Source organism: Dromaius novaehollandiae, unplaced genomic scaffold, assembly GCF_036370855.1.
Source record: "Dromaius novaehollandiae isolate bDroNov1 unplaced genomic scaffold, bDroNov1.hap1 HAP1_SCAFFOLD_41, whole genome shotgun sequence".
NCBI classification, from domain to species: domain Eukaryota; kingdom Metazoa; phylum Chordata; class Aves; order Casuariiformes; family Dromaiidae; genus Dromaius; species Dromaius novaehollandiae.
In genome coordinates this window covers 1993328-2135110 of record NW_026991492.1, presented here as the reverse complement: position 1 = coordinate 2135110, position 141783 = coordinate 1993328, and the positions used below count along the sequence as shown (strand labels likewise).

Genomic DNA, 141783 nt, shown 5'->3' with positions numbered 1-141783 from the left:
CTTTGTGTGAGACAAAAAAATATCTTGTTTAATGGTGCAGGCCTGATTATAGCAGAACTGTTTAGAAAATGGTATTAAAAATGATACAAGAAAGAAATTGAAAAATAGAGAGATTTAAAGCAAAACAATGTGTTGTCATACTTTTCAGTTGCTCTTTTTTTGTGTGTTCTTATTGTCTTTCTTGATTTGTTTTGTTTCAGTATGCTACTCTTCTGGGGTGATTATGCGTTATCTTTTTATCTGAAAAGGAAAGAGATTTGTCAGAACTGGGGTGGGATGCAGTCACAGGGTCATGGATTTCAGGTGCCCTGGTCCCCGCTGCCCAGCCTCCCTCTGCAGCTCCCAGGGGCTCCGGTCTCCCGCAGGTCCCCTGTGAGAGCTGCCAGGCCCAGGCAGGTCCCTCAGAGACACCGGGGCCTCTCCAAGTGCCACTGGATGCTTGTGGTGGGACACCTGAGCTGGGCCTGGAAAGTTGAAGAACTGTTCTCAACATTTAAAAAAATATATATATGAAAACATTTTCATCAGCTGGGATGACTTAATGATTTTAATAAAATGCCAGTGTTTTCCCATGATGACATAATGGAAACTTTGAGGAAGGGCGTGAATCTCGGGAGAAAAATGTTGATCTGCCCCCTAACTTGTGTTACCACTGCTCTGTCTGTTATGCTGTGGTTTTAACCTCACTAATCTTTCACCTGTTTCCACGTGCCCTGATGAAATTGATCATTTCTAAAGTCAATTTTGTATCAGACCATCTGGGCATATGCACTTTCCATAGTTTCCCAGTCTTCCTCCTCCCCTTGCTCTTTATCATTCAGATACTTCTCTACTCTCCAGTTGCTGCTTTAAGCTTCTGGGAGTCTAAAGCTTGCGTCATCTTTCAGCAGTCTAATTGTCTCTTCAACCAACTCCTTCACTGTGTGTCTGTCCAGCCTTTCCTATCTTTTTGTGAAGAATGTTTCAAGGAAGGTTGCTCCTTGTAGACTGTGGACCTCACTGGGGGCAACTTAGTTTGGTCGCAATTAAGACAAATCCTTCTGTGTCTGTTTACAGCCAGTTCACTACTGAAAGCAGGTGGGAATTGGTGCACATGAGCTGTAACATTCAGCTGCAGCCTTGAGTGGAAAAAGGTCAGATTTTTAACAAGGGTGATCCAAGTCCCCAGTGGCTGATGAGAGAAATGGCAGGGCTGGGGAGGTGGAGAGGAGTATTTCCCATGGATGTCTGCCCTCAAGGATGGTGCTTTTCCTCCATGTCCAGACATCATTAGGAGCCACTCTGGATCAATCTCAGTTGGAGAATGTGGATATCACTCTGTTCTGCAAGGTGAAAAATAAGGAAAACTTTAAAAGCAGGCATCTTTTTTTTTTTTTTTGATGCTCATTGAAATCTTTCTCTTGTCAATACACTCCTGAAACCTCTCCAATTAGCTACACAAGACTTGAAGAGCTGAAGAAAATTATGGAAAGAGGCATGGCTCCTTAGGGATTTTTGCATTTTAATGAGCCCCATGGTGTATTTGGTGCTGAGCCCATGAACCTCCGATGCTGAGACTGAGCAGACTTCTCAAGAATTAAAGTCACAAGCCAAATTTCCAAGTTTCTTGGAGTGTTAATGGGTCCCATTGAAGGCCATTACCAAGAAAGCCTCCCGAAGGGCTGATTAGAGCAGGAAGTTGGAGGCCCTGATTGCAGGTAGGCAAAGGCAATGTGCAGGTGGCTCTGATGCCAAGTCAACCTGGATATGTGTTATTAAGCAGAATGGCCAAGCCCCATGGCCAGCCGCGGGGTAGGGTGATGCTTTCCCTCCCATGTTGCTCAGGGCTCTTGTTGAGGGCACTGTCAGGGTAGGGGAGGTGCGCAATGCCTAGTACAGGACACGATACAGCTCCGTGGAGGCGAGGAGGCAGCAAGGCCACAGTGCTGTAAGGAAACGTCATCTTCTCATTGGCCACAGTGGCAGAGACACTAGCCATAGCAAGGGGGACAAAGACCTCAGTTCTTTCGGAGGCTTTCAGCCTTAGCATTGCACTCTGTCATCTCCACCACAGACTGTCCAAAGCTGTGCCAAAGCTGTACCTCTTTCCCTGCAGCCTGTAGACACCCAAAATTCTTCCCCACCTTGCTTTCACTGCAGGATCTTCCCACCTTTACTGACACCCCTCTGTCCTTGCTGGCTGCTCCTTGAAACACAAAGCCAGGGGCTGATCACGGAGTCCCTCTGGGTGTCCTGTTGTACCACAGCACTACCCTACAGGTGACATTCTTGTCACCTGAAGGGCAGTCTGAACCTCTCAAGATGCAGTTTGTGGCTCTTTCCCCTTCTCATGCTGCTTCCCACTGCCAAGAAAAGCTCCACCATCTCTGAAACCACCCTTCAAGCACTCACAGGCAACTGCTGTATTGGCCTTATCCTCCCCTTCACCAGGCTAAAGCATGCCAGGTCCCTCACCCTCTCCATACAGGCCATGTGCTTCAGGTCCCCATCCCCATCTTGGCAGACCTCCTCTGGACCCTCTCCAGTTGCGCCCCATTCCTCCAGCACTGGGCAGCCCACTCTGGGACACACTGTTCCAGACGTGACCACAGCAGTGCTGAGTTGAGGGGGATAAGAAGTGCCCTTGCCTCGGTGGCCATGCTTTTCCTAATGCAGCCCTGTATGCAGCTGGCCTCATTTGTGGTGAGCACGCATCACTGGCTCATGGCTTGTAACGTCCAGGCCCTTCTCCTCAGAGTCACTCCTCTGCCAGTCAGGTCTCTGCCTGTCCTGAGGAATGTATTGTTCTGCCCTGCTGATGAGCCTTTCAAACAGGACAGGATGTGGGGTATACGGCTGCATAACCTCTGCATACCTGGCTTCCCAGTAAAGCATGACCCCTTCATGAAAACCCTTTGAGCTCGATCATCCAAACAGCTTTTTGCCCCTCTGGATGTCTACTGCACATCCACTCCTCTCTCCTGCTCCACAAGTGCAGGTCTTTCATCACAGAAGGCGATTAGATGGGTCAGGAAGGATTTACCTTCAGGAAATCCATGCTGACTGTTCCCAGGCACCTTCTTCATGTGCTCAGAAATGTGATCGGAGAGGATGCGCTCCATGACACACGCCTCCCCAACGTGAGGCTGAATGGCCTGCAGCTCCCTGGTTTGTCCTTGTGCCCTTTTTTGAACACAAACACAACATATTGCTTTTTCTGCTCATTGGGACCTCCCCTGATCTCCACAACCTTTCCAAGATGACAGAGAGCAGCCTTACTGTCATAGCAGCCTGCTCTCTCCTTGTCCATGGATGCCAGCTATCCAGTCCCATAGACGTCTATGGGTTGAGTGGCACTCATTAGGCATTGTGGGCTGGTTTTCTCCTCAGGACTCCTGACTCAAGGCAGAACAACTCTAGAGACCTTGTTGGTGAAGGCTGAAGCCAGGAAGGACTTGACTTCCCCAGACCTATCTACATCCACTTTTGCTAGAATCCCTGCCCCTTTCAGCAGTGAGCCCACATTTCCTTGTTGATTCTTTTACTGTCACTGAAGCAGTAGCAGCTCTTCTTCCTGTCCTTCATATTCCCTGCAAGTGTCTCTGTCCCAGGGGACCTTTGGCTTCCTTAACACCATCCCTACTTTGCTGGACAATATTTCTAAATTCCTCCTTTGCAACATCTCCCTTCTTCTCATTTCCATAGGCTGCCTTATTGCCCTGGAGCTCACGTGAGAGCTCCCTGTTTAGCCCCGCTGGCGTCCAGAGATGTCTACTAATTTTACAAACTGTTTGTATGGAGCATTCTCGTGCTTGACAGGTGCTGTCCTTAATTACCTGCTGGCTTTCCTGAGCTCCTCAGCCCTTCAGAGCTGCCTCCCTTAGTCCATCCCATGGAAGAGCTCCATACATCCAAGATGCCCCTGCACACATAGGGAACCCCCTCCTGACATTCCCTGGTGGTCTCTCGTGAAGAACTTGCACCCTGCCATTGAAGGATTCCATCATGCAAGTGATCCCACCACATCTCAGCTATTCCAACCATCTGGCACTCCTGTGACAGCTTGTGCATCTCCAGTTGCTCCTGCCTGCACCCCAGGCTGCATGTCTTTGCATGTATGTTGGCTTCAGCACCTCAGCTGTGGTGCTGACAGAAAAGATGTCACAGGAAAACTTGTTACCAAGGACCTCATGTATTCAAAAGCTTTGATTGCAAGTGGTGACATGCTGGCATGGATAGCAGGTGCAATGTAATGGTGAAAGGAGGTTCCTACTGAGAGAGCAAACCCTGCAGTGCCCAAGGCAGGGAGAAGCAGAGCTGGGCTGTGCAGGAATGGCAGGAGAGGCGTTTGCTGCCTGAGCTGACTCTGCAGCACTTTGGGGCCTGTGACAGACATGAACTGATCTCTAGGCAGGACAAGATGCAACTGAAAAAGCCCCTGGGCCTGGGCAGCCCATGATCCAGCCACCCTAAGGACACCGTGAGCCCAGTGCCTGTTCTTATCATATTGGGGGGTGAGAAGACATTCAGGGGAAGGAGAGCTAGAAGGTTTTGAGAGGGTAGAGACTAGAGCAGAGACCTTGCTGTGATGTGCCTCTCCCATTTATGAAGCATGCTTGGATGCAGACAGTGCAGATTTTGCCTAAAGACAGTGGTGGGATTCATTTGCTTGGGCACAGGCAGGAAACCTGAGATGCCCTGGGACACTGGCCCAACAACCACTCTGAAGGGGCATGCTTTTCCTCTAGGTCCCATACTGTATCTGCTAGGGACACGTGGTTGTCCTGGACATTCCAGGCATCTGAGATGGCCCCGCAGGCCTATTTCTGTGTCATTAAATCAAGTGTCTGCACTGACCCACAATAGCTGTTTTTAACATTGGTATCTTCAGAAGTCTCAGCTCCCCAGTGAGATGAGCTTTAGTTGTAGTAGGCATGCAGGGTCATTTGAGACGACCAAGAAGATTCCCCAGCTGGCCCCCACCTGATGCTCCAGAAGGATGTGGGTCTCCTAGTCGCTCCATTAGAGCAAACAGACACTGGCACATGCCTGGGACCACCTCTGTCTCTTCCAATGTCACCAGGTGTTTGTGTGTGAGCAGCTGACTCCCATCCTCCATCTCCAGTGATTCCAGTGGGAGCTTAGCCAAGGAGCTCCCATGCAGACACCTCTGTTGTGCTCACTTTGGCTTGATAAGGGGAATCTCACCTCCAGTATGTTTGCGGGGTTCACAGGAGGGATCTGAATCCCAGTCCATCCCAGAGGCTTCTAAACTGGCATGAGATGCCCAGATTGACTCATCCAAAACAACACCTGAAGCATGTGTCAGTGAGCTCCCTTCTTGTCCCCTTCTAGGTGTCCTGCCTAACTAACAGACAGGAATAGGGCCTTCCAGAGTGGGACGTTTCCATTTATCACAGATAGCCATCCTCTGATGAAAGAAATTGTAATGTTGGAATCTGTTTTTCTCCACTCTTTACCAAAGGAGAATAAGTGATTATTTTAGTTTACTTCAGTGAACATTTCCCGGGAGGAGGGAGCACAAGGGACAGAGAACTTCAGAACTTCAGCTGGGCCTCTGCTCCTGAGTGGGGCCAGGCTCCTGGGATGGAGGGAGCTCATGGCAACCTGGCAGCACTGCCCAGACACAGCTGTGTGCAGGAGCAGCTCCTCTGCAAGGAGCAGCAGGGCTGCGGGCACTGCCTGCTGCTGCTGACATGAGATGAGAGAAGGCAGCGAGAAGTGCAAGGCAGTGTGGAATGGGAGGACAGAGGAGAGCTGCTTGTGGGAGAAATCTTCACAGCCCTTGACACGGTAAGTCTCTGGCTGCAGGGCAATGCTACTGAGGTTCCTGGAGGGGTCTTCTGAATGCAGTCCATCCTATAACTGATAGATTGAGTCATGAATTCAGTGACCTCTGGCAGGACAGGTTCAATCTTCTGTCAAGAAGGCCATGCGTGGCTCAGGGGTGCCCGCAGCTCGAGCGCATGCACAGGTTATGTCCAAAGAGTCTTTTCAGAGGACGATCAAAAAAAGGCTAATTGAAAGGGAAGGAGTTTTCCTTCTAGTAAAAGCTCATTAGTACTACTAAAACTAGAAAAAATACATCCTAATTCTGGCAGGGAGAAAAGAGGAAAGAACTTTCTGGTTTGGCAAGGAACATGGACTCCCAAACCTTCACTCTCAGAGATCAATAGGTCTGTGAGAAACTCCAGCAAACCCCTTCAGCCCCACCTCAGCCTACAGACAGCACCGGCAGCACCTTTATTGCCTGAGAAGAGTTTTTCTGACCTGCTCCTTAGGACCTGTGAGAACAGAGATACCTGTGCCCAGTGCCCTGTCCTGGGCAGTTTCTGTAGGGCAGAACTGAGCATGCTGAGGGTGGGATGGGGTCTGTGAGCACTGGCAAGTAAAAGATGCTGGGACAGAGAAAGAGCTGCCAGCAGGGACAGTGCCAGGCAGCAGAGATGGGCAGGGAATGGGAGGGAACTGCCAACAGAATTGTCATGGGAGAATGGATTTGGGCAAGTCTTGGTCAGTCCCTGCAAGGCAGACAGCTTCTTCCAAGCAAGCCTCCCATGTCTCCTCTCCCACCCAGCAGAGCCTCTGCCCTGACAACCATGGGGTCCAGGGCATGAGCCGCCTCCTCTGCAGCCAGACCTCCAGCAGAGGAGAGGTGCCTCTCTGCTGCTACGGGCCTGCTTACTGCTGTCTGACAAAGGGGCTGAGAGTGACTGCCCTGCAATGTCACTGTCTGTGAGGTGGCATGCCCAGCTGGGTAAGGGAAAGGCTTTCCTGAGTGCCCATCTGCCTCTCTCTCCTTGCCTGCCTTGGCAGCAGGATCATGATGTTGCTCCATGCTGCTCCTGTTTTTCTCCCGGGCTCCTTGGGGTCACTCCCTGGGGGGGGTGGGGTTCAGCTGCAGTTCTGACACCTGCCCTGCAAGTTGTGCAAGAGAGGGGTCTGCTTGGGAGTGGGGTGTCCACAGCCTCCTTCTAACCTGTGTGACTCCAGAAAATGCAGTCTGTGGGGCTGGGAACTGAGCTGACTCTCCCTTAAGGAGAGCCCATCTTCAGTCCTGATGGTCCTTTGACCGTTCCCCCGTCATGTCCTGCCAGACTTTGAGCTGCCCTCCAGAAGGGCACCGCTGCTTCATGGCACTTCTGTGATGTCCGAGAGACCCCTGAAGAATCTGTAGAGATCCTGAGAGTGTGGAAATGGTGTTGGCGAACTGTATACAGGCAGCTGAAAAGAGCCCTGTGTGTCCTTGGCTAGAAGGGGAGTGTGGAGACCTCCCCCTGGTGCCCTGAGAAAGGGAGAAAGGGTTGGACAGCTGTGGTTTTGAAACTGGACTCCTCTGCTCCTAGCAGTGGCTGGGGTTTTTTTTAGGGCAATGTATGAGAGTGATGCTCGTCCAGCTCAAAGCAGTGTGAGCACAGGACAGCTGGGAACAAGGCTAATAGACAGACAAGCTGTCCTCACTCTGTACCAAGTGGCAGTGAATCTTTTTGTTTTCAAGACTCACAGTAGAAATGCTGAGAATTTCTGCCTTTGAGGAACACTCCCAGGGATGACAAGGACATCTCAGAGAAAATAAACATTATTAAAACTTCCCTAAAACTCTGTTCCTCAGCTGTCATTCTTTAGAGCAGGTAGTGAAAACACTGAAAAGCCATTCCACATGACGAATAGATTTTGTTTGACAGAAACTGTGAGTGTCAGAGCTGTTGACCCCTGTTCCCATGTTCCCACTACTGTGCAGAAGGACTGACTCCTCTGTAGCCCATGGGCAGAGGCTTCTGCTCCTCACAGCACACTCAGCCAGCACAAACCAGAGCTCACGCAGGTTACCTGCCCAGTGATCCTCCCCAGAAAAGAGAGAAGTAATGTGGTGTTTTCAAAGATAAATGTTACTTGTTTTTTCCTTGGAACATCTCTCCTAACTTTTCAATGTCGTTTCCTCCTTAAACAGTCCCGAAAGCCCAGTGGGACCAAATGACCAACGGCAGCTCCTTCAACGAGTTCCTCCTCCGGGCATTTGCAGACAAATGGGAGCTGCAGCTCTTGCACTTCTCGCTCTTCCTGGGCATCTACCTGGCTGCCCTCCTGGGCAACGGCCTCATCATCACAGCCATAGCCTGCGACCACCGCCTCCACACCCCCATGTACTTCTTCCTCCTCAACCTCTCCCTCCTTGACCTGGGCTCTATCTCCACCACTGTCCCCAAATCCATGGCCAATTCCTTGTGGGACACCAGGGCCATTTCCTACTCAGGATGTGCTGCCCAGGTCTTTTTCTTCTTTTTCTTATGTTCAGCTGAGTTTTCTCTCCTTACCGTCATGGCCTACGACCGCTACATTGCCATCTGCAGACCCCTGCACTACAGGACCCTCCTGGGCAGCAGAGCTTGTGTCAAAATTGCAGCAGCTGCCTGGGCCAGTGGTTTTCTCTGTGGTCTCCTGCACACTGCTAGCACATTTTCAATACCACTCTGCCAAGGCAATGCTGTGGATCAGTTCTTCTGTGAAGTGCCCCAGATCCTCAAGCTCTCCTGCTCACACTCCTACCTCAGGGAAACTGGGCTTACCGTGGTTAGTGCCTGTTTATTCTTTGGGTGTTTCATTTTCATTGTGGTGTCCTACGTGCAGATCTTCACAGTCGTGCTGAGGATCCCCTCTGAGCAGGGCCGGCACAAAGCCTTTTCCATGTGTCTCCCGCACCTGGCCGTGGTCTCTCTGTTTATCAGCACTGGCTCGTTTGCACACCTGAAGCCCCCCTCCATCTCCTCCCCAGCTCTGGATCTGGTGGTGGCTGTTCTGTACGCGGTGGTGCCTCCAGCAGTGAACCCCCTCATCTACAGCATGAGGAACAAGGAGCTCAAGGAGGCACTGAGGAAAGTGATCCAGTGGCAACAAGGTCAGCATCAGTAGCTGTCCCACATTCATTCACTCACCAGGATATGCGGCATCAAGGGTGTGTGTTGTGCATTTATTTCTTTCTTACTTTTCTCTTTTACATCTACAGTAAAAACAAAGAAAAATATCCAGTTCATGTCATGTCTCCTCTGGAATCTCTCCTTTGAATCTGACCCAGAGACCATGTTGAAACAGGAAGCCAGGCTTCCCCCTTCATCAGCAGAGGTGGGGGAACCTCAGAGCCCACTAGTTTGAGCTCCCTCGGATGCCCCCAGTGCAATGGGTTTCCCTTTGCAGTGTCTCTTTCGGCACTGACACCAAGGATGCTCAGAGGCCCAGAGCCAGGCTCAGATGAGCACTGACAGGGTGAGACCAGAAGTCCGATGTCCATTAGGAGAGCCCAGATCTCCTAGGCACACTCAGGGTGTGATCTCACACCCTTCTCCTGCGAGGGTGGCAGACAGCTGTCACCATGGGCTGGTCCTTTCCCTCTTCAGTGCTCCAACATTCACAGCGGAGCAGGAGCAGAAGGGAGGAGAGTCTGGATGCAGCTTGTGGGGACAGACCCTCTGCTCCTCAGGACCATCCCTACTACTCCCTACATCCCTACTGCCACAGCAGGCATATCCTTGCTGTAGCTTTGGAGTGGGGGCTGCAGCTTTCCTGCAGACTCGTCCACCAACAGCAGCAGGACTTTCTCTTTTCAAGGCTGTTCTCCTAATTTCCACACTGTCCTGCTGTGCTCTCGTGTGTGTACATGGCCTAAGCGCTCCTGTAACATGGTGCTTCCTTGTGCATTTCTGTGAGCTCAGGCAGGACCAGGCCCTGGGCACCCTTGTGCCAGACCTGACCTCCAGAACAACATTTCCATAATAAAAGAGGATCTCCTGTGTGACATGCCTGAAGTCTGGCCTTTCTTCAGAAGATGGAGTCAAAAATACACTCAAGGGGTTGCACCACTAAGGGGTCTAGCGTTCTGTTTGTGGACTCCATGGGTTGTAGGGGATGAGCTCCGAGCACCTGGGTGATCTGTTAGCAACAGAGGGCTGCACTCAGAGCTCATTTTTCGGTGACCAGTGCGAGTGGAGATGGGGAATGGTCTCTGAATCACCTGTGCCAGGCTGTCCCACAGGTGACAGTGCTGATGAGAGATGCCCATCCTTCTGGAGGGCAATCTGAGCCCCCAGGAGAGCTCATGGGGTCTCCAGGGACAGTGTGTGCCTGGGGGTGGGCAGTGAGTGGAGCCTCACAAAGTGAGGGATGGTCCATGGTGCAGTAACCAGAAGGTAAAGCACTAAATCCAGGGATGTAGGGGGAAACGAGGGCTCTGCAATCCCTGGAGAGGCAGTGGGGACCCAGGAGTCCCAGGGAAGGGGCACTGGAGAGTGATTCCTGCACCCTGCGTGAAACACCACAGGCTGGAGCTAGTGCCCACCCAAACACATCTCCTGCCATTGCAGGTGACCTGGGGTCACTCTGAGCACCTTCCATGAGCACAGACAGGTGCCAGCAGTATCAGTGGTGGTGATCCCTGTCCAGCTGGGTCTGATTCCTGCCCTGACCAGCATGGCCAGAGCTGAGTCAGGAGTCACCCCGTGGCCCCACAGCTCACTCACTCTGCAGAGCAGCACCACCAGCCTGGGGCCCTGCGGGGAGCACAGGGCAGGGGTGCAGGAATGGCCAGGCCAGCACTGACACACTGACTTGGGAAAGGCTCTCTGGGGAGCAGGGATGCCCCAGGAGAGGAGCAGGGCAGCATTCAGAGATAGGAAATGAGAATGAGAAACAGGTTTCCCTAGTCACCAGAACGGGGCAGGCTGCTGTGTCCCTGGGGCAGCAGGAGTTGCCAGAGGGGCTGCAGGCAGACAGGGAGGGGGATCTGCTGGGCACAAGAGCAGGGGAGGCAGAGAGTGACCAGCCTCATAGCAAGGCCTTGAGCCCTTGCTAGGGAGCTGCTGCCCTTGTCCTTGGGCCTGACCTGAGTTATGCCATGGACACGCCTGTGCCTGGCCCTGCACCTCTCGGATCCTGACCTCACCTTGTCTCCGTGCCACTGAACCGACTCCCCGTTTCTGCCTTGGACCTGCTTCTGTACTACAGTCACAAAAGCCTTGGCAAGGGAAGCTGGGACTGAGCAGATCCCAGAGAAGGCTGTAGGTACAGAAGGTGACCATATATGTCCACAGCAGCAACCTTTGCCTGACAGACAATTTGAAGGTGCAAGGAGGGCTTTGGATTTGCACCCCCTCCCCAGGTACCACTGCACAGAAAGTCTGATCTGGATGAAAAAGCGAGCGCAGGCACTGGGGTCTGATTTTATGATGCATAGTTAGGAGAGCAGGCTTTTCTGTGTCAGAGCTCGAGTGTTTATGCACCATTTGTGACAGGGATCCTGCTACAAAGAGTATGTTGTCAGGAGCAATAAGAGTGAGGCTGCTCTGTGTGGGAAGCAGAGCCAGGAGTCAAGGGTGCCGACAAGGCAGGCAGGGCAGTGCCCCACCGACGGGAGGTGCCCTCCCCCAGTGCCTGGAAAAAAAGAGCAGAGCAGGTTTGAGGATGGTAACCAGGGTCAGGCACAGTCCAGCGATCACCAGACAGGACTGTAGGGCTCCAACCAGCCTCGCCTTGTGTGGGAGGTTGGACTGGAGACCTCCAGAGGTCCCTCCCCACTGAAACTTCTGTGACTCCGTGAATTCTTGCTCCTCAAGCTCTGCTCTGGCTCGACTGGCAGCAGGATGAGAGCTCCTAGGGCAGGGCAGAATGAGCCCAGCTGGGAGAGCCTCAGGGGGAAGATCCAAAGGTGCCTGGCTCAGTCCTGGGCTTTGGAAAACTCCCTCATGCATCAGGAGAGGCTCCGTCTGCCTCTTCCACCCTGCCCTGTGCTCCCCTCCCCTCAGCCAAAGTGGAGTCCAGCATCACCTGGGGACGCTCTTCCCCATGCAGAGGAGAGGGAGGGCTTTCACCAGCCCCCACACTGCCTTTCCCACCCCCAACCTTTGCAATTGCATGTGCCTGGCTCTGCCCACTTGCCTGCATCACAGTCACAGCTGCACTGAAGCCCATGAAAATCCCGGAGCTCCTACCCTCGACCTGGCATCTACCCTGAACCTGGAGCCTGGCCACCCACCAAAGCATCACCTGTCCAGTGCCCCAGCTGTGCAGCTGAGGACAGGGGTCTTCGCCCCAATCTCCCTGCTCCTCCCCATGCTCTGGGCACCATTCACGCATGGGAGCTGCCTGCTGGCATTTTGCCTCTCCCAGGCCCTTTCCAGACCAGACCAGACCCTCCCCAGCTCTCCCCACCTCCCCTGCCCTCTCCTCAGCCTAGCCCAGTGAAGCAGCCCAGGCTGGGGTGGTCCCACAGCAGTGCCTGTGGCAGGGGGCTGCAGAGCTCTGGGCACTCACCCCACAGCCCCAGCCCCTCTGCAGGGCACAGCAGCTGCTGGGGGGACAGGGAGGGGTGTCAGCCTCCCCATCAGCCCCACACCTGGGGGCCAGCAATGGCACAAGGAAATGGAGGCCAGGCACTCCATGTCTCCACTGCTCTCATGACCAGAGATCCTTGACCCTGGCTGCCTGCAGCCCCTCTGGGCAGCCCCTCTCCCCAGCACAGCACTCACTGCCCACTCCAGGCACACGCTGGCCCTGCAGATCCCCTGTGCTCCCTGGGTCGTTCCATATCCCCTTCCAGCAGCATGGGCATCTCTCACCAGCCCTGTAATATGTGGGACAGTCCCCGGCAGACACCTCTTGACCACTCACCCTCTCCAGGGGCACTGGGCATCCACAAGGGACAGCTGAATCCAGCCCTCATTCCCTAACGCATCACTCTATGAGCTGATGCCCCGTAGCCCATGCAAAACCCAGGCATGGCAACAGGGCCTTTGGGTGCAAATCCCTGAGTGCATTCCTGGCTCCAGTTTGGGAAGAAGAGCCCAGCCTTCAGGCACAGTACTGAGAAAATCCTCTTTTATTACAGAGATGCTATTTGAGATGCCAGCTCTGAAACAGTGAGGGGCAGATTTACAAAAGGCCTCTCAGTCAGACACATGGGGTTTGTGTCTCTGGAGAAGTGGGATGCATTCAAACATTTGTTCACAAACATGACTGTCACAGAGAGAGCACTCAAAACAAAAGAGTTGCCTGAGATGAATTGGAAATGATATGTGAGGAGAGATGGGCAGCTTATTGCTGCTGAACTAGTACCACTTGAAGCAGTTTGCTGAGGGCCTCCTTGAGCTCCTTGTTCCTCATGCTGTAGATGAGGGGGTTCACTGCTGGAGGCACCACCGAGTACAGAACAGCCACCACCAGATCCAGAGATGGGGCACAGAGGGAGGGGGGCTTCATGTAGGTAAACATGCCAGTGCTGACAAACAGGGAGACCACGGCCAGGTGCGGGAGGCACATGGAAAAGGCTTTGTGCTTGCCCTGCTCAGAGGGGATCCTCAGCACAGCAGTGAAGATCTGCACGTAGGACACCACAATGAAAATGAAACACCCAAAGAATAAACAAAGACTAACCACAATAAGCCCAACTTCTCTGAGGTAGGCATCTGAGCAGGAGAGCTTGAGGATCTGGGGAACTTCACAGAAGAACTGGTCCACGACATTGCCCTCACAGAGTGGAACTGAAAATGTGTTAGCAGTGTTCAGGGCAGCATTGAGAAAACCACTGGCCCAGGCAGCTGCTGCCATTTTGACACAAGCTCTGCTGCCCATGATGGTCCCATAGTGCAGGGGTCTGCAGATGGCAACAAAGCGGTCATAGGCCATGACTGTGAGGAGAGAATACTCTGCTGACATAAAGAAGACAAGGAAAAAGACTTGGGCAGCACATCCCAAGTAGGAAATGGCACTGGTGTCCCTCAGGGAATTGGCCATGGATTTGGGGACAGTGGTGGAGATGGTGCCAAGGTCGAGGAGGGAGAGGTTGAGGAGGAAGAAGTACATGGGGGTGTGGAGGCGGTGGTCGCAGGCTACGGCTGTGATGATGAGGCCGTTGCCCAGGAGGGCAGCCAGGTAGATGCCCAGGAAGAGTGAGAAGTGCAAGAGCTGCAGCTCCCGTGTGTTGACGAATGCCAGGAGAAGGAACTCAATCAGGGAGCTGCTGTTGGAGATTTTGCTATCTCCAGGCATGGGGGACTGTCCAAAGAGGAAAAGACATTGACAAGTTAGGAGAGATTTTTTTCAAGCAAAAAAAATCCCCAGAATGTTCCAGTACTCATACAACCCCCCCCCCACACACACACACACACACATTCCTTCTCTCTTTACTGAGAGGATCTTTGTGCAGCTCCCTTGCTTGAGCTCCACTTTGCACTGGCTGAGCTTGCCGTGAGGAGTAGAGACCTCTGCCCGTGGGCTCCAGAGGACTCAGTCCTGCTACGCAGGAGTGGGAACAGGGGAATGGGGGTGACTAGCCCTGACAGTCACAGTTCCTGCGAGGTGAAATCCACTTGCCATGTAGAAGAGCTTTTCAGAGTCTTCACTCCCAATTCTGAAGGATGAGGTTTGAGGAACAGAGTTTTAGGGATTTTGTAGGGATTTTATTTTCTTTTAGATGTCAGCCCTAGGCAGTGTTCCTCAAAGGTAGAAATCCTTGGCATTTCTACTGTGAGTCCTGAGAAAAATGGATTCACTGTCCCTTGTTGCAGAGTGAGGACATCTCATCTGTCTATTAGTCTCATTCTGAGCTGTCCTGTCCTCTCACCTCTTTGAGCTGGAGGATGATATTACCCTAAAAAGAAACCAGACCCTGCTGACTGCAGAGGAGTCCAGGTTCAAAGTGCAGGTCTCCAAACTTCTCACCCTTTCTCAGGGCCCCTGAGGGAGGTCTCCACACCCCCCTTCTAGCCAAGGACACACAGGGCTCTTCTCAGGTGCCCACTTACACCCTCCCACCACCATCTCCATACTCTCAGCATCTCTGCTGCTCCTTCATTTGTCTCTCAGATATCACAGAGGTGCTATGAGACAGCTGTGCCTTTCTAGAGTGCAGCTTGCAGCCTGGCAGCACAACATAGAGAAACAGTCGAAGGACCATCAGGACTGAAGGTGGGCTCTCCTTAAGGGAGAGTCAGCTCATTTCCCAACCCCACGGACTGCCTTTCCTGGAGCCGCACAGCTTAGAAGGGGGCTGGGGAAACCTCATTCCCATGCAGATCCCTCTGTTCCACAATTTGCAGCATCAGTGTCTGAATTGCAGCTGAAACCTCTCTAACCCCAGGGAGCCCAAAAGCAAGAACAGGAGCATCATGGAGAGGAGGAGAAACAAGGAGCAACACCATGATCTTACTGCCAAGGCAGGCAAGGAGAGAGAGGCAGATGGGCACTCAGGAAAGCCTTCACCTTATCCAGCTGGGCATGCCACCTCAAAGACGGTGACATTGCAGGGCAGTCGCTCTCAGACCCTTTGTCCAGCAGCATGAAATGAGCCCATGGCAGGAGAGAGGCCCCTCTCCTCTGACGGAGGTCTGGCTGCAGAACAGGACGCTCATGCCCTGGACCCCATGGCTGTCAGGGCAGAGGCTCTGCTGGGTGGAGGGGAGACACAGGGGGCTTGCTCAGAGGAGGGTGTCTGCATTGGAGGGACTGACCATGGCCACAAAGGTGCTGCTGGAGGTGGAGCTGAAGGGGCTTGCTGAGGTTTCTCACAGACCTATTAATCTCTCAGGTCCTTACCAAAACAAAACCAAAAAAAGCAACCCCCCCCGCCCTTTCGTTCACTCTCTGCCAAAATTAGGGACCTGAAAGCACAGACACTAGAAGGAAAGCTCCTTCTCTTTCAAGTAAACATTCCTCTTGAAAAGCTGGGGGTTGCTCCTCCCACCCAAAGCTTTGTCCTGCAGCACCATAGGGAGCTCCCCGGGCAGGCGGAGTGCTGATTCTTGCAGGCGGCAGAGTCACTGCCCTGGGCACACAGCACCCTGGGGAACAGGGACACTGCTCTGAATTACAGCCCTAGGCAGACGTGTGTGCACACCCCGGCTTCACACCCATGCAGGGTCCCTGGGAGAAGGGAGCAGCATGCCCTGTCCCTCTGCCTGTGTGTCAGGGAATCCCTCCTTTGAAGCATCTCCTCCTCTGCTTATGCACCGGAGGAGCCGTGAGAATGATCCTTAAAAAGCCTATCAGTCATGGGATGGGATGGATTCAGAAGACCCCTCCAGGAACCTCAGTAGCATTGCCCTGCAGCCAGAGACTTACCGTGTCAAGGGCTGTGAAGGTTTCTCCCACAAGGAGCTCTCCTCTGTCCTCCCACTCCACACTGCCTTGCACTTCTCTCTGCCTTCTCTCATCTCCTGTCAGCAGCAGCAGGCAGTGCCCGCAGCCCTGCTGCTCTTTGCAGAGGAGCTGCTCCTGCACACAGCTGTGTCTGGGCAGTGCTGCCAGGTTGCCATGAGCTCCCTCCATCCCAGGAGCCTGGCCCCACTCAGGAGCAGGGGCCCAGTTGAAGGTCTGAAATTCTCTGTCCCTTGTGCTCCCTCCTCCTGGGAAATGTTCACTGAGGTAAACCAAAATAATCACTGATGCTCCCTCTCTAAACAGTGTAGAGAGAGTGATTCTAGCATTGCAATTTGTCTCACCAGAGGATGGTTATCTGCAAGAGGTGGAAATGTCCCACTCAGAAAGCCCCTATCCCCTTCTCTTTACTAGGCAGGACACCTAGATGGGGACAGAAGCAGAGCTTGTTTTCCCATTGTTCAAGTATTGTTTCAGATGAGTCAGTTTGGGCTTCTCGGGCTGCTTTAGAAGGCCCTGGCCTGGCGTAGGATTCAGATCCTTCCTGTGAACTCCACAAAAAGCAGCCAGGAGGTGGGATTGCCCTTGCCCAGGCAGAAGTGAGCACAGCATGGATGTCTGCATGTGAGATCAGGAGTCAGCTGCTCACACACAAACACCTGGTGACACTGGAAGAGGACAGAGGTGGTCCAAGGCATGTGCCAGTGTCTGCTTGCTCTGATGGAGCAAGTGTGAGGCCTGCATCCTTCTAGAGCATGACTTGGGAGCCAGGTAGGGAATTGCCTTGGCCATCTGAAATGATACTCGATGCCCACTGCTCCCAGAGCTCCACTCACTAGGAAGCTGAGACACAGACAGATCCCGACATTGCAAACAGTTGATGTCATCCAGTGCAGACACTTGATTCAGTGACACAGCAGTAGGCCTGCAGGGCCATGTCGGATGCCTGGGGTGTCCAGCACAACCACAGGTCTCTAGCACATACAGCATGGGAGCTATAGGAAAGCCATGCCCCTTTGGAGTGGTTGCTGGGCAAGTGTCCCAGGGCATCTTAGGTTTCCTACCAGTGCCCAAACACCTGGATCCTACCACTGCCTTTAGGCCAAGTCCATCCAATCTACAGCCAAGCGTGCTTCATAAATGGGAGATGCACACCACACCAAGGTCTCTGCTCTAGTCTCTGCCCCTTAAAACCTTCTAGCTTTCCTCCCCTAGAACCTCTTCTCACCCCTCAGATGATATGTCATGGGAATGGGCTAGTGATGACCTCAGGGTGGCCAAATCACAGGCTGCCTTGGCCCAGGGACTTCTTCAGTGGCACCTTGTCCTGCCAGGAGATGGATTCACCTCTGTCACAGGCCCCAAGGTGCTACAAATCACCTCAGGCAGCAGTCTCTGCTGCCAGGGCTGCACAGCCCAGCTCTGTTTCTCCCTGGCCCTGGGCACTGCAGGGTTTGCTCTCTTAGTGGGAACCTCCTTTCACCATTGCATTGCTGCCTGCTATCCATGCCAGCATGTCTCTGCTCTGAAGTGGGGCCATTGCACACACGGTGTCCTTGGCTCGTGGTAACAGGTGTCACCATTACAAATCTGTTCCCTGTGTCACAGTTGAGGCTCTGCAACCCAAATATACACAAGTGCATGCAGCCAGGGGCACAGAGAGGAACAGATGGAGATGCACAAGCTGTCACAGGCCTGAAACATGGTTGAAATAACTGAAATGTGGTGGGACAGCTCGCATGACTGGAGGGCTGTGATGGCAGGGTGCAAGCTCTGCAGGCAAGATGGCCAGGGGAGATGAGCAGGGGGGATGCCCTTGGTGTGAAGGGACATCTCAGATGTATGGAGCTCTTGCATGGGATGGACAAGGGTCAGGGCTCCAGAGAAGAAAAACAGCCAACAGTGGATGGGGGTTAAGTGAGGGATTGCTTGCAAGAGCCAATCCCATACAAGTCTTTGGGGCTGGATGGGCTGCATCTGAGGACACTGAGAGGGCTGGCCTATATAATAACAAGGCCAGTCTCTATCGCCTTTGAAAGGTTGTGTAGATCAGGGGAGGTCCCAGTGGCCAGAAAAAGGAATATGTTGTGCCCATCTTCAAAAAAGGCCACAAGGATAAGCCAGGGAGCTGCAGGCCCTTCAGCCTCACTTTGGTGAGGAGTGTGTCATGCAGCCAGTTCTCTTGCCTCACATTTCTGGGCACATGAAGAATGTGCCTGGGAGCAGTCAGCATGGTCTTACTGAAGACAAATCATTCCTGTGCAAGCTGATTGCCTTCTGTGAGCAGAGACCTGTGATTGTGCAGGAGCAGAAAGTACTGGATGTCATTTACCATGATTTTAGCAAGGTGTTGGACCCTGTCTCCACAAATATTCTTGAATACAAGTAAGGCTTTACAATAAGATGGGTAGAGAACCCAGTGGGTAAAAAAGCTGGTTGGATGATCGAGCTCCAAGGGCTTTTTGGTGTGGGTCATGCTTTACCAGGAAGCCAGGTAAATGTGGAGTATGCAGGGGTCTGTACTGGGACCTGTCCTGTCTGACAGGTTCATCAGTGACCTGGAGCATGCAACTCTCATCACTTTTGTAGACGGCACCTAATCAGGAAGAAGAGTCATTTGTTTGAGGGCTGCCATTCAGAGGGACCTCAGCAGGCAGGTGGAATGGGCTGTCAGGAATGTTGTGAAAGTGCAGGTCCTGCACCTGGGGTAGACCGACACCCTGCAGTGATAAGGCCTGGGGAGTGCCTGGTTGGGCAGCAGCTTTTTGGAAAAGAACCTGGGAGTCTTTGTGGGCAGGCAGCTGAACATCAGCCAGCAGCGTGCCCTAGAAGCAAAGGAGGCCACAGTGTCCTGGGCTGCATGAACAGCAGCACAGCCAGGAGATCAAGGGAAGTGATTAGCCCCCTCTACTCAACACTCGTCAGAGCCCATCTAGATACTGCATCCAGCTGGGCTCCCTGTAGAACACTGTTGATCACATGGAGTGAGTTCAGTGGCAGGACCCAAGGTGGTTGGGGGCTGGAGCACTTGCCCTGGGAGGAGAAGCTGAGGGAACAGGTTTGTTCAGTGCAGAGAAGGGAAGGTTTCTGGGGGAACTCATAGCAGCTTCCCAACCCAAGGTTGGCACCAATAAAGAACAAGGCTTTTACAGCAATTCATGGCAGGAGAATGAGAAGCAACGGTCATAAACTGACACAAGTGCAGCCAAAATTCTAGATAAGGGAGAAAAATCAGTGAGGATCCTAAAGCATTTGAAGAAGGGTCCAGAGAGGTTATGGACTCTCTGTTCTTGGAGGCTTTCAGGATGCAGCTGGACAAAGCCCTGAGGAACTTGGTGTGAATTCAGTGTTGATCCCTATGTGAGCAGGAGGTTGGACTAGAAACCTCTCAAGGTCCCTTCCGACCTGAATGATTTGGTGATATTGTTATCTCTGGCAATAGCTACTACAATTCTTGCAGTCAGGAATTCTTTTCCTGCACAGAGGTTAGCACCTGACATGGCCTCCCCAGAGCCAGGCTCTCCTAGTGGTGTGAGTTGCCTCTTGGGCCTGAAAGGTTTTAAGGTCAAGGGTTAGTTACGAGTGACTGCTTGTCCAGAGTGAGCCCTCTTCACAGCCTACAACACCTGCACATTACAACATGATGCCAAATGAGTATGACATATGCAGAAAGTCACGGTAGGAGGGTGATTGCACTCTAACATCCATGAGGTCCTTTGCTGATCCAAAAATATCCAGAAGGATTGGAAGAGCCTTAAACCTCTTGGGCACACATAGCTAATGCTGACTTTGTCACTATGGGAGGCTGAGGGAGCTGGGTTTGTTCAGCCTGGAGAAGAGAAGGCTTTGGGCAAACCTAATAACAGCCTCCCCATACCTACCAGGATGTCACCAAGGAGATGGAACCAGCCTCTTCACCGTTGTGCATGATGTGAGGGTGAAGGTCAATGGGCATTAGCCGAAACAAGAGAGGTTCAGGCTGGGTGTAAGGAGAAACTTTTAACCAATCCAGACAGCCAAGCACTGGGGCAGGTTGCCCTGAGAGGCTGTGCCATCTCCATCCTCAGAGGTCTCCAAGTCCTAAATGAGTAAAGCCCTGAGCACCCTGATCGGACCTCATAGCTGACCATGCTGTGAGAAGGAGGTTGGGCCAGAGACATCCTGAGGTCCCTTTCAGATGGAATGATTCTGCATTTCCTTCCGCCCCAGGTCTTCTCTTGACCTTGGGAAAACATTCAGCTTGCCTGTGATCATGGAAGCAGATCTCACGAAAGTATGAGCAGATCAACTGCATGCTCCTTCTCCTGCTTTAGTTAGAGTCATGCAGATTCAGGACTGCTTAGCAGCTACCCACAAATAACCTTGAATTTTCTTTTGCTTTGCCTTTTATTGCATTTTTCCCTCTTTTCCACCTTCCAAATTCTTCGCTTTTAACATCCTGATACCCTCCCATGCTGTCAGCCAGTCGCAGTTTGCCCTGTCTCCATTGGCCCTGGATTTTCTTTGTACATTCAGCTTTCTGAGAGAGTTGCCATGGTGGTCCCTACCATTGCCAGCAGTCCCTTTAAACTGGTACCTCCTTTTATTATGTGTAGTGTCCTGCAGTTCCTCCTGCCGTTATGCTGTCAGAGGCACCGCAAGACAGGATGAGGCATCTGCACACACTCCTTAACAGCTGACAGAAGGGAGCTTCAGTCCAGAGGGGCCTTGAGAAACTTGGGGATTTGGCCAACAGAGGCCTCAGGATGTTGTACAAGGAGCAGTGGCAGGTCCTGCATAGAGTGGCAGAACAGCCCATGCATCAGGATAGGCTGGGACGTGACCATCAGAGGAGTGACCCTGAGGAGATAGGCTTGGATGTTAGGAGGGATGCTGTATGAGCCAGGGGTGCACGCTCACTGCAGATGAGGCCAGCTTCGTACGAGGCTGCTTCAGGAAGAGTGTGCGCACCCAGACAAGTGGAATTGTTATACCCCTGGGCTCAGCACTGGTGTGGCTGCATCTGGAATAGTGTGTCCCAGGGTGGGCTGCCTAGTCCTGGAGGAATGGGAAGGAAGCAGAGAGGGTCCAGAGGAGTTATCGTTCTGAAGCACATGGCTCATATGGAGAGGCTGAGGGACATGGGTTTCTTCAGCCTGGTGAAATGGAGGCAAAGGGCAGCAGTATAAAAGGCGTGAGAAGGGGAAACCAGGCTAAAACGGGAACTCACAACTCAGCTCCAGGGCAATAAGGCAGCATACAAGAATTGGAAGGAAGGAGAGGCTGAAAAGGAGGAATTCAAGAACATTGTCCACTAAAGTAGGGATGGTGTTAGGGAAGCCAAAGCTCTCAGAGGGTAGACACTTGCAAGGGACATCAAAGGCCTGAAGAAGAGCTGCTACTGCTTCAGTAAGGGTAAAGGATAAAAAGGAAAACGTTGGCTCTTTGCTGAAGGCGGCAGAGAATCTCGTAACAGCAGATGCAGGTAGGTCTGAGGAGCGCAGTGCCTTTTTGGCTTCAGTCTTCACCAACAAGGTCTCCCACACTGTTGTGCCTAGAGTCTGGTCTCCAGATGAGAACAGCAACCAACAGTGCATGAGGTCTGAGTGAGGGACCTGCAAGAACTCAACCCCTACAAGTCAGTGGGACTGGAACGGCTGCATCCAAGGACATTGAGAGAGCTGACAGCTGTCACAGCAAGGCTGCCCTCAATCACCTTTGAAAGATGGTGGAGATGGGGTGAGGTCCCAATACCTGCAGAAAGGCAAACGTTACATGCATCTTCAAAAAAGGCCCAGAGGACAAGCCAGGGAAAGACAGGCCTTTGAGCCACAATTGGTGAGGAGTGTGTCATGGAGTGAGTCCACACATTTTTGGGCACATGAGGGAGAAGAAGGTGACAGTGAAGAGTCAGCATGGATTTACCCGGGGTGAATTGTGCCTCACCAAGCTGATTGCCTTCTATGATTAAATAACTCTATTTGTGGTTGGAGAGTAGAAAGTGTCTTTCAACTTGACTTTTGCAAGGTGTGTGAAACTGTCTTCCACAATATTCTTGTGGAACAGATTTTGGAAATTCACAGTCTAGATGGGTGGACAACCAGATGTCTAAAGAACTTGTTGGATGATCAGGCTCCAAGGGCAGTGGTGAATGCGTAGTACTCTTCTTGGAGGCCAGGGAGAAGTGGAGCACGCAGGTGCCCTGTGACAGTGGAAGTAGACCAGCTTTCTTGTCCTCCTCCAGGCAGAATTTTTCAGATGCAGGGCTTCTTGTCAGGAATCCCCAAGACCAGCCTGATCAATCCTTTACTTCACTTTTAATATCCGTGTTTTTTTTTTTCTCCCCCCCCCCCCAAGTCTGTCTCTTTTACCATCCTGATCTCTTGCCCTACAATCAGTCCATTCCTGCTTACCCTTAACCCATTGGGGCTGTTTTGGATTGTGTTTCTTTTTCCTTTTTTTTTCTTTTTTTCTTTTTTTTTTTGACACAGAGGAGCTTCAGTCCCGAAGGTTCTTGAGAAACTGAGGTGATTTGGATAACAGATACCTTATGGAGATTTACAAGAGAAGTGTCAAGTCCTGGGCCTAGGCGGGAAAGACCCTGTCCATGACGAGAGGTTCAGGGACCTAGGCTTCTTCAGCCTGCTGAAGTGGAGGCGAAGGGCAGTAGAGTGGTTGCCTGCTCTTAGCAAGGAGATTGGACTAGAGGCCTCCTGAGGTCCCCTCCACCTCAGTCTCCAAGACAGCCTTGATCAGTCCTTTACTTTGCTTTCAAATTTCTTGGGTTTTTTTCTTTCTCCCCTTTTAAGTTGTCTCCTTTACCATCCTGATCCCTTCCCCTACAATCGGCCCCACCCCTGCTTACCCTTAACTCATTGATGCTGTTTCAGTTTCTTTCTTTTTTGTTTGTTTGTTTGCTTGTTTGTTTGTTGTTTTGACACAGGAGGAGCTACAGTGCAGAAGGATCTTGAGGAACTTGGGTGATTCGGACAACAGGTACCTCATGAAGATTTACAAGAGAAGTCTCAGTCAAGTCCTGTGCCTAGGCAGGAATAACCCTGTCCATGAGGAGAGGTTGAAGGACCTGGGCTTCTTTAACCTGGTGAAGTGCAGGCAAAGGGCAGTAGAGTAGTTGCCTGTGACTGCTTGAAGGGTTGTTTCAGAGATGATGGAGCTTTTCTTGGTGGTGGGAAACAGTATGAGAAGGAGAAAGAGCCACAAAGAGCAGCCTGTAGGGTTTAGATGTGACTTTAGGAAAAGAAAATGTCACTTGTAGGGTAGAGCTGTGGTGCTACAGGACACCCAGAGGGAGTCTGTGATCAGCCCCTGGCTTTGTGTTTCAAGGAAAAGCAAGTGAGGACAGGAAGACATCAGGAGAGGTCAGGAGATCTCGGGGTGAGAGCAAGGTGGGGAAGCAGGTTGGGCGTCTACAGTGTGCAAGGAAACATGCACAGGCATGGGAAAGCACAGGATAGTCTGTGGTGGAGATGGCCAGAGGCACTACCAGGGTGGAAAGCTTCTAATAGAACTAGGTCTTTGTCCTCTTGTCTATGGCTGTTGTCTCTGCCACCAAGGCCTACGAGCAGACGCCATTCCTTAAAGCGCTCTGGCCTGGCTGCCTCCTTGTCCCTTGGGAGCTCAGGAGGTGCCGTATCATGGTCTTGCACTCAGCATTGCACACCCCCACCTGCACACTGCCCCCAGGAAGAGCCCTGAGCAATACATGATGGAAAGGATCACCCTACCCAGGGGCTGGGTGTCACTGCCTGGCTGCTCTGCTTGATAACACACAGCAAGGTTGACCTGGCATCAGAGCCACCTGCACATTGCCTTTGCCTGCCTGCAATCAGGGCCTCCAGCTTTCTGCTCTAATCAGCCCCTGGGGAGTCTTTCTTGGTAATTGCCCTCAGTGAGACCTGTTAGCACTCCAAGAAACTTGGGATTTGCTTCTGAATTTAACTTCTTGAGAGGTTTGTTCAGTCTCTTCTCAGCATCTGCAGTTCATGGGCTCAGTACCAAGTACACCCGAGGGGTCATTAACCCTCTAAGGTGCCATGCCTCTTTCCATAATTTTCTTCAGTTCTTCAGATCTTGTGTGGCTAATTAGAAAGTTTTCAGGGGTGTATTGAGATTAGGCAGATTTCAATGAGCACCTGAAAAAGAAAGATGTCTGCTTCTGAAGCTTTCTTTTTTCTTCAGTTTTCAGAATAAGTGATACCCACATTCTCCAATTCATACTGACCCACTGGGTCTCCGAATGAAGCCTGGACATGTAGGACTAGCAGTATTTTTGATAGGACACATGTATGGAGAACCTTCCTCCCCAGCCCTGCCAGTTCCCTCATCAGCCACTGGGGACTTAGAGCACTCTGCTTAAAATCTAACCTCTTTCCACCCAAGGCTGTAGCTGAAGGTTACAGCTCATGTGCACCAACTCCCACTGCTTGCCTTAGAGAAGTAGCTGCAAACAGGCACAGAAGGATTTGTCTTAATTGTGATCAAACAAAAATAAATTTTGAAACAGCTTCATAAAAGAGACTGTCCTCAAGTGTATGTTAAGTCCAAGCTTCCTCCAGTGAGCTTCACCACCTGCAAGAAATAACCTTCCTTGAAATGTTTTCAAAATATAGATAGGGAAAGAAAAAAAACAGAACAAAGGAGGTGGCTAAAGAGACAATGAGACTGCTGAAAGACGAGGCAAGCTTCAGACTCCCAGAAGCTCAGAGCAGCAACAGGAGAGCTGAGAGGTATCTGAATGATAAAGAGCAAGGGGAAGAGGAAAACTGAGAAATTATGGAAAGTGCATATGTCCAGATCGTCTGATGTAAAGATGCCTTTAGAAATGATGAATTTTATCAGGACATGTGGAAATACGTGAGAGATCACTGAGATTACATCCACAGCCTGATAGACAGAGCAGTGGAAAAAGAAGGTCAGGGACAGATCAATATTTCTTCTCCTGAAATTAATACCTTTCCTGAAGATTTCCACTATTTCATCATAGCAAAACATTGACATTAACATTAGCCAATCATTTGAGCTAATGAAAGTGGTCTTGTATTTTTGAAATGTTGAAACAATTCTTCACCTGTCCAGGCTGAGCTCAGGTGTCCAACCACAAGCTCCCAGTGGCACTTGGAGAGGCCCCGGTGTTTCTGAGGCACCTGCCTGGGCCTGGCAGCTCTCACAAGGAATCTGCTGGAGACCGGAGCCCCTGGGAGCTGCAGAAGGCCTACACTATTAAAAATACTATTTATGTATCTCGCACAAGTCCAGTTCCCCTCAAACCACTCCCTGCCCAGGATCATTCTTGCTGCTCCTTGCTCTTTGCACACAGCAAGTCACACCATGAGGTGTTGTGCTGTCACAGCTGATAGAGGAAAGCAGGCTGATCAGCTCAGTGAAAACACTCTATTTATCAATGGCCTAATTTGCACCAATCTCAATGTACCTGTGTTACAGTGATGTCTTAAAAGAGTCCCTACACATCTAGCCACAAATCCTTTTCATTCCCTGCATGGTCCTGAAGTGCAACTCTATTTGAGGTGACAACAGGGATGGGAATTATCTCACCTAATGCCAGACCCCTTCAGCGCAGATGTCTCTGGCTAACCCAGTTGTCTGGACTTCCCTTTCTAGTCAATGGAAAGAAATAAGTTGTCCCACTGAGAGGTCTTGAGATGCCTCTCCTGGTGACCAGCTAATGCTCCAGAAAGGTCCCCATAGTTCCTGAGTCACATTTCCCAGCACCACATGGGAACACAGCTCCACAGGGCATCTCAAGCAGCAGTGGCCTCTGTATGTGTCTATAAGGGCCAGAATGTAAAGTTCTCGTCATAGCCTTAAATGTATTCAAAAAATAGCTCTATGCAACAACTGAAGAAAAATCTCCATTTTCAGAACTTTAAACATTCTAATGACTATTTTCTTTCTTTTTGATTGGCAGCACCATATGCATGCGCTGCAGAAATTACCCTATGTGAGTTTACATGTGTATACCTATGTCTATGTTATTCTTCATGATACACTTTCTGGCAACACTCTGAATGGAGAAACTTTGTTCTGAGATACTATTGCATTCAAATTGACATGTCTCCTCTATCTTCTTCTGCCTCTCTGTCCTCTCTTCCTCTGTCTAGTCTGTCTTTACAGAGGGCTCAGGGCCCCTCTGCCCTCCAGGGAACTCTCCTGGGGGATCCTGCCAAGCACATCCTCTATTAGCTGAAATCAGCTCTCCTGCAGCCCTGGGCTGTGATTCGGCTTCTTGTCTTATGTCTCCACCATCCCACAATCTTTGCAGCCATAGCTGCCCTCAACCTTTACATCCCCATCCAGTTCTGCTTGTGACGGACAGAGTCCAGCCGGTGTTGGCTCATAGATCGCCTGTGCCAAGAAATTGTTTTTGGCGCTCTCCAGGAATCTCCTGGGCTGCTTGTGTCCAGGCCCACTGCCCTTCCAGCAGATTTCAAGGGGGTGAAACTACCCTGTGAGAACCAGGATCTGGGACCATGAGGCTTCCCCCAGCTGCCTGCACAAGGTTTCAGCTACTTCCCTTCCCTCCTCAGGCAGCCGTTAGCAAACACAGGATGTCACCCAGACTGCTGTGTCCTCTTCTCCTTCCTACAAGGTCTCCACTGGCTCATCACCTGCTCCAAGGCAAAGCCCTGTGCACTCCAGCCACCCCTTTGCACAGGGCACACCTGCACCTCCTCGCCACCCCAGCAGCCATGTCCATCCCCCTGGAGAGCTAAACTACTGCTGGGCACCAAGGGACCATAATGCTCCTGAGGTATGGTGACCACCAACCCCATACTCAAGAGATAATGGCTCTCCAGTTCCAGGGTTATTTCTTTGTGTGGAAATTGCAGATCCAACCCTGCACTCCCGGGCATGGCTCACATGGGGAGGCAGGCTTGGGGGTGCAGCCCTTGCACTCTAAGCACATGCGGCCGCTCCATGGATTCCCCTTGGAAACAAGCATATGGGATAGAGCCACGGCGTGGGTGGTCATTGAGGCAGGCAGTTGTCTGACGAATGTTTTTGCTCCAACCCCTGAGAATACCAGAAGAGGACAATCTGTGCAGCTGCTCTTTGAGCAGCCTGTTCATTTGCTCTGTCAATCCTGCCCTTTGCAGATGGCAGGGTATGTGACATGTCCAGGCTATTCCCCGCTCTCCAGACCAATTCCGAACATCACTGCCTGGAAAGTGAGTGCCCTGATCACTTTGCATTTCCATTGGGGAACCACATAACCCAATGAAGACTTCTAATGCCTTAACGGTGTGAGCCTGGGTGGCTGTGGTGCAGGCGTGGGTGTACATAGACCAGAGCAGGTAACTACAGTGGTCAGGACATATCTGTGCCGCCTCTCTCTGCTAACGGTCCAATGCAGTCAATTTGCCACTCCTCGCTAGGCTTCTGTCCTCTGCAGATATATCCCTTCCTGGTCCACAAGCGCTGTGGAGCTAAGCAGGTGCAACGGGGGGCAATGCTGCCAGGACCCTGCTTGTGCCACTGGCTGCTCCCCCTCTGTACATACTGCTGGTGGGGCAGTGGGTGTCGGGGATCCCCCTTGCGCTCTCCTGGGACCCTGGGGCAGAGCCCCCATCCTGCTGAGCTCCTCTCTAGTAAAATAAACTGCCTCTGCCCCATCTTCCCACAACCTTAACAGCCACTCTAAGAACCCTTCACAGGGCGGCTGCCTGCAGCACCCTGCACATCCTGCAGCTCTGAGGCTTTAAAATCGCCGGTAGTTGTGGTCCCTTGTAGATTGGCTGCATTCGGTCTGGTAAGTGGCTGCTCCACCACCAGCCGGGCAGCTGTGTCCACCTCCTGCTCTGTGTCTGACTCCGAGCTGGGGGCCTCGTCAGGGTCGCAGACATTCCCATCCCAAGATTCTGGATCCCAATGCACTTTTCACACCAGTGGCCTGCACCGCCAGGGGACGGACATCTTGCCAACCCCCCTGTCACCACCAGCAATTTGCAATGTGGGTGGCCAAAACAGCATGTTGGTGCTACAGCTTGTCAGCTCCATCTGTGGTTGCAGTTGCAACCTCCTGGGTAGGTTGGCAAGACTCCTTAGCGGCTTTGAGATCGCTTCCCAGCTGCCGATTTCCCTGGTGCTGCATCAGTAACGCCTTGTCCAGGGTGCGGAGAGCAGTCAGGAGGATCCACCCCAGATCCCTTGTCGCCTTTCACACTGCCAGCCCTGCTTTTTCCAGCTGGAGCTTGGAAACCAGTTCCAGGAGCTGCTCTGGGGATACTCCCAGCTCACTCTCTAGCTCTGGCCATGCGGTGGGGCGACTCACCCCGCCAGCCTGCGAGCCATGGGTAACCACCAACCCGTAGTGGCCACCCAGGAACGTGGCTCCCCGCCTCCCTCTTGTCCTTTCACACCCAAAGAGGCATCTCCACACTGGTCTTCTGCCGACTACGCCAAATGTGACCTCAAGGCAGTCAAGAGAGGGTTGGATACCAGCAGAGAGGGACACTCAAGGTTCATAAGGGGTTAAACAGGATAGATTTAATAAAGGGCTTACACCACAGACTGAAGGAGGAGCCCCGGGAACCGTGAGGAGGGGTTGCTGATGGGAGGCTGCTGGAGGCATGGGTCGGATGCATGGGTCGGACACCCAGGCAGGGCTCGACTCATTGTATCCTAAGGTCCCCTTAAATCTACTAGAACCATTTCCCTATCTCAGCTGTGCTAACCTTGAGAAACTACTGTCCGGGAAGCAGTTAGATGTTGTTGACAAAAGGGAATATGCATGCCTGGCCGTGATGGGAATTTGGTCAGTGTGTAGTTTCACACGCTGGGCCTGCTGCCACGTACTCTGCCAGTCCCTGACTCCTCACCAGGTCTTCCACAGGTGTTCTCACTACGGTGGGGAATGGCCAGTGCTGGAAATGGTTGATACAAGGAGTTGGGTGTGGGAGGAGTTTCCTGGGACAGCTTCTCCTCTCTGTTCATGCAACAACAAGCTGGGCTGGGTCTTTGGTCTGACAGACCCTGCTTGAGGCCCCCCACAAGATGAGGATGGTCTACAGGCCCAGTAGATGGTCTCAGGATCTCCTCTGCATGCTCCCTGCCAGCCCTGCAGAGGACCAGGAGAGGGCTCATCCTGCCAGGGCTCACGGCAGGATGTCCAATCCTCCAGCTGGGCATGGAGCCTTGTCTGGGTGTGACTTTTGGGGTAAGGACCAGGCTCTCTGTGCCACCCCGCACTCTTTGCACAGAGCGAGTCACACTCTGTGGTGTTGAGCTCTCTCAACCGATGAGGAAAGCAGGGGACCAGCTTCAAGGAAATGCTCTATTTTTGGATGGCCAACATACCCGTGTTACTGTGGTGTTTTAAAGGAGTCCCGAAAACATCTTGCCACACTCCCTTTTCCTTCCCTGCATGGTCAGTGAAGTGTGACTTCATTGTAGGGGACAACAGGGAGGAAGCTGATCTCACCCCATGCCAGATCCTGTCAGTCTCTGTCTAATCCAGTTGTCCAGACTTCCCTTTCTAGTCTATGGAGGGAAATAAGTTGAGATGTTTTGAGATACATTTCCTAATCGCAAGTTAAGGCCCCGTAGGAGACAGATCAAAAACTTCCAGTACCACATGGGAACAGAGCTACCCCAGGGCATCTCAGGCAGCAGTAGCCTCTCTGTGTTGTCAGATGAATCAAGCCCAAAAAGTAGATTCCAGTCATAAGTTGAAATCTTCTCCAATCTTTTCCAACAACTTTGCAAAGTTTTTACCATTGCCAAATATTTTTTTCCTTTTTATGACTTGGTAGTACCATGTTCATGCACTAGAGTCATTAGTCCGTCTATGTGAGTCTCCATACCTATAAACACATTCTTCATCAAAATACATTTGCTGCCAATATTCTGAACAGAGAAAGTCTGTTCTGAGGAACTGCTTTATTTAAATCGACAGGTTTCAGATCTCTTCTTCTGCCTCTCTGTCCTTTCTTCTTCCTCTGCCTCTTCTCTCTTTACAGGGAACGGTTCCCTGAATCACAGCCCTTGGGGTGGACGAGACCTCTGGATATCATCTAGTCCCAACCCCCCGGTCAGTGCAGAGGGAACTAGATGGGGTTGCTCAGGGGCTCCCTCCACTTATGCATTTTCCACAAAGGTGCTGAGAGTGCGCTCCATCCCATGGTCCAGGCCATTAAAAAGATGTTAAACAGTCCTGCCCCACATGTTGATGCCACAAGGAACTGACTGCCCCTCGGAACTTGTACCACTGAGCACAGCGTTTCAGCCTGATGGTCCAGCCAATCTACCATCTGCCTTATTGTCTATTGATCCAGAGCAGATCTCGACAATTTGCCTATAAGGAGACTACGAGGGACTGTGTCAAAGGCCTTGCTAAAGTGAAGGTTCACAAAATCCCCTGCTTTCCCCTCGTGCACAAAGCCATTAGTCCTACAATAGGAGGCAATCAGGTTGGTCAGGCATGGTTTCCATTTCCTCTTGGTCAACCCATGCTGCCTCTTCCAACCCTTCTCCTTCATATGCTTGGAGATGGCTTTCAGGAGGATTTGCTCCATCACCTTGCCAGGGTTGGAGATGAAGCTGACCAGTTTATTGTTCCCCAGATCCTCCCTATTGCCCTTCTGGAAGATGGATGTGGTCTGCCTTTTCCTAGTCATCAGGAACCTCCCTGGTTACCCTGACATTTAAAAGATGGTCAAGAGCAGTGTTGCAATGACTCCAGCCACTTCTCGCTGCACCCTGGGGTGCTTCCCGTCTGGTCCCATGGACTTGTGTGTGCCCACTGGACAAAAGTCCTCCCCAGCTGCGTCGTCCTCTGCCATGGGTGAGGCTTTGCTAACATAGATGCTGCCAAAGGCCTTGGGGGCCTGGCAGTAGACAATACCAGTAAAAGAAGAGGTAAAAGAGGCAATGAGCACTTCATCCTTTCCCCGTCTTTGTCACTAGGTCCTCTGCTCCACTGAGCAGGGAGACCACATTTTCCTTGGATGGCTGTCAACATCCTTCTCATTCTCCCCTCACCACGGAGGGGTCCAGGCAATGGACTTCTATGTGGTTAAAGGTGGATGCAAAGAATTTCCAGGGTGATGTAGATAAGTCTGAGGCAGTGCCTCCCAGGCTGCCCTTACAGTCAAAGGGGAGGAGGAAGTGTTCACCTGCCTTCTTTTAGATGGTCACATAAAACACAAATGACTCCTTTCCCAGAAACATTAGCTCTGTGCTTGCAATGGGGCCTGAGGTCACAGGCTTTTAGGATAATTCAGGTTGAAGGGGCCACAGGAGGCCTGTAGTGCAACCTGCTGCTCACAGCAGGGTCAGAGAGAGGGTCAGAAACCAAAAGATGCTCCTGCCAAAGGACTTCTGGGGTGATCTGGCAGGAGAAGACAGTAGAGGGTTGATGGGGTGGTAGAAGTCTCCTGGACAAAAGGGTTTCCTTTTTCCCTTTCTCCAGAGAATTAAATCCTGAGCTTTCCAGAGGGAAGAAGCTGGGACACTAACTTTGCCACTAACAGGGAGGCGGAGAAGCTCCTGAGGCCCTTACAGACAGAGGCTGGTCCAAAGGCCACCACCCCCATGGCACCAGACCCCCAGGCATGCCTGCCTTGCTGCTGGGCACCCTCCAGCCCCAGGCAGGAGGTCTGCTGGGAACAGCGTGGGGTCTGCAGCCTGCAGCCCTGGCCACCCTGCAGGTGTGGTGGGACCCCACTCCTCTAGATGAGACTGGGATCTGCTGCATTTCCCCAGTGTGAAGACTGTGTTCCCTCCAGCTGGGAATTCAGCCTGGCAGGGAGGGCCAACACAGGAAACACAATCTCTGTTGTGGGATGTGAAGAGAGAGGGGAGGGCAGAGGGGGATCTGCTCTTGCCCCAGGCAGTGATTCCCTCCCTGCAGCCAGTACAGCCCTGCTCATGCCCTGTAACCTGTGAGCCCAGGACATGGGACTCCCATCTGCCCTGGCTCTAAAGACTTCTCAGCCCTCAAGATCCAGGATGCAAAGCACCGCTCTGGGGACACCTCAGCAGTCGAAGGGGCTGAATGCCTGACATGTTCCTGAGAACTTTTCTGCAGTCTTCTGCACTGGTTTGATGCCTGTTGCCCATGGAGCAGAGACTCCTTTTGAGGATGAACTAACTCCCTGTGAGACTCTGAGGACAGAGTTGACCAGGCAGTACAAATGCCAGCAAGGCCTCAACCCCACAGCAGTGTCCCCTGCCCAGGACTCCTCCTTCCAGCCCCTTCCTCCTGGAGGATTTGGGTTGGGAGGGACTGCTGGAGATCTCCAGGATCACAGTCTGCTCTGAGCTGGGCTAACTTTACAGTTAGATCAGGTTGGTGAGTGCTTTCCTCTGGAGAGTTTTTAAAAATCCCTGTGGCCTTGCTCCAGTGCTGCTCAACTACCATGGTTATTTCTTTATTTTTTTTCCTTAATCTCATCTGAAATTTTCCTTACTGCATCTTCTCCTTGCTGTCTCTTCTCCTTTCCTCCCCTTGGCCCCCAGCCAGACCATCCCATCTGCTTTGACCAAGGACAATCGCAGCCTCACCTCCAAGCACAGCCTTGCTGGGATCTCCAGGGGCTGTGCAGGTGGGCCGTGGTGGCCAGCTCCAAGCAGAGCTATGTGCTGCAGGTCCCTACATGGTCTCAGAGGAGAGTGTAGGGAGACATAACGTGACCCAGGGCAGAGCCTGTGGGCTGACACCAGGGCAGAGCTGAGATCAGCAGGGGTGAGAACAGCAGACCTCCAGCGGCTCCTCTCCCTGCCTGTGCAGGGAGTGACACACCCAGCAGTGCGCCTGAGAGAGGACAGTGACGCAGGACGGAGGGCACCGTGAGCTGCGTTACTGGGCTCCAACCACCTGTGCTGGGTCTGGGAGTCCTGGCAGCCTGTGCCGCTGGCTGCAGCCCTCGAGAAATCCCCGACTCTGCTAGCAGCAGTGGTTCCCCTCCAGGACTGTCGGGAGCTTCTGGAGTGTCGTGGCTCCTGTCTCCCTCCTGTCCCTGCGCTGGCCCAGCCCTGCTGCCCTCCGTGTGACCCCATGGCCCCACTGTGCAGGCACCGCACAGGACAGGGTGCGTTCAGGGTGGGGAGATGTCCCCCCAGCATGGTTCCCATGACAGCCCTCAGTGCCCCCTCCCCCAAGGCCCTCCTGCCTGGCAGCCTCCCACCAGTCCCCAGCCCCTGCCCAGCCCTCATCCTGTCCCCCAGGGTTAGCAGAAGGCCGTGCTCCAGGGTCTGCTGGGGTCTGGGCCCAGGGAGAGAGGCCAAGCGGGGTGGTCATTCCCCCCACCCAGGTGCTGAGCCCAGCAGCCAGACGGAGCTGCTCACATTCAAAGATCAGCCCTCACCAGGACCATGGGGAATGGCCAGTGCTGGAGATGGCTGGTACCAGGGACTGGGTGTGTGAGGAGTTTCCTGGGACAGCTTCTCCTCCCTGTTCGTGCAACAAGCAGCTGGGCTGGAGCTTTGCCCTGAAGCACTCTGCTTGAGGTCTCCCATGGGAGAAGGATGGTCTACAGGCCGAGTAGACGGCCTCGGGATCTCCTCTGCATGCTCCCTGCCAGCCCCGCAGAGGATCCAGGAGAGGGTTTGTCCTCCCAGGGGGTCACAGCTGGACGCACGGTCCTCCAGCTGGGCATGGACCCCTTTCTGGATGTGACTTTTGGGGTGAGGACCAGCATGCAGGGTGAGGGAGATTGTCTAAAGGGCATGTGCTGGGGACAGGGCCTGAGGGACAGCAGCAAACTGAAATGGCTTCTGGGTCCTGCTTCCTTCAATGCAGGCTCCCACAAAGGGTTCCAGCCTTTTTTTTTTTTTTTTGGTGCGAACCATCAGGAGGGATGATGGCACTCTGAGCTGGGAGGGTGGGGAGCATTAATCCTTCTTCAGGCACTGCCCAGGTCATGTGGAGCACCAGGACAGCAAGGGCTTCTGGCTCTGCACCATAAGCTCGCTTTAGTGTACTCACACTCTGAAAGATTTTTTTTTTTTTTTGATGTACGTCAGCATTTTTCTCTCCAAGACACTTTCAAGCCCAGTTCCACTTCCTTCTAATTTCTCCCAGTCACTCCTCTGATCTTGCTGGCCATTCCCACACCCCCTCCCCTGCTCTGCAGGGCCCCAAGCTGCCGGCACTGCTCTGCAGAATGAGCAGGCTGTGAGGCCACAGGGCCATGACATGACTCTGCACTGGCCGTGCTGGTCAGGGTGGGAGCAGACCCAACCAAATGAGGATCACAGCCTCTAATCCCTGCAGGGGGACTGCAGATGTGGCAGATGCTTGCAACGACTGTGGAGCATTTCCAAGGGTGCTAGTTGTGTCCAGGTGTGCTTCTAGATCCTACCCATGGTATTTCACAGAGAGTGACATGAAACGCTCTCCAGGCTCCCTTCCCCGTGCCAGCTGGGTCCCCACTGCCTCTCCTTTGCCTGTGGAAACCTTGTTCTGGCACTATATCTTTGACTCCACCTTGGAGGACCTCTCACTTTGTGAGGCTCCTCTCACTGCCCACCCATAGAACATGCTGTCCCAGGAGAGTTTCTGAGCTCTCCGGGCACCTCCATCTTCCCCTCCAGAAGGACAGGCATCAGACACTGTGCTTTAACATGTGGCACAGCTCTGGGTATGTAAATCTGTGACCATTCATCCCCTCCACTGTCACTGGACACTGATGGGGGAGTCCTAAATCCAGCCGTGGTCTCTAAGAGATCATTACATGATCATGAGCTTTTTGCTCCTGAACCCATGGAGAACCCCATCAGCAGCAGCCCCTTTGGTCATGATTTCCTTGGGCCTATTCTTGACACCAGCTTTGGAGGAAGCCCAGCCTTCAAGCTCTGCACCAGAAAGAACCTACTTTATTTCAGAGATACTGTGAGGGAGTCAGCTCTGACCCAGTGTTACACACAATTTTATGTGGGCACCAGGTGAGACAGAGCAGTCTCAGTAAAGGTCAAATGAATCCAAGCATTTTCACAGCAACATGATAACAAATACTACTAATCATAGTAACAATAGTGAACAAACAATGCTCAGTCCTGGTATTGGATACCGTGGGAGTCATTTGTGGAGAGCTTTGGCAATGTTACCACTGCTGAAAAATGTCCATGAAATCACTTTCCTCAGGGCATCCTTGAGCTCCTTGTTCCTCATGCTGTAAATGAGGGGGTTCACTGCTGGAGGCACCACCGTGTACAGAACAGCCACCACTAGATCCAGAGCTGGCGAGGAGAGGGAGGGAGGCTTCAGGTAGGCAAATGTGCCAGTGCTGACAAACAGGGAGACCACGGCCAGGTGCGGGAGGCACATGGAAAAGGCTTTGTGCCGGCCCTGCTCAGAGGGCATCCTCAGCACAGCAGTGAAGATCTGCACGTAGGACACCACAATGAAAACGAAACACCCAAAGCCTAAACAGCCACTAACCACATTAAGCCCCACTTCCCTGAGGTAGGAGTCTGAGCAGGAGAGCTTGAGGATCTGGGGAACCTCACAGAAGAACTGGTCCACTGTGTTGCCTTGGCAGAGTGGTATTGAAAATGTGTTAGCAGTGTGCAGCACAGCATTGAGAAAACCAGTGCCCCAGGCAGCTGCTGCCATTTTGACACAGGCTCTGCTGTCCATGAGGGTCCCATAGTGCAGGGGTCTGCAGATGGCAATGTAGCGGTCATAGGCCATGACAGTGAGGAGAGAATACTCTCCTCCAAAGAAGAAGAAAACGAGGAAGAGCTGGGCAGCACATCCCAAGTAGGAAATGGCCCTGGTGTCCCACAGGGAATTGGCCATGGATTTGGGGACAGTGGTGGAGATGGAGCCAAGGTCCAGGAGGGAGAGGTTGAGGAGGAAGAAGTACATGGGGGTGTGGAGGCGGTGGTCGCAGGCTATGGCTGTGATGATGAGGCCGTTGCCCAGGAGGGCAGCCAGGTAGATGCCCAGGAAGAGTGAGAAGTGCAGGAGCTGCAGCTCCCGTGTGTCGGAGAATGGCAGGAGGAGGAACTCATTCAGGGAGCTGCTGTTGGAGATATTGCTATCTCCAGGCATGGGGGACTGTGCAAAGGAGAAAAGACATGGAGCAGTTAGGAGAGAATCTTCAAGCAAAAAATGCCCCCAGTTGTTGCAGTTCCCATACAACCCCCCACATTGCCTCTCTCTTTACTGAGAGGATCTTTGTGCAGCTCCCTTGCTTGAGCTCCACTTTGCACTGGCTCAGTGTGCTGCTGTGAGGAGCAGGGGCCTCTGCCCATGAGCTCCAGAGGAGTCAGTCCTGCTGTGCAGCAGCGCGCACAGGGGAATGGGGGTGACGAGCTCTGACACTCACAGTTTCTGTCAGGTGAAAACTACTCATCGTGTAGAAGGGCTTTTCACCGTCTTCTCTCCCCATTCTAAAGAATGATGTTTGAGGAACAGAGTTTCTGGGATTTTATATTTTATTTTAGATGGTATTGTCACCCCTGGGCAGTGTTCCTCAAAGGTAGAAATCCTTGGCATTTCTACTGTGAGTCCTGAGAAAAACGGATTCACTGTCCCTTGTTGCAGCATGAGGACAGCTAGTCTGTTCATTAGTCTTGTTCCCAGCTGTCCTGTGCTCACACCTCATTGAGCTGGTGGACGATCACACTCATATGTTGCACTAAAAGGAAACCAGCCACTGCTGAGAGCAGAGGAGTCCACTTTCAAAGTGCAGATCTCCAACCTTCTCACCCTTTCTCCAGGCACCACAGGGAGGTCTCCACACTCCCCTTCTAGCCAAGGACACACCGGGCTCTTTTCTGATGCCCATATACAGCCTCCCACCACCATCTCCATACTCTCAGCATCTCTGCACCTTCTTCATTTGTCTCTCAGCTATTACAGATATGCTATGAGACAGCAGTGCCTTTCTGGAGGGCAGCTCACAGCCTGGCAGGACACCCTGGGGAAACAGTCACAGGCCCATCAGGACTGAAGATGGTTTCTCCTTAAGGGAGGATCAGCTCATTTCCAAACACAACAGACTGCATTTCTTGGGGCTGCACAGCTTAGAAGGGGGCTGCAGACCCCTCACTTCCATGCACTCGCAGCGGTGGTGTCTGAACTGCAGCTGAAAACCCATCCACCCCGGACAGCCTGGGAGAAGAACAGGAGCAGCATGGATAGAAGAAACAAGGAGCAACACCATGATCCTGCTACCAAGGGAGGCGAGGAGAGAGACAGAGGGACACCCAGGAAAGCCTTCACCTTACCCAGCTGGGCATGCCACCTGGCAGATGGTGACGCTGCAAGGCAGTCACTCTCAGCCCCTTTGTCGGGCAGCAGTAAACGGGCCCATGGCAGGAGACATGCCCCTCTCCTCTGCTGGAGGTCTGGCTGTACAGGAGGCAGCTCATGGCCTGGACTTCATGGCTGTCAGGGCAGAGGCTCTGCTGGGTGGGAGCAGAGACGTGGGGGGCTTGCTCAGTGCAGTGTGTTTGCATTGGAGGGACTGACCATGACTTGCCCAAATCCATCCTCCCACGATGCTTCTGTTAGCAGTTCCCTCTCCTTCCTTGCCTGTCTCTGCTGCCTGGAGCAGTCCCTGCTGGCACCTTTCTCTGTCCCAACATCTTTTCCCAGGCAGTGCTCACAGACTGCATCACACCTTTTGTGTGCTCAGAGCTGCCCGACAGAAACCTCCCGGGACAGTGCACTGTCCAGAGGCACCTCTGTGCCTGCAGGTCATAAGGAGCAGGTGACATAAACCCCAGGGAGACCACACAGCTGATGCTGATGCTGAAGCTGTCTGTAGGTGGAGGTGGGGTTGAAGGGGTTTGCTGAGCTTTCTCCCAGACCTCCTGATCTCTGAGAGGGAAGGTTTGTGAGTCCCAGTTCCTTGCCAAAACAGAAAACTCTGCCAAAATTAGGGAGAAATCAGAAAGCACAGAGACCAGAAGGAAAGCTCCTTCCCTTGGAAGTAGCCCTCTCTTCCTCTTGAAAAGACCCCCTTGGACGTGTCCTGTGCATGAGCTAGAGCTGTAAGCAGCCCTGACCCATGCAGCACCCTCTTGATGGGAGAATGAACCTGCCTGGCTGGGGGTCAATTGCCTCACGCAGAGCCTCTCCCCACAGTGCCGTGGGGAGCTCCCCAGGCAGGTTGAGTGTGGACCCTTGCAGGCAGCAGAGTCACTGCCCTGGGCACACAGCACCCTGGGGCACAGGGATGCTGCTCTGAATCACTGCCCTAAACAGACCAGGGTGCCCACCCCGGCAGCACACGACTGCAGTATCTCTGGAAGAGGGCAGCAGGATGCCCTGTCCCTGTGACAGTGTGGCAGGGAATCCTGCTTGAAGCATCTCCTGCTCCTGCTATGCCCTGGATAATCCAGGAGAGAGAACAACAAAAATGCTATCAGCCATAGTTTCTGCTGGGTTCAGAAGACCTTGCCAGGAACCTCAGTAACATTGCCCTGCAGCCAGAGACTTACCGTGTCAAGGGCTGTGAAGATTTCTCCCACAAGCAGCTCTCCTCTGTCCTCCCACTCCACACTGCCTTGCACTTCTCTCTGCCTTCTCTCATCTCATGTCAGCAGCAGCAGGCAGTGCCTGCAGCCCTGCTGCTCTTGGCAGAGGAGCTGCTCCTGCACACAGCTGTGTCTGGGCAGTGCTGCCTGGCTGCCATTAGCTCCCTCTGTCCCAGGAGCCTGGCCCCACTCAGGAGCAGAGGCCCAGCTGAAGGCCTGACTTTCTCTGTCCCTCGTGCTCCCTCCTCCTGGGAAATGCTCACTGAAGTAGACTAAAATAATCAGCTATTGTCCTTTCCTAAAGAGTGGAGAGAGACTGATTCCAACATTGCAATTTCTTTCATCAGAGGATGGCTATCTATGAGCGGTGAAGACGTCCCATTCTGGAAGCCCCTATTCCTATCTCTTAACTAGGCAGGACACCTACAGAGGCCCAGGAAGGGAGACAAAGGGAGGCAGCTCTGAAGGGCAGAATTTCTCAGGGATTTGTCAAACAGAAACATGCTGATGATGTGCAGAGAGAAATGGCAAGGTGTGTACAGGGGGCAGAATAACCCCATGCTAAAATAATCACCGATGGTCCCACTCTAAACAGCGGAGAGACACCCATTCCAGCACTGCATTTTGTCTCATCAGAGGATGTTCATGTGTGAAAGGTGGAAAAGTCCCACTCTGGAAGAGCCTCTTCCCATCTTATCCCACCACTGCCCTGAGGCCAAATCCATCCTGTCTGCATCCAAGCGTGCTGCATAAATGGGAGAGGCACATCACACCAAGGTCTCTGCTCTAGTCTCTGCACTCTCAAACCCTTCTTGCTCTCCTCCTCATGAACCTCTTGAACCTCATGAACCACCCCCAGATGACATGAACAGGGACTGGCCTGATGATGTCCACAGGGTGCCTGGATCACAGGCTGCCCTGGCCCAGGGACTTCTTCAGTGGTACCTTGTCCTGCCGGGACATAGATTCACTTCTGTCACAGGCCCCATGGTGCTGTGAATCAGCTCAGGCAACAAACTCCTCTCCTGCCATTTCAGCACAGCCCAGCTCTGTTTCTCCCTGGCCTTGGGCACTGCAAGGTTTGCTCTCTTAGTGGGAACCTCCTTTCACCATTCCATTGCCACCTGCTATCTGTGCCAGCATGGCTCTGCTCTGAACTGGGGCCATTGCACACATGGTGTCTGTGGCTCTTGGTAACAGGTGTCACCATGACCAGTCTGCACTCTGTGCCACAGCTGAGGCTCTGCAACCCAAATACATGCAAATGCCTGCAGCCTGGGGTACACACAGGAACAGCTGGAGATGCACAAGCTGTCAGAGGTCTGAAACATCGTTGGAATGACTGAGATGTGGTGGGATCCCTCACAGGATGGAGGGCAATGCTTATAGGGTATGATCTCTTCAGGAGAGACTGTCAGGAAAGATGAGCAGGGGGGATGCCCTTTATGTGAAGGGGCAGCTCGGGTGTGTGGGACTCTTCCCACATGGGATCCAGGGGATGGACAAGGGTTTGGGAGAAACTGATCAGGGGTGGGATAGTCAGTGTGAGCCTGGCCTACCGTGACCATGAAAATGTGGAGTCCCAGATCCTGAGGGGACTGAGGAAGGACAGTAGCAGAGTACAGACCCTGGACTTCAGAGGAGCAGACTTCCTGGGCTGTTCAGGGGACTGGTGGGGGATGCCACGGGAGGCAGCTCTCAAGGACCCAGGAGATCAGCAAAACCAGCAGGCCATTAAGGACAGACCTGCCAAGCACAAGGATGGGCCATCCTGATACTCGCTAAAACTAGCAGACACCTCAGAGGACCAACTTGGCTAAGCAGGGACCTTGCACCTGAGCTCCAGGGTACTAGGGCAGCATGCAGCATGGGGAAGACGGGAGAGGCAAAGGAAGAATTTAGAAATATTGTCCAGCATCATAGGCTTGGTGTTAGGGAAGAAAAAAATCTCCCCTACCATTGACACTTGCAGGAGATGTCAAGGGCATGAAGATGAGCTGCTACTGCTCCAGTAAGAATCAAAGAATAAAAAGGGAAATGTGGCTAAATGGGACAGGGAATCCTCTAGCAGCAGATGCAGATAGGTGTGAGGAACTCAACCCCTGGTTAGCTTCCATTTCCACAAGCAAGGTCTCCTGGGCTGTTGTGCCTTGAGTCAGGACTCCAGAGGAGAAAAACAGCCAATGGTGGATGAGGTTAGTAAGGGATTCCTTGTGAGAACTCAAACTACACCAGTCAGAGGGGTTGGATGGGCTGTTTATGAGGATGCTGTGAGAGCTGACTGCTGTCACTGCAAGGCCACTCGCTACCATCTTTGACAGGTTGTGGAGATGGGGCAAAGGCCCAATGACTGCAGAAAAGCAATTGTTACCATCTTCCAAATTGTTATCCATCTTCAAGAAAGGCCACAAGGACAACCTGGGGAGCTGCAGGCAGTTGAGCCTCACATTGGTGAGGAGTGAGTCCTCTTGGATCACAGTTCTGGGCACATGAAGGAGAAGAAGGTGCCTGGGAACACTTGGCATGGATTTGCCCAGGGTAGATTGTGCCTTGCCAACCTGATTGCCTGCTATGAATAAAAAACTCTATTTGTGCATGGAGAAGAGTCAATGTCTTTCACCCAGACTTTAGCAAGGTGTTTGACACTGTCTCCCTCAATATTCTTGCGTGCATGTTAGAACGTTACAGTCTAGAAGAGTAAACAACCGGATGGGTAAAAAGCTGCTTGGATGGTCAGGCTCAGAGGGCAGTGGTGAATGGGTAGTACTCTTCCTGGAGGTCAGGGAGAGGTGGAGCACTACAGGGTCTCTCCAGGAACTTGTCCTGTTTATCATCTGTATTAGTGACATGGAACAGGCAAAACTCATCATGCTTGTGGATGACCCCAAAGTGGGGGAGGGGGGGACCAGTCATATGCTCGAGGGCTGCCATTCAGAGGGAGCTAGACAGGCAGGAGGAATGGGCTGTCAGGAACCTCACGGAATTCAACAAGGACACATGCCAGATGTTGTACCTCGGATAAACCAACACCCCACAGTGATACAGGCTGGGGCCTGAGTGCCTGGGGAGTGGTTCTGTGGAAAAGGACCCGAGGGTCCTGGGGGACAGGAGGCAAGACATGAGCCAGCAGCATTCCCTGGCAGCAAAGAAGGCCAGAAGCATCGTGGGCTGTCTGGCCAGGAGCACAGCCAGGAGGCTGAGGAAAATGATGATCGCTTTCTAGTCAGTATTCATTAGACCATGTCTAGAATACTGCATCCAGGTTTGGGTTCCCACAAAAAGAGGCTGATAACTGGGAGCGAGTTTGACCGAGGGCCCTCACGGTAGTCAGGGAGCTGGAGCACTTGCTCTGTGAGGAAATGGGGCTTGTTCAGTTGCAGAAGAGATGGCTTTGGAGGGATCTCATAGCAGCTTTCCAATGGCTATGGGAAGGTCATCCAGAAGATGGAGCAGGGCTCTTCACCAGGGTGCACAGTGGGAGGACAAGAGACAATGGGCATAAGTTGAAAGAAGAGATGTTTGTGCAGGAGATAAGGAAAAGCTTTTCCATTACAAGGATGGTCAAGCATTGGAAGTGGTTGCCCAGAGAGGCTGTGCAGTCCCCTCCCTTGGAGGTTTCCAAGACCTGACCAGATGAAGCCCAGAGCCACCTGGTCTGATCCCAGAGCTGACCCTGCTCTTAGCAAGGAGATTGGACTAGAGGCCTCCTGAGGTCCCCTCCACCTCAGTCTCCAAGATAGCCTTGATCAGTCCTTTACTTTGCTTTTAATTTTCTTGGTTTTTTTTCTTTCTCCCCTTTTAAGTTTGTCTCCTTTACCATCCTGATCCCTTCCCCTACAATCGGCCCCACCCCTGCTTACCCTTAACTCATTGGTGCTGTTTTGGTTTCTTTCTTTTTTGTTTGTTTGTTTGCTTGTTTGTTTGTTGTTTTGACACAGGAGGAGCTACAGTGCAGAAGGATCTTGAGGAACTTGGGTGATTCGGACAACAGGTACCTCATGAAGATTTACAAGAGAAGTCTCAGTCAAGTCCTGTGCCTAGGCAGCAATAATCCCGTCCATGAGGAGAGGTTGAGGGACCTGGGCTTCTTTAGCTTGCTGAAGTGCAGGCAAAGGGCAGTAGAGTAGCTGCCTGTGACTGCTTGAAGGGTAGTTTCAGAGATGATGGAGCTTTTCTTGGTGGTGGGAAACAGTATGAGAAGGAGAAAGAACCACAAAGAGCAGCCTGTAGGGTTTAGATGTGACTTTAGGAAAAGAAAATGTCACTTGTAGGGTAGAGCTGTGGTGCTACAGGACACCCAGGAGGAGTCTGTGATCAGCCCCTCGCTTTGTGTTTCAAGGCAAAGCAAGTGAGCACAGGAAGACATCAGGAGAGGTCAGGAGATCTCGGGGTGAGAGCAAGGTGGGGAAGCAGGTTGGGCATCTACAGTGTGCAAGGAAACATGCACAGGCATGGGAAAGCACAGGACAGTATGCGGTGGAGATGGCCAGAGGCACTACCAGGATTGAAAGCTTCTAATAGAACTAGGTCTTTGTCCTCTTGTCTATGGCTGTTGACTCTGCCACCAAGGCCTACGAGCAGACGCCATTCCTTAAAGCGCTGTGGCCTGGCTGCCTCCTTGTCCCTTGGGAGCTCAGGAGGGGATGTATCATGGTCCTGCACTTGGCATTGTGCACCCCCACCTGCACATTGCCCTCAGGAAGAGCCCTGAGCAATGCAGGATGGAAAGGATGACCCTACCCAGGGGCTGGCTGTCAGTGCCTGGCTGCTCTGCTTGATAACACACATCCAGGTTGACTTGGCATCACAGCCACCTGCACATTGCCTTTGCCTGCCTGCAATCAGGGCCTCCAACTTTCTGCTCTAATCAGCCCCCGGGGAGACTTTGTTGGTAATGGCCCTCAGTGGGACCCATTAACCCTCCAAGAAACTTGGGATTTGCTTCTGAATTTAACTTCTTGAGAGGTTTCTTCAGTCTCTTCTCAGCATCTGCGTTTCATGGGCTCAGCACCAAATGCACCCAGGGGCTCATTAAAGTGCAAAAGCCCCTAAGGAGCCATGGCTCTTTCCATAATTTCCTTCAGTTCTTCAAGTCCTGTGTGGCTAATTGGGAAGCTTTCAGGAGAGTATTGAAATTAGGCAGATTTCAAAGAGCACCTGAAAACAAAAGATGTCTGCTTCTGAAGCTTTCTTTATTCTCCAGTTTTCAGAATAAGCGATACCCACATTCCCTACCTAATATGGATCCAGAGCATCTCTTATTGAAGTGTGGGCATGTAGGAAAAGCAGTATTTTTGATAGGACACACATATGGACAGCCTTCCTCCCTAGCTCCCCAGCCCTGCCACTTCCCTCATCAGCCACTGGGGACTTAGACCACTCTGGTTAAAATCTAACCTTTTTCCTCTCAAGGCTGTAGCTGAAGGTTACAGCTCATGTGCACCAATTCCCACCTGCTTTCCTTAGAGAACTAGCTGCAAACAGACACAGAAGGATTTGTCTTAATTGCAATGAAACCAAAATAAAGTTTGAAACACTTTAAAAAAAGATAAAAGACGCTCCTCAGCTCTATGTCAAGTCCAAGCTGCCTCCAGTGAGCTCCACTGCCCACAAGACATAACCTTCCTTGAAATGTTTTCAACAGATAGATGGGAAAGGATAGACAAGAAGCAGAACAAAGGAGGTGGCTAAAGAGACAATGAGACTGCTGAAAGCTGAGGCAAGCTTCAGACTCCCAGAAGCTCAGAGCAGCAACTGGAGAGTTGAGAGGTATCTGAATGATCAAGAGCAAGGGGAGGAGGAAAACTGGGAAACTATGGAAAGTGCATACACCCAGATCATCTGATGCAAAGCTGACTTTAGAAATGATCAATTTAATCAGGGCATGTGGAAATATGTGAAAGATTAGTGAGATTAAATCCACAGCATAGCAGACAGAGCAGTGGTAAGGCAAGTTAAGAGGCAGATCAATATTTCTTTTCCCAAGATAAAGACCCTTCCTGAAGATTTCCATTCTTTCATCATAGCACAACATTGACAGTAAAATTAATCAATCATTTGAGCTGATGAAAGTGTGTTATTATTTTTGGAATGTTGAAAACAGTTCTTCACCTTTTTCAGGCTGAGCTCAGGTGTCCAACCATAAGCACCCAGTAGCATTCGAATGGCCCCAGTGTCTCTGAGGGACCTGCCTGGGCCTGGCAGATCTCGCAGGGGACCTGCAGGAGACCGGAGCCCCTGGGAGCTGTAGATGGAGGCTGGGCAGAGGACACCAGGGCACCTGCAATGGCACCACATGTCCATGACCCTGTGATCCCAGCCCAACCCTGAAAATCACTTTGACTTTCAAAAAAAAAAAAAAAAAAAAAAAAGGAAAAAAGAAAAAGGATCTCCCCAAAAGACCAGTGTATCAAAAAAGAACCAAACAAAAACGGGCAATAACAACACAAAGAAGTTTAAAAAGTTTAAAAGTGTAGCAAAACTTTTTTTTTCCCCACTTTTCATAATCTGTTTAATTTATTTCTTTCTGGCTATATTCATGCACTGCAGTAATTACCCTATTTGAGTTTACATGTTTATATATATGTATATGTTATTCTTCATGATATGCTTCCTGGCAACACTCTGAATGGAGAAACTTTGTTCTGAGAAACTACTGCATTCAAATTGACATGTCTCCTCTCTCTTCTTCTGCCTCTCTGTCCTCTCTTCCTCTGCCTAGTCTGTCTTTACAGAGGCCTCATGGCCCCTCTGCCTTCCGGGGAAGTCTCCTGTTGGATCCTGCCAAGCAGATCCTGAATGAGCTGAAACTGGCTCTCCTGCAGCCCTGGGCTCTGCTTTGGCTTCTTGTCTAACTTCCCTACTATCTCATGATCATTGCAGTCATGGCTGCCCTCAGCCTTTACATCCCCATCTCGTTCTGTTTTGCTTTTGACTGACAGAGTCCAGCTGGTGTTGGCTCATTGATTGCCTGTGCCAAGAATTTTTTCCAACACTCTAGGAATCTCCTGGGCTGCTTGTGCCCAGACCCACTGCCCTTCCAACAGATTTCAAGGGGGTGAAACTACCCTGTGAGAGCCAGGATCTGGGACCATGAGGCTTCCCCCAGCCGCCTACACAAAGTTTCAGCTACTTCCCTTCCCTCCTCAGGCAGCCGTTAGCAAACACTCCCAGCATGTCACCCAGACTGCTGTGTCCTCTTATCCTTCCTACAAGGTCTCCACTGGCTCATCACCTGCTCCAAGGCAAAGCCCTGTGCACTCCAGCCAGCCCTTTGCACAGAGCACACCTGCACCTCCTCGCCACCCCAGCCTGCCTTCCTCAGGAGCCCAGTTTCATCCTGCCATGTGAGCTGTCCCACCACGTGTGTGTAATTCCCTGGGGATAGGGGAGAGGGAGGTGCCACTAAAGGGACATGGCTGGGATGTTGAATGTGGGGCCCAGAAAAGAGGATGACTCAGAAGAGGGACAGGGGAGAACAAGACAGAAGTGACACCTCTGCAGTGTTGATGGTGAGATCACCTCTTGTACAGGAACCTCATGGGCTGGGTTGTGGTAGGAGCCATTTTGAGGACAAGAAGAGAATCACACCACCACTCATCCCATCAGAGATGATATACAGGCAGGAGGATGGGGAGAGGCAGGCAAAGGGGACATGGCTGCAGTGTTGACTGTGAGGTCACTTCCACTGCAGCTGCCTGATTGGCCCTCAGCAGATGTGCTGGCCAGCAGGCTTTGTGATGTCACCCAGTGCCTCAGAGAGCCCTGCCAGCAGCAATCACAGCCCTGGGGAGGGGAGGGGGTGATGCAGGTGGCAGGGGCCCATCTGGGTGCTGATTGTGAGGGCACCTCTCTTGCAGCCACCCCACTAGTCTGCAGCCGGCCGGCAGGCAGGCAGGCACAGCTCAGGGCCACCCTGCTCAGGACTAGCCCTCTGGAGTGGACCTGCTGCCAAGCAGTGCACAGCTCCTCACCTAGATCTCCTCCAAGCCCAGCATGCTGCCCCTGTGGCCCAGAGAAACCATGGACGTTACCTGGAGGCTTCCTTTGGCAGCTCAACCTTCCCAAAGTAGCGCATGGTGTATTGTTACTAGCCAGAGGGTTTTTTTTATAGTGTGCTACCAAGAAGGAGTCATCCTGCAGGCTCCAATATACAGTTTGATGATGGGTGGGTGAACTGAACTGTGCAAGGCCTCCTGGCACAGCCCTGCACTACTCTAGAAGGAACTGACCCTCACTTGCTTTTATCCACACCTCACGGCCAAGAGGGGACCTTCCTCCAAATTAGCCTCAGATCCACACTTGGGATGTCATCTCACAGGGGGTTCACTTGCAAAGAAGAGTCCATGAGTGACTTAATACCAATGCTATGCCCAAGCTGATCAGGCAGGAGCTTCAGAACCTGCAGGCCTCAACCAGCTCAGTGACACACTGCAAAACGTGCTCAGCTGAGTTGGACATCTGATCTGTCAGGTCAGAAATGACTCCCTTAGAGCAGAGAGGAGCACGTGGAAAGGTGAGGACCATAATTCTGAGGGGGCTTGCAAGTTATCTGCACAAAACAACTTCAGCTTTGCAAGCTGATTCTCAGCTATGACCCCTGAAGTATTTCCTGCTGACTTGCAGGAAGTGCTTGAGCATCACAACTCACTTTAGTCACTGTGTATTTGGAAGAAGTGATTTTAAAGGCCAGTTCTTTTCTGGAGAAATACTTTGTCTTTGGAAGTTTCCTTATTTTGCCCATTTGAAAAGCTAATAATTGTAGCACTGCCACTTGAAAGGGTGTCTCTGAGTGCTCCACTGTGGCAAGACCATTTTCTGGTTAACTCTGTGTGAAAAAAGTCCCATGTGATCTAAACTGCTCTCTGAGGCCTCCCGCTGGATGTCAGCCCCTGGATGTCCCATGTCAGAGCCCAGGGCAGTGCGCAGGGTGCAGGGTGTAACAGAGAGCCCCAAAGCAGAAAGGCCTTCAGCAGGAAGAGCTCAGGACCTTTCCCTACCCATTATATTTCCCTGGAGTAGAGGGGTGTTAACTGGAAGGCTAATTAAGGGCTAATTGGGGTATACTACTGCATTATAAGCAAGGAGTTTCTAGGGTCCTGCCACATGACAAGAAAAGAGTGTCTGCACCAATTATGTATAGGGGCGGTATCCATTCCCCCCCACAGACACACACCTTAGCCTTTGCTAATAGGAGAGAGAGGCAAGTGCTCTGCCTCTAGCCTAAAAACCACTTGTGGTTGGACAGATCCCAGCAGTGTTAACTTCAAGAATCTCCAGCAAGGAACCCTTTCGGAAAGATGACCTCTTGTACTGCAGATACTCTCAGCTCCATATTTCTATGCATTTCACAGCCTGTGTGGCATATCTGGCTGCAGATCCTGGCAGGAGCTTTGGAAACTCAAGGCCTGAACCTCAGTGCACAGAAGGCAGCAGGCTGCCAGCATCCCTGGCTCTCGCCACCAGGGCAGCCTGGGCCCTACGAGACAAATCATGTCCTCACCTCCAAGGGCTCCCCAGCTCCCCAGCCTGGCAGCACTCCCCTCGCACAGCACTGCTCTCTCCAGGCACCTCCTCCCGTGCAGAGCAGCACCAAGACACTGGGGCCACCACTTGTCCCCACCACAGGAGACGTGGCCAGTATGACACCCCGTAACCCCTGCCCCTCGCCTCACAGAGGCTTGCCAGCCAGCACATGCCACTGCATCACAGTGCACAGCACACAGGGCACAGCACCAAACATGGCAGCAGCCAGGGCACCCTCAAAGGCCCCAAAACACACACAGACCAACTCGCAGCCCTTCCATTCCCTTCCAGTCCTCCAAGGCCTTGCAACAGGCACTTCCTCTGAACAGCCACTCACAGCCTGGGTCCTCCTCAGTTCCTCCATCATGGAATCAAAGCCGTTCACACCTTGAAGGAAAATTTCACAACCCTCGGTGTTTTGATGTGGCAGAATTTCTACAGCACACAGACACCAGATATCAGAGATTACTGACTTCATTGCTCATACCAGTGCTAGGTTCATTTAGCATCCTAAAAAAATGAGCTGAACTCCCTGGACAATGGAAGCAGGTTGTAAGCCTCCAGTTAGCAAGAAGTGCAAAGTCAAACTCCATGTCTATGTTTACCAAAGAACATCCTCCTCATTGTAAATGTAGCACTACTAATGATGACAGAGTGGAATAACATTTGTATCAGATAGTGTGGGACATTATCATCTACTTCTGCTTGATTTATTAGTTGCATTTCTGTACTGCTGTAGAGCTCTGCTGGCATCAATCCCTCCTCTGGGCACACACAGCAAACCCAGAAGTGACCTCACCAATGACATCCAAGCCATGGGCCTTCTCCCGGCCTATCAGCTGCTCAGATAGAAGTGACCTCACAAGCACATACCCCCAGCATGGGCCTGCTGATGGCCTATGGGCGTCCAAGTCAGAAGGTAACTTCCCCAACCATTTCCTAATGCTGGCCTATGAGGTACTCTGACAAAAGAGACCTCACAATGAACATCCATCCGCCTGCTGCTGGCCTATCAGGGACTCAGAAGGAGATGACCTCACAGTCCCCTTCACAGCCATGTGTCTGTAGCTGGTTTCTAAAGCTCTGGGACAGAAATTATCTCATGACAACTTCCCCAGCCATGACACAAATGCTGACCTCTGAGCTGCTCTGGCAGAAGTGAGCTCCAAAGCACATGTACCAGTCATGCACCTGCTGCTGCCCAGCAACTGCTCAGCTGAAAGTGACCTCACAAGCACGTTTCCAGCCATAGCTCTTATGATATCCAATCAGTTCATTAGTCAGAAGTGACCTCACAATCAACATCCAAGCCTTGCTCCTGAGCTGGCCTACCAGGTACTCCAGCAGAAGTGACCTCATCATCAACAGCCGAGTCACAGGTCTCCTGCTGGCCTGGCAGCTACTGACCAAGAGTCGATTTGACACTGGGGATCTCCTGGCCCAGCTCTCGCACACAGCCGTGACCTCCCTGCCCACAGCCCGGCCACGCGGCTATTGCCGCCTGCAGCTGCCCCTGCCTCCCCCAATGCTCAGCCAGCTCCTGAGTGGCAGCCCGGACTCACCCCGGGACCTCGCAATGCTCATCGGGCAGTGAAACACCTGCTACGGACCAGTTCCTGCCGCAAGAGAACATCAGCTCCTGCCTAGGTAACACCTCCACCTGGCCCGTGAAAATTAGCAATTGCAGAAAGGCCTGCAAGTAATTCTGGGCAACATCTCCTAACAGGAGGATTGCAGGGGAGCAGCGACCATGGAGCTGGAGACAGCAGGTCCTCATGGCCCAGGCAGAGGCAGAAGCCTTGCCACAACTCCCAAGTCTGGTTCCTGCCCCAGTGCTGAACACCCCCAGCAAATCCTCCACACCCCCAGGACAACAAGCACCCTCCTGCTTGGGGCCCTGACACTCTGAGACACGGGCAAGGACTGCGGCCAGGGCATCTCAGCGGGTGAAACCAGCAGAGCCGGGATTCAGCAGCTCTGCAGCCCGGCCTGGCAGCAGGGCTAATGGCACTGGCCAGGGCAGCACTGGCCCGGAGCAGCCGCAGCGGCTGGGGCCCGGCGGGACCCGCGGGGACAGCCTCTCTGCGAGCCCTGGAAACGCACTGTTCAGGACAGAAGCGAGCCTGTGGCAGGGCCCTGGGGAGGCCCCCAGCAGCCTGCTGCACTCCCATTGGCTGATGGAGCCATCAGTCCAGGCCAGCCCACCCTCCTCCCCTTGCGGGCCAATCGGAGGTCAGCACTGGGGGCGATGCCATTGCAACGCTGTGGGCCTCTGTGACCCGGCGGGCAGCCCCTCCCCTCCCCCCTGCCCTCCCATGGTGGGGGGCATTATGTTGTGTCTGGCAGCATGGGGCGGGGCGGGGCGTGGTGGGGCCTGCAGGCAGCCCAGTGCCCTGTGCCCAGGCAGGGCAGGGCCCTCTTGTCCCTGGGGTGCTTGCCCCCTCCCCATGGCCACCCTGGGGCTCAGCAGCCCTCACACTGGGGCAGCAATTGGGAGAGCAGCTCTGGGTTGCTGGTGGTGGAGCACCTGGAGGAGGGCTGGGATACATGGCCCTGATGATCTCACCCCAGCACTGCTCACTGTGGCTTGAAGAAGAATGCTTGGGATCAGCCAGGACTTACAGGGTGGTGATGGCACCTCCACCTGTTTCCAAGCTGCTCTCTCAAGCATGCTTTCTTCTGGGTGCAGAGGTTTCATGCCAATTTGCAGGAGGAGAGGGGCTGTGACCATCTGAAGATGGTGTCTGTGAGCCTAAAACATGCTCTGCCAGGTTGGTAGCATCAAAAGATCCATGGGGAAGGAACAGAGGTTCTCCCAAACAAGTAGACCACTAGGATTTATTACAAGGTGAAGGATCCATTTCCAACAAGGGCATTTCCAGCAGGCTCTTGAGAGCCCCACGGAACTGCAGGTCACCCCGGCCTCTGGGATGCAGCACCCCTTTCCTCCCAGAGACAGATCCTTTCCCAAGGAAACCTGGACCTGGATTGCCCCCACCCCCACAGGATTTTTGGTGCTCAGCCCCACGACCCACGAGTCCTGGCTGTCACATTTTCCCCTGAGCCAGTCAGGACCCTCAGGCAGGGCTCTCGTGGCAGCCCTCCCAGCCCTGTGCAGCCACCCCAACAGCCTGGGATCCACAGTAAACAGTCTCTGTGCGACCCCTCAGGAAGGAGCTCCCAAAGCCCTTACCCTCAGTGCAGAGCCGCAGGAGTGCTGGGAACAAGGAACTGGGGTCTGGGCTGATGGTGGTGGTCCAGCAGTCCTCCATCTCACTTGCCCCCTTGCCCTTGGCTACCCCCTCCAGCCAAGAAGGAAGGACGCTCTTCCCGTCTCATCACCCAAAACTCCTCTCCAACATGCCCCTGCTCCTCTGCTTGTCAGTGAGGGGCCCCAGTGCAGCTCTCCTCCCCTCTCCTTGCTACAGAGTGGCTCCAAAGGGCAGCAGTGGAGAGTGCACAAGTGGTCCCCAGCACCGGCTGGGCCTCGCAGGGAAGTGAGGGCACCACTGTGGTACCAGGGAGACCTCCCTGTGATGCAGCACATCCCACTGTGACCTCAGCTCGTGTCATCAGGGGGCTCAGGAGGTCACTGCCATGGAGATGGCACAGCCAGGGAGAGAGCAGAGAGATTTCCCCTCATGTCCTGGAAAGCAGTCACCTCCCTTCACCCATGTTATTTTCCAGAACTTGCTGATAAATCCTTCAGGAATGTCTCCGGATGGTGCGAAAGGCTGTGAAATATCTCAAATGGGGCACTGGAGAAGTCACTTCTGCACCCCTGCACTGACAGGTCTCTGCACTGGGCAGACCTGTGTGGGAAGCTGGGGCTTCCGGCTGGTTTAAGGTTTGGCATTTTGCAAAGCCAGGTTCAAAGTCATGTGAGATGAAACAGCACAAAGTGTGGCCACAGGCTGAGGTGCTTTGGTGAGCTTCAAAACTGGTTTCTGTTGTGGGTCACTCTTTTTGTAGAAGTCAGATGTAGGACAACATGGAACAGGAGAGAGCCTTCCTCCCTGAGGCACCAAAGCAGGCTCTTTGTTTTTAAAAGTCCTCATCAAGGTTTCTCCGTCTGTGGTGCTTAAATGAAGATGATATGCCAGAGAAGAGCAAAAGTGCCCTTAACACACATCATCTGGAGGGCCAGGCCAGAGAGCAAATCTGGCAAAGTTTTCCCATTTCCCATGCATTTTGCTCAGCTTTCCTTCTGGCTGAACCTTCCCTGAGCCTAGGGGAAGTCATTTCCCCTGCCTGAGTCTCTTTTGCACCTTCAGCTTTTCAGAGTCCCCTTGAAGCAGTGCTTCTTGCCTGGGGGGGTTGCTAAAGCTGCTGGCACCCAGGACATACCCAGCCACCACCTAAGGCCTCCTGGGGGTCTGTACAGCCCTGGCACCCTGGATCTCCCACAGTTTGGACCCTGGTCATCTCAGGACATGCCCACACACTGCAGGGCTGCTGCCCGGGCTCCAGTGCAGAGCCTGTAAGGTGGTGCAGTGCCTCAGGACCTGCAACTGGGATCATTCAGAAGTTTGTGAGATGAAGTTTGAGAACGTCCCTACAACCAGCCTTCCTGCTCTTCCTAGTCTTGGCACAGTCCCAGGGTGACTCTTGCAGAAGGGAGACTTCATCCCCCTTGAATACTGTCAGAGATGGTGCTTTCCAAGTCACTGCCAAAGGAAGGACTCCTTTACTTCTTTGGGTTGCTCATCCAGCCTGTGGCACCCCCTCTGTGATGCTGTGAGCCCAGCTGTGCACCCTGAGGTCTCTGCCCTTTCTCTGCCCTGTCTCCTGGGTGTCTGCCCAAAGTCTTGCCAGCGCACCAGGGCCATGGGAAGTGTTGCTTTAGAGAGCTCACTTGAAGCTGGGACATGTTGTGGAGCTGAAGGCCTGATGGAGACTTGTCTGGTACGTGGCCATGCCCCCATGCTCCCTCCTGCTCCTGGCCCAGGCTCCAGGGAGGTCTCTGGGGAGAGCAGTGGATTTGGTGTGGGTGGGATGGGTTTCCCTTGACGTCCCTGAGTCCTGCCTGGGTTGCTTTTCACACTCAGGAAAATCCCTCTTCCCTAGGGGCTTGCACAGAGCGTTTTCCAGACTTCTGTACAGAAACACAGCCTGGTCTGGGACAAGAGCAGCACAGCCCCTGGCACAGCCCAGGACCCCCAGGAGCCATGTGGCTCTCTCTTGTATGTCCACATGTCCTGGTTAAATTGACAATTTCCAACATCCCCTTTACAGCACACTATCTGGGCACTGTAACACTGTAACTCCTTCCATCACTCTGTTCATTTCCTTACTGAGCTGCTGATTTCCATTTCCATGAGTTTAAAGCTTGCTCCGTCTTTCAGTAGTTTGTTCCTCTGGACAAGTCCTAAATTCTGTTTCTATCTACCCTTTCCTATCCCTCCAAAAGTTTCCTGGTCAGGCTATCCCTTGTGGAAAGGGGACCTCATTGGAGGCAGCTTGGACTTAGCATACAGTTGAGGAGTGTAATTACCTTTAAGGAACTGTATCAAGCTTTATTTTCTCTCTTGCAATTAAAAAAAAATCCTTCTGTGTCTATTTGCAGCTAGTTGTCTAAGGCAAGCAGGTGGGAATTGGGACATATGAGATGCAACATTCAGCTACAGACTTCGGTGGAATAAGGGTAGCTTTTAACCAGAGTGATACAAGTCCCAGGTGGCTGATGAGAACAATGGCAGGGTTGGGGAGATGGGGAGGAAGGTTGTCCATGCAGTGTCTGACCTCTGGGACACTGCTTTTCCTACATGTCCAGACTTCATAAAGAGACACTCTTTGATAGCAACTGGAGAATGTTGCTGTCACTTATTCTGAAAGGTGGGTAATAATAATAATAATAATAATAATGGTAATTGTAATAATAATAATAATACCTTTAAAAGCAGAAATACTTATATATTTTTGAAGTCTTCATCTTTCAGCTACACTGCTGAAACCTCTCCAATTAGCCATGCAAGAGGTGAAGAAAATTATAGGGAGAGACGTGGTTCATCGGGCCTTTTTGCATTGTAATGAGCCCCATGGTGTATTTGGTGCTGAGTCCATGAACCTCAGCTATTGCAAGGAGATGGAGCAAAATGTTCAAGTCAAAGTCAGAAGCAAATCCCAAACTTTTGTAGAGCGTTAATAGATCCCACTGAGGGCCATTACCAGCAAAGACTCACTGGGGTCTGATGAGAGCAGAACGTTGTAATCACTGGTTACAGGTAGGCAAAGGTGCCTGGTGGCTCTGATACCATGTTAACCCTTGGTGTGTTTTTCAAGCAAAATGGCCAAGCATGGACACTGAGACCCTGGGAAGGGAGATTCTTTCCCCCACATGTTTTCCATGGTTCTTCCTGGGGGCAGTGTGCAGGTCGGGGTGTGCAATGTTGAATGCAGGACAATGACATGAGACCTGCTGGGCTCCCCAGGGGACAAGGGGACAGTGAGGCCCTAGTGTCTACTCATAGGCCTCAGTGGCAGAGACAACAGCCATAGGGGACAAAGACATCAGGTCTGTCGGAGGCTTTCAGCCTGTTTCAGGCAGTTGGCCTTCCTTGCTGCCTGGGCACACTGCTGTCTGACTAACTTGCATACTAACTGGGTTACAAGTATACTGTGGGAGAAAGTGTCAAAAACCTTCCCAAACTTGAGTTAACTGACGTCCACTGCTCCATTCCTCCACAAACACAGTTCTTTTAACACAGAAGACCATCAGGTTGGTGACGCATGATTTCCCCACAGTAAATCTATGCTGACTGTTCCCAGTCACCTTCTTCTCCTCTGTTTACCTAGAAATGGGATCGGAGAAGACTTGGTCCATGACACTCTCCTGACCTGAGGCTTAACGTCCTGTAGTGCCCCAGGTTGTTCTTGTGGCCTTTGTTGAAGATGGATGCAACATTGGCCTTTCTCCAGTCATTGGGACCTCCATGAGTCTCCACAGCTTTCCAAGATGATAGAGAGAGGCCTTGCTAGATAGCAGCCAGCTCTCTCAGCACCCTTAGCTGCAGCCCATCTAATCCTGTAGACCTGTGTTCTTGCAAATCATTCCTGACTCAACCCTCAGACACTGGTGGTTGTTTTTCTCCTTGGGAGTCCTGACTCTAAGCACAATGGCCTGGGAGACCTTGTTGGTGGAGACTGAAGCAAAGGCATTGAGTTCCCCACGCCTATCTGCATCTGCTGATATCAAATTCCCTGCCCCATTCAGCTGTGGGCGCACATTTTCCTTGTTTATGCTTTTACTGTTTCTGAAGGAATAGCAGATCATCTTTGTGCCTTTGACATCCCTTGGAAGCATCAATCCTAGAGGAGCTTTGGCTTTCCTAACCACTTCCACACTTCCCTGGACAACATTTTAAAATTCTGCCTTTACAGCCTCTCCCTGCTGCCCATTCCTGTGTGCTGCCTTTTTGTACTAGAGCTCAGTTCAGAGATACGTGTTTAGCCACCTTGTCTGCTGAGATGTCTATTTGTTCTCCTGAGTATCAGTATGGGCCATTCTTGAGCTTGGAGGATGCTGTCCTTAAAGACCTGCCAGTTTTCCTGAGCTCCTTTGCCTTTTAGAACTGGATTCCCATGGGATTCCTCAACCAGTCTCCCCAGTAGGCCCAAGTCTGCTCCTCCAACATCCAGAGTCTGGACTCTGCTACTCTTCTTCCTCACTCCCCTCAGGAGCAGGAACTCCACTACCTCATGGCCACTGCAGGCAAGGCTGACACTGGTTTTCACATCCCTGAACAGTCCCCTTGTTTGCAGGTTCCAGGTCCAGGAGAGTGTCACCCCTCTTGATATATCTGGCTTAGCTGTGCTAAGAAGTTGTCCTCCACACCCCCCAGTATCCTCCTGGACTCTTGGCACCCTGCTGCAGTGCCTTCCCAGAGAATGTCAGGGAGATTAAAGTCCTCCCATAAGAACCAGGGTCTGTGATCCACAGACTTCCTCAGGTTGCTTAAAGGTGTTGCAGTTCTGTGACAGCTTGTGCATCTCCACTTCCTCTTGTTTGGGACCCAGGCTTTGTGCATTTGTGTATATCTGGGCTACAGAACTTCAGCTGTGACACCAGGGCTGAGTGCAGACTTGCCAGGGTGAAACCTGTTCCCAAGAGTCAAGGACACTGTGTATGCAAAGGTCACACTTCAGAGCAGAGATCTGCTGGCGTAGAGAGCAGATGGTGATGTAATGATGATGTGAGGCACCCACTAAGAGAGCAAATCCTGCAGTGCCCAAGGCCAGAGAGGAACAGAGCTGGGCCATGCAGCCATGGCAGGAGAGGTGTTTGGTGCCTGAACTGACTCTGCCGCACCTTGGGGTCTGTGATGGAAGTGACCCTATCTCCAGGAAGGACAAGGTGCTACTGAGAAAGTCCCTGGGCCTGAACAACCTGTGAAACAGCTGTGCTGTGGCTGCATCATTAGCACAGGCCCTGTTCACATAATTAGGGGGTGAGAAAAGGTTTAGGAAAAGGAGGACTATACAGATTTGAGAGTGTAGGCATGTGTGTGGAGACCTTGGTGTGATGTGCCTTCCATCTTTGCAGCATGCTTGGATGTAGGTGGCATGGACTTTGCCTAAAAGCAGTGCTGAGAATCTCTTGTTTGGGAACAGGTAGGAAACCCGAGATGCCCTGGGGCATTTGTCCAGCTACCACTCCAGAAGGGCATGATTTTCCTGTAGGTCCTGAGCTGTATCTGCTAGAAACATGGTGCTTGTACTGGACACCCCGTGCATGGGGCATGGCCCTGCAGGCCTGTTGTCATTGCATTAACCCAAGTGTCTGCACTGAATTACATCAGCTGTTTGCAACATCAGGATCTGCATAGGTCTCAGCTTCAGGGTGAGCAGAGCTCTTGCAGTACTAGGCAGCTAGTGTCATTTCAAATGGCCCAGGAGATTCTCCACCTGGCAGCTGATGCCCCAGAAAGATGTGGGTCTCCTAGTTGTTACATCAGAGAGCAGAGCAAGGAGATGCCTTTGACCCTTCCAATATCAGAAGCTGTTTGTGTATGAACAACTGACTCCCACCTTCCCCTCCTTTGATTACAACAGAAGCTTAGACAAGGAGCAGACAGCCATACTATGCACCCCAAAACTAGGGCAAGGGGAATCCCACCTCCTGTGAGTTTGTGGAGGGCACAAGAGGGAAACTGAATCCTACTCCATATTGGGAGCTTCTAAATCAGTATTTAACACCTAGCTTGACTCCTCTAAACCAATCGCTGAAGCATGAGTAAATGAACTCCCTTCTTGTCCCTGTCCAGGTGTCCTGTCTTATGAGATGGGAGCAGGCCCTTCCAGAGTGGGACATTTCCACCTCTTAGATAACCATCCTCTGATGCGACAAGCTGCAATATTGGACTCAGTCTCTCTGCACTGTTTAGAGAGGGACCATTGGTGGTTATGTTAGGCTACTTCAGTGGACATTTCCCTTGGGTGACCCTGCTGCCTTTCAGGAACTGTCAGCCCTGGAGTCCCCGGAACATCTTGAGGGTACACAGGGTACAGAGAAAGTCACATCTTCAGCTGGGCCTCTGCTCCTGAGCTGGGCCTGGCTCCTGGGACTGCAGGAGCCCATGGCAACCTGGCAGGTGCTGCAGAGAGACAGCTCCGTCCTGGTGCAGCTCCTCTTAAAGGAGCAGCAAGACTCAGGGCACTGCCTGCAGGTGCTGGGATGAGATGAGCTGCTCAGAAATTAAAGACAGTGGGGAATGAGAGGATGGCTGAGAGCTCACTGTGAGGAGAAATCTTCACTGCCCTTGACACAGTAAGTCTCTGGCTGCAGGACAACGCTGCTGTGGTTCCTGGAGGTTTCTTCTGCAGCTGGCACCTTCCACAGCTGATAGGGTCTGTCAGGGTGGCTCTGCCAGCTTCTCCTGTTTGGAGCAGGTGGTGCTTTAGAGCAGAGATTCCCAGCCACACTGTCAGATTGACAGGGCATCATGACTATATTCTCCAGGGGATGGTGCAGGGGTGTGAAGCCAGGGAGTGCACCCAGGTCTGCCCAAAGCTGCATTTCAGAGCAGTGTCCCTGCGCCCCAGGGTGCTCTGTGCCCGGGGCAGTGACTCTGCTGCCTGCGAGGGTCAGCACTCAGCCTGCCCAGGGAGCTCCCTACGGTGCTGCAGGGAGAAGCCGTGGGTGAAAGGAGCCACCCCCATCAGGGGAGGTTCATTCTCCTGTTGAGAGGGTGCTGCATGGCTCAGGGCTGATCTCAGCTCCAGCTCACCCCCAGGACATTTTCTGAAGGGGACTTTTCCAGAGGAAGGTATATGCTGGTCATACCTGCGAAGGGCAGAGCTTTCCTTCCTCAGTCTGTGCTTAATCTCCCCATCTTTTGATAGGGCTGGAATGGAAACAGAGTTGTTCAGTTCAGGCAAGTAACTGCAACTCCTAAACTGTTTCACTGAGAGATCAAAAGGTCTGCAAGGAACCTCAGCAAATGCCCTAAGCCACCCCTCCGCCTAGAAGCAGCACTACCATAATCATTCTTAGCCTCCTCAGGGTTGGTCCTAGCTGCTCCTTAGCACCTGCAAACCTGAAAGTATCTGCCCCTGGGACAGTGCCAGGCAGCAGCAGGATGATGCATGAAAGAGAGGAAACTTCTCACAGGAAAGGCTGTGGGAGGGTGGATGTGGGCAATTTCCTGACAGCTTCTGCAGTGCAGATGCCTTCCCCTGAGCCAGCCCCTGTGTCTCCTCTGCCACCCAGCAGAGCCTCTGCCCTCAAGGCCACAGCATTCAGGGCAGGAGACACCTCCTTTGCAGTCCAGGCTCCAGGAGAGCAGATGTGCGTCTCTCCTGTATATACCCACTTCACCACTGCCTGACAGAGTGGCTGAGAGCAAAACCTCCTCTGCAGGGGATGTGCACAGCTGAGTAAGATGCAGGCTTTCCTGCATGCCCTGGATCTGGATGTGTTTGCATGGGAGCGAGGGGTGCAAGACCCCTCCTAGCCTGTGGGTCTTTGGGCCATGCAGTCTGTAGGGCTGGGGAATGCACCAAGTCTCCCTAAGGAGACATCCTCTTTTGGGCAATGCACTAACCCAAACACTTTTGCCACTCAGGATTCTCTAGGAATGGAAAAAGCCAAGGATTTCTATCCCTTCAATAGATGTGCCCCATGTGTGGTGAGTAAGCCCCTCTGCTGCAGCCCTTCTTCTGGAGAATGGGTGTTGTGAAGAGGTTGCAGACCCCTTCCCCATTATGCGTAGGCTTAATCGGAGAGAGCATGTGGACACAGAGTTTGCCTGTACCCCCTGCCCCGCCAGCCCCTATTGTGGCTGCAGATGTGGTGCGGGTGGTAAACTGATGTGAGGATGGGATCTATCCTAGTGGAACGGGGGCCTCTGCAATGGTCCTGTAACCCCTGCCTCCATGTGCCTATTTTCCACCCTTGCACCGAAAGGCAGCTGGGGGTGATTGATTCAGATACAGACACCTCTGTTCAGAAAGGTGAAAGAGGAGGAGACGAATTCCGGCTAGGGTTCTTCTCTTCCAGAAGCTGATGGGCTGGATGCTAATGTCATCTCTCCCTGCAGGACTTGGAGAGTATTCCCACGGGGTCACTGCTTGAAATCCCCCTCACTCAGCTCAGGGCATCCATCCCCAGAAACTGCCCCCCCACCCCACCCCCAAATACCTGTTGCTGTTTGCTATCTCCATGCACCCAGTGTGGCAGAGCACATGGTGAGAGCTAAGGAGCTGGAGTTACAGATGAATTTCAGATATGAAAAACTGGTTTTGTTCTGGAGTCATACTTGTGGTTTGGCTGGGTACCAGGGCTACGCTTGTGTGCACACCCAGAGCACTTTGGTCATTAGCTCCTTGCCTGGCCTGAGAATTTCCTGGCCAGTTGTCTGCACAGATGAGAGAACAGGTTGTCATGAGAGAATGGACCACCTTGAAACTAGGTGATTGACTGCACCTAGGCAATTAAGTATTTGACTGGTAGTTATGGCAGCCCTGCAGGTGGGAATTTCTGAAGGTTCTAGACATTCCTCCATGGCAAAAGTGGTTAGATTGTGCATAGCTAAGATATTTGTACATAGTCCATACAAAGTGTTCCTACAGTAATTGTCACATACTCTGAGGTTAAGGTGTGTCAATAGCAATGAATTATGCATGTGCTGGGTGGTCACGTGGGTCCCCAGCCAACGGGAGTAGAACTGAGCCAAACAGGGGTTCAGGAGTCTCACCTAATACCGCTGACAGCCCTGCAAGGACACTTTGTCACTGCACAATGACTGACCATCCCGTTTTGATTCTGAGTGTCTGTGTAACAAGCAGGGCTGACTCCTCTGGAGCCCATGGACAGGGGACCCTGTTCCTCATGGCAGACTCTGAAAGCACAGAAAAAAGCACGAGTAAAGGAGGTGAAGGAAGGTCCTCCTGGCAAGGAGAAAGGACATGTGGGGAGTGGCTGTGAGAAATGCCGTGGGTTTTGTTCAAAGTCGGTCCTAATTTGTCAATATCTTTTCCTCTCTCGACAGTCCTCCAAAGCCCAGAGGAAGCAAGTATCCAACAGCAGCTCCCTGAACGAGTTCCTGCTCCTGGGGTTTGCGGACAAAAGGGAGCTGCAGCTCATGGACTTCTCACTCTTCCTGGGCATCTACCTGGCTGCCCTCCTGGGCAACGGCCTCATCATCACAGCTGTAGCCTGCGACCACCACCTCCACACCCCCATGTACTTCTTCCTCCTCAACCTCTCCCTCCTGGACCTTGGCTCCATCTCCACCACTGTCCCCAAATCCATGGCCAATTCCCTGTGGGACACCAGGGCCATTTCCTACTCAGCATGTGCTGCCCAAGCCTTTTTGTTTGTCTTCTTTATGTCAGCAGAGTATTCTCTCCTTACAGTCATGGCCTATGACCGCTATGTTGCCATCTACAGACCCCTGCACTACAGGACCCTCATGGGCACCAGAGCGTGTGTCCAAATGGCAGCAGCTGCCTGGGCCAGTGGTTTTCTCTATGCTGTGCTGCACACTGGGAACACATTTTCAATACCACTTTGCCAAGGCAACACAGTGGACCAGTTCTTCTGTGAGGTTCCCCAGATCCTCAAGCTCTCCTGCTCAGATGCCTACCTCAGGGAAACTGGAGTTCTTGTGGTTAGTGTTTGTTTAGTCTTTGGGTGTTTCATTTTCATTGTGGTGTCCTACGTGCAGATCTTCACTGCTGTGCTGCGGATCCCCTCTGAGCAGGGCCGGCACAAAGCCTTTTCCATGTGCCTCCCGCACCTGGCCGTGGTCTCCCTGTTTGTCAGCACTGACATGTTTGCCTACCTGAAGCCCCCCTCTGTCTCCTCCACATCTCTGGATCTGGTGGTGGCTGTTCTGTACTCGGTGGTGCCTCCAGCAGTGAACCCCCTCATCTACAGCATGAGGAACAAGGAGCTCAAGGAGGCACTGAAGAAACTCATTCAGCTGGTACCAGTTCAGCAGCTATAAGTTGCCCATCCCTCTTTGTAAGTGCCTTGAATTTATCTCAGACAACTCTTGTGCTTTGGGCATTGTATCTGTGATAATCATGTTTGTACAGAAGTATTTGAATTCATCCCACTTCTCCAGCAGCAGGAACCCAGCCTGTCTGACCCAGAGGCCTTCTGTGAATGTGTCTGTCACTGTGTCAGAGCTGGCCTGTCTCTAATAAAAGGGGATTTCCTCAGTGCTGTGCTTGAAAGTTGGTTTCTTCTTCCAAAGCTGGAGCCAAGAATTCACTCAAGGGCTTTCACCCTGGAAGGCACTGTTGCTTTCTGGGGGCTCTCCATGGACTCAAGGTGATGAGCTCATGGGGTGATGTGTTAGGGAATGAGGGCTGCATTCAGCTCTCACTTGTGGGTGCCCAGTGCTCCTGGAGGTGCTGAATGGTCAAGCGGTGTCCGCCTGGGACTGTCTGCCCTATGACAGGGCTGGTGACAGACGCCCACAGCAGGAACCCAGCAGGCAAAGGGAAGGGAGCCTGGAGAGTGGTCCATGTCACCTTCAATGGGCTGGTTCTGGGGACACACCTGAACACAGCCTGAGCCATTTGAAATGTCCTGTGATTGCTCAGAGCATCATCCACAGTCACAGACCCCTTGGTAGGGGGTTGTCAGGTGCAATGATGCCCATCCAGCTGGGTCTGCTTCTCACCCCAACCACCATGGCCAATGTAGAGCCCTGGGGCTCCACAGCCCGCTTGCTCTGCAGAGCAGCACTGCCAGCCCAGGGCCCTGCGTGGAGCTTGGAGGAGGCTCCAGGAATGGCTGAGCAGCCAGCACTGATGCACTCCCTGGGGACAGGCTTTCTGGGGAGCAGGGACCTCCCTGGAGAAGAGGAAAGGAGCAATTGTGCCCTTGAAAGGAAGGAAAAAATAGAGACATCTGTTTCTCTGTGTGTCAACTAAGGGCAGGCTGCTGTGTGGCTGGAGCAGCAGGAGCTGCCTGAGGAGCCCCAGGGCAGCGACTCTCATGCCGTCCTGGAGAGAGGGGCTGGCACGGGGGGCTGCAGGCAGCCTGGGGGTAGGGAATGTCCTTGGCACAAGATAAGGGACACCGAGTGTCCCTGCCCTCTGTCTGCTTGTGCCACTGGGGCCAGTCCCAGCTGGGAGGCTGATGGGGCTGATGGCACACACACAACCCTGCCCTCCGTAGATGTCATGCCTGCAGGGAGCGCGGGCAGTGGTGCGAGTGCCACTGCGCTGCACAAACTCCATCCATGACCCCTTGCTGCAGCCCCCACTGTCCCCTGCCCCGATGACCTGCCAGCACCCTGCACTGCCCCATCTCCCATCCCCTCTCCTCACACCACAGGGACCAGCGGTGCACCAGGAGTGGGAACAGCCCCTCAGCCACTGCCTGGCCCCTGGCCCTCCCACCTCTCCCCATGCCAGGCCTCCAGCCCCATCCAGGCAGTGGGTCCAGCCTCACCCCCCAGCTCCCAGCCTGGCAGGGCCATCACTGCCCATGGCCCGGCCCCCCAGCCCGCTCCTGCTGCACCCACACTCCCTCTCGAGGAGGCTGGAGCTGCCCCAGGCCAGGGCAGTCGGCCAGCACCAGGGCTGGGATGGGGTCTGGGGTGATGGGGAGTGTGGGGGTTAATGGGTCAGGGTGAGCAGCCCCACTTGGGGCCCTCTGGCTGTTCTGGGAGGGATGAGGCCATCAGACCAGTCAGACTCCAGGTGCTGCTTTGACATCAGCTCCATGCCGGGAATGTCGGGGTTTCCTCCCTTTGCAGGGGAAGGGCCAGCAGTGGAGACCTCGTCTGGGCCCGGTCCAGACCCAGGCTGTGTCCCACATCACAGGCGGAGGGGGACAAGGGAGTGTGGGGCTGGCAAAGGGCTCTCCCCATCATCTGCTGGTGGGCAGCCTGTGAGAGAAGCACAGCCTGTGTCTGGGGCTGGGGTCTTTCCAGTCATGAAATCACAGAGCAGTTCAGGTGGGAAGGGACCTCCAGAGATCTCTAGTCCAACCTCCCATGCAAAGCAGGCCAGGTTAGAGCAGGTCGCTCAGGGCTGTGTCCCAGTGAGCTTTGAACACCTCCAGGAGTGGAGATCCCACAGCTGCCCTTGGCCCTTGGTCCAGTCTTTGACCACCCTCATGAGGAAACCTCTTTTGCTTGTATTGAGTTGCAGTTTCTTAGGTCACTGAGGGAGCTGGTGGACATCATTGCTAGGCTGCTCACAATCCTCTTCCATAGGTCATGGCAATCAGGGGAAGCTCCTGAGGACTGGAAAACAGCAAAATTTAGCATCTGTCTTCAGGAAGGGACAAGAAAGAGAATCTGGGGAATGACAGGCTGGTCAGAGTCACCTCAGTCCCTGGGAAGCAGATCTTTCTGTGAGCTCATTCCAGCCAGATGAGGGCATTGGGAACAGCCAGCATGAAGTCATTGCGGGCAAATTGTGCCTGACCAATCTGACTGCCTTCTGTGATGGGATGACTGGCTGTGTGGGTGTCCCGATCCAGTATCGGGAGGGTTCCGTTACGATCCCAAGGACGAGATTAAGACGCTAAAACCGGTCAAATATCGTACAACCTTTTACCTTTATTTTCCACGAAGTGGGGAGAAAAGGTGTGTGGGGGGGGAAGGCGAAGGGGAGGCGAAGGGAAAAAGGGAACAACAAGGGTAAGGGGAAAAGATAGAGAAAAGTTGGAAAAGTAGAGAGGAAGCTAGCTACCACCACTCCGAGGTCGATGATGTTCCGCTGACTCCGCTCGAATCACAGCTCAAGCTGGGTGCCTCCGACGAGGGACGAGGAGCGAGGGCCGAGAGAGGGAGCAAGGTGGGGGGGGCGAACAAAGAAATCCCTCGGCAATTATAGCTTTTTCAAATTAAGTTTTCCCACCCCTCACGTGGTAGTTCAGACCAATAGTAATATTTGGGTCTGGGGTCTCCTGCTCCTTATTGGGTCTCATCACTGTCCCTAGGTAGGCTGTTTACTGTTGCCGTTTCTGCTGACAGGTGTGTCTCCATTCTTAGGTCCAGCCATTAGCTCTCAAGGTCCTGACAAAGAAGGTGATAACTCCAGAATTAGCACTATTTCAGCAGTGCACAGGAATGCAAATTGCTGGTAACGCCCTTATCATTCCCGCCTGCACCAGCTCTGGGCCCTTTCTCACTGTACTAGGGAGTGCGGCCTAAGGCTTCAGCAAATTTAGCCACTCATGCCAAGCAGGTTTTATAGAAGTTGTGCTAAAAACGGACAATAATTTACAGTCCAGATCCCAAAGTCTCTGCCCGATTGTGGTCTCGTTCAGCACAGGCTCGATGTGTCCCGGGTGGTCGCAGGGAGACCATCTCAGGGGTCGCAGCAGCCCAGTCCTGCTTCTGCCAGGGACAGATGGCTTGTTCGGGGTTGTGGCCTGCCTGCACCCCATGCACCAAGAAATGTTTAAGGCAAAAAATTCATTCATCAGTCCGCCACACCACCCCGTGACTTAAACATTGATTGGTATGTCTCCTTCCTGAAGTCTGCATAGCCTTTGTTCACAGTGGTGATATGAGATAGAAATCGGAAGGAAGTATAGAAAGTGTAGAACAAGTCGCGGGAAGAGTAAAAGGAACGATATGGGTTCGGGTAAAAGGTGCTTAACAGTGATTAAACAGAGGTGTTGCCCAATGCAAGTTCATGCTTTAACAATTTTAGCAACATTTAACTTCACAGAATAGACATCAAAATTGAGTTAATGAAGGTAAGTGATTGTTATAACAGGTATAACAGCTGGCAGATATGGCATGGATGTCAATATGCAATTTCCTCCTTCAGGAGAAACTGGGAATGGGTTTAAATGATGGGTACTGTGGTTGGCTGTGGCCGATGGATGGCACGGATTTTCTTTATGTCGTCGGGTGAGGTGGTAGGAACAAATTGCATATTTGACACAACATGTCGGATTAATTGAACAAAGCAAGGAATTATACAAGGTAAAAAACATTAAAGCGGCAACTGCACCTAACAAATACAATATTAACTGTTTCACCCATGGTGCCTCTGGTAACCAGGACCACAAATTGCCACTCCAGCTGTTCCAGGTTTGGATGGGGACGTGGGCTATTTTTCTAATATCTTTGGTTAACTGGAGAGCTACCTTGCCTACATCATCTATTTCTAAACAACGGTTGGAAATATTTAATTTCCCACATACCCCTCCCTCTTCAGCTAACAGATAGTCTAAAACCATGTGGTGCTGAAGGATTGCCGTGCGCATCTGTTGGGACTGCAGAGTTAAAAGATCTATTGCATCAGTGGTTTTGTTGGTAATAATTTCTAGAGCCACTTTTAGGTTGTAAATTGGTTCTCTCGCCCCCGATATTAGTTCATTAGGATTCCAGGTTGCAGGCCCGTAATGTTGAATTATTTGTTCAGGAGGCCACTCATTATTTCCCCATTTTTGCATCCCACCCAAATCTACCTTAATGGATCGCGTCTTATGGGCAACCCTTCTGTCTCCGAGGTTATCATATACCTTTATGCCTAACCGAGGTCCGCCTGTTTCTGGTAAAAGGAAAAACAACGGTCTGATAATCCCTATGTAACAAATTCCCGACCACCCCGCGGGTAAAAATTTATATGCTGTGTTTCCGCAGATCCAATAATGCCCCTTCTTAGCTCCAATGCCCTGAGCAAATGGCCTGTTTATCCCTGGTGGGAATTGAAAGTAAGTTGTGTCTCTGTCACCCAGAGGGCTGACAAATGTGGTTGCCCCATCACCTATTCGGCCGGTACAATACCAAGCCCCAGAAGTGTCTTTCCATTTGCAGATTCGCTTGTAAGGGGGATAATTAGATTGTCGGTGAACTACAGTTTCATTTTTATTTGACCAGTATCCCTCAAGTCCCCGACTGTGCCCCATTTCATTGAGCCACATCCATAGGTAGAGATTCCTGTTTTTATTGAGTGGCTTATGAGTGAGTGTCCATCGACATTTACTTTCCCCCACTTCGATCCCTCCCTCCTGGGTATGATTTAAAAAATATTACCCCATGGCTGGAAACTGAATTGGCCAGGTCCCACTGTCGTCCCACGGGTCGTCCATGGTTTTGCTATAATTGCTTACGATCTGGTCTGGGGTGAGGGATGTGGATGTCCATAGCCAACTTGATAACCCTATCGGTCCTCCACAAACCCAGCAGTGGCTTAAATTGAAAGTTTGGCTTACTGCTTTCGCCAGCAACACGAATTCGTTGTTCTCGAAGGGATTAAATGAGTTGGGGGAAGGTAGAGGGAGTGGTCGTTCGTCGCCTTTGTGGATGCATCCTTGAATCAGGATGGTCCACAGCAGTAGGTGTATCTTGGTCAGATCGCCGCCCTTAAAAACAGAAATAAGAACAAACTCACTCCTCGGGTCAGGAGGAGGGAATAATCCATTTTGTGTGAATCTTGTAGGTTTTCCCACTAGCATCTTTTGCTCTCCAAATATATTTATTTATCGGGGTGTCTAATATGAGCGGTACAGCTCCCATGCTGGGAAGTTCAACCAAAACAGGTTGGCCGGGGAAATGGGATGGGATATCAGGTGGGATCAGAGCTCTGGGAGGTGGGTATGCCACACAGGGGAATTGAAGGGGGACTGTGCCGGGATTACAACTCTGTTTTTTTGGGGTCTTTCCCAGAGCATTTGTTTGGAGGGGACCGAGATACCACACCGTTCCGCCTCACTCCGCTTTAGCGCTGTAATTTGGGCTCCTGTGTCAATTAAAAAGGTTACGGGCCTCCTCTTCGGCCCCACCGCTATGGTGATTAACAAATCTCCTTTGTTATTGCAGGTGAGCTGTCTTATACACATCCACCCTCTGCCTCCCCCCTCCCCCTGAGGGGGTGGAGGAGCTAGTTTTCTGCCTCCCTTTCACCCCCCTCAAATCCCTCCCCCACGTTTAACACCAGTGCGGAAGGTGGTTTCGGTCTGGGGGGGGGGGGTCCCTGTCCGGACCACCCCTGTACCAGAAGCTCTAGTTTTTTGGTCGGGAGCCCGTCCATCAAGTCCCAGGGCACGCCTTTTTGCAGCTCCAGTTGCCATAGTTCCTGCCGGGTCAGGGATCTTTCTCTTCTGGCTAAGTCTGGGCTCCTCCCAGAAAATGCCAGCGGCTTGTTTGCTGGCTCTGCCGCCCGCACAGCCCTAGTTTCCACTTTTTGGTAAGTCCGTCCGACTGGCCCATATTTCCTCCCATAACTGATCAATTCCTGGGCTATCTCTCCCCAGGTCCACACCTTTTTCCCTAGCCGCCCATGCTTGGGGGTTACCATCCCCTCCAGGGCAGCCGCGATCCTCTCCTCGCGGGGCACATTTTGGATTCTCCCCTGCAATTGAATCCCAATAGGTTTCAGGGAATCGGGAAGTCCCCGTATTAGGGGCGTCATCCGCTCGGGATCTACTGGCAATAACATCGGAGAGCTCAGGGTCGGCTTGAGTTCCCGATTGTACATCATTTGCAGACAAGCTGCCTTTTGTACGCTTTCCAGCAATTGATCGACAGAACCTGTTATAGCTAGGGGATCCCCCCTTTCCAAAGGGTTCAACCCCCCCGCCCAATATGCAGCCCTCTGAGTCAGGGACCACGGGGCTCGGCGATTGCCGGTTGTCAGGAACACGCCCGGGCCCCAATATCCCTCTGCCTCCTTTTCAGATAGCAGGATTCCGTCCCCCCCCCGACAGGGATACCCTCCACACATATTCCGTTTCGGATTCCCTAGCCGTTCTAGCAAAATCTTTTAGCAGCTTGGCCAATTCGGTAGCTGTGAAAGGGATTTCTTTGGTAACAACCTGAGGGCGGTTGTCGCTGTCGTCCTCGTATATATATTCCGTTTTGATTAGTGGGCCCATATGGAGGGGGGCGTCTACGGCCTCCTTTAATCTTTTTAGGTCTCTTTGGGGGTAAATTTGGCATACCCCTTTCTCCTTGAGCAGCACCTCAGTTTCGGTGAGGGTGTCTGCCTCCCTCAGGAGCTGGTTTCTTAGCTCCTCTTTCAGTATCAGATTTTGGCGCTTCTCCTCCTCCAGCACCTGCTTGGTTTCCTGTAATTGTTCTTGCAGCAGCGTTAGCACCGCTTGCAGCGAGGCAGCCACAGCCTCCACCTGACAAGGTGCCCGCTGCCTGTCCTCCACTGCAGCTGCTAGGCACATTCCTAGCACAGCGCAAACAATAGCTTTCCCTTTTCCTCTCTTAACTTTGGCTTCTTTTTGCAAGACCGCTATTCGGTCCAGTACACTTTGCAATTGGAACCAATGGTCCCGTGCCCATTCTCGTCCCAGGGGTGAGGGACGAGAACGGTGTGCTTCCAAAAGGTCATATAATTTCTCGATTTCCTCATAAGAATCGCCTGCCTTCTGAGCAGCCATATCCTACAAAGGGGATTTCATCCTGGGAGGGCCAAACCTTAAAGGAGTCCAAGTTTCCCCTATACGCTCCCAGGAGGCCAAACCGTAAACTACTACAAAAAGTGTCCTACAAAGGGGATTTCATCCTGAGGGGGTCACACCTTAAAATCCAAGTTTCCCCTATACACCCTCAGGAGGCCAAACCGTAAACTAGTATACGAAAGATCTCACCATTCACTCCTTCCTCACACTTCGTTCGTCTCCGGCCGCTTCCCTTGCGGGAGAGCGGAACCGCGGATCGGAACTCCGCACTCGCTTCGTACTTGTTCGTACATCTCGTTCACACACAATCGCTCAGCACACCATACGGTTGTACGATACTCTCATCTCAAGGGATCCTGTCCGTGACGCCAATTAGATGTCCCGATCCAATATTGGGGGGGTTTCGTTACGATCCCAAGGACGAGATTAAGATGCTGAAACCAGCCACATATCGTACAACCTTTTAACTTTATTTTCCACGGAGTGGGGAATAAAGGTGGGGAAAGGTGAAGGGGAGGAGAGAGAGAAAAAGAGAGAGAGAGAGAGAGAGAGAGAGAGAGAGAGAGAAAGGGATATCACCACCCGTGGATCCAGTGGCGTCCCGTTGGTCCTCTTCACCCTGGGTGTAAATTTTGGTGAAGCGCGTGCAGTAATTACAACTCGAGCAGGATCCGACCCTCGGTTCCCGCTGAAAAGTTCGGAGCCAAATCAAGGCAAATTAAGAAATAAATTGTAATGACACGCGTGCAGTAGTTACAGCTCGAGTTGGGTGCCTCCGAAGAGGGACCCTGAACAAAGAAATCCCTGGGCAATTATACTTTCCAATCTTAAGCTCTCCGCCCTTCACACAGTAGTTTGGACCAATAGTAATATTTAGGTCTGGGGTCTCCTGCTCCTTATTGGGTCCCTAGGTAGGTTGTTTACCGTTGTGGTTTCTGCTGACAGATGCGTTTTCATTCTTCGGGTCTTGCCCTTATCTCTCAAAGCCCTGACAATTTATTACTTCCCCAGCAGTGACGGTAGGTGTTATTTCCCAAGGTCCAGACAAAGGGAATATGATCCGGACCCCAAGATAGCCCAGACCCCCCAATCAGCATTGTTTCCGCAGCAAGAGGAGGCCCTGCTCCCCAGGGTCCCGGTGCCCAAGCAGGCCTCACTTCAATGCCTTGACATCCTTCCTCCCGGAGCGTGAAGCATGGGAATGCAAACTGCTGGTAACCCCCTTGTCTTTGCTGCCTGCACCAGCTCTGGGGCCCTTTCTCACTGAACTAGGGAGTGTGGCCTAAGGCTTCAGCAAATTTAGCTACTCATGCTAAGCAAACTTTATAGAAGTTGTGCTAAGCAGCAGTAATCTATAGTCCAGGTCCCAAAGTCTCTGCCCGATCGTGGTCTGGTTCAGCGCAGGCTCGGTGTGTCCCGGGTGGTCGCAGAGAGACCATTTCGGGGGTCGCAGCAGCTCAGTCCTGTTCCCGCCGGGAACAGATGGCTTGTTCGGGGTTTTGGTTTGCTTGCACCTTATGTACCAAGAAATATTTAAGGCAAAAGTTCACTCATCTGTCCGCCACACCCAGCCGCAGAAATCTTGGGATGCCGGAAACAGCATGCTTATTATTCCATTGCCTTTTTCTTTTAAAACTGTGTTAGGAAAAACAATGCTCAGGAGCTGTGAGGGCCTCAGCATTGTTTTGCAGGTTGGCCAAGGCTTGTCACGTTCCTTGTATGTTAGGGTTTGCAGGTGCAAGGCCATGAGAACAACAGAAGAAAACATGAGAAGAAAAAAATGCTGCCATGGAGTCTCTGGAAAACACTGTCTCAGTGGCTTCAGTGAAAGGGTACGGAGTTACAAACAGCAGGCCCCTAGCATGACCATGATTGACCACAGCACTGCAAAGAAAGCTGAATTTATCTCAACACAACGGGGACTGGAGGGTGGCCCCAGTTTTAGAAAAATGGCTGTATCAGTTGAGTAGATCAACTGGCTGTATGTGACCACAAGGCAGGAAAGGGAGGGTCGGATACCGGTGCAGAGAGACACTCAAGGCTCGTGAGGGGTTAAACAGAAGAGCTTTAATGAAGGATTTACACTCCAAACTGTGCAGGGAGCTCCGAGAACCACACGGAGGGAGTCACTGATTGGAGGCTGCTGGATGCCCAGGTCGGACGCCCAGGCGGGACTCACTGTGTATCCTAAGGGCCCCTTTTAGCTACTAGAACTATTTCCTTATACTGACTGCTCCAGGCTTGAGTAGCCACTGGCTGTGAAGCAGCAAGACATTGTTGATAAAACAGAGAATGCATGTCCAGCCTTGATGGGTTTTGGTCGGTGTGAAAAGAGCACGCTCTGGGGCTGCAATCACATACTCTGCCAGTCCCCTGACTCCTCACGAGGTCTTCTACAGGTGTTCTTGCTACACTCCACCCCATGACTGACAGAGACGTAGCACTGGTGCCACCAGTGTACAGGCACAGTTCGGACATGCCTTTCAGGCATTGGCTTAACTAGCAGTTAAGGTATACAAACAACTAAATGATTGTAAATATATAGTAAATTATAACATACATGCATGCAAAACCAATCCACCCAGAAGACCAGGAGTATACTGTGTTTTTCCCATAGTCCTAAATTCAACAGCCATGATGACAGTCACTGCCAGGGGTTGTCCCACGCTGATTTTTTGGATTTTATACCATGTTGTACTTGAAGTAGGCTCATTCCCTTGTGGACGTCAGGTTTGATCTGCTTACTGCAGTTTCTTCAGTGCCACAGCTACTGTCAGCATACAGGGCTGGGATGGAGAGCAGCAACATTGTGCCTCTGCTCAGCATATTCATCAGGTCATGGTTCTCCGGGTGAGACCCTCCTAGGCAGACTATAGACTAGGACACTCTCCCCTTTGATTAGTACCAGGTGGGTATCTCCTGCTCTTCAGCAATAATTTCCCCTTCCAACTGTTTGGGTTTAGTCACATCATCAGTCAGTTTAGTCACATCAATCTACAGTGGTCAGGACATGTCTGTGCCACTGACTCTTCAGTAGGGGTCCCATATCATCAATTTGCCACACCTCCCCAGGCTTTTGTCCTCTGCAAATATACAGCTTTTCGGTCTGCAACCGCCATGGAGCTAAGTGGGTACAACGGGGCAATGCTATCTTGTCCCTTTTTATGCCACACTGGTGGTGTGAAGACCTCGAACACTAGTCCATTGGGCGGCCCTGTCTCCACCCTGATGGCCGCTTTTGTGGTGAATCCAATCTGCTAACCCTGCAGCAATAATCACACTAACAGCCGCCGAAGCATCTACCTTGGCATCTCTGGAATTACGAGCTGCCTGGGTGTCCGCATGTCTTATGGCAATTCAACATTGGGTGCTGGTGATGGCAAAGGGCTTGAGGAGGTGGGGACAGATCCTGTGGGCCAACAACTGTTGCACAGCTGGTGTCAGCAACAGGACTTTGGTTTTTACGACCATGGGGCCCTCTTTGCTCAGAAGAGATAGGGTCAGCCTGAACAAGCAGGGCAGAAGCATCTGTGCTGACAGCCTGGCAGACTTGGTAAGGAGATGGTTCCACTGGGAATGACCAGAGGGAGAGGATGACCAACAGTCAGTAAAGCCACAGCCATGAGCACGCTGGCCAGTGTGTCCAGGGGAGAGCTCTGGGAGCCAGGACACATCCTAGGAACCCACTGCCTCCACCAGCAGAAAAGACACAAAATGCAGTCCATCCTTCTCCTTGAGAGAGAAGCCAGAGGAGCACTCTCTAGACCCAGGTGATCTGAGAGCAGGACTGCAGGTGGCCAGATGCCATGAAATTCAGCAGAAATGACCAGCTCCAGCCTTGGGTGAGACAGAAAAGCAGGTTTCCTTGCTCTATTAGGAAACTGCTTTGAAGCAGTCCCTCAGGTCATCATCCCTGCTGGAGCAAAGAAAAGCATGTTGGTGCTCACTGGCCTCCAAGGCAGGTGTGCCTGTGCTAGTAGAAGGCAATCAGGTTGGTCAGGAACAGTTTCCATTTCCCCTTGGTCAACCCATGCTGCCTCTTCCAACCCTTGTCCTTTATATGCTTGGAGATGGTTTCTGGGAGGATTTGCTCCATCGCCTTCCCAGGGACTGAGATGAAGCTGACCAGCTTGTCATTCCCTAGACCCTCCCTCTTGCCCTTCTGGAAAATGGGTGCAATGTCTGCCTTTCCCCGTCATCAGGAACCTCCCTGATTGCCCTGACCTTTAAAAGACTATCAACAGCAGTGTTGCAATGACTCCAGCCACCTCCCCCTGCACCCTGGGGTGCTTCCGCTCTGGTCTCGTGGACTTGTGTGTGCCACTGGGCAAAAGTCCTCCCCAGCTGCGTCTTCCTCTGCCATGGCTGAGGCTTTGCTAACACAGATGCTGCCAAAGGACTCGGAGGCCGGGGAGGCCTGGCAGTAGGCAATACCAGTAAAAGACAAAGTAAAAGAGGCAATGAACTCCTCAGCCTTTCCCCTGTCTTTGTCACTAAGTCCCCTGCCCCACTGAGCAGGGAGACCACATTTTCCTTGCTCACTGCCTTCCTTGTGCTGCCAACATCCTTACAGAAGCCCTTCTGGTTGCCCTCCCCATCCCTTCCCACTTCCAGCTCCAGCTCCAGCTCCAGCTGAGCTTTGGCTTGCCTAACTCCATGTTACGCAATGTCTCTGTCTTCTTCCTGGGCAGCCCATTCCCCCTCCAACCCTCTGTGCACTTCCTTCTGCCTTTTCAAGTCCTAAATCACAAAGTCCCTGTTCATCCATGCCAGCCTCAGGCCAGGCCCTGAAGGACTTTCCTGCAGACTTTCCTGTGCTCCTGTGCTTTGAGGACATTATTCCTGAAGCTCCAAGAGGGCTCCATGGCTCCTCTGCCCTCCAGGCCAGTCACTCATGGCATCCTGACAAGGATCATCTTGACCCTCTGCTGCAGTCCAGGGCGGTGATCCTGCTATTCCTCCTACCTCTCCACCATCTCACGGTCACTGCAGTGACAGACAACCTCCACATTCACTTCCCCAACCAGGCTCAGCTTCAGGCAAGAAAGAAAGAAAGGGCAGGATGGCACCATCTACTTAGAGGCAGAAGAGCCTGCATTCCTCCCCTCACCACTGAGAGGATCCAGGCAATGGACTTCTATGTGGTTAAAGGTAGACGCAAAGAATTTCTGGGGTAATGTAGATATGCCTGAGGCAGTGCCTCCCAGGCTGCCCTTACAGTAAAAGGGGAGGAGGAGGTGTTCACCTGCCTGCTTTTAGATGGTCACATAAAACACAAATGACTCCTGTCCCAGAAACATTAGCTCTGTGCTTGAAATAGGGCCTGAGGTCACAGGCTTTTAGGATAATTCAGGTTGAAGGGGCCACAGGAGGCCTGTAGTGCAACCTGCTGCTCACAGCAGGGTCAGAGAGAGGGTCAGAAACAAAAGCAAAAATGCCCTTGCCAAAGGATTTTTGGGTTGATAGAGCAGGAGAAGACAGTAGAGAGCTGACAGCGTAGTGTAAGTCCCATGGACAACAGTCTTTTTTTTTTCCCCACCTTTCTCCAGAGAATTAAATCCTGAGCTTTCCAGAGGGAAGAAGCTGGGACACTAACTTTGCCACTAACAGGGAGGTGGAGAAGCTCCTGAGGCCCTTACAGACAGAGGCTGGTCCAAAGGCCACCACCCCCATGGCACCAGACCCCCAGGCATGCCTGCCTTGCTGCTGGGCACCCTCCAGCCCCAGGCAGGAGGTCTGCTGGGAACAGCGTGGGGTCTGCAGCCTGCAGCCCTGGCCACCCAGCAGGTGTGGTGGGACCCCACTCCTCTGGATGAGACTGGGATCTGCTGCATTTCCCCAGTGTGAAGACTGTGTTCCCTCCAGCTGGGAATTCAGCCTGGCAGGGAGGGCCAACACAGGAAACACAATCTCTGTTCCGGGATGTGAAGAGAGAGGGGAGGGCAGAGGGGGATCTGCTCTTGCCCCAGGCAGTGATTCCCTCCCTGCAGCCGGTACAGCCCTGCTCATACCCTGTAACCTGTGAGCCCAGGAGATGGGAACTCCCATCTGCCCTGGCTCTAAAGAATTCTCAGCCCTCAAGACCCAGGATGCAAAGCACCGCTCTGGGGACACCTCAGCAGTCGAAGGGGCTGAATGCCTGACATGTTCCTGAGAACTTTTCTGCAGTCTTCTGCACTGCTTTGACTCCTGTTGCCCATGGAGCAGAGACTCCTTTTGAGGATGAACTCACTCCCTGTGTGACTCTGAGGACAGAGCTGACCAGGCAGTACAAATGCCAGCAAGGCCTCAACCCCACAGCAGTGTCCCCTGCCCAGGACTCCTCCTTCCAGCCCCTTCCTCCTGGAGGCTTTGGGTTGGGAGGGACTGCTGGAGATCTCCAGGACCACGATCTGCTCTGAGCTGGGCTAACTTTACAGTTAGATCAGGTTGGTGAGTGCTTTCCTCTGGAGAGTTTCTAAAAAATCCCTGGGGCCTTGCTCCAGTGCTGCTCAACTACTATGGTTATTTCTTTATTTTTTTTCCTTAATCTCATCTGAAATTTTCCTTACTGCATCTTCTCCTTGCTGTCTCTTGTCCTTTCCTCCCCTTGGCCCCCAGCCAGACCATCCCATCTGCTTTGACCAAGGACAATCACAGCCTCACCTCCAAGCACAGCCTTGCTGGGATCTCCAGGGGCCGTGCAGGTGGGCCATGGTGGCCAGCTCCAAGCAGAGCTATGTGCTGCAGGTCCCTACATGGTCTCAGAGGAGAGCGTATGGAGACATAACATGACCCAGGGCAGAGCCTGTGGGCTGACACCAGGGCAGAGCTGAGATCAGCAGGGGTGAGAACAGCAGACCTCCAGCAGCTCCTCTCCCTGCCTGTGCAGGGAGTGACACACCCGGCAGTGCGCCTGAGAGAGGACAGTGACGCAGGACGGAGGGCACCGTGAGCTGCGTTACTGGGCTCCAACCACCTGTGCTGGGTCTGGGAGTCCTGGCAGCCTGTGCCGCTGGCTGCAGCCCTCGAGAAATCCCCGACTCTGCTAGCAGCAGTGGTTCCCCTCCAGGACTGTCGGGAGCTTCTGGAGTGCCGTGGCTCCTGTCTCCCTCCTGTCCCTGTGCTGGCCCAGCCCTGCTGCCCTCCGTGTGACCCCATGGCCCCACTGAGCAGGCACCGCACAGGACAGGGTGCGTTCAGGGTGGGGAAATGTCCCCCCAGCATGGTTCCCATGACAGCCCTCAGTGCCCCCTCCCCCAAGGCCCTCCTGCCCGGCAGCCTCCCACCAGTCCCCAGCCCCTGCCCAGCCCTCATCCTGTCCCCCAGGGTTAGCAGAAGGTCATGCTCCAGGGTCTGCTGGGGTCTGGGCCCAGGGAAAGAGGCCAAGCGGGGTGGTCATTCCCCCCACCCAGGTGCTGAGCCCAGCAGGCAGACGGAGCTGCTCACATTCAAAGATCAGCCCTCACCAGGACCATGGGGAATGGCCAGTGCTGGAGATGGCTGGTACCAGGGACTGGGTGTGTGAGGAGTTTCCTGGGACAGCTTCTCCTCCCTGTTCATGCAACAAGCAGCTGGGCTGGAGCTTTGCCCTGAAGCACTCTGCTTGAGGTCTCCCATGGGAGAAGGATGGTCTACAGGCCGAGTAGACGGCCTCGGGATCTCCTCTGCATGCTCCCTGCCAGCCCTGCAGAGGATCCAGGAGAGGGTTTGTCCTCCCAGGGGGTCACAGCTGGACACACGGTCCTCCAGCTGGGCATGGACCCCTTTCTGGATGTGACTTTTGGGGTGAGGACCAGCATGCAGGGTGAGGGAGATTGTCTCAAGGTCATGTGATGGGGACAGGGCCTGAGGGACAGCAGCAAACTGAAATGGCTGCTGGGTCCTGCTTCCTTCAATGCAGGCTCCCACAAAGGATTCCAGCCTTTTTTTTTTTTCCTGGTCCCACCCATCAGGAGGGACGATGGCACTCTGAGCTGGGAGGGTGGGGAGCATTAATCCTTCTTCAGGCACTGCCCAGGCCATGTGGAGCACCAGGACAGCAAGGGCTTCTGGCTCTGCACCGTAAGCTCACTTTAGTGTACTCACACTCTGAAAGTTTCTTTTTTTTAAATGTACATCAGCATTTTTCTCTCCAAGACACTTTCAAGCCCAGTTCCACTTCCTTCTCATTTCTCCCAGTCGCTCCTCTGATCTTGCTGACCCTTCCCACACCCCCTCCCCTGTTCTGCAGGGCCCCAAGCTGCTGGCACTGCTCTGCAGAATGAGCAGGCTGTGAGGCCACAGGGCCATGCGGTGACTCTGCACTGGCCGTGCTGGTCAGGGTGGGAGCAGACCCAACCAAATGAGGATCACAGCCTCTAATCCCTGCAGGGGGACTGCAGATGTGGCAGGTGCTTGCAACGGCTGTGGAGCATTTCCAAGGGTGCTAGTTGTGTCCAGGTGTGCTTCTAGATCCTACCCATGGTATTTCACAGAGAGTGACATGAAACGCTCTCCAGGCTCCCTTCCCCGTGCCAGCTGGGTCCCCACTGCCTCTCCTTTGCCTGTGGAAACCTTGTGCTGGCACTTTATCTTTGACTCCACCTTGGTGGACCTCTCACTTTGTGAGGCTCCTCTCACTGCCCACCCATAGAACATGCTGTCCCAGGAGAGCTTCTGAGCTCTCCGGGCACCTCCATCTTCCCCTCCAGAAGGACAGGCATCAGACACTGTGCTTTAACATGTGGCACAGCTCTGGGTATGTAAATCTGTGACCATTCATCCCCTCCACTGTCACTGGACACTGATGGGGGAGTCCTAAATCCAGCCGTGGTCTCTAAGAGATCATTACATGATCATGAGCTTTTTGCTCCTGAACCCATGGAGAACCCCATCAGCAGCAGCCCCTTTGGTCATGATTTCCTTGGGCCTATTCTTGACAGCAGCTTTGGAGGAAGCCCAGCCTTCAAGCTCTGCACCAGAAAGAACCTACTTGATTTCAGAGATACTGTGAGGGAGTCAGCTCTGACCCAGTGTTACACACAATTTTATGTGGGCACCAGGGGAGACAGAGCAGTCTCAGTAAAGGTCAAATGAATCCAAGCATTTTCACAGCAACATGATAACAAATACTACTAATCATAGTAACAATAGTGAACAAACAATGCTCAGTCCTGGTATTGGATACTGTGGGAGTCATTTGTGGAGAGCTTTGGCAATGTTACCACTGCTGAAAAATGTCCATGAAATCACTTTCCTCAGGGCATCCTTCAGCTCCTTGTTCCTCATGCTGTAGATGAGGGGGTTCAGAGTTGGAGGTACCACTGAGTACAAAACAGTCACCACCAGATCCAGAGCTGGGAAGGAGAGGGAGGGAGGCTTCAGGTAGGCAATCATGACAGTGCTGACAAACAGAGAGACCACGGCCAGGTGCGGGAGGCACATGGAAAAGGCTTTGTGCCGGCCCTGCTCAGAGGGGATCCTCAGCACAGCAGTGAAGATCTGCACGTAGGACAGCACAATGAAAATGAAACACCCAAAGCCTAAACAGCCACTAACCACATTAAGCCCAACCTCCCTGAGGTAGGAGTCTGAGCAGGAGAGCTTGAGGATCTGGGGAACCTCACAGAAGAACTGGTCCACTGTGTTGCCTTGGCAGAGTGGTATTGAAAAGGTGTTCGCAGTATGTAGGAGAGCATAGAGAAAACCACTGGCCCAGGCAGCTGCTGCCATTTTGACACAGGCTCTGCTGTCCATGAGAGTCCCATAGTGCAGGGGTCTGCAGATGGCAATGTAGCGGTCTGTGGCGGACAGATGAGTGAACTTTTGCCTTAAACATTTCTTGGTACATAAGGTGCAAGGAAACCAAAACCCCAAACAAGCCATCTGTTCCCAGCGGAAACAGGACTGAGCTGCTGCGACCCCTGAAATGGTCTCCCTGCGACCATTCGGGACACACCGAGCCTGCGCTGAACCGGACCACGATCAGACAGAGACTTTGGGACCTGGACTGCAAATTACTGCCGCTTAGCACAACTTTTATAAAACTTGCTTAGCCGCACTCCCTAGTTCAGTGAGAAAGGGCCCCAGAGCTGGTGCAGACTGGAAAGATAAGGGAGTTACAAGCAGTTTGCATTCCTATGCGTCACACTCCGGGAGGGAGGATGTCAAGGCTTTGAAATAAGGCCTGCTTGGGCGCCAGGACCCTGGGAAACAAAGCCTCCCCTCACTGCTGAAACAGTGTTAATTAGGGGGGGTCTGGATTATATCCTCCTCGTCAGGACCTTGGAAGATAACACCTACTGTCACTGCTGGGGCAGTGCTAATTGCTGGAACAACACCTGTTTGTCAGGGCCCTGAGAAAGAAGGGCAGAACCCGAGGAATCAACACATTTGTCAGCAGAAACCGCAACAGTAAAGATAAGGGAGAAAAGCAGCCTGCCTGGGAACAACGATGAGACCCAATAAGGAGCAGGAGACCCCAGACCCCAAAATTACTATTGGTCTGAACTACCGCGTGAGGGGCGGGAAACTTAATTTGAAAAAAGCTATAATTGCCCAGGGATTTCTTTGTTCAGGGTCCCTCTTCGGAGGCACCCAACTCGAGCTGTAACTACTGCACGCATGTCATTACAATTTATTTATTTAATTTGCCTTGATTTGGCTCTGAACTTTTCAGCGGGAACCTAGGGTCGGACCCTGCTCGAGTTGTAATTACTGCACGCGCATCACTAAAATTTACACCCAGGGTGAAGAGGACCAACGGGACGCCACTGGATCCACAGGTGGTGATCTCTCTCTCTCTCTCTCTCTCTTTCTCTCTCCTCCCCTTCACCTTTCCCCATCTTTTCTCCCCACTTCATGGAAAATAAAGTTAAAAGGTTATACGATATTTGACTGGTTTTAGCATCTTAATCTCATCCTTGGGATCGTAACGAAACCCTCCCAATATTGGATCGGGACACCTTTGCATCAGACTATCTGGACATCATATGCACTTCCCACAGTTTTCCAGTTCTCCTCCTCTGCTTGCTTTGTATCCATTCAGGTACCTCTCAGCTCTCCAGTTGCTGCTCTGAGCTTCAGGGAGTCTGAAGCTTGCCTCATCTTTCAGGAGTATAATCGTCTCTTTAGCCAAGTCCTTAATGGTGTTTCCATCCTTTCCTGTGTATTTGTCTAAAGCATTTCTAGGAAGGTTATTCCTTGTGGAAAGTGGACACCAGTGGAGGCATCTTGGGCTTAATGAACATACAGTTGAGGAGTATTTCTGGTGTTTAATTAAACTGTTTCATTTTTCATTTTTGTTTGTAATGAAGGGAAATCCTGCTGTGTCCACAGCTAGGTCTCCAAGGCAAGCAGCTGGGAATTGGTGCTTAGGAGCTGTAACATTCAGCTACAGACTCAAATGGGAAAAGGTTAGATTTTTAACAAGAGTGATAGAAGTCCCCAGGGGCTGCTGCGAAAAATGGCAGGGTTGGGGAGCTGAGGAGGAAGGTTGTCCATGCATGTCTCCTATCAAAAGTGTTGCTTTTCCTAGTCATCCAGATTTCTTTAGGAGACACTGTGGGTCAGTATGAATTGGAGAGTGTGGATATCACTTATTCTGGAAGCTGAAAAATAAATCAAACTTAAGAAGTAGAATTTTTTTTTTTAGGTGCTCATTGAAATCTTCCTCTTGTAAATACACTCCAGCAACCTCTCCAATTAGCCACACAAGATTTGAAGAACTGAAGGAAATTATGGACAGTGACATGGATTGTTAGGGCTTTTTGCATTTTAAGGACCTCTCTGGTGTATTTGGTGCTGAGTCCATGAACCTCAGATACTGAGAGGAGAGTGAACAAACCCCTCAAGAAGTTAAAGTCAGAAGAAAACGTCCAAATTTCTTGGAGGACAAAGACCTCAACTCTGTTGGAGGGTTTCAGCCTTGGCAGTCCCCTAGGCTGTCTTCACCATAGACTGTCCTGTGCTGTGCTGCATCTGCGCCTCTTTCCCTGCAGCCTCTAGACACCCAACTTGCTTCCTCCCCTTGCTTTCACCTTGCGATCTCCCCACCTTTACTGATGTCTCTCTGCTCTCCCTTGCTTTTTCTCGAAACACAAAGCCAGGGGCTGATCACAGACCTTCTCTGTAGCACCTGCAGCACCACAGCACTACCCTTCAAGTGACATTTCCTTTTCTGAATGTTACATCTGAACCCTACAAGCTGCAGTTTGTGGCTGTTTCCCCTTCTTAGGCTGTTTTCCACTAGCAAGAAAAGATCATCCCTGAAACAACTCTTTAAGCAATCATAGGCTTCTACTCTATTGTCCTTCACCTCCACTTCAGCAGAATGAAGAAGCCCAAGGTCCTCCACCTCTCCTCACACATGCTGTTATTCCCCTCTAGGTGCAGGACTTGACAATCCCGTGCAAATCTCCATGAGGTGTCTGTTGTCTGAATCCCCCAAGTTTCTCAAGGTGCTTCTGGACTGAAGCTCCTCTCTGTCAAAAACAACCAAACAAAATGAAACAAAACAAAGCAGTGCCACTGGGAAAAGGGTAAGCAGGGGTGAGCTGATTGTACAGGAGGGGATCAGGATGGTAAGGGACACAAACTTGGAGGGGGTGGGAAGGAAATTAAAAGTGAAACAAAGGCTTGATGAGGGCTATTTGGGGATTCCTGCCAAAAAGCCTTGTATCGGAACACATCTGACTGGAGGAGGACAAGAAAGCTTCCACTGTCCCAGGGAACCTTCATGCTTTCCCCGACATCAGAGAGTGAAGACCCAGAGTGGGAAGAATCATGGAACTCCTTCAGGGTGTAAGGGACCTCAGGAGGTCTCTAGCCCAATCTCCTTGCTCACAGCAAGGTCAGCTCTGTGGTCAGATGAGGTTGCTCTGGCTTGATTCAGTCTGGTCTTGGAAACCTCCAAGGGAGGAGACTGCACAGCCTCTCTGAGCAACACTCCAATGCTTGACCATCCTCTTAGTGCAAAAGCTTTTCCTTATCCCCTGCCTGAACATCTCTTCTTTCAACTTCTGCCCAGTCTCTTGTCTTCCTGCCATGCACCATGGTGAAGACTCTGCCTCCATCTTCTTGATGACCTCCTTGTAGCCACTCTTCTCCAGGTTGAACAAGCCCTGTTTCCTCACAGAGGAAGTGCTCCAGCTCCCTGATTATCTGGAGGACCCTCCACCAAACTCATTCCCAGTATTCAACCCCTTTCTTTTTCTGGGGACCCAAAGATAAATGCAGTATACATGGTCTAATGAATACTGACTTGAGAGGGGATCATCATGCCCCTCGACCTTCGGGTTGTGCTCCTGGTCATACAGAGCCAACAGCAAGTGGTAATGCAATGGTGAAACAGGGTTCCCACTAAGAGAGCAAACCCTGCAGTGCCCAAGGCCAGGGAGAAACAGAGCTGGGCTGTGCTGAAATGGCAGGAGAGGGGTTTTCTGTCTGAACTGACTTTGCAACACCTTGGGCCCTGTGACAGGGGTGAATTGATCTGCAGGCAGGACAAGGTGCCACTGAAGAAGTTCCTGGGCCTGGACAGCCTGTGATCCAGCCACCCTGAGGATATCATTAGCACAGTCCCTGTTCATATCATCTGGAGGTGAGAAGAAGTTCAGGAGAAGGAAAGCTAGGAGTGTTTGAGAGTGCAGAGACTAGAGCAGAGACCTTGGTGTGATGTGCCTCTCATTTATGCAGCACGCTTGGATGTAGATGGCATGGACTTTGCCTCAAGGCATCTGTGGGCTTCAGCTGTTTGAGCACAGGCAGGGAACCCAAGATGCCCTGGGGCCCTTGCCCAGCAACCACTCCGAAGGAGCATGTTTTTCCTGTAGGTGCCATGCTGTATCTGCTAGAGACATGTGGTTGTGCTGGACATCCCAGGCATCAGACATGGCCCTGCCTATGTCCTATCTTTATGTCACTGAATCCAGTGTCCGCACTGAATTACATTAGCTGTTTGCACTGTACGGATCTGCTTGTGTCTCAGCATCAGAGTGAGTGGAGCTTTAGTTGTAGTAGTAGGCATCTAGTGTCATTGGAGATGGCCAAGGAAATTCCTCACCTAGCCGCCACCTGATGCTCTAGGAGGATGCGGGTTCCTCCTTCAGAGCAAGCAGACACTGGCACATGCCCTGCACCACCTCTGTCTCTTCACATGTCACCAAGGGTTTGTGTGTGAGCCACTGACTCCCACCCTCCACCTCCAGTGATTATAATGGTAGGATCTTGTGTGCAGACATCTGTGTTGTGCACACTTCAGCTTGGGCAAGGGGAATCCCACCTCCTGTGTGTTTGTGGCATTCATGGGAGTTTGCTGAATCCCACTCCAGACCAGGGGTTTTTCACCTGGCATGAAATGCCCAGATTGGCTCATTTGAATGAATACCTGAGCCCTGGGTAAATGAACTTCCTTCTTGTCCCTGTCTACGTGTCCTGCCTAATTGAGTGACGGGAACAGGGGCTTCCAGGGCGGGGGGGGGGGGGGGGTGCATTTCCACCTCTTGTAGATAACCCTCCTCTGATGAGACAAATTACAAGCCTGGAATCAGGGTCTCTTCAGTGTTTAGAGAGGGACCATCAGTGATTATTTTAGTCTACTTTAGTGAGCATTTCCCAGGAGGAGGAGTACAAAGGACAAATAAAATCACACCTTCAGCTGGGCCACTGTTCCCAAGTGGGTCCAGGCTAACGAAACAGGAGGAGCTCATGGCAACCTGGCAGTGCTGAGACAGCTGTGTGCAGGAGCAGCTCCTCTGCCAAGAGCAGCAGGGCTTTGGGCACTACCTGCCATTGCTGACAAGATGAGAGAAGACAGAGAGAAGTGAAAGGCAGTGTGGAGTGGGAGGACAGAGAGTTCATTGTGGGGAAAATCTTCACAGCCCTTGACACGGTAAGTCTCTGGCTGCAGGGCAGTGCTACTGAGGTTCCTGGAGGGGTCTTCAAAACCCATCCCATCCCATGACTGTCTTTTTAAGGATCCCAGTCTGAGGAGGATGAGATGCTTCAGAGCAGGGATTTCTAGTCGCACTGTCACAGGGACAGGGCAGCCTGTTACCTTTCTCCCAGGGATGGCTGCAGGGGTGTGAAGCTGAGGTGTGCACATGGGTCTGCCCAGCGCTGTAATTCAGGGCAGTGTCCCTGTGCCCCAGGGTGCTGTGTGCCCGGGGCAGTGACTCTGCTGCCTGCGAGGGTCAGCACTCAGCCTGCCCAGGGAGCCCCCCACGGTGCTGCAGGGAGAAGCTGTGGGTGGGAGGAGTGCCTCTCATCAGGGCAGGTTCATTCTCCTGCTGAGAGGGTGCTGCCTGGTTCACGGCTGCTCACAGCTCTAGCTTATGCACAGGGCATTTCTGAGGAGTCTTTTTAGAGGAAAGCGAGGAAAAGGCTACTTGGAAGGGAAGGAGCTTTCCTCTCAATGTCTGCACTTTCAGTTTCCAGATTTTGTCAGGGAGAAAAAAGGAAAGAGTTTCCTACTTTGGCAAGGAACTGGGACTCCCAAACCTTCACTCTCAGAGATCAGTAGGTCTGAGAAACCTCAGTAAGCTGCTCCACTCCCACCTCCGCCTACAGACAGCACCAGCATCACCCTTCTCTAGGCTCGTCAGGGTTTGTGTCACCTGCTCCTTAGGACCTGCAAACACAGAGATGCCTCTGGCTAGTGCCCTGTCCCGGGAGGTTTCTGTAGGGCAGAACTGAGCACACAGAGGGTGGGAAGGGGTCTGGGAGCAGTGACTGGGAAAAGACGTTGGAACAGAGAAAGAGCTGCCAGTGGGGACAGCTCCAGGCAGCAGAGGTGGGCAGGAAATGAGAGGGAACTGCTAACGGAATCATGATGGGAGGATGGATTTGGGCAAGTCATGGTTAGTCCATCTGACACAGACACTTCCTCTGAGCAAGTCCCCCATGTCTCCTCTCCCACCCAGCAGAGCTTCTGCCCTGACAGCCATGGAGTCTAGGGCATGAGTTGCCTCCTCTGCAGCCAGACCTCCAGCAGAGGAGAGGGGTGTCTCTCCTGCCATGGGCCCATTTTGTACTGTCCAACAAAGGGGCTGAGAGTGATTGCCCTGCAATGTCACCATCTGCAAGGTGACATGCCCACCTACGTAAGGGAAAGGCTTTCCCGAGTGCCTGTCTGTCTCTGTCTCCTTGCCTCTCTTGGCAGCAGGATCATGATGTTGCTCCTTGTTCCCCCTCCTGTCCATGCTGCTCCTGTTTTTCTCTTGGGCTCCCTGGGGTTGGGGTTTTCAGCTGCAGTTCAGACACCGAGGCTGCAAGTTGTGGAACAGAGGGCTCTGCATGGGAGTGCTGTTGCCCCAGCCCACTTTTGACCAGTGTGGCTCCTGGAAATGCAGCCAGTGGGGTTGGGAATTGAGCGGACTGTCCCTTAAGGAGAGCCCATCTTCAGTCCTAACAGGCCTTTGACTGTTTCCCTGTGGTGTCCTGCCAGGCTGCAAGCTGCCCTCCAGCAAGGCACAGATGTCTCATAGCATCTCTGTGATATCTGAGAGAGCTGTGCAGAAGTTGCAGAGATGTGAGGATCATGGAAATGGTGGTGGGAGGCTGTAAACAGGCAGCTGAAAAGAGCCCTGTGTGTCCTTGCCTAGAAGGGGAGTGTGGAGACCTCCCCCTGGTGACCAGAGAATTAGAGACAAATTTGGAGATCTGTACTTTGAAACTGGATTCCTCTGCTCTCAGCAGTGGCTGGTTTCTTTTTAGGGCAACATGTGAGTGTGATCATCCCCCAGCTCAAAGCGGTGTGAGCACAGGACAGCTGGGAACAAGGCTAATACACAGATAAACTGTCCCCCCCCTCTGTACCAAGTGGCAGTGAATCTTTTTGTTGTTTTGTTTTGACTCACAGTAGAAATGCTGAGAATTTCTGCCTTTGCGGAACACTCCCCAGGGGGGACAGGGGCCTCTCAAAGAAAATAAACATTATTAAAAATTCTCTAAAACTCTGTTGCTCAATTCTCGTTCTTTAGAGCAGGTAGTGAAAACACTGAAAAGCCATTCCACATGACGAATAAATTTTGTTTGACAGAAACTGTAAGTGCCAGAGCTGTTGACCCCTGTCCCCATGTTCCCACTACTGTGCAGAAGGACTGACTCCTCTGCAGCCCATGGGCAGAGGCTTCTGCTCCTCACAGCACACTCAGCCAGCACAAACCAGAGCTCAAGCAAGGTGCCTGCCCAGTGATCCTCCCCAAAGAAGAGAAAAGTAATGTGGTGTTTTCAAAGAGAAATGTTACCTGTTTTTTCCCCTTGGAAGGTCTCTCCTAACTTGTCAATGTCTTTTCCTCCTTAGACAAACCCCAAAGCCCAGTGGGACCAAATGTCCAACGGCAGCTCCTTCAACGAGTTCCTTCTCCTGGCATTTGCAGACACACGGGGGCTGCAGCTCTTGCACTTTGCACTCTTCCTGGGCATCTACCTGGCTGCCCTCCTGGGCAACGGCCTCATCATCACAGCCATAGCCTGCGACCACCACCTCCACACCCCCATGTACTTCTTCCTCCTCAACCTGTCCTTCCTCGACCTCGGCTCCATCTCCACCACTGTCCCCAAATCCATGGCCAATTCCCTGTGGAACACCAGGGCCATTTCCTACTCAGGATGTGCTGCCCAGGTCTTTTTCTTTGTCTTCTTTATGTCAGCAGAGTATTGGCTTCTCACAGTCATGGCCTATGACCGCTTTGTTGCCATCTGCAGACCCCTGCACTACGGGACCCTCATGGGCAGCAGAGCTTGTGTCAAAATGGCAGCAGCTGCCTGGGCCAGTGGTTTTTTCAATGCTGTACTGCACACTGCTAACACCTTTTCAATACCACTCTGCCAAGGCAATGCCCTGGGCCAGTTCTTCTGTGAGGTTCCCCAGATCCTCAAGCTCTCCTGCTCAGACTCCTACCTCAGGGAAGTTGGGCTTATTGTGGTTAGTCTTTGCTTAGTCTTTGTGTGCTTCATTTTCATTGTGCTGTCCTATCTGCAGATCTTCACTGCTGTGCTGAGGATGCCCTCTGAGCAGGGCCGGCACAAAGCCTTTTCCATGTGCCTCCCGCACCTGGCCGTGGTCTCCCTGTTCATCAGCACTGCAGCGTTTGCCTACCTGAAGCCCCCCTCCATCTCCTTGCCAGCTCTGGATCTGGTGGTGGCTGTTCTGTACTCGGTGGTGCCTCCAGCAGTGAACCCCCTCATCTACAGCATGAGGAACAAGGAGCTCAAGGAGGCACTGAAGAAATTGATCCAATGGGTACAAGGTCAGCGCCAGTAACTGTCCCATGTTGATTCACTCACCAGGATATCTGGCATCAAGGGTGTGTGTTGTGCATTTCTTTCTTTCTTACTTTTCTCTTTTACACCTACGTTAAAAAACAAAGAAAAAGATCCAGTTCATGTCCCAACTTCTCAGGCATCTCTCATTTGAATCTGAGCCAGAAACCCTGTTGAAGCAGGTAGCCAGGCTTCCCCCTTCTTCAGCAGAGATGGGGGAACCTCAGAGGCTGTGACTCTGAGCTCCCTCAGATGCCCTGAGTGCAATGTGGAGTTTCCCTTTACAGTGTCTCTTCAGCACTGACATCAAGGGAGCTCAGGGGCACAGAGTCAGCCTCAGATGAGTACAGGCAAGGTGAGACTATGAGTCTGGTGTCCATTAGGAGAGCCCAGATCTCCTAACCACACTCAGGGTGTGACCTCACACCCTCCTCCTGCGAGGGTGGCAGCCAGCTGTCACCATGGGCTCATCCTTTCCCTCTTCAGTGCTCCAACATTCACAGCAGAGTGGGAGCAGAAGGGAGGAGAGTCTGGATGCAGCTTGTGGGGACAGACCCTCTGCTCCTCAGGACCATCCCTACATTGCCGCAGCAGGCATATACCTTGCTGCAGCCTCTGAGTGGGGGCTGCAATGTCCTGCTGTGCTCTCATGTGTGTACATGGCCTAAGCGCTCCTGTAACATGGTGCTTCCTTGTGCATTTCTGTGAGCTCAGGCAGGACCAGGCCCTGGGCACCCTTATGCCAGACCTGGCTTCCAGAATAACATTTGCATAATAAAGGGGGTTCTCCTGTGTGACGTGCCTGAAGTCTGGCCTTTCTTCAGAAGATGGAGTCAAAAATATGTTCAAGGGATTGCACCACTGCAGGGTCTGCTGTTCTGCTTGCAAACTCCATGGCCTCTGGGGAATGAGCTCAGAGTCCCAGTGTGATCTGTTAGGGACCGAGGGTTGGATTCAAGGCTCATTTCTTGGTGACCAGTGCCAGTGGAGATGGGGAATGGTCTCTGAATCGCCTGTGCCAGGCTGTCCCACAGGTGACAGTGCTGATGAGAGAAGCCCATCCTTCTGGAGGGCAATCTGAGCCCCCAGGAGAGCTCACGGGGTCTCCAGGGACAGTGTGTGCCTGGGGGTGGGCAGTGAGTGGAGCCTCACAAAGTGAGGGATGGTCCACGGTGCAGTAACCAGAAGGTAAAGCACTAAATCCGGGTATGTAGGGGGAAACAAGGGCTCTGCAATCCCCACAGAGGCAGTGGGGACCCAGGAGGCCCAGGGAAGGGGCACTGGAGAGTGATTCCTGCAGCCTCAGTGAAACACCACAGCCTGGAGCTAGTGCCCACCCAAACACATCTCCTGCCATTGCAGGTGCCCTGGGGTCACTCTGAGCACCTTCCATGAGCACAGACAGGTGCCAGCAGTATCAGTGGTGGTGATCCCTGTCCAGCTGGGTCTGATTCCTGCCCTGACCAGCATGGCCAGAGCTGAGTCAGGAGTCACCCCGTGGCCCCACAGCTCACTCACTCTGCAGAGCAGCACCACCAGCCTGGGGCCCTGCGGGGAGCACAGGGCAGGGGTGCAGGAACGGCCAGGCCAGCACAGACACACTGACCTGGGGAAAGGCTCTCTGGGAAGCAGGGATGCCCCAGGAGAAGAGCAGGGCAGCATTCAGAGATAGAAAATGAGAAGGAGAAACAGGTTTCTCTGGTCACCAGCCCAAAGCAGGCTGCTCTGTCCCCGGGGCAGCAGGAGTTGCTGGAGAGGTTGCAGGCAGACAGGGAGGGGGATCTGCTGGGCACAAGAGCAGGGGAGGCAGAGAGTGTCCTGTCTCATTGCGAGGCCTCGTCCCCCTTGCCGGGGAGCTGCTCCCCTTGTCCTTGGGCCTTGCCTGAGTTATGTCGTGGACAGGCCTGTGCCTGGCCCTGCAGCTCTTGGATCCTGACCTGACCCTGTGCCCATCCCGCTGACCTGACTCCTCATCTTTACCTTGCACCTGCCTCCAGACTACAGTCAGGGAAGCCCTGGCAAGGGAAGCTGGGACTGAGCAGATCCCAGAGAAGGTTGTAGGTACAGAAGGTGACTATATATGCCCACAGCAGCAACCCTTGCCTGACAGCCAATTTAAAGGTGCTCCATACGGGAAGCAGAGCCAGGAGCCAAGGGTGCTGGCAAGGCAGGCAAGGCAGAGCCCCACCGACGGGAGATGCCATTTCCCAGTGCCAGCAAAAAAGACAGCAGAGCAGGTTTGGGGATGGTAACCGGGGTCAGGCACAGTCCAGCGATCACCAGACAAGACTGTAGGGCTCCAACCCGCCCTGCTTGGTGCGGGAGGTTGGGCTGGAGACCTCCAGAGGTCCCTCCCCACTGAAACTCCTCTGTGACTCCATGAATTCTTGCTCCTCAACCTCTGCTCTGGCATGTCTGGCAGGGGGATGAGAGCTACTAGAGCAGGGCAGAGTGAGTCCATCTGGGAGAGTGTCGGGGGGAAGATTCAAAGGTGCCCGGCTCAGCCCCGGCTTTGGAAAACTCCCTCATGCATCGGGAGAGGGTCCATCTGCCTCTTCCACCCTGCCCTGTGCATCCCTCCCCTCAGCCAAAGCTGAGTCCAGCATCGCCTGGAGACTCTCTTCCCCATGGGGAGCAGAGGGAGGGCCTTTGCCAGCCACACACTGCCTTTCCCACCCCCAGCCTTTGCAGTTGCATGTGCCTGGCTCTGCCCGCTTGCTTTCACCACAGTCACGGCTGCACTGGAAGCCCATGAAAATCCCGGAGCTCCACTCCTGTCCAGTGCCCCAGCCATGCAGCCAAGGGCAGGGGTCCTTGCTCCAATCTCCCTGCTCCTCCCCATGCTCTGGGCACCATTCATGCATGGGAGCTGCCTGCTGGCATTTTGCCTCTCCCAGGCCCTTTCCAGACCAGACCAGACCCTCCCCAGCTCTCCCCACCTCCCCTGCCTTCTCCCCAGCCCAGCCCAGTGAAGCAGCCCAGGCTGGGGTGGGCCCGTAACAGTGCCTGCTGCAGGGTGGTGCAGAGCTCTGGGCACTCACCCCACAGCCCCAGCCCCTCTGCAGGGCACAGCAGCTGCTGGGGGGACAGGGAGGGGTGTCAGCCTCCCCATCAGCCCCTGGGCTGGGGGCCAGCAATGGCACAAGGAAATGGAGGCCAGGCACTCCATGTCTCCACTGCTCTCATGACCAGAGATCCTTAACCCTGGCTGCCTGCAGCCCCTCTGGGCAGCCCCTCTCCCCAGCACAGCACTCACTGCCCACTCCAGGCACACGCTGGCCCTGCAGATCCCCTGTGCTCCCTGGATGGCTCCATATCCCCTTCCAGCAGCATGGGCATCTCTCACCAGCCCTCTAATATAGGTGGGACAGTCCCTGGCAGAGACCTCTTGACCACTCACCCTCTCTGGGGGCACTGGGCACCCACAAGGGACAGCTGAATCCAGCCCTCGTTCCCTAATGCATCATTCTATGAGCTGATGCCCCGTAGCCCATGCAAAACCCAGGCATGGCAACAGGGCTTTTTTGGGTGCAATTCCCTGAGTGCCTTCCTGGCTCCAGTTTGGGAAGAAGAGCCCAGCCTTCAGGCACAGTACTGAGAATATCCTCTTTTATTACAGAGATGCTATTTGAGACGCCAGCTCTGACACAGTGAGGGGCAGATTTACAAAAGGCCTCTCAGTCAGACACATGGGGCTTGTGTCTCTGGAGAAGTGGGATGCATTCAAACATTTGTTCACAAACATGACTGTCACAGAGAGAACACTCAAAACCAAAGAGTTGCCTGAGATGAATTGGAAATGATATGTGAAGAAAGATGTGCAGCTTATTGCTGCTGAACTACTACCACTTGAAGAAGTTTGCTGAGGGCCTCCTTGAGCTCGTTGTTCCTCATGCTGTAGATGAGGGGGTTCACTGCTGGAGGCACCACCGAGTACAGAACAGCCACCACCAGATCCAGAGCTGGGGAGAAGATGGAAGGGGGCTTCATGTAGGCAAACATGACAGTGCTGACAAACAGGGAGACCACGGCCAGGTGCGGGAGGCACATGGAAAAGGCTTTGTGCCGGCCCTGCTCAGAGGGGATCCTCAGCACAGCAGTGAAGATCTGCACGTAGGACAGCACAATGAAAATGAAACACCCAAAGAATAAACAAAGACTAACCACAATAAGCCCAAGTTCCCTGAGGTAGGAGTCTGAGCAGGAGAGCTTGAGGATCTGGGGAACCTCACAGAAGAACTGGTCCACGACATTGCCCTCACAGAGTGGAACTGAAAATGTGTTCGCAGTGTTCAGGGCAGCATTGAGAAAACCACTGGCCCAGGCACCTGCTGCCATTTTGACACAAGCTCTGCTGCCCATGATGGTCCCATAGTGCAGGGGTCTGCAGATGGCAACAAAGCGGTCGTAGGCCATGACTGTGAGGAGAGAATACTCTGCTGACATAAAGAAGACAAAGAAAAAGACTTGGGCAGCACATGCTGAGTAGGAAATGGCCCTGGTGTCCCAGAGGGAATTGGCCATGGATTTGGGGACAGTGGCGGAGATGGAGCCAAGGTCGAGGAGGGAGAGGTTGAGGAGGAAGAAGTACATGGGGGTGTGGAGGCGGTGGTCGCAGGCTACGGCTGTGATGATGAGGCCGTTGCCCAGGAGGGCAGCCAGGTAGATGCCCAGGAAGAGCGAGAAGTGCAAGAGCTGCAGCTCCCGTGTGTTGACGAATGCCAGGAGAAGGAACTCAATCAGGGAGCTGCCATTGGACATTTTGCTATCTCCAGGCATGGGGGACTGTCCAAAGAGGAAAAGACATTGACAAGTTAGGAGAGATTTTTTTCAAGGAAAAATAATCCCCAGAATGTTCCAGTACTCATACAACCCCCCCCCCCACACACACACACACACACATTCCTTCTCTCTTTACTGAGAGGATCTTTGTGCAGCTCCCTTGCTTGAGCTCCACTTTGCACTGGCTGAGCTTGCCTTGAGGAGTAGAGACCTCTGCCCGTGGGCTCCAGAGGACTCAGTCCTGCTACGCAGGAGTGGGAACAGGGGAACGGCGGTGACTAGCCCTGACAGTCAGTTCCTGTCAGGTGAAAGCCACTAACCATGTAGAAGAGCTTTTCAGAGTCTTCACTCCCAATTCTGAAGGATGAGGTTTGAGGAACAGAGTTTTAGGGATTTTGTAGGGATTTTATTTTCTTTTAGATGTCAGCCCTAGGCAGTGTTCCTCAAAGGTAGAAATCCTTGGCATTTCTACTGTGAGTCCTGAGAAAAATGGATTCACTGTCCCTTGTTGCAGAGTGAGGACATCTCATCTGTCTATTAGTCTCATTCCCAGCTGTCCTGTCCTCTCCCCTCTTTGAGCTGGAGGATATTACCCTAAAAAGAAACCAGACCCTGCTGACTGCAGAGGAGTCCAGGTTCAAAGTGCAGGTCTCCAAACTTCTCACCCTTTCTCAGGGCCCCTGAGGGAGGTCTCCACAACCCCCTTCTAGCCAAGGACACACAGGGCTCTTTTCAGGTGCCCACTTACACCCTCCCACCACCATCTCCATTCTCTCAGCATCTCTGCTGCTCCTTCATTTGTCTCTCATATATCACAAAGGTGCTATGAGACAGCTGTGCCTTTCTAGAGTGCAGCTCACAGCCTGGCAGCACAACAGAGAGAAACAGTCGAAGGACTGTTAGGACTGAAGGTGGGCTCCTTAAGGGAGAGTCAGCTCATTTCCCAACCCCACAGACTGTCTTTCCTGGAGCCGCACAGCTTAGAAGGGGGCTGGGGAAACCTCATTCCCATGCAGATCCCTCTGTTCCACAATTTGCAGCCTCGGTGTCTGAACTGCAGCTGAAACCACCCTAACCCCAGGGAGCTCAAAAGCAAGAACAGAAGCATCATGGAGAGGAGGAGAAACAAGGAGCAACACCATGATCCTGCTGCCAAGGCAGGCAAGGAGAGAGAGGCAGATGGGCAGTCAGGAAAGCCTTCACCTTATCCAGCTGGGCATGCCACCTCAAAGACAGTGACATTGCAGGGCAGTCGCTCTCAGACCCTTTGTCCAGCAGCATGAAATGGGCCCGTGGCAGGAGAGAGGCCCCTCTCCTCTGGCAGAGGTCTGGCTGCAGAACAGGACGCTCATGCCCTGGACCCCATGGCTGTCAGGGCAGAGGCTCTGCTGGGTGGAGGGGAGACACGGGGGGCTTGCTCAGAGGAGGGTGTCTGCATTGGAGGGACTGATCATGGCCACAAAGGTGCTGCTGGAGGTGGAGCTGAAGGGGCTTGCTGAGGTGTCTGACAGACCTATTAATCTCTCAGAGTAAAGGATTAGGACTCTCAGGTCCTTACCAAAACAAAACAAAAAAAAAGCAACCCCCCCCCTTTCGTTCACTCTCTGCCAAAATTAGGGACCTGAAAGCACAGACACTAGAAGGAAAGCTCCTTCTCTTTCAAGTAGCCCTGTTCCTGACATTCCTCTTGAAAAGCTGGGGGTTGCTCCTCCCACCCAAAGCTTTGTCCTGCAGCACCATAGGGAGCTCCCCGGGCAGGCTGAGTGCTGATTCTTGCAGGCGGCAGAGTCACTGCCCTGGGCACACAGCACCCTGGGGAACAGGGACACTGCTCTGAATTACAGCCCTAGGCAGACCTGTGTGCACACCCCAGCTTCACACCCGTGCAGGGTCCCTGGGAGAAGGGAGCAGCATGTCCTGTCCCTCTGCCTGTGAGTCAGGGAATCCCTCCTTTGAAGCAGCTCCTCCTCTGCTTATGCACCGGAGGAGCCAGGAGAGTGACCTTTAAAAAGCCTATCAGTCATGGGATGGGATGGGTTCAGAAGACCCCTCCAAGAACCCCAGTAGTATTGCTCTACACACAGAGACTCACCACGTCAAGGGCTGTGAAGATTTCTCTCACAAGGAGCTCTCCTCTGTCCTCCCACTCCACACTGCCTTGCACTTCTCACTGCCTTCTCTCATCTCATGTCAGCAGCAGCAGGCAGTGCCCGCAGCCCTGCTGCTCTTGGCAGAGGAGCTGCTCCTGCACACAGCTGTGTCTGGGCAGTGCTGCCAGGTTGCCATGAGCTCCCTCCATCCCAGGAGCCTGGCCCCGCTCAGGAGCAGAGGCCCAGCTGAAGGCCTGAATTTCTCTGTCCCTTGTGCTCCCTCCTCCTGGGAAATGTTCACTGAGGTAAACCAAAATAATCACTGATGCTCCCTCTCTAAACAGTGTAGAGAGAGTGATTCTAGCATTGCAATTTGTTTCATCAGAGGATGGTTATCTGCAAGAGGTGGAAATGTCCCACTCAGAAAGCCCCTATCCCCATCTCTTTACTAGGCAGGACACCTAGATGGGGACAAAAGCAGAGCTTGTTTTCCCATTGTTCAAGTATTGTTTCAGATGAGTCAGTTTGGGCTTCTCGGGCTGCTTTAGAAGGCCCTGGGCTGGCGTGAGATTCAGATCCTTCCTGTGAGCTCCACAAAAAGCAGCCAGGAGGTGGGATTGCCCTTGCCCAGGCAGAAGTGAGCACAGCATGGATGTCTGCATGTGAGATCAGGAGTCAGCTGCTCACACACAAACACCTGGTGACACTGGAAGAGACAGAGGTGGTCCAAGGCATGTGCCAGTGTCTGCTTGCTCTGATGGAGCAAGTGTGAGGCCCGCATCCTTCTAGAGCATGACTTGGGAGCCAGGTAGGGAATTTCCTTGGCCACCTGAAATGCTACTCGATGCCCACTGCTACCAGAGCTCCACTCACTAGGAAGCTGAGACACAGACAGATCCCGACATTGCAAACAGTTGATGTCATCCAGTGCAGATACTTGATTCGGTGACACAGCAGTAGGCCTGCAGGGCCATGTCGGATGCCTGGGGTGTCCAGCACAACCACAGGTCTCTAGCACATACAGCATGGGAGCTACAGGAAAACCATGCCCCTTTGGAGTGGTTGCTGGGCAAGTGCCCCAGGGCATCTCACGTTTCCTACCAGTGCCCAAACAACTGGATCCTACCACTGCCTTTAGGCCAAGTCCATCCGATCTACAGCCAAGCGTGCTTCATAAATGGGAGATGCACACCACACCAAGGTCTCTGCTCTAGTCTCTGCCCCTTAAAACCTTCTAGCTTTCCTCCCCTAGAACCTCTTCTCACCCCTCAGATGATATGTCATGGGAATGGGCTAGTGATGACCTCAGGGTGGCCAAATCACAGGCTGCCCAGGCCCAGGGACTTCTTCAGTGGCACCTTGTCCTGCCAGGAGATGGATTCACCTCTGTCACAGGCCCCAAGGTGCTACAAATCAGCTCAGGCAGCAGTCTCTCCTGCCAGGGCTGCACAGCCCAGCTCTGTTTCTCCCTGGCCCTGGGCACTGCAGGGTTTGCTCTCTTAGTGGGAACCTCCTTTCACCATTCCATTGCCACCTGCTATCTACGCCAGCATGTCTCTGCTCTGAAGTGGGGCCATTGCACACACGGTGTCCTTGGCTCGTGGTAACAGGTGTCACCATTACAAATCTGTTCCCTGTGTCACACTTGAGGGTCTGCAACCCAAATATACACAAGTGCATGCATCCTGGGGCACAGAGAGGAACAGATGGAGATGCACAAGCTGTCACAGGCCTGAAACATGGTTGAAATAACTGAAATGTGGTGGGACAGCTCGCATGACTGGAGGGCTGTGATGGCAGGGTGCAAGCTCTGCAGGCAAGATGGCTAGGGAAGATGAGCAGGGGGGATGCCCTTGGTGTGAAAGGACATCTCAGATGTATGGAGCTCTTGCATGGGATGGACAAGGGTCAGGGCTCCAGAGAAGAAAAACAGCCAACAGTGGATGGGGGTTAAGTGAGGGATTGCTTGCAAGAGCCAATCCCATACAAGTCTTTGGGGCTGGATGGGCTGCATCTGAGGACACTGAGAGGGCTGGCCTATATAATAACAAGGCCAGTCTCTATCGCCTTTGAAAGGTTGTGTAGATCAGGGGAGGTCCCAGTGACCAGAAAAAGGAATAGGTTGTGCCCATCTTCAAAAAAGGCCACAAGGATAAGCCAGGGAGCTGCAGGCCCTTCAGCCTCACTTTGGTGAGGAGTGTGTCATGCAGCCAGTTCTCTTGCCTCACATTTCTGGGCACATGAAGAATGTGCCTGGTAGCAGTCAGCATGGTCTTACTGAAGACAAATCATTCCTGCGTAAGCTGATTGCCTTCTGTGAGCAGAGACCTGTGATTGTGGAGGAGCAGAAAGTACTGGATGTCATTTACCATGATTTTAGCAAGGTGTTGGACCCTGTCTCCACAAATATTCTTGAATACAAGTAAGGCTTTACGATAAGATGGGTAGAGAACCCAGTGGGTGAAAAAGCTGCTTGGATGATCGAGCTCAAAGGGCTTTTTGGTGTGGGTCATGCTTTACCAGGAAGCCAGGTAAATGTGGAGTATGCAGGGGTCTGTACTGGGACCTGTCCTGTCTGACAGGTTCATCAGTGACCTGGAGCATGCAACTCTCATCACTGTTGTAGACGGCACCTAATCAGGAAGAAGAGTCATTTGTTTGAGGGCTGCCATTCAGAGGGACCTCAGCAGGCAGGTGGAATGGGCTGTCAGGAACGCTGTGAAAGTGCAGGTCCTGCACCTGGGGTAGACTGACACCCTGCAGTGATAAGGCCTGGGGAGTGCCTGGTTGGGCAGCAGCTTTTTGGAAAAGGACCTGGGAGTCTTTGTGGGCAGGCAGCTGAACATCAGCCAGCAGCGTGCCCTAGAAGCAAAGGAGGCCACAGTGTCCTGGGCTGCATGAACAGCAGCACAGCCAGGAGATCAAGGGAAGTGATTAGCCCCCTCTACTCAACACTCGTCAGAGCCCATCTAGTTACTGCATCCAGCTGGGCTCCCTGTTGAGCACTGTTGATCACATGGAGTGAGTTCAGTGGCAGGACCCAAGGTGGTTGGGGGTTGCAGCACTTGCCCTGGGAGGAGAAGCTGAGGGAACAGGTTTGTTCAGTGCAGAGCAGGGAAGGTTTCTGGGGGAACTCATAGCAGCTTCCCAACCCAAGGTTGGCACCAATAAAGAACAAGGCTTTTACAGCAATTCATGGCAGGAGAACGAGAAGCAACGGTCATAAGTGCAGCCAAAATTGTAGATAAGGGAGAAAAATCAGTGAGGATCCTAAAGCATTTGAAGAAGGGTCCAGAGAGGTTATGGACTCTCTGTTCTTGGAGGCTTTCAGGACGCAGCTGGACAAAGCCCTGAGGAACTTGGTGTGAATTCAGTGTTGATCCCTATGTGAGCAGGAGGTTGGACTAGAAACCTCTCAAGGTCTCTTCCGACCTGAATGATTTGGTGATTTTGTCATCTCTGGCAATAGCTACTACAATTCTTGCAGTCAGGAATTCTTTTCCTGCACAGAGGTTAGCACCTGACATGGCCTCCCCAGAGCCAGCCCATGCTGCTGGTCTGAGGTTTCCTCTTGGGCCTGAAAGGTTTTAAGGTCAAGGGTTAGTTATGAGTGACTGCTTGTCCAGAGCGAGCCCTCTTCACAGCCTACAACCCCTGCACATTACAACATGATGCCAAATGCGTATGACATATGCAGAAAGTCACGGTAGGAGGGTGATTGCACTCTAACATCCATGAGGTCCTTTGCTGATCCAAAAATATCCAGAAGGATTGGAAGAGCCTTAAACCTCTTGGGCACACATAGCTAATGGTGACTTTGTCACTATGGGAGGCTGAGGGAGCTGGGTTTGTTCAGCCTGGAGAAGAGAAGGCTTTGGGCAAATCTAATAACAGCCTCCCCATACCTACCAGGATGTCACCAAGCAGATGGAACCAGCCTCTTCACTGCTGTGCATGATGTGAGGGTGAAGGTCAATGGGCATTAGCCGAAACAAGAGAGGTTCAGGCTGGGTGTAAGGAGAAACTTTTAACCAATCCAGACAGCCAAGCACTGGGGCAGGTTGCCCTGAGAGGCTGTGCCATCTCCATCCTCAGAGGTCTCCAAGTCCTAAATGAGTAAAGCCCTGAGCACCCTGATCGGACCTCATAGCTGACCATGCTGTGAGAAGGAGGTTGGGCCAGAGACATCCTGAGGTCCCTTCCAGATGGAATGATTCTGCATTTCCTTCCGCCCCAGGTCTTCTCTTGACCTTGGGAAAACATTCAGCTTGCCTGTGATCATGGAAGCAGATCTCACGAAAGTATGACCAGATCAACTGCATGCTCCTTCTCCTGCTTTAGTTAGAGTCATGCAGATTCAGGACTGCTTAGCAGCTACCCACAAATAACCTTGAATTTTCTTTTGCTTTGCCTTTTATTGCATTTTTCCCTCTTTTCCACCTTCCAAATTCTTCACTTTTAACATCCTGATACCCTCCCATGCTGTCAGCCAGTCGCAGTTTGCCCTGTCTCCATTGGCCCTGGATTTTCTTGCTTCATTCAGCTTTCTGAGATAGTTGCCATGGTGGTCCCTACCATTGCCAGCAGTCCCTTTAAACTGGTACCTCCTTTTATTATGTTTAGTGTCCTGCAGTTCCTCCTGCCATTATGCTGTCAGAGGCACCGCAAGACAGGATGAGGCATCTGCACACACACCTTAACAGCTGACAGAAAGGAGCTTCAGTCCAGAGGGGCCTTGAGAAACTTGGGGATTTGGCCAACAGAAGCCTCAGGACGTTGTACAAGGAGCAGTGACAGGTCCTGCATAGAGTGGCAGAACAGCCTATGGATCAGGACAGGCTGGGATATGACCGTCAGAGGAGTGACCCCGAGGAGAAGGGCATGGATGTTAGGAGGGGTGCTGTATGAGCCAGAGGTGAACGCTCACTGCAGATGAGGCCAGCTTCATACGAGGCTGCTTCAGGAAGACTGTGTGCACCCAGACAGGTGGAATTATTATACCCCTTGGCTCAGCACTGGTGTGGCTGCATCTGGAATAGTGTGTCCCAGGGTGGGCTGCCTAGTCCTGGAGGAATGGGAAGGAAGCAGAGAGGGTCCAGAGGAGTTATCGTTCTGAAGCACATGGCTCATATGGAGAGGCTGAGGGACATCGGTTTCTTCAGCCTGGTGAAATGGAGGCAAAGGGCAGCACAGTGTAAAAGGCACGAGAAGGGGAAACCAGGCTAAAACGGGAACTGACAACTGAGCTCCAGGGCAATAAGGCAGCATACAAGAATTGGAAGGAAGGAGAGGCTGAAAAGGAGGATGTCAAAAACATTGTCCACCAAAGTAGGGATGGTGTTAGGGAAGCCAAAGCTCTCAGAGGGTAGACACTTGCAAGGGACATCAAAGGCCTGAAGAAGAGCTGCTACTGCTTCAGTAAGGGTAAAGGATAAAAAGGAAAACGTTGGCTCTTTGCTGAAGGCGGCAGAGAATTTCGTAACAGCAGATGTAGGTAGGTCCGAGAAGCGCAGTGCCTTTTCGGCTTCAGTCTTCACCAACAAGGTCTCCCACACTGTTGTGCCTAGAGTCTGGTCTCCAGATGAGAAAAGCAACCAACAGTGCATAAGGGCTGAGTGAAGGACCTGCAAGAACTCAACCCCTAGAAGTCAGTGGGATTGGAACGACTGCATCCAAGGACATTGAGAGAGCTGACAGCTGTCACAGCAAGGCTGCCCTCTATCGCCTTTGAAAGATGGTGGAGATGGGGTGAGGTCCCAATACCTGCAGAAAGGCAAACGTTACATCCATCTTCAAAAAAGGCCCAGAGGACAAGCCAGGGAAAGACAGGCCTTTCAGCCACAATTGGTTAAGGAGTGTGTCATGGAGTGAGTCCACACGTTTTTGGGCACATGAGGGAGAAGAAGGTGACAGTGAAGAGTCAGCATGGATTTACCCAGGGTGAATTGTGCCTCACCAACCTGATTGCCTTCTATGATTAAATAACTCTATTTGTGGTTGGAGAGTAGAAAGTGCCTTTCAACTTGACTTTTGCAAGGTGTGTGAAACTGTCTTCCACAATATTCTTGTGGAACAGATTTTAGAAATTCACAGTCTAGATGGGTGGACAACCAGATGTCTAAAGAACTTGTTGGATGATCAGGCTCCAAGGGCAGTGGTGAATGCGTAGTACTCTTCTTGGAGGCTGGGGAGAAGTGGAGCACGCAGGTGCCCTGTGACAGTGGAAGTAGACCAGCTTTCTTGTCCTCCTCCAGGCAGAATTTTTCAGATGCAGGGCTTCTTGTCAGCAATCCCCAAGACCGCCCTGATCAATCCTTTACTTCACTTTTAATATCCATGTTTCCTCCCCCACCCCCAAGTCTCTCTCTTTTACCATCCTGATCCCTTGCCCTACAATCAGTCCATTCCTGCTTACCCTTAACCCATTGGGGCTGTTTTGGACTGTGGGTTTTGCGGGTTTTTTTGACACAGAGGAGCTTCAGTCCTGAAGGTTCTTGAGAAACTCAGGTGATTTGGAGAACGGATACCTTATGGAGATTTACAAGAGAAGTGTCAAGTCCTGGGCCTAGGCGGGAAAGACCCTGTCCATGACGAGAGGTTCAGGGACCTGGGCTTCTTCAGCCTGCTGAAGTGGAGGCAAAGGGCAGTAGAGTAGGAGCCTGTGACTGCGTGAAGGGTGGTTTCAGAAGTGATGGAGCTTTTCTTGGTAGAGGGAAACAGGAGAAGAAGGATAAAAAGCCACAAACAGCAGCTTGTGGGGTTTAGATGTGACATTAGGAAAAGGAAATGTCACTCGTAGGGTAGTGCTGTGGTGCAACAGGACACCCAGAGGGAGTCTGTGATCAGCCCCTGGCTCTGTGTTTCAAGGAAAAGCAAGTGAGGACAGGAAGACATCAGGAGAGGTCAGGAGGCCCTGGAGTGAGAGCAAGGTGGGGAAGCAGGTTGGGTGTGTACAGTGTGCAGGGAAACAGGCACAGGCATGGAAAAGCATAGGACAGTCTGTGGTGGAGATGGACAAGGGCACTGCCAGGGTTGAAAGCTTCTAACAGAGCTAGGTCTTTGTCCTCTTGGCTATGGCTGTTGTCTCTGCCACTGAGGCCTATGAGAAGACACAATTCCTTAAAGCACTGTGGCCTGGCTGCCTCCTTGTCCCTTCAGAGCTCAGGAGGGGATGTATTATGGTCCTGCACTCGGCATTGCACACCCCCACCCATGCACTGCCCCCAGGAAGAGCCCTGAGCAATACACGATGGAAAGGATCACCCTACCCAGGGGCTGGCTGTCAGTGCCTGGCTGCTCTGCTTGATAACACACATCCAGGTTGACTTGGCATCACAGCCACCTGCACATTGCCTTTGCCTACCTGCAATCAGGGCCTCCAACTTTCTGCTCTAATCAGCCCCTGGGGAGGCTTTCTTGGTAATGGCCCTCAGTGAGACCTGTTAACGCTCCAAGAAACTTGGGATTTGCTTCTGACTTCAACTTCTTGAGAGGTTTCTTCAGTCTCTTCTCAGCATCTGCGGTTCATGGGCTCAGCACCAAATACACCCAAGGGCTCATTAACATGAAAAACCCTCTAAGGAGCCATGCCTCTTGCCATAATTTTCTTCAGTTCTTCAGATCTTGTGTGGCTATTTAGAAAGTTTCCAGGAGTGTACTGAGATTAGGCAGATTTCAATGAGCACCTGAAACAGAAGATGTCTGCTTCTGAAGCTTTCTTTATTCTTCAGTTTTCAGAATAAGTCATACCCACATTCTCCAATTCATACTGACCCACTGGGTCTCCTAATGAAGTCTGGACATGTAGGACAAGCAGTATTTTTGATAGGAGACACGTATGGACAACCTTCCTCCCCAGCTGCCCAGTCCTGCAAGTTCCCTCATCAGCCACTGGGGACTTAGAGCACTCTGGTTAAAATCTAACCTCTTTCCACCCAAGGCTGTAGCTGAATGTTACAGCTCATGTGCACCAATTCCCCACTGCTTTCCTTAGAAAACTAGCCACAAGCAGGCACAGAAGGATTTGTCTTTATAGCAAACAAACAAAAATAAAATTCGAAACAGTTTAAGAAAAGATAGAAGACACTCCTCAACTCTATGCCAAGTCCAAGCTGCCTCCAGTGAGCTCCACTGCCCACAAGACATAACCTTCCTTGAAATGTTTTCAACAGATAGATAGGAAAGGATAGACAAGACACAGAACAAAGGAGGTGGCTAAAGAGACACTGAGACTGCTGAAAGACGAGGCAAGCTTCAGACTCCCAGAAGCTCAGAGCAGCACCTGGAGCGTTGAGAGGTATCTGAATGGATAAAAAGCAAGGGGAGATGGAAAACTGGAGAACTAAGGAAAGTGCATACACCCAGATCGTCTGAGCAAAGAGGACTTTAAATATGATTGAGTTAATCAGGACACGTGGAAATAGGTGAGAGATCACTGAGATTACATCCATAGCCTAATAGACAGAGCAGTGGAAACACAAGGTCAAGGGCCGGTCAATATTTCTTTTCCCAAGATTGAGACCCTTCCTGAAGATTTCCACTATTTCATCATAGCAAAACATTGACATTAACATTAGCCAATCATTTGAGCTAATGAAAGTGGTCTTGTATTTTTGAAATGTTGAAACAATTCTTCACCTGTCCAGGCTGAGCTCAGGTGTCCAACCACAAGCTCCCAGTGGCACTTGGAGTGGCCCCGGTGTCTCTGAGGCACCTGCCTGGGCCTGGCAGCTCTCACAAGGGATCTGCGGGAGACTGGAGCCCCTGGGAGCTGCAGAAGGCCTACACTATTCAAAATACTATTTATGTGTCTCGCACAAGTCCAGTTCCCCTCAAACCACTCCCTGCCCAGGATCATTCTTGCTGCTCCTTGTACACAGCGAGTCACACCATGAGGTGTTGCACTGTCACAGCTGATAGAGGAAAGCAGGCTGATCAGCTCAGTGAAAACACTCTATTTATCAATGGCCTAATTTGCACCAATCTCAATGTACCTGTGTTAGAGTGATGTCTTAAAGGAGTCCCTACACATCTAGCCGCAAATCCTTTTCATTCCCTGCATGGTCCTGAAGTGTGACTCCATCTGAGGTGACAACAGGGATGGGAATTATCTCACCTAATGCCAGACCCCTTCAGCGCAGATGTCTCTGGCTAATCCAGTTGTCTGGACTTCCCTTTCTAGTCAATGGAAAGAAATAAGTTGTCCAACTGAGAGGTCTGGAGATGCCTCTCCTGGTGACCAGCTAATGCTCCAGAAAGGTCCCCATAGTTCCAGAGTCACATTTCCCAGCACCACATGGGAACACAGCTCCACAGGGCATCTCAAGCAGCAATGGCCTCTGTATGTGTCTAGAAGGGCCAGAATGTAAAGTTCTCGTCATAGCCTTAAATGTATTCAAAAAATAGCTCTATGCAACAACTGAAGAAAAATCTCCATTTTCAGAACTTTAAACATTCTAATGACTATTTTCTTTCTTTTTGATTGGCAGCACCATATGCATGCACTGCAGAAATTACCGTATGTGAGTTTACATGTACATATCTATGTCTATGTTAGTCTTCATGATACACTTCCCGGCAACAGTCTGAATGGAGAAACCTTGTTCTGAGAAACTACTGCATTCAAATTGACATGTCTCCTCTATCTTCTTCTGCCTCTCTGTCCTCTCTTCCTCTGCCTAGTCTGTCTTTACAGAGGGCTCAGGGCCCCTCTGCCCTCCAGGGAAGTCTTCTGGGGGATCCTGCCAAGCACATCCTCTATTAGCTGAAATCAGCTCTCCTGCAGCCCTGGGCTGTGCTTTGCCTTTTTGTCTAACTTCTCCACCATCTTATGACCTTTGCAGCAATGGCTGCCCTCAACCTTGACATCCCCATCCAGGTCTGTTCTGCTTGTGACTGACAGAGTCCAGCCGGTGTTGGCTCATTGATTGCCTGTGCCAAGAAACTGTTCTCAGCACTCTCCAGGAATCTCCTGGGCTGCTTGTGTCCAGGCCCACTGCCCTCCCAGCAGATTTCAAGGGGGTGAAACTACCCTGTGAGAACCAGGATCTGGGACCATGAGGCTTCTCCCAGCTGCCTGCACAAGGTTTCAGCTACGTCCCTTCCCTCCTCAGGCAGCCGTTAGCAAACACAGGATGTCACCCAGGCTGCTGTGTCCTCTTATCCTTCCTACAAGGTCTCCACTGGCTCAGCACCTGCTCCAAGGCAAAGCCCTGTGCACTCCAGCCACCCCTTTGCACAGAGCACACCTGCACCTCTTCGCCACCCCAGCAACCATGTCCATCCCCCTGGAGAGCTAAACTACTGCTGGGCACCAAGGGACCATAATGCTCCTGAGGTATGGTGACCACCAACCCCATACTGAAGAGATGACGGCTCTCCGGTTCCAGGAGACAATCTCTTCAGGAGAGACTGTCAGGGAAGATGAATGGAGATGCCTGTTGTGTGAAGGGTCAGCTCAGGTGTGTGGAGCTCTTGCATGGGATGGACAAGGGTCTGGGTGGATGCTTGTGGGTGAGCATCACAGTAAGGGTGACATCATGATGGGAGATACAGACCACCTGATGAGGGGAAGGGGGTGGATGCAGCCTCCTAAAAGCAGTGTGAGAAAGTCTGTCGATAACAGGCCCTGGTTCTTGTGGGGGGAATTTTAACCCCCCTGACATGAACTGGAAGAGCAAACCACAGAGTGCAAGCAGGCCAGGAGGTTTCTAGAGGGCATCAAGGACAGCTTCTTCACACAGCTGCTAGGTGGCCTGATAAGGGCGATGCTTTCTTGTATCTGGAAATCTGAAACAGGGAGGAACTGGTCAGGGATGGCACAGTCAGTGTCAGCCTTGCCTACTGTGACCCTGAAAATGTGGAGTCCCAGATCCTGAGGGGAGTGAGGAAGGACAGTAGCAGAGTACAGACCCTGGACTTCAGAGGAGCAGACTTCCTGGGCTGTTCAGGGGACTGGTGGGGGATGCCATGGGAGGCAGCTCTGAGGGGCCCAGGAGCTCAGCAGAGCCAGCAGGCCTTTAAGGACAGACCTGCCAAGCTCAAGGATGGGCCATCCCGATACTCGCTGAAACTAGCAGACACCTCAGGGGACCAACTTGGCTAAACAGGGACCTCGCACCTGAGCTCCAGGGTACTAGGGCAGCATGCAGCATGGGGAAGAAGGGAGAGGCAAAGGAGGGCAGCATGCAGCATGGGGAAGAAGGGAGAGGCAAAGGAGGAATTTAGAAATATTGTCCAGCCTCATAGGCATGGTGTTGGGGAAGAAAAATCTCCCCTACCATTGACCCTCGCAGGGTACATCAAGGGCATGAAGATGAGCTGCTACCGCTCCAGTAAGAATCAAAGAATAAAAAGGGAAAGTGGTCCCACTGCTAAATGGGACAGGGAATCTTGTAGCAGCAGATGCAGAGAGGTCTGAGGAACTCAACCCATGGTTAGCTTCTGTTTCCACAAGCAAGGTCTCCTGGGCTGTTGTGCCTTGAGTCAGGTCTCCAGAGGAGAAAAACAGCCAATGCTGGACGAGGTTAGTGAGGGATTCCTTGTGAGAACTCAAACTACACAGATCAGTGGAGATGGATGGGCTGCATGTGAGGATGCTGTGAGAGCTGACTGCTGTCACTGCAAGGCCACTTGCTACCATCTTTGACAGGTTGTGGAGATGGGGTGAAGTCCCAATGACTGCATATAGGCAAATGTTGCATCCATCTTCCAAAAAGGCCACAAGGGCAACCTGGGGAGGTGCAGGCAGTTCAGCCTCACTTTGGTGAGGAGTGGGTCATGGAATGAATCCTCTCAAACCACAGTTCTGGGCACATGAAGGTGCCTGGGAACACTTAGCATGGATTTACCCAGGGAAGATTGTGCCTCACCAATGTGATTGCCTGCTATGAATAAATAACAGTATTTGTGGATGGAGAAGAGTCAATGTCTTTTACCCAGACTTTAGCAAGGTGTTTGACACTGTCTCCCTCAATATTCTTGCATTCACGTTAGAGCGTTATAGGCCAGAGGAGTAGACAACTGGATGGGTAAATAGCTGCTTGGATGGTCAGGCTCAGAGGGCAGTGGTGAATGGGTAGCACTCTTCCCAGAGGCCAGGGAGAAGTGGAGCACCACTGATCTCTCCAGGAACTTGTCCTGTTTATCATCTGTATTAGTTACATGGAACAGGCAAAACTCATCACGCTTGTGGATGACCCCAAAGTGGAGGCTGGGGGCCCAGTCATATGCTTGAGGGCTGCCATTCAGAGGGAGCTAGACAGGCAGGAGGAATGGGCTGTCAGGAACCTCCTGAAATTCAACAAGGACAAATGTCAGGTCTTGCACCTGGGAGAAACCAACACCCCACAGTGCTACAGGCTGGGGCCTGAGTGCCTGGGGAGCAGCTCTGTGGAAAAGGACCTGAGGGTCCTGGGGGACAGGAGGCAAGGCATGAGCCAGCAGCATTCCCTGGCAGCAAAGAAGGCCAGAAGCATTGTGGTCTGTCTGAGCAGGAGCACAGCCAGGAGGTCAAAGGAAATGATGACCACCTTCTAGTCAGTATTCATTAGTTCCCCTAGAGATTATTGCATCCAGTTTTGGGTTCCCAGAAAAGAGGGAGGTTGATAACTGGGAGTGAATTTGGCCGAGGGCCCTCACAGTACTCGGGGAGCTGGAGCAATTGCTCTGTGAGGAAATGGGGCCTGTTCAATTTGCAAAAGAGATGGTGTCGGAGGGATCTCACAGCAGCCTTCCAATGGCTATGAGGAGGTCATCCAGAAGATGGAGCCAGGCTCTTCACCAGGGTGCATGGGGGGAGGACAAGAGACAATAAAGAAAATTGGGCATAAGTAGAAAGAAAAGACATTCATGCAGGACATGAGGAAAAGCTTTTCCACTATGAGGATGGTCAAGCATTGGAAGTGGTTGCCCAGAGAGGCTGTGCAAGGAGATTGGGCTAGAGACCTCCTGAGGTCCCTTCCACCCTGAAGGAGTCCATGATTCTTCCCACTCTCGATCTTCTCTTGTTGATGTCAGGGAAAGCATGCAGGTTGCCTGTGACAGTGGAAGTAGGCCAGCTTTCTTGTCCTCCTCCAGGCAGAATTGTTCAGATGCAGGACTTCTTGCCAGGAATTCCCAAACCACCCTGATCAATCCTCTGCTTCAGTTTTAATTTCCCTTTTTTTTTTCTCCCCCGCCTTCTCAGTTTGTCTCCCTTATCATCCTGATCCCTTCCCATAAATTCAACCCACTCCTGCTTGCCCTGAACCCATTGGCACTGTTTTGTTTTGTTGTATTTTTTTTTGTTTGTTTTTTTGACACAGAGGAGCTTCAGTCCAGAAGGATTTTGAGGAACTCAGGTGATTCAGACAACAGATACCTCATGAAGATTTAGAAGAGAAATATCAAGTCCTGTGCCTAGGTGGGAATAACCCCGTCCATGAGGAGAGGTGGAGGCACCTCAGCTTCTTTATCCTGATGAAGTGGAGGTAGTAGAGTAGGAGCCTGTGAGTGCTCGAAGGGTGGTTTCAGAGATGATGGAGCTTTTCTTGGTAGTGGGAAACAGCATGAGAAGGGGAAAGAGCCACAAACTGCAGCTTGAGAGATTCAGACTGGACTTCAGGTAGAAAGAATGTGTCTCCTAGGGTAGTGCTGTGGTGCTTGAGGTCACCCAGAGGGAGTCTGTGTTCAGCCCCTGGCTTTGTGTTTCAAGGAAAAGCAAGTGAGGACAGGAAGACATCAGGAGAGGTCAGGACATTCCGGGGTGAGAGCAAGGTTAGGAAGCAGGTTGGGTGTCTACAGTACACAGGGAAACAGACACTGGTGTGGGAAAGCATAGGACAGCCTGTGGTGGAGATGGCCGGGGCGCTGCCAAGGCTGAAAGCTCCCAACACAGCGAGGTCTTTGTCCTCTTGGCTATGGCTGGTGTCTCTGCCACCAAGGCCCATGAGAAGACACCATTCCTTAAAGCACTGTGGCCTGGCTGCCTCCTTGTCCCTTGGGAGCCCAGGAGGTGCCGTATCATGGTCCTGCACTCAGCACTGCACACTCCCACCCGCACACTGCCCCCAGGAACAGCCCTGAGCAATGCAGGGTGGAAAGGATCACCCTACCCAGGGGCTGGCTGTCAGTGCCTGGCTGCTCTGCTTGATAACACACATCAAGGTGGACTTGGCATCACAGCCACCTGCACATTGCCTTTGCCTGCCTGCAATCAGGGCCTCCAACTTTCTGCTCTAATCAGCCCCTGGGGAGGCTTTCTTGGTAATGGCCCTCAGTGGGACCTGTTAACGCTCCAAGAAACTTGGGATTTGCTTCTGACTTCAACTTCTTGAGAGGTTTCTTCAGTCTCTTCTCAGCATCTGCGTTTCATGGACTCAGCACCAAATACACCCGAGGGGTCATTGAAATGCAAAAGCCCCTAAGGAGCCATGCCTCTTTCCATAATTTTCTTCAGTTCACCAAGTCTTGTGTGGCTAATTAGAAAGTTTTCAGGTGTGTATTGAGATTAGGCAGATTTCAATGAGCACCTGAAAACAGAAGATGTCTGCTTCTGAAGCTTTCTTTATTCTTCAGTTTTCAGAATAAGCGATACCCACATTCTCCAATTCACACTGACCCACAGTGTGTCCTAATGAAGTCTGGACATGTAGGACAAGCAGTATTTTTGATAGAAGACAGGTATGGACAACTGTAGGGAACGGCGATCGGAAGATCTCGCGATGGCACGGAAAGAGGAAGGAAGAGGAAGGATATGACGTAGAGATAGCAGTATGCTGGTAGGTATATAAGCGAATACATGCGTACAATAAACGCCATTTGCAGCATCCTCATATTGGTGTCAGTGCTCATTGGCCCGGAGGCTGGGGGAGCCTCCGTGCCGTCTCAGGCGAACGGGAGAGTGTCGCATCAGAAGGCGACAAGTGGTGACCCCGACGTGATAGCTGAGACGGCGGACCGCAGGCGGTCGAGAGGATCCGGATCATGGACGCGTTACTTAAGGTTGTACGCGTGGGTGCCCGGGAATGGGTGCTCTCTATGAGAGCGGATGCAGTTGCGAACTGCGTCGGGCGGCTCCTGAAAGATGGAGCGATAGTTAGACCAGGGGACATTTTTTCCCCTTCTAACTGGGAGAAGTGCACTCGAGCACTTGCTCAGAGAGCTATGGCCACTAAGAAGGCCGCAGAGCTTAAGACGTGGGGAGACATAACGATCATTTTAGAAAGGACTAGGGAGGAGCTTGAGACCTGGCAGGCTGCCCGCGCGGCGCTACACATGTCCGCGGAAATGGCAACACAGACAGCAGCGAACGCAGAGGAGCGAACGGAGGAGATAGAGGAAGAGACGATAGTAGGGGATGAAGTGAAAACGGAGAGTGTGGAAACAGACATAAAGGAGGAGGCGGTTAATCAAGAACCAGAGCGGGGAGAGGGGGAGGCAGAAACTCCAGAGGCTTACCCAATAACGCCCTCTTCTCCGCCTCCGCCGCGGTATCCGTGGAAAGAGATGAGGGCGATGGAAGGGGGAGAACCAGGAGACCTTTGTGGAGACCGAGATATGAAAAAGCCAGAGGCGGGTAGAGGAAAAGAAAGCAAGGTGAAAGTGGAGGAGGCAGGAGAAAAGGAAAGACCGCTTATAGTGGATGATCCCCGAGACTGGCTACCGGGGGCCATGATTCGGGTGCAGTGGGAGGACGAAAGAAGAGAAGAAGCAGGGGAAAGATCAGAAGCAGGGGAAAGACCGAGGGTGCCGCACCCGGGAAAAGATGGCGCTGGCCGAGAGAGGAGTGGGCGTCGACCAGCATTGCGGAAGGAGGAGACTGAAGACTCAGGTGCAGCAACTAGGGCGGAGTTCCCCCGCCGCAGTCAGAGGCGAAGGAAAAAAAAAAAAAAAAAAAAAAAAAAAAAAAAAAGGAGGAGGAAAGTCACAAGAGATATGGAGCAGATATTTATGCTGCTTACAGCTCTGGAAGAAGAAACAGCTAAACAAAGAGGGCTATCAGAGGCAACAGCTAAACAAAGAGGGCTATCAGAGGCAGCAGCTAAACAAAGAGGGCTATCAGAGACAGCAGGTTCTGCCCAAGCGGGAGGGGGAAAAGAAATTCCCCTAACAGACTGGAAACTGATAGCGACGGAATGTGCCCTGAGTGGCCTCAAGTTTCGTGCGCCAATAGGGGCCTTCCCAGTACGAGTTGCCCCGGGGGGGGGGGGGGCAGTGGAATGGATGCCCCTCGACCCAAAGACGGTACAACAGCTATTGAAAGCAGTGCAAGAACAGGGCCTGCGACACCCGGTGACACAGACGTTGCTGGACGCGGCACACGTGGGAGGCCTAATACTGTGGGATTGTCGCGCCCTCGCGCGACTGGTTTTATCGCCCACGATGGTCCTTATGTGGAAAGAAGCGTGGACCTCGCGCCTGCAGCAGGCGTTGATGGCCGCGCAGGCAGACCCGCAGAACCCACTGGGCCAATCCACCCTACCGCGGTTAAGAGGAAATGATGCGGCCATGGCTACACCCCAGCAGCAGGCAGCGGGCCTGAGACCTCGGGAGATACTGGTGGCAACAGAAGCATCTCGAAAGGCCTTTGATGATATTGGGCCACTGGTGCAGCAGGCAGACCCATGGACGACTGTGAAGCAGAGAGTGGGAGAGCCGTTTGACAAGTTTTGTGACAGGCTACAGGCAGCAGTAGAACTTGCATCTTTACCAGACGCTGCAAAAGGAGCAGTGATGTTGGAATGTATCAAACAGCAGGGCAACGAGTTGACAAAAGAAATCCTAAGAACAGCGCCTAAGGGAGCAAGTCTAGGGCAGACGATCAAGTACTTATCAGAACACCGGGACAAGACCACAGCCCTACAGATTGCTGCAGCAGTTATGGCAATGCCGGAGGTTAGAGCTAGAGGAGGTCCAAAAGGAGGCCCATGCTTTGGCTGCGGGCGAATGGGCCATTTGAGAGCACAGTGCACGAATAAGGGAAGTTACGCGCGCCCAACAGGGGGTATGGGGAGCCTTACATGCTGGGCCTGTGGAAAACCAGGACACAGAGCACGAGATTGTCGGCGGTCGGGAAACAAGAAGCGGGGAGGGCAACTAGGGGGCCACCCCTCCCCGGTGAGCTGGCTTCAAGTAGCCCCCGTCAACAACAACACACCGCTGATGGACAGCTCCAGCGACCAAACTCCGAAGGGAAACCCCGCGTGGCCCTGGTCTTAGGGTGTGAGAAGAGACCCCGAGTGAAAGCGCATCTGATAGGCCCACCAGGGGCGGGTCCTCCTAGCATCCCCTTAATAATGATGCTAGATACGGGGGCAGATGTTACATGTGTGCCCTCGTGGTTGTGGCCATCGAGTTGGCCAGCAAAAGTGGCAAGCTCGTTAGATGGAGTGGGAGGCAGGGCGGAGGCTATGATTTCTGAAACCGATATCACAATTGTATTGGAGGACCCGGATAGGCCTGCTCAGATCATCCGTGTGCGGCCATACATAACTGCCATAGGGGAACCATTGTTAGGGCGAGATGCCTTATTGCAAAGTGGCTTTCACCTGACAAATTTAGGGTAAGGGCCACTGCCTACCTCCTCGGGGCTCATTTCGCTGTCCCGCTGACATGGTGCTCCAATGAGCCTGTGTGGGTAGAGCAGTGGCCATTGACAGGGGACAAATTGGCGGCTGCCCGACAAATAGTAAGTAGAGAACTAGAGCAGGGACACCTGGAGGAAAGCCACAGTCCCTGGAACACTCCTATATTTGTGATACACAAAAAGGATAAGTCTAAATTTCGATTACTGCACGACCTACGAGCGGTAAATCAGCAGATGGAAGCGATGGGTGCCCTCCAGCCGGGGTTGCCACTACCATCAGCAATACCAAAGAATTGGCCAGTGGTGGTGATGGATATCCAAGATTGCTTTTTCTCTATACCATTAGCCCCTCAGGACAAAGCTCGATTTGCCTTCACACTGCCCTCAGAGAATCTGCAGGAGCCAGCAGCGCGATATCAATGGACAGTCCTCCCGCAGGGCATGAAAAATTCACCTACGATTTGTCAGGCGGCAGTAGCTAAGGTATTGCAGCCGGTAAGGGCGCAGCTCCCGCGCGCGCTTATCATCCATTACATGGACAACCTCCTAATAGCTGCAGAGACCCAGCAAGAAACCGATCAGGCAGAACAGGCAGTAATTAACTGCCTAAATGAAGCGGGATTGTACGTCCAGAAAGCGAAGACGCAAAGGGGAGAATCTGTCGACTATCTGGGAACCACCATCCTCCCCAGAGCTGTGGTCCCACAGCCGATAAAGCTCAATAGAGAGATACGGACGTTGCATGATGTACAGCAATTGGTTGGAGCTCTCCAATGGCTGCGAGGGCTGATAGGTATTCCCAAGGAGTGGATGGAGCCACTGTTCGAGTTGCTCAAGGGCCGCAAACCATGGGAACCGAGGCAGATGACACCGAACGCGTTAGAAGCCCTCCGAAAAATAGAAGATCTCATGGCAAAGGGCGGAGTAACGAGATACGACCCGGCCAGACCTATCAATCTGTACGTGGCAGTTACAAGAACAGGAGCCATAGGCGTTCTAGGACAAGGGACGCCGGAGCGTCCGGAAGCCGTATGGTGGATAGTGTCGAACCAAATAAGTACGGCATACGTCACAATCGTAACAGCATTGGAACAGATGATACAGAAGGGACGAACCGCCACCGTTCGGCACTTCGCGAAGGAGCCTGAGTCCATTTACCTGCCGGTAAAAAGGAGTCAATGGGACAGCGTGGTCCAGAAACAAGATAGTATAGCAATAGCTTTAGAAGGATTCCCAGGAACAATCAGATTATCGCCTGTGCTGGAGATGTATACACACCTCTCCGTCCTTCGGCCCCATCTGAAAGCCCGAGTGCTACAGCGACCTGCACCAGGGCGCACAGTGTTCACTGACGCGTCATCGGTGACCAGGGCAGCGGTCGTTGTGTGGCAAGATCAAAAGGCCCAATGGCACCGAGTGAAGATCAGCGAGCCGGACAGTAGCGTACAGCATCTAGAGGCCCGAGCGGTGGCGCGGGCATTGCAAATGTGGCCAGAAGAGCATTTGAATGTAGTGACAGACTCCATGTTCATCTTTAAATTGTTACACAACATGTCACATCCCGGATGGGCTGGGTCGCCCATTGCGCTAATGCTAGAAGAAGCCCTACAACAGCGGCGGGCCACTGCCTCCGTTATTCATGTTCGGAGTCATGAGGCAATCCAAGGAGTGTACCAAGAGGGCAACAATAAAGCCGATCAAGCAGCCAAAGGTGTGTGGACAGTCGCAGAAGCAAGGCAGGTGCACGACCTTCTCCATGTTGGTGCAAAAGCACTGGCAAAAAGCTGCAACATCCCCCTCACCACGGCTCGTGAAGTGGTTGCGGCTTGCCCGTATTGCCAAAAACCCCCCCTGTGGGGCGCCGGCATCAACCCCAGGGGGCTGAAAGGAAACCAAATATGGCAAACGGACTTCACAATGTGCCAGCGACTTCGACCACGGCCCTGGCTGGCTGTCACAGTGGACACACACAGCGGTATCATCGTTGCGACCCAACATAAACGAGTCACAGCGCGGGCGGCACAGTTGCATTGGCACACGGCAATGGCCTGGCTGGGTGCCCCAGAAACTATTAAAACAGACAACGGCACGTGTTTCACAGCGCAAAGCACGAGAGAATGGGCCGTACGGTGGGGAATTTAGCTAGTGCACGGGATTGCCTATAATAGCACAGGTCAGGCCATCGCTGAGTGAGCAAACCGCACTTTAAAACAAAGGATCGAGATTCTTGGGGAGGGGGAAGGATATACACAAAGGATCCCCGCGCACAAACAATCAGAAATAATTATGCGGGCCTTATTCGGTCTGAACCAGTTCATCAGGGGGGAGGAGAACAAGACGCCAGCGGAAAAGCATTGGGCGGTCCGAGCGATGCACGAGGGACCAGACGTAAAGGTCCGAATCCCGGAAAAAGGGGAATGGGAAGAGGGGTGGCAGCTGGTAACCCAAGGACGAGGGTATGCAGCGGTCAGGCAGGGGGAAGTGGTAAGATGGGTCCCTGCGAAGTGGGTGCGCCCAGACCTCAGGGCAAGGACAAGACAGGAAGCAGAGAGTCAAATGAATTAATGAATGTCTGAGCTTTATTGCAGGGGAGGACCACCCTGAATGGCCGATGATCCCTCCTCACAGCAAAGACAGCAGACAGGAGAAGAAGAACAGATGAGAAAAGGCACGTGAAACCACAAGAAGAACGCGTAACCAGAAAACCCGAGAAGATGGCAGGGGGAGCAACCCAAGTAGCTCTCCTCGTAGCGATGCTGGGACTGGGGCTCCAAGGGGTGAAAGGCGAACCAACGTTAGCGAAATGGGGTAGTAACAATCTATGGCTCACCTGGCAAACCGGACAGGAAATAAGCAATTTTGCCTGATGTTGGTGGGTGCGGGGCAGCCTTTTAAGACATGCTTAATAGGGGTCCCATTGAATCTGACCGTAGACCTACCAAAGCTGAGAGAGCATTGCACAAACACAAGCAATATTAGTAACTGCTAGAACACGCTGAATGCATCATTGCCCTGGGACCCGCAAGAGCTTGACCTTCTGGGTTCAGTAGTGGTAATTGGCTTGGGCTAGGACCATGGGCCAGGCAATTACTAATAGAAGGGTTGCGCCTGCTGCTGATGCTCGTGCTAGGCATATTAGCATGTAGACTAGTGTTTAGATGCTTGGTAAGACAACTGCTAGAAAAGGGGTGGTCCCACCCACACCCACACTATGAACGCTTAACCCGCGACACGGCCATTTAAAGCAAATAGCATAACCAAAGCATGGGGAGGGGGAGATGTAGGGAACGGCGATCGGAAGATCTCGCGATGGCATGGAAAGAGGAAGGAAGAGGAAGGATATGACGTAGAGATAGCAGTATGCTTGTAGGTATATAAGCGAATGCATACGTACAATAAACGCCATTTGTAGCATCCTCATATTGGTGTCAGTGCTCATTGGCCCGGAGGCAGGGGGAGCCTCCGTGCCGTCTCAGGCGAACGGGAGATTGTCGCATCAGAAGGCGACAAAGGCCTACAAGCAGACGCCATTCCTTAAAGCGCTCTGGCCTGGCTGCCTCCTTATCCCCTGGGAGCCCAGGAGGTGCCGTATCATGGTCCTGCACTCAGCATTGTGCACCCCCACCTGTACACTGCTCCCAGGAAGAGCCCTGAGCAATGCAGGATGGAAAGCATCACCCTACCCAGGGGCTGGCTGTCAGTGCCTGGCTGCTCTGCTTGATAACACACAGCAAGGTGGACTTGGCATCACAGCCACCTGCACATTGCCTTTGCCTGTCTGCAACCAGGGCCTCCAGCTTTGTGCTCTAATCAGCCCCTGGGGAGGCTTTCTTGGTAATGGCCCTCAGTGAGACCTGTTAACGCTCCAAGAATCTTGGGATTTGCTTCTGACTTCAACTTCTTAAGAGGTTTGTTGAGTCTCTTCTCAGCATCTGCAGTTCATGAGCTCAGCACCAAATACACCCGAGGGGTCATTGAAATGCAAAAGCCCCTAAGGAGCCATGGCTCTTTCCATAATTTCCTTCAGTTCTTCAGGTCTTGTGTGGCTAATTGGGAAGCTTTCAGGAGAGTATTGAAATTAGGCAGATTTCAATGAGCACCTGAAAAAGAAAGATGTCTGCTTCTGAAGCTTTCTGTATTCTTCAGTTTTCAGAATAAGTGATACCCACATTCTCCAACTGATATTGATCCAGAGTGGCTCCTAATGAAGTCTGGACGTGGAGGAAAAGCAGCAGATTTGATAGAAGACACATGTATGGACAGCCTTTCTCCCCAGCTCCCTAGCCCTGCCATTTCTCTCTTCAGCCACTGGGGACTTAGAGCACTCTGGTTAAAAATCTCACCTTTTTCCTCTCAAGGCTGTAGCTGAATGTTACAGCTCCTCTGCACCAATTCCCACCTGCTTGCCTTAGAGAACTAGCTGCAGACACAGGAGGATTTTTCTTAATTGCAAACAAAGAAAAATAAAAGATGATCGAGTTTAAAAAAAGTAAACTGGGCACTTAGATCACTCTGGTTAAAGTCTATCCTTTTTCCTCTCGTCTCAAGTGCACCAGCTCCCACCTGCCTTCCTTAGAGAACTAGCTGCAAACAGGCACAGAATGATGTCTTAATTGCAATGAAACCAAAGTAAAATTTGAAACATTTTAATAAAAAATAAAAGACACTCCTCAACTCTGTGCCAAGTCCAAGCTGCCCCCAGTGAGCTCCACTGCCCACAAGACAACCTTCCTTGAAATGTTTTCAAAAGATAGATGGGAAAGGATAGACAAGAAGCAGAACAAAGGAGCTGGCTAAAGAGACAATGAGACTGCTGAAAGCTGAGGCAAGCTTCAGACTCCCAGAAGCTCAGAGCAGCAACTGGAGAGTTGAGAGGTATCTGAATGATAAAGAGCAAGGGGAGGAGGAAAACTGGGAAACAATGGAAAGTGCATATGCCCAGATCATCTGATGCAAAGAGGACTTTACAAATGACCAGTTTCATCAGGACATGTGGAAATATGTGAGAGATCACTGAGATTACATCCACAGCCTACTAGACAGAGCAGTGGAAACACAAGGTCAAGGGCTGATCAATATTTCCTCTCTCCAGATTAACACCTTTCTGGAAGGTTTCGACTATTTCGTCATGCGAAAACATTCTCGTTAAAATCAGCCAATCATTTGAGCTGATGAAAGTGTGCTCATATTTTTGAAATGTTGAAAACAGTTCTTCACCTTTCCAGGCAGAGCTCAGGTGTCCAACCACAAGCACCCAGTGGCACTTGGAGAGGCCCCAGTGTCTCCTGATGGACCTGCCTGGGCCTGGCAGCTCTCACAGGGGACCTGCGGGAGACCAGAACCCCTTGGAGCTGCAGAGGGAGGCTGGGCAGAGGGGAGCAGGGCACCTGCAATGGCACCACATGTCCATGACCCTGTGACTGAATTCCACCCCAGGTCTGTAAAATCACTTTCCCAGGGCAATAAGAACATAAAGATATTTCAGAAGATGAAAAGTGTAAATACACTTTTTTTCTTTTTTGCTTTAGATTTTTTTAAATTTTTTTCTTCTTTCATTTCTGTTGACAGTTTCTAAAGATTTCTTTTATAATGAGGCCTACGTTATTAAAACTGATATCTTTGTATCTCACACAAGTGCATTGCCCTCAAACCACTCCCTGCCCAGGATCGTCCTTGCTGCTCCACTCTCTGCACACAGCAAGTCGCACCATGAGGTGCCACGTGCTCGCAGCTGATAGAGGAAAGCAGGCTGATCAGCTTCAGTGAAAATTCTCTATTTATCGATGGCCAAAACTGCACCAATCTCAATGTATCTGTGTTAGAGTGATGTCTTAAAAGAGTCCCTATACATCAATCCACTCTCCCTTTTCATTTCCTGCATGGTCATGAAGTGCAACTCCATTCGAGGTGACAACAGGGGTGGGAATTATCTCACCTAATGCCAGACCCCTTCAGTGCAGATGTCTGTGGCTAACCCAGTTGTCTGGACTTCCCTTTCTAGTCAATGGAAAGAAATAAGTTGTCCCACTGAGAGGTCTTGAGATGCTTCTCCTGGTGACCAACTAATGCTCCAGAAAGGTTCCCATGGTACCTGGGTCACATTTCCCAGCACCACATGGGAACACAGCTACACAGGGCATCTCAGGCAGCAGTGGCCGCTGTATGTATCTATAAAGGCCTGAATGTAAAGTTCTTGTCACTGCTGAAATCTATACAAAAAATAGCTCTATGCAAGAACTGAAACAAATCTTTGTTTTCAGAATTTCAAACATTCTTTATCAATTCTAATGACTATTTTATTTCTTTTTGACTGGCAGTACCATATGCATACACTACAGTGATTACTCTATGTGAGTATACATGTTTATATATGTGTATAGGTTATTCTTCATAATACACTTCGTGAAAACACTCTGAAAGGAGAAATTTTGTTCTGAGAAATGACTGTATTCAGATTGACATGTCTCCTCTCTCTTCCTCTACCTCTCTGTCCTCTCTTCATCTGCCTTGTCTGTCTTTATAGAGTCGTCAAGGCCCCTCTGCCCCCCAGGGAAGTCTCCTGTTGGATCCTGCCAAGCAGATCCTCAGTTAGCTGAATCACCTACCAGCATGTCACCCAGGCTGCTGTGTCGCCTTGTCCTTCCTACAAGGTCTCCACTGGCTCAGCACCTGCTCCAAGGCAAAGGTCTCTGCACTCCAGCCACCCCTTTGCACAGAGCACACCTGCACCTCCTCACCTTCCCAGCCTGCCTTCCTCAGCAGCCCAGTTTCATCCTGCCACGTGAGCTGTCCCACCACGTGTGTGTAATTCCCTGGAGATAGGGGAGAGGGAGGTGCCAGTAAAGGGACATGGCTGGGATGTTGCATGTGGGGCCCAGAAGAGAGGACAACCCAGAAGAGGTGCAGGGGAGAAGAAGACAGAAGTGACACGTGCAGTGTTGATGGTGAGGTCACCTCTTGTAGAGGAACTTCATGGGCTGGGTTCTGGTAGGAGTCATTTTGAGGTCAAGGAGAGAATCACACCACCTCTCATCCCATCAGAGATGATATAGGGGCAGGAGGATGGGGAGAGGAAAGCAAAAGGGGACATGGCTGCAGTGTTGATTGTGAGGTCACTTCCACTGCAGCTGCCTGATTGGCCCTCAGCAGATGTGCTGGCCAGCAGGCATTGTGATGTCACCCAGTGCCTCAGAGAGCCCTGCCAGCAGAAATGACTGCTATGGGGAGGGGGTGACAAAGGCGGCAGGGACCCATCTGGGTGCTGATTGTGAGGGCACCTCTGCTGCAGCCACCCCACCAGCCCACGGCTGCAGGCAGGCAGGCATGGCTCAGGGCCACCCTGCTCAGGACTAGCCCTCTGCAGCGGACCTGCCACCAAGCAGCACACAGCTCCTCACCTAGGTCTCCTTAAACGCCAGCATGCTGTGCCTGTGACCCAGACACACCATGGACGTTATCTGGAGGCTTCCTTTGGCAGCTCAACCATCCCAAAGCAGCGCATGATGTATTATTACCAGCCAGAGGGGCATTTTATAGTGTGCTACCAAGAAGGAGTCATCCTGCAGGCTCCAACGTACAGTGTGATGATGGGTGGGTGAGCTGAACTGTGCAAGGCCTCCTGGGACAGCCCTGCACCACTCTAGAAGGAACTGACCCTCACTTGCTCTTATCCACACCTCACTGCCAAGAGGGGACCTTCCTCCAAATTAACCTCAGATCCACACTTGGGATGTCATCTCACAGGGGGTTCACTTGCAGAGAAGAGTCCACGAGTGAGCTCAGACCCAGGCTGTGCCCAAGCCGATCGGGCAGGAGCTTCAGAACCTGCAGGCCTCAACCAGCTCAGTGACACATTGCAAAACGTGCTCAGCTGAGTTAGACACCTGATCTATCAGGTCAGAAATGACTCCCTTAGAGAAGAGAGGAGCGTGTGGAAAGGTGAGGAACTTAATCGTGAGGGGCCTTGCAAATTATCTGTATAAAACAGCTTCAGCTGTGCAAGCTGATTCTCAGCTATGACCCTTGAAGTATTTCCTGCTGACTTGCAGGAAAGTGCTTGAGCATCACTGCTCACTGTAGTCACTGCATATGTGGGAGAAGTGGTTTTAAAGGCCAATTATTTTCTGAAGAAATACTTTGTCTTTGGAAGTTTTCCTTATTTGCCCATTTGAAAAGCTAATCATTGTGGCACTGCCACTTGAAAGAGTGCCTCTGAGCGCTCCACTGTGGCAATAACATTTCCTTGTCAACTGTGTGGGTGAAAAAAGTCCCATGTGATCTAAACTGCTCTCTGAGGTGTCCTGCTGGATGTCAGCCCCTGGATGTCTGGTGTCAGAGCCCAGGGCAGTGCACAGTGTGCAGGTCATAGCAGAAAGCCCTGAAGCAGCGAGGCCTTCAGCAGGAAGAGCTCAGGACCCTCTCCCCCAGCTATATCTCACTGGATTGGAGGGGGGTTATTCAAATGGTTAGGGACTAATTGGAGGATACTACTGCATTATAAAGCAAAGAGTTTCTAGGGTCCTGCCACATGAGCAGAAGAGTGTCTGCACGTTCCTACAGACTCCAACTCCAGAAAGTGCTCCAGCCTTTGCACTTCCAGAGCCTTGCTAACTGCCATTTCCTCTCATTGCTGCTGTCAAGGAAAAAAACAAGCAAACAAACAAACAGACACCGAAATGTTGCTCACAAAGGCTTCATCAGTTAGCCAGGTGAACCTCCTCGTCTGTGCTTGGTCAGGTTGGTTGAGACAACAGCTTCTCAATCCCTGGTCACCCGCACTGGCCTCGGAGAGTTGCATGGCAATGCTGCCTTGGAGTTCCACCCCACGCAGGCAGCTAAGCCCACATCTGGCTGTGCCCTAACTTTGTCTGGAACAAGCCTGCTCCCAGTTGGTCAGTCAGAAAGGTCTTGCTTCAGGAGCCTACTAAAGAGATGAGGTTTAGAGGCTGGCCTTTTGGAAAATCCTAGGCACATGTGGTTCAAGCTGCACACGCCAACAGCTGGAAGGCCTGGCAGCAGCTGTCTCAGGGCATGGTCGTAGTGTTGACAGCCACAGGTGCCACTGCGTCACCTTCAAGAGGTTGTGCTTATGCTGAAGATGTGTTGAGAAGAGAGAGCCCTTCTTTGCTGCCCCTGCTGCTGTTTTGTGCCTGGAAAAGTCCGGCTAGGGCCCTGGCACCAATGCTGTGAGGCAGGGCGGAAGACGGGCCTGCACCCGTGGCCCGGGGCCACGATCTGGTGCCCAGATCAACTGAGCTCGCCCCTCCCCTCCAACACCCCCACCTCCAGCTGCCAGCAGGTCACTGCTGCCCAGCTGCTGGCACTGTGCCCAGCTCTGCCAAGCTCCCCGGCTGCTGGTGGAGCTGCGAGAGAAGCCCCTTCCCAAAGCCAGCGTGTGACTGGACTCCTGCCCTTTCTGCGGTGACAGGGGCGCCCTGGTGCACAGGGACATGGAGCAAGGAGCCCAGCAGGCTTTCCTGGCCATGCCCAGTGTGCAGCCATGCAAGGAGAGGACCAGCTGCCCTGGCGTCCTGGACAACAGGGACTGCGCGAGGGCTGGCACCCCAGGGACCTTGTGCCGTGCGCCGATGCTGGGGCAGCAGGCAGCTGGCAGGGGAGGCTGCGGCGGGGCCCCGGGGCCCCCATGTCACAGTGCTGTCCCCCGGCAATGCAGTCACAATGCCCCGGGGCAGCATAAGAGGCGCAGCCTCCCGGGCCCCCTGCCAGAGCACAGAGCTGCCTGCAGCCAAGGGCTCTGGGCAGGCTCTCGGCAGGCTCTCCTTGGGCACCAGCGCAGCCCTGCGAGGGCAGCAGGGCTATCGATGGCTACTGAGCAGGGCATTATCGCAGGTACGGAGACCTCCTCCTGGCCTTCCTCTGACCTTCCTTCCAGCCCTTGCTTTGCACCTTATCTGCCAGCTTTGCTGCTGAGACCACTCACTGCTCTGCCTCGCGGGCTTGTCGAGTGCCTGTGTCTGCCACTCCACTCCCTAACACTGCCTAAGCACGGCCTGAAGAAAATCGTGATGGAGAAGACAGGCACGGTGAGACCCTAGGATGCCTCTTTGCCAAGGAGAGTGAGAGAAGGGGCCTAGCAAAGAGAGGTGCACCACTCTGCAGCCTCCTCAGGCCACAAGGGAGATGTGAGAGCCCCAAAGCACTACTGATCTCTCTGGCCCCACTGGCCTGCACTTCCCACTGGCAAGAGACTGCAGGGAACTGAGGAGCCTGGGGGTGGCCCAGCCACTTTCCCTTGCACTGGAACAAAGCTCTGCCTTCCTCTCGCTCTGCCCCTGCTGCCCTTGTTTCTCCATTTGTGGCGGCCATTGGCATTGCATCAGGAGCTTTCTGAGGAGGCTGTGTGAGCTTCAGCAGTGTTGAGACAAAGCCAAAGCTGTCCTGTGCTTTTGGGGTGGAGAAAACCCTGCCTTTCTGGAGCTCACAGGTTGGCTGTGTTCTGCCTTGTGCTGGCTCAGGGTGTTGGTGCTGCTAGGTGTTTGGAGCTGTCCTCGGAAAGCTTGCGGTGACCTCAGGCATCTGGTGCTTGCCAGGCCCTCAAGGGGCATGGTGGAAATTGTCTTGGGGCTGCTGCATCTTGGGAGCTGTGGCAGCGGCATTTGCAGGAGAGGTCAGCGGGGAGGGACATGCTGAGGTTGAAGTGCACGGTGCTGTGTTGTGGTGCTAGTGCAGAGCCTGGAGGCAGGGCACTGCGCAGGGCTCCAGGAAGACAGGTTGGGTGTTTGCAGGAGCTGTGCGGGATTTGACTGTGGAGCGCTTCCTTCCTCCACCTAACAGGAGGCAGACAAGCCAGCAAATCAGAGAGGCTGCACATGCCCGCGTGTCTCTCCAAATCCTGCTCTTCCAGCATGCTTGCCTGCTGAGCGTCACGCAGGGCTATTCTGCAATTCCAGCTGCCCAGGGAGAGCTCCATGCCACTGCTCTTCTGGAGAGGGAAACGCAGCTCTTCCATAGACTCCAAAAAGATAGCCGCCGTCTCATTCCTTCTGAAACCATTTCCTGGCCATTGTTGCCACCACTGGAGTGCAGGTTCCAGTGCACAGGAATCTGCTGGCACATTGCAGGACTCAGTCTGGTGGCAGGAGACAGCAATGGGTATGATGATGTGTGTTGTGAGGCAGTCTTCTGTCTGTGCTTTCAGTGAAATGACCTAGAGCAGTTCTTGATGCTCGTGGCATGTGGCCACAACCTGGCCTGTGGCAACTGCCCCGTGTGCAGCACCTTTCCTGGCCCGCTGAGCAAAATGGCCCTCAGTGCCTGACCTGGGATAGCAGAGATGGGTCTTCGGAAGAGCCTCAGGAAATGTCTGCCTTGGATGAGGACTGCTGAGAGCCTGATGGAGATGGGAGGTCCGAGCTCCCTGGCAAAGCCTCTCAGAGCTGCTGTAACTGGGAAGCAGGCAGCCCTTCCCCATCACGGCACGAATGGTCCCCCTGAGGACAAGCGACTCTCGAAGGTGCCAGTTCTCCTCACCTGTGCTTGGTGTCTCGCACCAGCCTGCACCGGTGGGAGGTTGCAGCAGCACGGGCAGAGAAGAGGTTGCCTGCTGATCGTGGACCGACAGCCTTCTATCTTCAGAGGAAGTGCTTCCAGCCTGATGGGACAAGGGCCTGTGCCGGGAAGGGCTTTTGCTGGGCAGCACCTACCTGGGGGGAGAGAGTCCTGCTGCAGTGCCCAGCACCTGCTCTAAGATTGGTCCTTTGGCTTGTCTGAGCCTCAGCAAGACTGCTGATGCTGTTCCTCTTCTGCCTGGGACAGAGATTCAAAGCCGCAGAGATTCGGATTCAAAGCCGCATGTAGCTGTGGTCCTTCAGAGACTGGACCAAGCCCTTGCTGGCATGAGAAGACCCCCACACACCTGGAGATGCCCAAGGGCACCAGGCCTTTTCAGTTGGAGATCAATGGGAAAAGTGAACTCGAGGGCCTGCAAAGAACAAGGACATCCATTCTCGGCAGCCAAAGACCCTTCCAAAGCTGCCCATGCAGATCTGCTTTGTTGCCAGATGCAGCACCCAGGAAATGCAGGGGATGGGATGTGAGGATGTTCCAGGTGGTTCTCCTCAGTGTCATACCTCTCCGCCAAAACCTCTGGAGCAGCCGGTGGTTTCCTGCAGGGCCCGGGAAAGATTTTTTTCCCCTGTCAGGTCTGTGGGTGGAGGTGGGGGTTTGCCCCTCTCTGGAGCCCCTAAGGTGGCTGCAGGTTGAGAGAGGAAAGGGGTCGGGCAGCGCTGGTGTCTCATGCCCTGGTGGGTGTGAGAAGCCTCCCAGGGCTGGCCGGGAGGCAGGCCTTGCTCGCATGCCCAGGGAACAGCCGATCGCCAGCTTTGGGGTCAGGAAGGAATTTTCCCCCAGGACACATTGGCAGCAGTGCCTGGGGGTTTTTCGCCTTCCTCTGTAGCATTGAGCAGGGCCCATTGCCAAGGCTCCTCTGGGCCCTTGCAGGCCAGTGGCTGCCTGCTCTTGCAGCACCAAGACCCCAGCTGTGCCCTGCAGCTCTCAGTCTCTCCATGCCCTGGGGCAAGGTTGTCGCAGCAGCTCAGGGACTGCCATTGCTCCCATATCCTTGGGGTGTTCTGGCTTGTGCAAAACAGCACAGTGTGTTTGGAAAGGCTGCAGGCTGGAGGTCCATGAGGAGCTGCCCCTTGCCATCTGTGCCTGCATGCAGACAATAAAAGCAAAGTGCTGTTCTCCTCTCCTAGGTGTGCTGGTTGTGTCGTGCGTGTCCCGGCTGCGGCCTGAGAGCTTGCTGCTGCAGCTGTGCTGTCAGGAACTGCCGGTACCCTGCTGCCCACGGGGCTTGTCCTCCCCCTGCCCTGGGGAGTTTGGAGGGTGGGCCTCTGCCCCAGCCCTCCCTGGGGTACGTGGTGGGTGTGTCTCAGCAGCCTGTGTCCAAGGCGTGTTCAGTGCCTGCCTCCTGGCTTGGGGTTAGAGTGGGCCGGGGAGGAGAGTGGCCGGAGCTCTGCTATGGCAGGGCTCGGCCGTGACAGGAGAGGTGGCCCTCACCTCCTGAAACAGATGGCTGTAGATGGGGCCCCTGGCCCTAGAAAAGACACTCTGTGCCTCACTCTCATCCCCTTCCTTTCCTTGTTAGCCTTTTCTCCAAGTGGCCACCACCTTGAAGCCTCACCACGGCCACTGCCTCCTTGCCCTCTCCTGCCCGTCTCTTCCAGACCTGTCCTGCCACCTCCTCCTCTTGCCCACTCCTATTGCCTGCACCTGCCTCCTCAGCCTGCCACAAACACATCTGCCGCTCCTTTGCTGCATCCTTCTCTGGTATCCACATCTCCTCCATTTCCTTGCGCCATTGCTGGCCCCCAGCCCAGGAGCTGATGGGGAGGCTGACACCCCTCTCTGCCCCCCAGCAGCTGCTGTGGCCTGCAGAGGGGCTGGGGCTGTGGGGTGAGTGCCCAGAGCTCTGCAGCCCCCTGCCACAGGCACTGCTGTGGGGCCATCCCAGCCTGGTCTGCTCTGCTGGGTGGGCTGGGCTGGGGAGGGGGCAGGGGAGGTGGGGAGAGCTGGGGAGGGCCTGGGCTGGGCTGGAAAGGGCCCAGGAGAGGCAAAATGCCAGCAGGCAGCTCCCATGCGTGAATGGTGCCCAGAGCATGGGGAGGAGCAGGGAGATTGGGGCAAAGACCCCTGCCCTTGGCTGCATGGCTGGGGCACTGGACAGGTGATGCCTTTGTGGGTGGCTAGCCTCCAGGTTCAGGGTAGATGCCAGGTCAGGGGTAGGAGCTCCGGGATTTTCATGGGCTTCCAGTGCAGCTGTGACCATGGTGAAGGCAAGCGGGCAGAGCCAGGCACACGTAAGTTCAAAGGCTGGGGGTGGGAAAGGCAGTGTGTGGCTGGTGAAGGCCCTCCCTCTGCTCCCCATGGGGAAGAGAGTCTCCAGGCGATGCTGGACTCTGCTTTGGCTGACGGGAGGGGAGCACAAGGCAGGGTGGAAGAGGCAGACGGAGCCTCTCAGGGTGCATGAGGGAGTTTTCCAAAGCCCAGGACTGAGCCAGGCACCTTTGGATCTTCCCCCTGAGGCTCTCCCAGCTGGGCTCATTCTGCCCTGCCCTAGGAGCTCTCATCCTGCTGCCAGTCGAGCCAGAGCAGAGCTTGAGGAGCAAGAACTCATGGAGTCTCAGGGGAGTTTCAGTGGGGAGGGACCTCTGGAGGTCTCCAGCCCAACCTCCCACACCAAGCAGGGCTGGCTAGAGCCCTACAGTCCTGTCTGGTGATCGCTGGACTGTGCCTGACCCTGGTTACCATCCCCAAACCTGCTCTGCTCTTTTTTTCCAGGCACTGGGGGATGGCACCTCCCCTCAGTGGGGCACTGCCCTGCCTGCCTTGCTGGCACCCTTGACTCCTGGCTCTGCATCCCACACGGAGCTGCCCTGCTCTTGCTGCTCCCGACAACATACTCTTTGTAGCAGGAGCCCCGTTACAAATGGTGCATAAACACTCGAGCTCTGACACAGAAAAGCCTGCTCTCCTAACTATGTATCATAAAATCAGACCCCAGTGCCTGCACTCACTTTTTCATCCAGCTCAGACTTTCTGTGCAGTGGTACCTGGGTAGGGGGTGCAAATCCAAAGCCCTCCTTGCACCTTTGAATTGTCTGTCAGGCAAGGGTTGCTGCTGTGGGCATACGCGGTCACCTTCTGTACCTACAGCCTTCTCTGGGATCTGCTCAGTCCCAGCTTCCCTTGCCAAGGCTTTATTGACTGTAGTACAGATGCAGGTGCAAGGTAAAGATGAGGAGTCAGGTCAGCAGGACAGTGACAGGGTCATGTCAGGATCCGAGAGGTTCGGGGCCAGGCACAGGCGTGTCCACAGCATAACTCAGGTCAGGCCCAAGGACAAGGGCAGCAGCTCCCTGGCAAGGGCTCAAGGCCTCGCTATGAGGCTGGTCACTCTCTGCCTCCCCTGCTCTTGTCCCCAGCAGATCCCCCTCCCTGTCTGCCTGCAGCCCCTCCGGCAACTCCTGCTGCCCCAGGGACACAGCAGCCTGCCCCAAGCTGGTGACCAGAGAAACCTGTTTCTCCTTCTCGGTTTCTATCTCTGAATGCTGCCCTGCTCCTCTCCTGGGGCATCCCTGCTCCCCAGAGAGCCTTTCCCAAGTCAGTGTGTCAGTGCTGGCCTGGCCATTCCTGCACCCCTGCCCTGTGCTCCCCGCAGGGCCCCAGGCTGGTGGTGCTGCTCTGCAGAGTGAGTGAGCTGTGGGGCCACGGGGTGACTCCTGACTCAGCTCTGGCCATGCTGGTCGGGGCAGGAATCAGACCCAGCTGGACAGGGATCACCACCACTGATACTGCTGGCACCTGTCTGTGCTCATGGAAGGTGCTCAGAGTGACCCCAGGGCCTCTGCAATGGCAGGAGATGTGCTTGGGTGGGCACTAGCTCCAGGCTGTGGTGTTTCACTGAGGCTGCAGGAATCACTCTCCAGACACCCTTCCCTGGGACTCCTGCGTCCCCACTGCCTCTCTGGGCATTGCAGAGCCCTCGTTTCCCACTACATACCTGGATTTAGTGCTTTACCTTCTGCTTACTCCACTGTGGACCATCCCTCACTTTGTGAGGCTCCATTCACTGCCCACCCCCAGGCACACACTGTCCCTGGAGACCCCGTGAGCTCTCCTGGGGGCTCAGATTGCCCTCCAGAAGGATGGGCATCTCTCATCAGCACTGTCACCTGTGGGACAGCCTGGCACAGGCGATTCAGAGACCATTCCCCATCTCCACTGGCACTGGTGACTGAGAAATGAGCTCTGAATCCAACCCTCAGTCCCTAACAGATCACCCAGGGACTCTGAGCTCATTCCCCAGAGCCCATAGAGTTTGCAAGCAGAACAGCAGACCCTGCAGTGGTGCAATCCCTTGAACATATTTTTGACTCCATCTTCTGAAGAAAGACCAGACGTCAGACACGTCACACAGGAGAACCCCCTTTATTATGGAAATGTTATTCTGGAAACCAGGTCTGCATAAGGGTGCCAGGGGCCTGGTCCTGCCTGAGCTCACAGAAATGCACAAGGAAGCACCATGTTACAGGAGCGCTTAGGCCATGTACACACATGAGAGCACAGCAGAACATTGCAGCCCCCACTCAGAGGCTGCAGCAAGGATATGCCTGCTGCGGCAATGTAGGGATGGTCCTGAGGAGCAGAGGGTCTGTCCCCACAAGCTGCATCCAGACTCTCCTCCCTTCTGCTCCCACTCCGCTGTGAATGTTGAAGAGGGAAAGGACCAGCCCATGGTGACAGCTGTCTGCCACCCTCACAGGAGAAGGGTGTGAGGTCACACCCTGAGTGTGCCTAGGAGATCTGGGCTCTCCTATCGGACTTCTGGTCTCACCCTGTCAGTGCTCACCTGAGCCTGGCTCTGGGCCTCTGAGCATCCTTGGTGTCAGTGCGGAAAGAGACACTGCAAAGGGAAACCCATTGCACTGGGGGCATCCGAGGGAGCTCAAACTAGTGGGCTCTGAGGTTCCCCCACCTCTGCTGATGAAGGGGGAAGCCTGGCTTCCTCTTTCAACATGGTCTCTGGGTCAGATTCAAAGGAGAGATTCCAGAGGAGACATGACATGGACTGGATAGTTTTCTTTGTTTTTTACTGTAGATGTAAAAGAGAAAAGTAAGAAAGAAATAAATGCACAACACACACCCTTGATGCCGCATATCCTGGTGAGTGAATGAATGTGGGACAGCTACTGGTGCTGACCTTGTACCCGTTGGATCACTTTCCTCAGTGCCTCCTTGAGCTCCTTGTTCCTCATGCTGTAGATGAAGGGGTTCACTGCTGGAGGCACCACCGAGTACAGAACAGCCACCACCAGATCCAGAGATGGGGAGGAGATGGAGGGGGGCTTCAGGTAGGCAAACGTGCCAGTGCTGAGAAACAGGGAGACCACGGCCAGGTGCGGGAGGCACATGGAAAAGGCTTTGTGCCGGCCCTGCTCAGAGGGGATCCTCAGCACAGCAGTGAAGATCTGCACGTAGGACACCACAATGAAAATGAAACACCCAAAGGCTAAACAGACACTAACCACAAGAAGTCTGACTTCCCTAAGGTAGGAGTCTGAGCAGGAGAGCTTGAGGATCTGGGGGATCTCACAGAAGAACTGGTCCACTGTGTTGCCTTGGCAGAGTGGTATGGCAAATGTGTTCCCAATGTGCAGGAGAGCATTGAGAAAACCACTGGCCCAGGCAGCTGCTGCCATTTGGACACAAGCTCTGCTGCCCATGAGTGTGCTGTAGTGCAGGGGTCTGCAGATGGCAACAAAGTGGTCATAGGCCATGACGGTAAGGAGAGAAAACTCAGCTGAACATAAGAAAAAGAAGAAAAAGACCTGGGCAGCACATCCCAGGTAGGAAATGGCCCTGGTATTCCACAGGGAATTGGCCATGGATTTGGGGACAGTGGCAGAGATGGAGCCAAGGTCAAGGAGGGAGAGGTTGAGGAGGAAGAAGTACATGGGAGTGTGGAGATGGTGGTCGCAGGCTATGGCTGTGATGATGAGGCCGTTGCCCAGGAGGGCAGCCAGGTAGATGCCCAGGAAGAGCGAGAAGTGCAAGAGCTGCAGCTGCTGTGTGTCTGCCAACGCCAGGAGGAGGAACTCGTTGAAGGAGCTGCTGTTGGTCATTTGGTCCCACTGGGCTTTTGGGACTCTTTAAGGAGGAAACGACATTGAAAAGTTAGGAGAGATCTTCCCAGGAAAAAGAAAGTAACATTTCTCTTTGAAAACACCACATTACTTCTCTCTTTTTTGGGGAGGATCACTGGGCAGGCACCTTGCGTGAGCCCTGTGTTGTGCTGACTGAGTGTGCTGTGAGGAGCAGAAGCCTCTGCCCATGGGCTACAGAGCACTCAGTCCTTCTGCACAGTAGTGGGAACATGGGAACAGGGGTCAACAGCTCTGATACTCACAATTTCTGTCAAATAAAATCTATTCGTCATGTGGAATGGCTTTTCAGTGTCTTCACTACCTGCTCTAAAGAATGACAGCTGAGGAACAGAGTTTTAGAGAAGTTTTAATGATGTTTATTTTCTCTGAGATGTCCCTGTCCCCCCCTGGGGAGTGTTCCTCAAAGGCAGAAATTCTCAGCATTTCTACTGTGAGTCTTTAAAAATAAAAAGATTCACTGCCACTTGGCACAAAGTGAGGACAGCTTGTCTGTCTATTAGCCCTGTTCCCAGCTGTCCTGTGCTCACACTGCTTTGAGCTGGAGAAGCATCACTCTCATACATTGCCCTAAAAAAAACCCCAGCCACTGCTAGGAGCAGAGGAGTCCAGTTTCAAAACCACAGCTGTCCAACCCTTTCTCCCTTTCTCAGGGCACCAGGGGGAGGTCTCCACACTCCCCTTCTAGGCAAGGACACACAGGGCTCTTTTCAACTGCCTGTATGCAGTTTCCCAACACCATTTCCATACTCTCAGGATCTCTACAGATTCTTCAGGGGTCTCTCGGACATCACAGAGATGCTATGAAGCAGCGGTGTCCTTCTGGAGGGCAGCTCAAAGTCTGGCAGGACATGACAGGGGAATGGTCAAAGGACCATTAGGACTGAAGATGGGATTTCCTTAAAGGAGAGTCACCTGAACTCCTAACCCCACAGACTGCATTTTCTGGAGTCACACAGGTTAGAAGGAGGCTGTGGACACCCCACTCCCAAGCAGACCCCTCTCTTGCACAGCTTGCAGGGCAGGTGTCAGAACTGCAGCTGAACCACCCCCCAGGGAGTGACCCCAAGGAGCCCGAGAGAAAAACAGGAGCAGCATGGAGCAACATCATGATCCTGCTGCCAAGGGAGGCAAGGAGAGAGAGGCAGATGGGCACTCAGGAAAGCCTCCACCTTACCCAGCCGGGCATGTCACCTCACAGACGGTGACATCGCAGGGCAGTCGCTCTCAGCCCATTTGTCAGGCAGCAGTAAACAGGCCAGTGGCAGGAGAGAGGCCCCTCTCCTCTGCTGGAGGTCTGGCTGCAGAGGAGGGGGCTCATGCCCTGCACCCCATGGCTGCCAGGGAAGAGGCTCTGCTGGGTGGGAGGGGAGACGTGGGAGGCTTGCTCGGAAGAAGCTGTCTGCATTGCAGGGACTGACCAAGACTTGCTCAAATCCATTCTCCCATGACGATTCTGTTGGCAGTTCCCTCTCATTCCCTGACCATCTCTGCTGCCTGGAGCTGTCCCTGCTGGCAGCTCTTTCTCTGTCCCAGCATCCTTTCCCAGTCAGTGCTCACAGACCCCATCCCACCCTCTGTGTGCTCAGTTCTGCCCTACAGAAACCTCCCAGGACAGGGCACTTGCCAGGGGCATCTCTGTGCATGCACGTCCTAAGCAGCAGGTCAGATAAACTCCCATGAGGCCACAAATGCTGTCTGTAGGCTAAGGGGAGGCTAAAGCAGCTCGATGAGATTTCTCACAGACCTATTGATCTCTCAGAGTGAAGGTTCAGGAGTCCCAGTTCCTTGCCAAACCAGAAAACTCTTTCTTTTACTCTCCCTGCCAAAATGAGGGAACTGAAAATGCAGATTGTTGGAAACTTGCACGGGAGGAGCAGACGGAGGGAAGACCCAGACTCTCAATATGAGTGATCAGTGTACTTCAACTTTATTAGGTGTGGTCTTTCTTTATATAGTATAGGACTAATCAGGCTCATACATATTGCAAAAGCTGAGCTCCTTATTGGTAACAGCAACTTGGTTTACCCAGCAACTTCTGCATTACATCACCCGCAAGTTCCCAGGACTAATCATTGATAACACCTTGGAGCCTAGGACAATGTGTCCTTGGCTCTAGCTGTTTTTACTCTCATACGGGACTTGGCTCACATCAACTGTGTGCGATATGCACTTAGTTCTGCTTCCTTTATTTGTTCAATCTTCACATGACCTCTGCCCTCAAGCCAGTCCTCCACAATTCCCCCGTTTTTATTTTGTGCGAGAAAGACCTTTTTAGTTAATTGTTCAAGCTTTTGTGTTAAGCAGCTAAAAATCACTCTTACAGCAATTAAAATTAATACAATTATGAATAGAATACGTAGCCCTTCTTTGATCAAGCTCAAAATCCAGGTACTCACATTACCAAACATCTTTCTAAACAGATCATCAAACCAATTATACTGTACGGTGATTCTCTGGGTGTGGTCCTTTAGCCATTTCAATTGCTCATAGATTGACTGTCCATGATCAGAAAGATTAAAACAACACATTCCTTCAAAATCCTCACACCCGCGTCCCTGTGCTAAAAGCAGAAAGTCTATAGCTGCTCTATTTTGCAACACTGCATGTCTCAGGCTATCCATATCCTGTGACATTTCAGAGAGAATTTGTGTAGTAACATTTGATTGCTTAACAGCCCAACAAGCAAGTTTATTTAGATTAGACATGGCATGCGCAACTGCAACGTTAGGAGCTAAAGCTGCGGCGAAAAACCTTTCCGCAGGCCCCCATAATTCTACATCATCAACACAATCTGAACCTAGTTTTTTCAATTCACGCTTGCCTCGACGATTCTCACTTCTTCTATGTTTGATTGCTGCAGTCAGATTTGACCAACGCTGATCATGTAAGTCAGGGGCGAAGAGTGTCCTAATGAGTTCGGCCAGCGTTGAAATTTTTTCTTGAATAGTTCGTTTTGGTTGTAACGGTGGTGCTATCCATTCTAGTACAATGGGTTCCGCCAACCCTCTTTTTTCCCCCGTTTTTATTTTGTGTTGTGTAATGGCTCCCATTAGGTATTGTGGGCCACATAAAATAGTAAGATCAAGTGGCTGATTTTCCAAGCGCCGGTGCGTAGCACGCGTAGTAATTAGCGATGCAATTTCCTGGAGTACCCGTTGCTGTTCCTCTGTGAGCGTGACGGCAGCCGCTGGGTCTGTTCCCTTCAGCAAGGGGCGTAGCAGATTTAAAAGTTCATTAGGAATGCCGACAACCGGACGGATCCATTGGAGGTCTCCTAATAGTTTTTGAGCATCATTGAGTGTTCTTATGTCAGTCCTGATTGTCAATTTCTGTGGTCTGATGGTGGCATTCGAAATGTGCCAACCTAGATACTGCCAGGGGCTGGATTCCTGTACCTTTTCCGGGGCCATCACAAGTTCCTTTTTCTTTAATTTTGTGATTAGATCAAATTTTTGTTCAGGAGAAAAGGGGTTTTTTTGTGCCAACAATATGTCGTCCATGTAGTGATATATCATGGTCTCTGGCCACTGTTGACGTAACGGTTGAAGTGCCGCATCGACATAGAGTTGACAGAGGGTTGGTGAGTTTCGCATACCCTGCGGTAGTACTGTCCATTCAAATCTTTGGTCTGGCCCCTCTCTATTGATAGCAGGGAGTGTAAATGCAAATCGCTGTTTATCATCTTCATGGAGGGCTATGGTAAAGAAACAGTCCTTTAAATCTACGATTAGCAGGTGCCAGCCTTCTGGGATCATTGCTGGGCTGGGTAACCCCGGTTGTAAAGCACCCATGTCATGCATCTGTCTATTTACAGCACGTAGATCGTGTAAAAGTCTGTATTTGCCGGATTTTTTCTTGATCACAAATATTGGGGTATTCCAAGGGCTGGTAGATAGTCTTAGATGACCTTGTTTGTACTGTTGCTTTACTAGTTCATGTGCTTGAATGAGACTTTCCCATTTAAACGGCCATTGCTCTACCCACACAGGCTGATCAGTCCTCCAGCTGAGTGGGATTGGGAAAGTCCAGGCAATGGCCGGTGCTATAAAGGGTGTTCCGAGGTAAGCACCATACCCATCTGGGCAAGGATATCGTGCCCTATTAATGCTTGCACTCCTTCAGGTAGGGGTAAAATGGAAACGGAGCAATTAACCACCTTGTTCCCTATAGTCCATTGTAGCGTCGATGATTTTCGGGCGAGGGTGACCCCGCCTACTCCAGCTACCGTGGAGCTGGTCTCTCGGGTTGGCCAATGCTGGGGCCAGATCTTAGTGCTAATTATTGATACATCCGCTCCAGTGTCCAATAAGGCATTAGTGCGTATAGATTCTTCTTTATACTTTACAGTCACGGTTTGTTGGGGCCTTTGATACATTCCGACAGTCAGTAATACTACACTTCCAGTGGAACCAAAAGCACCATAGCCTCGTGGTTGCTCTTTCGCTGGTGCCACCCCTACAGTCAGGTGGGGAAGCGGAATAAGTTGAGCTATTCTCGATCCTTGTGGTATGTGCATAGGTGGAAACATTGCTGAAACCACAATTTGTACTTCCCCGAAATAGTCCTTGTCGATCAATCCTGTCAAAACTTGTAATCCTTTCATTGTAGCGGACGATCTTCCAATCAGTAAGGCACCTACTGGCTCATGATTAATAATTACTGGTCCATAGACATTCGTCCGGATTCTTGTTGGCTTTGTATCCAATAAGGTGGCGTCTACCGCTGTTGCCAAGTCCAGTCCGAGACTCCCTCTGGTGGCTGGTCGAAGACAAAGGGGTTCATGGCGTTCGGAGTGGAGCTGGGCGCCGGCTGAGGTGGTTGTGTTAACCGCGGGGGTTGCTGAGTTGTTGTGGTGAAGGCCGCCTTTTGTGTCGTCGCGGGGCGGCTCGTCCCGCTTCTCCGGGCGTTTCCCGAGCCAGCCTTCCAACAAGCCGCTCCATCATGTTTGTTGCTTTTGCAGTTGGGACACCATACTCTACTAGCTTGGCATTCTCTGCGAAGATGACCAACAACGCCGCATCGGTAGCAGTGTGCCGATCGTCGATCGGGGGGGGGTATTTCCGCCGAGAGTTTGCAAAGGAGCAAGGGCAGCGAATACCTGTCTTTGATTCTGTTGCATATTATCCCGCAACGCCTGTGCTTGCTCTCTCATGCTCTCTCCTAATTGTTTCACCGCCTCTACTAGCATAGCTTGCGGTCCTACAAGTACCTGCGCCATTCTTTCTAGCCCCTCCTCAATAGTCCATGTTCCCGGGAGTGTGGCTAAAATACTACGCGTTGAAGGGTTACTATTCTGTATTGCACATTGTTTCAAGATAGTCCCTTTCAGGTAATCTGGTACCCCTGCTGCTTGTATAGCATTGGCTACTCTGTCAATAAATAAGCCGAAAGGCTCTTCCCGGCCCTGCTTTATTCCCATATAAGATGGGATACCCCCTTTTCTTTTTTTTTTCTTTTTTTTTCTTTTTTTTTCTTTTTTTTTTCTTTTTTTTTCTTTTTTTTTTTTTTTCAAACCGCTTTTATTAGTGGTTTCTGACCATTAATATCATAGAGAAAAACTTATTTCACATTGATAGCCTGAGATGGGTGTCCTCAGATAACTGTGGCCAAAGGAAGAGGAGAAGGAGGAGAGGAGAAAAAGGGGGGGGGAAGAGAGGGGGGGGAGAGAGGGGGGGGAGAGAGAGAGGGGGGGGAGGGGGGGGAGAGAGGGAGGGGGGAGGCGCTGAGGGAGGAGGGGGGATCTGCCGCATGGTCAATGTTGCTCCTTTTGGCAGGCCTGTGTTCCCAGACCCTCCCTGGGCAATAGTAAAGGAGGGGGGTGATGGGTATGGGGACACAGGGGACACCTCTGCATGCGGGGGTTCATTGAACCCATCGGGGCTTCCCAAACGCGCCGCGGCGGCGGCAGCTACTTTCTTTTTTTTTTTTTTTTTCTTTTTTCTTTTTTCTTTTTTTTTTAACTTTTTTTTTCTTTTTTTTTTCTTTTTTTTTTTTACTTTTTTTTTTCTTTTTTTTTTTTACTTTTTTTTTCTTTTTCTTTTTTTTTTTTCTTTTTTTTTTCTTTGAGGTGCGAGAGCATTAGTAACTGCCCTCCACGGCTTCATCAGCTTTTTTACTGTCTTGTTGTCACTTCTTACTTCATCAAACAACTTGTCCCCAAATTTTTTCCATTCAGTTTGTTCGAACATGGTATCTGGGTTAACAAAACACCCCTTAGCCACTCCGTAAGCTAATAGCCCTGGGAGTTCCTTATAACATTCTATTCCTTGAGTACCTCGCTTTTCTAAAAAGCATCTTAATAAATAATAAGCCGCTTGTCGCGCCGTGGTTACTCACGTACCGTTGCAACCTTTGCAAGACCTGCGGCGAGACTTTCTGGCAGGACCCCGTCTTGTCCTGGGCACGGACCCCCTTTGTTTGTGTCCTCTCCACCTCCTCTGTAGCTCTGGCACGTAGACCCCCTTTTGTGTCTCGTCGCCTTTAGCACAGCAGGACCAGCTGTCTCTAGCACTCTGTCGACTCCTGAGTTTTTAATCACCGAGTCCCTGACCGGCAGGGTCCCTGTTCGGGCGCCATTTGTTGGAAACTTGCACGGGAGGAGCCGACAGAGGGAAGACCCAGACGCTCAATATGAGTGATCAGTGTACTTCAACTTTATTAGGCGTGGTCTTTCTTTATATAGTATAGGACTAATCAGGCTCATACATATTGCAAAAGCTGAGCTCCTTATTGGTAACAGCAATTTGGTTTACCCAGCAACTTCTGCATTACATCACCCGCAAGTTCCCAGGACTAATCATTGATAACACCTTGGAGCCAAGGACAATGTGTCCTTGGCTCTAGCTGTTTTTACTCTCGTACGGGACTTGGCTCACATCAACTGTGTACGATATATACTTAGTTCTGCTTCCTTTAGTTGTTCAGTCTTCACATGACCTCTGCCCTCAAGCCAGTCCTCCACAGGCCTCCTCTCGCTGTGGAAACACTGCTGACTGGGGGGTCTGGGCTATCTCGGGGTCCAGATCATATTCCCTTTGTCTGGACCTTGGGAAATAACACCTACCGTCACTGCTGGGGAAGTAATAAATTGTCAGGGCCTTGAGAGATAAGGGCAAGACCCGAAGAATGAAAATGCATCTGTCAGCAGAAACCACAACAGTAAATAACCTACCTAGGGACCCAATAAGGAGCAGGAGACCCCAGACCTAAATATTACTATCGGTCCAAACTACTGTGTGAAGGGCGGAGAGCTTAACATTGGAAAGTATCATTGCCCAGGGATTTCTTTGTTCAGGGTCCCTCTTCGGAGGCACCCAACTTGAGCTGTAACTACTGCACGCATGTCATTACAATTTATTTATTTAATTTGCCTTAATTTGGCTCCGAACTTTTCAGTGGGAACCTAGGGTCGGACCCTGCTGGAGTTGTAATTACTGCACACGCTTCACTAAAATTTACACCCCGGGTGAAGAGGACCAATGGGATGCCGCTGGATCCACGGGTGGTGATATCACTTTCTCTCTCTCTCTCTCTCTCTCTCTCTCTTATTCTCTCTCTCCTCCCCTTCGTCTTTCCCCACCTTTTCTCCCCACTTTGTGGAAAATAAAGTTAAAAGGTTGTACGATATGTGACTGGTTTTAGCGTCTTAATCTCGTCCTTGGGATCGTAACGAAACCCCCCCCCCCCCCCGCCCCCCGATATTGGATCGGGACAGACTCAATGACCTCTACCAAAAAAAAAAAACCCGCACATTTCCTTTTATATCCCCAAATTTAATTTCTTTTTAAGAGTGAGTCCCCTGTGATTCACTTCAACAAACTTCTAGGATCCAAATCTCTGCTGGTCAGGGAGACTTCACTGATGGTCAGAATCAGCCACATCAGAGAATGACAGATGCTCTTCTAAGATGGACTCCTGAAACAGGTAGGATGACTCCCTCTCTGGAGATGTGGGGATGCTGGTACCTTGTCATGGACTTGGGAGGGACCTGAGGTAACAGGTGAGGCTGAGGTGACTTTGGCAGAAGAGGCTCTGTGAATTCGTATGTGTAGGTGTTCAAGGCCATTTGAGGACGTCCTGCCTGGCCTTAAACTGCCTCCCTGAAGGGCACAGGATTTCTGTATGTGATGTATACATGCCCAGGGCACCTGGAGTACCACTAGATGCCTGCAAGAGGTACCATCCAAAGGAGCTTCCTCTTTTAGCCTGCCTTCGCACCCAGTGAGGCATTTCTAGAGGGATACAACTCATCTTATGTGAATTGTCTAAATTAGCTCAAATGACTTGTATCCAACAGTAGATGTTTCTCCTAACTACAAAGGAAGCTCAGGGAGAGACATCTCTATGGTAGCCATCCCCAGTGAGGTAACTGAGTGCTCCTACTTCTGTTTTTCTTGGTCCAGAGAACTCCTTGACCCTTCTGTGGAATCACACTCCATCACTCCATCTTGACTTTTTGACTTCTGCATGAGGCTGAAGTCTACACAAACTCCCTCTTCCCCCTTCCCCTCCTATCAGGGCAGAGATTCATCTCTCCCTTTGCTCAAACAAACAGGCAGTTACTGAGGCATGAAAAAAAATTGCAAATTACTCCTGCCTTCTCCACTTGCACTCTAGATCATCACCTTTTCCCCCAAAAGCATGATCCCTTGTGATGTCCCATAAAACTCCAAACAACAGCACACACCAGAAGATAAGCCATCCAACAGCAGGACATGCAATGCCAAGAAAGTCTTACTGCTGATAAGGCTCTGGAGATCAAAAAAGTAGGGAAAGGCTATGTGGAGTGGAAGTTGTAAAATAATTTAGGAGAATGACTTGAAAAGAGGTCAGAGACAGCAATTGTTCTGGTTTGGCGGGCTGGGAAGGCCAGGGGAGTGAGGTCTCTTCCCTCCAGAAAGCACTGACTCAGACTGAGAGCATGAGGGTGCTGAATGGTTCTAAGGTCTGGTCAGTGCACCCCAAGACTTTCATTCTCTGTGGAGCACCAGCGAATGGGACATACAAGCTTCTGTTATAGTCAATGGAGACCAACTGCTTAAATACAGGCATCTATGAGCCAGAAGATTTAATCAGCTGGTTCTGAGCCAGAAGTGTCTGGTGTCTTTTCTTCCATCCCATGTAGGCATTTAAGATATCCTAGAATATCCTAGAATACTAAAAAGAGCACTACATGCCCATGTTTCATCAACTAATCATTTCCCTACATTTGTTCAGCAAAAATGCCCTGTAAGCTCTGTGGACACTATTGGCCAGATCACTGCTGGATATAATGAGAGCTCAGACCACTTGCGTTGCAGACACCAGCTTCGCTGTCTGGAGCTGAATCCCACTGCTGCACTGCAGTTGTTCACATCAGAGTTAGTGTCTGCTGCCCCTTCAGAGTCAGGGGAAAAAGAATGGCACCTGCAGAAGATGATGAATGTAGGCAGTTTAGAGAGTGTCTTAGCACTGGAGGGCTCTCCATTTAGTAAAACATACCTGTCTCCACTTGTCTCTAGAGAGACCACAGTTTAGATAAGAAAGGTAAAATAAGTATAGTGGAATCTGATCCAGAAGTTAATTGTTTGTTTTTTCAATTAACATTTCAGGGGAAAAAAATCTCATTTTATTTACTGTTTGTATCTAGAAAAACTAATAGCTATCAAGAAATCATACAGTGTGACGTTACCCATTCAGCAGGAAAGACTAGATTTTATCATAGCTACTGGCATCTGAACTGCCTGATGACATTTATTTTCACCTGTATTTTTAACATTTTAATGACAGATTTACAAATGCTTCTCTTAATTTAGTAAGGCAAGGCGTGTAAGAGGCAAGCTTTTTGGTTTTGAGGCCAAGTCTTACAGAATTCAATGCTACTTAAATGTGGAGGATTGCCTTTTATTGTACCTCCAAATAGGCAGACATGGAAATAATTTCATTTAATCTTCAGCTTTTTCATATAACTCATTTAAGCAACTTTAAGCCTCAATGGGTCATCCAATCTCTGCAGTCACCGGAGAGAGACAGAGCTACTGGGGCTTGAGTCATCCCATCCCTAAGGTCAGGATTCCTCTGAGATTCCACCTCCCTGTGGCTTCTGCAGAGCAGCAGGCTGTATGGCTGTGTATTAGGTGACTGAACTTTGGGAAGATGAGTGCACCGATTGATACCAAAAGCAGCATTCTTCAGTGTTAATGCACCATGAAGCACAAAGCATCTGCTCACTATGGGTGGACAGTGACATAGCTAAAGTTAAGGCAAGGAATAAATAATAAGATAACTGAAGAGAAGAAGAAATCATCAAGAGAAGCAAGGTGGAATAATACATAGATGTTAACATCAAGTAGGAGTGAATGAACAGCCATCAGTTAATCCAAGTTTGCAGTGACTGAAATTAAAGGTCTTTGCAGGTTGATTTTACCAGGCCATCTCATGACAAAAACAAGACCTTGGAGGAATTGTGAGCCCTCAGAAAACAAACAAACAAACAAACAAAACCTAATCATTTTCAAGGACAGAAATTGCTAGAAAGATTTTGATTTTGTTGGAAGGACCGCACAGATAAAAATGAAAAGAAAACAATTAAGTAATTGATTCTGGTTTTGTTTCAACAGACTTTTTGTTCTCAGCAACTTTGTGTTTCATGTGAGACACCTCATTTCAAACATACCATGTTTAAACACTGGAACCTCCCAAGTAATGATACAGTTATGACACTAAAGATACAATATGAGCACTTAATAAAGAAGGACGCAGCATTCTGAGGAAACCATAGCCTTTATTTTCAATGAGAACGCACATTTGGAGTAATATAATAATGAATCATCTCTCTGAAATCATGTACTCCTCTTTCAGTTAAAGTTCTCCCAGGAAGTTAAAAAAAAAAAAAAAAAAAAAAAGACTGAGAGAGGGAAAGAAAGTTCTTAATTACCTTACATATTCAGATTTTGAAAACTGCAAAAATACTGTAATATATAAAGCCCAATCAATCTGTCTCTTCCTGTGCTGCAGGGTACTGTGAAGGCAGATTATTCTACTTTTTTTTAAAATGCACCAATCATCTGCATGCTTAAGAGAGCCCAATCCACAGCTAGAGAGACAATTCATATAGTTCACAATATAAACCAGATCATAACATTTAACTGATGTGAAAAAAGGGCGGGAGGGGGGAAAGAAACTTCAGGAGGGGTCAAATCTAATTGATTTAGAGGTGTTTAGAGGTTCATATTTCTCTCCAGAGTCCCTAGTAATTCTGACCATCCATACTTTGAAGCTCTTAGTTTGCACCTTATCTGGAGTGAGCCAATTAGTTCCCTTCATGGGAGAATCTGGGTGCAGAAAAGAAGATGCCAGAATTTACACTCTGCAGACAGAATGGATGCAGACCAGTCAGCATCACTTGCTCAGGTACTCTGACTCAGCCCCTGGAAGACACCACAAGAACAGAAGTGTAGCCTAAGGCACTCCTGATGTGTGCTAGAGACTCAGCCAGGCTGAGTCTACAATTGACAGACAGAATTCACCACTTCCAGAGGCCAGGTCAATGCACCTATCCCAAGTTGTGCTGCATGACTGTGTGGAAATATCTTTCTTTCCACTCACTCTAGCAGTAGCTCGTGGTAATCTCAAACACAGACACATCCTTTGCAGTGGCTAAAGCTAGGTGAGATGAATCCTGAACACCACAGTTCTTTAGAGAATGGGATTCAGTTGTCCACATGCAGGTGCCTTCTGCTTTTTGAGATGCCCTAAGGAGCCCAAGACATCTGTGCAGTTGTGACAAGGGACTTTGGGAGACTTGCTCCTTTCCAGAAAGGCAGGTGGAGGTCAACTAGGATATGCTGTGGCACCCCAAATGGCACTGGCCCCCATGTGACTGTGACTGGAATTTAGTTCCTTATCAATACAGACAATGGAGTTGAGAGAATGATTCCGGTCATCCTCATGTAGATACCACCTGGCTGCTTACCTGAAGCATATTCTAAGCACCACTGAATCTCATCCAAGCAGTCTAATCTAATCTGGCTAGTTTATCCATATGAACGCAAAGGTCCTGCTCACATTTTTCAAGGACTGAGTGAGTAACAGTCATCATGAAGCTCGTGGGTTTCCTGCCCTCTTAGGCATCACCAGGCCCTTGTGCACAGCATTTTTCAAGGCCTCTTTCATTTGTTCATTCCTTAGGCTGAATATGAACGGGTTTAAAAGAGGTGTCACAATACTGGAGAACACAGAGAGTATTTTGTTGAGATGCACAGAGGTCACCTGGGAAGGCCTGCCATAGACAAAGATAAAGATGCCCAAACCCAAGGAAAGAACAGTGAAATGAGAAGCACAAGTCGCAAATGCCTCCTGCCTGTCCTGAGTTGATGGGATCCAGAATATGGTAGAAATAATGTAGGCATAGGAGACCACAGTCGATGCCAAAAAGCCAAGGAGCAAGACCAGGACACCACAAAATCAATCAACTCAATGAGCTGGATGTCAGCACAAGCA

General features: G+C 52.0%; 3 protein-coding genes across 3 annotated transcripts; 1 reads left to right on the top strand and 2 right to left on the bottom strand.

Moving 5' to 3' along the window:
- Positions 1 to 13080: 13080 nt before the first annotated feature.
- Positions 13081 to 35755, bottom strand: LOC135326957 (olfactory receptor 14A16-like; the record flags this gene model as incomplete). The annotated part of the gene is made up of 4 exons (XM_064504597.1): positions 13081 to 13264; positions 19546 to 19689; positions 20022 to 20119; positions 35294 to 35755. Coding segments are annotated over 4 exons (888 nt in total), but the record flags the coding sequence as incomplete, so codon positions are not given.
- A 24940-nt stretch (positions 35756 to 60695) lies between these two features.
- LOC135326974 (olfactory receptor 14A16-like) lies at positions 60696 to 61562 on the top strand. The gene has a single exon (XM_064504615.1). The coding sequence runs from the start codon at positions 60696 to 60698 to the stop codon at positions 61560 to 61562; it is 867 nt and encodes a 288-aa protein (XP_064360685.1).
- Positions 61563 to 91003: 29441 nt separating this feature from the next.
- Positions 91004 to 129261, bottom strand: LOC135326956 (olfactory receptor 14A16-like). Its single transcript, XM_064504596.1, has 3 exons — positions 128371 to 129261; positions 97960 to 98057; positions 91004 to 91187 (listed from the first exon to the last, which is right to left on the bottom strand). The coding sequence occupies exons 1-3, from the start codon at positions 129259 to 129261 to the stop codon at positions 91004 to 91006; spliced, it is 1173 nt and encodes a 390-aa protein (XP_064360666.1).
- Positions 129262 to 141783: the final 12522 nt, after the last annotated feature.

Bases quoted from the DNA above. Each gene is read 5' to 3' on its own strand.
- LOC135326974 (XM_064504615.1), top strand. From the start codon at position 60,696: ATGGACTTCTCACTCTTCCTGGGCATCTACCTGGCTGCCCTCCTGGGC.
- LOC135326956 (XM_064504596.1), bottom strand. From the start codon at position 129,261: ATGACCAACAGCAGCTCCTTCAACGAGTTCCTCCTCCTGGCGTTGGCA. The intron at 98,058-128,370 runs GCACTGAGGAAA...CCTTACACCCAG, and splicing joins GGAACAAGGAGCTCAAGGAG to CCTGAACCTCTCTTGTTTCG. The intron at 91,188-97,959 runs GTAGGTATGGGG...CCTGTTTGTCAG, and splicing joins ATCTGCTTGGTGACATCCTG to CACTGTCATGTTTGCCTACA.